Here is a 112,413-nt window from a genome sequence, read left to right on the forward strand (position 1 = left end):
ACGAGTACCTTGCCCACGCATGAACTCAAAGTCCTTGATGGTCACTTTGTGACGCTTGCGCTGGGCCCCGGCCAGGATTCTATTGTTGTCTGGAAGCATTGTCGAGACGGGCTCAGGGACAAAGGCGGGACTGGCGGCGGGGTTTGCGGAAGCAACAACAATTGCAGCCGCCGCTTGTTCATTGAGAGAGGGGGACCCCAGAGAGGCGGTGTGGCCATGGCCGTCGTCGAAGGTGGTGGTGAGCCGGTTGAAGGCCTCAGCGTCCGCGGTGCTCAGTCCGAGCTCCTCCAACAAATTGTGTGTGTGAATGCTGGATGCCTCCTGGATGGTAATGCTGAGAGGCAATGGTGGGGTGCGTTTGAGAAATAGCGTCGGGGAGGAACTGGTTGTAGGAATGCATTCTGCCACCATTGGCTCAGGAGGGGGGCTGGAGGCGGCCGCTGTCTCCGGGGCGGCACCAAAGACTGCGACGGAGTGGACAATCTGGTTGGACAGGACGGGCTTCATGGACGCCGGGTGGCTCTTGATCAGCTCTGGTGGGTGCTTGGCTGGGCTGCTTGTTTAGGACAACGAGGCAGTAGCAGCCGCAGTGGCGATAGCGACAGATGGATGGCCCTTGAGGCTTGCGGCCAGCAAGTGGGAGCTTGCCTTTGTGGTCAAAGGTGTTCTTGCCTATCTTGAAGAACGCATGCCATTCCTTGGCGTCTCTCATGATCTTTGAGATCCGTTTCTCATTGGTGCCGCCGGCTCAAACATGCTGAGGAGGGCGAGTTTTAGCCGTCTTCTTCAGATGCAAACATGCTGAGGAGGGACAATTTTATCCGGCTTCTTCAGATGATGTTAATCTTTGCGGCCGACTCGTGCGGGTTGGGGTTGCTCACGAAGCTCTTAATCAGCTAGGCTGGCATTGATTTTTGCTTGGCCATTATATGGTCCTTGTTCTGCTCGACTGACGGCCCGACGCCTTGCTGCAAGAATGGAGAGCTCTTCTGATGAATGGTTCCGTACAAACTTTTGCGCTTGCATAGATAACAGAAATCGGAGACAGACCTGCAGGTCCAATATTTCCCGTTGCCCTCCTGGCGTAAATTGACGCTAATGATGAACCTGAGTCTGACCCATATCAGAATGAACCTGCACTGGAGGGTCTCAGTTGAGTCTGGTAAGGGTTGGTAGTGGTCAAGAACAAAAAAAACCCCGAGTCCAATGCAACAATAATTTTTAGATCCCCACCAGGTTCGTCCTCCCATGCTTGGTATGTGGCTGGTTGAGCAGCGGATAGAGTAAGGAAGCATCTTCAGTGAAATATCTGCATGAACCCACCAAGTTGGTGGGGACGGAGACGGGACTGCAATACAACGTTTGTGTTTCTGGACTGTGACGTGCGAGGGCCCGGCGTGGCGTATGGTTGAAATGACAATCTGGAAAGCCCGACAAGGCAAAACCAGCTGTAGTGGAAACCTTGCGATAGTTTGGGTCAATACGGGCGAGGCGTTACCGATGAAATTGTGGCCGGTGGCGTGGGGTGCGCGAGGGTATCAATCAACATGAGGTCCCCTTATGTGTTGAATTGAATGGTGCTGCGGGGCTGGGGTCGAGCTTATATAAGGAGGGGGAGTGGTGGGCATTATTTCCCCCAGGGGCATCGGTTTTGTCCTGCCCCCTCCCTGGAGCCCGCCAATCAATTGATTGGGGCCTCCTTGATTTAACATTTGACCGGCCCTCTTTTGCCTGTTGCTGTGGCACGCGCTGGAGGGTCAATCCGAGGTGCCTTCTGGGGTGTTTGGGGGTTAATTTCAATTGTGTGAGAGCTTTTGCTAAAGCGCATAGGCAGAAACTTTGATCTTGCATTCCATGTTTCTGTGATTTTAATAAACTTGGATCATCATATTCTAGATTGGCTCCCTTTGATTGTTTCAGGAATGATGTGGGGAGTAGTGTTTTGAAATATTTGCTATTAATTGAATGTGCATCATTTTCCATGCCAGTTGTCCCATCTGCAGATGCTATATTGGTTCTGCTTGACATGTTGTGTCAATGGCCCGCAAGCAATCAGCTCTGCTAGAATTTCAAGAGCCTCAGCTGGTGTTTTCTTTGGCCAAAATCCAAACCTTGAGAAATTCAACATGTGAAGGAGCCTACCCAAAACAAGAGCAAACATTACAAGGTTTCTCAGGAGCTTGGTAGCAAGAACAATTGTATAAGATACAAGCGGAAATATTACCATCAGGTTTCAACTAGGAGACATTCTTTATTCCTCAAAGGAATTCAAGAAGAATAAAAGATCAGCTTGGTTACCAGGGTATCCCCATGAATTTTTTTTGGTTGCAAGTTGGTTATCTGATTCTTCAAGGTTAGCTGTTACATGAAAAAATTGTAGCAAAAAATCACAAGGCTTAGATACAATTAGGCACCACTTATCAAGGATGAAAATACGGTTACTGAAAATGTGACACAAAAATGCATGGAAACAAACAACCTGTGATTCATAGTCAAAAGCAACATCCCAGAAGTGATCTAGTTCACCATTTATGAGATTTCCAACGGTTGAACCAACATATAGCAAGATGTGTCTCTGGAAAACTATAAGAAGAAGAATCATATTTACGCCTCAAGTCATTATGTTCACTTAGATTTAAGGAAAGAATTTGTACAAGACTCAAAAATCTGGTTGTGATTGATTTATATGTTGGGTAGAAGAGGGAGTTGAAATGAAAGTTGATTACAAATTCCAATTTTTACTTCAATTTTGTTGGGCGGAATGGGTTCTTTGAATGGTGCTGATGTTTGAAGAGAGTGTTTTTTTTTATCTGGCTGGTAGTGGCTGAGCCTGTGTTTAAATTGAAGCAGACCATTTGAAAATTTCATAGTTAAGTTCCATTTGAGAATGATGAATGCATGTATTGGCAATCCCCAATTCAGTCCATTTAAAATGATCAGGGATGTGAGATCTCTCTTCTAATTTATTGGCAGAAATGAGCTTTGGGTATGAGGTGGAGTGGCTCTACCATTTGCTGGTTGATTCTTGAAATGGCAACATATAACATTTACACCCTTGGAAGTGGGTGGTGTAGCCACCTTGGAATAAAGTTGCAAACTCTTTTTGTGTGCCGTAACTGGCTCCCTGAAGCAAATTTTCCAAATTTTCTTTTTTTGGTGGGGATTTAAGGGCAAGCCATGCACAAGTGAATTGGGACATGTTGAATCACCCTGAATTCCAACTTCCACTGCACATGGATCTTTCAGAAAAAAAATATGGATTGATTCAATTCAGAATGAGGATTAACAATTCTCAAGATACTCAAGGTGTGAATTCTGAATCCGGGAGTTGTTGTGTAGTGAATTAGATGCCAAGTTTATAAAAAACTGTCTTTCCAGAAGGATCACATTTTTTCACATTTTTTCACATTTTTTCTGGTTTACTGCACCATTTTCTTCTCCCTGATTCAAGAAATATTTTTAAATAAAGAAAAAAATAACATATCTGACTTACAATTGACATTGCCCCAAAGTTTGAGCCTGAACTACTGTTGATTAGTCTGGAATTTATGAATTTCTGTCTTCCCAAGTTGGGTTACTATTGTTTTCCTCTTCAGACTTCTTTCTATTGTAAAAATAGAGTGATTTAATTCCTTGTTGAATTGAATTTTGGCTTGTTTTGGTTTTGAAGCTGTTGACTTGAATTGGTGTGTGTCACACCAACGTACGGCCGTACGTTTGTGTGAAAAGGGGAATCAACAGGGGGCATTACACTTCGCGCCTCCTCGGAGAGGCTTACATAAGCTCCTCAATCAAATATCTCTTCAACCCACCATTTGATGGCCAAACCACTGGGTGGAGTATATAACCACACTCCGCTTGATGAACGGCAATCAAGCGGAGTATGCATCTAACCAGATGGCCGGCCATCAACTGGGGTGTGTACTCCACTAGTGATGACCGGCCATCAGGTCCCGTGCACGCCACTCAATGACCAGCCATTGAGCGTCGGACTGGGTTTTAATGCCGCTCAATGGCCATTGAGTGGAGTACAGAGACCCTTATACTCAATGACCAAGGAGTGCTCCACCCTCGATGACCTGTCTGTACCGTTCATTGAGAGGACATGAGACTCCCCTCAATGACTGGCACAGACCGGTCATCAAGAGGAGATGTTACTCCCCTCAATGGCTGGTACGGACCAGTCATCAACAGGAATTATTCCCCTCGATGACCTGTATTGACTGGTCATTGAGAGGTGTAAGTCCCCTCAATTACCGGCACAGAGTGATGATCATTGAGGGGAGGTTTTACTCCTCTTGATGACCTGTATAGACCGGTCATCGAGAGGTGGAAGTGCCCTCAATGACCGGCACAGACTAATCATTGAGGTGTTACTCCTCTCAATGACCTTGGCCGACATCAAGGGGAGAGAGGAGTAATACGTCCTGTTGATGACCGGTCTGTACCGGTCATCAAGAGGTGTGAGTCCCCTCAATGACCGGCACAATCCGGTCATCAAGAGGTTTGAGTCCCCTCAATGACCGGCATGGACCATTCATTGAGAGGAGGTGTGAATCTCCTTGATGCCGGTCTGTACTGGTCATCGGGGGGAATCACACCTCTTGATGACCTGTACACACCTGTCATCAAGGTGTGACTCCCCTTGATGACCAGCACAGGCCAGTCATCAAGAGGAGGTGTAAATCTCCTTGATGCCAGTCTGTACTGGTCATTGGGGGGAATCGCTCCTCTCGATGACCTGTGCACAACGGTCATCAAGAGGTGTGAGTCCCCTTGATGACCGGCATGGACCAGTCATCAAGAGGAGATTCCACTCCAATCAAGATTGTTTTCTTTTGCCCCCGTGGTGTACCGGTGATCAAGAGATGTCAGTGGGCATCCGGGTGGGCCAGAAAGGGTGTGTACATAGTATACCCTGCTTGACTGGGGTTCAACTTGAACGCCATATGCACTCCAGCTCTGCACTCCCCTTTCAGGAAGGAGAAATATCATGAATGGAGTGCTGGGGATATGCACTCTAATTTTATGGAGTGGGACTCACCGGCACTCGATACATTTGCTGGCCACTGCGGTTCTTTGTGGTGCACTCCAAAGACTCTTGAGTCCCTGGTTCTGCACTCCAGCGAACTTGGAGTATTCTACTCTGTACTCCAACATTCATTGGAGCGCGCACTCCATGCACTCACTTGTGGAGTGCTTTTGGGATTTTTTTGGAGTGTACTTAGGCTGACCCAAAAAAATACAAAAACATGCATCAGAGCAATCTACAGGGTATGGGTATACACAGAGGTAAAAAATCAGGTCAAAACATTCATATATTTGGTCAATATTGTGGATCAAGTCCACCTGATCACAGTTGGGCTTAGTTTCAGCATAGGTATGGTGTATGTTCTACATGTAACTTCCAAAATACATCCCATACAATTCCAGTTAGGATCCGGTTAGATTGCGCCTGAAATCAACCATTCTTTGAACAAAGATCAGACCAACATCAAACCAACTTCGAACCAGTACCTTACAAGGATCGGACCAAACCTCCGCATGGATTGTGCGAAGGCACTCGTAAACAGGTGCTGAGCAAACGTCCGTGGTGTTGAGCACTCTCAAACTTTTGCGCTTTCTTGCGCGCGCTTCACATTCTCTTGATTTTTGCAACTTTCTTAATTAATTATATATTTATTATTTAATTTTAGTTTATTTGAAACCCTTAGGACATAATAATGTCTCTAGGGTTGACATGTGCTGTCATGTATATTATACATAAGAGGTGTGCAGATCAATGGCCCTTGAAGTTGTGAGCCATGGCCTGATATCTCAATTCCATTGCTGAGTGTGATTCATTTGGCTGTATTCAAGTGGTTTTCCTCCATTTATCTCCTTTCCCAACCTCTTGATCTCACCACCTTCCTGCTTAGTTTTTGATCAGCTGCATTTCCAACCATCTGACCAAACCAACTACAACCATGTCTGAAAATCCTAGACACGTACTTTATCCTGAAACTCAGGTGAAAGCCTTGAAGGAAATGGATAGACCTGCATGGACCGGCTCAGTTGGCGCTGATTAATTTCTCTTTTTCCGCAACCTCCAGAAGGAAAATTTCCCCAGCTCCAAGCTGTTCCATGAGCTGCATCATAGTCCACAGATATGGCTCAGGGAACAGCTTGGAGTTGGGGAACGTTTCCTTCTGGAGGTTGCGGACAAAGGGAAAGTAATCAACACCAACCAAGCTGCACCATGCAGGTCTATCCATTTCTTTTGAGGCTTCCTCCCGAATTTCCGGGCAAAGGAAGTGGCTAGGATTTTTGGACTTGGTTTTAATTGGTTGGGTTGGATGGCATTGGTTTGACTGTGACTTGGGTCTCATCATTGAATCGATTGGTAGTTACTGAAAAGTTACTCAACTTTCATCTGGGGATATCACATGCAAGAGAAAGCTTGAAGAAATTCTGAGTAGGACAAAACAGCTGTTGAGAGTTGTATTATGATATACAGAACAATTTTCATGACTTGGGAATGTATAAAATACTTTTAATTCCTAATTTTGTGACAAGAATTTCAGTTACTAGTAACAAGTTATCAGTAACTGTAATTTTGTCACAAAATAGGGGAATCAAATATGTAATCCATTCAAAATTCAGAAAAAAGGTGTTTGAAATCATAAAACAGCCTTCAATAGATAATTGGACTTACTTTGCGCACTGCAAAAAACACTTCGCACACTGCACAGTGCGTGGATTCCCAAACACTCCACGCACTGCGGGTAAAATAACCAACTCTTTGAAGATTGTTTTTGACCAATCAATATACAGGCTTCCAATTGGACTCTCTGAATTTTTTGGGAGTTTTTTGAAGCATTCTTCTATGTTTAAAAAAATCATTAAAAACCAGAAGAAATGTAGGATTTGGGCGCCTAAAAAACAAGGTTCCCATTGCCCAAAAATTTCAAATAATTTATTAAGTAATGAAAAATGTAAGAAAAGCTACTTCAAAAATTTTCAGCCACTTTGTGCAAGCATACAGGTCTGAAAAATAACAAACTTCACCATGGCCCATATTAGCACATTGCATCTAAATTATCCTCATTTTTCAGACCTGTATCCTTGCAAAAAGTGGCTAAAAACTTCTGAAGTAGGTGTTCTTACATGTTCCATTACTAAATAAATGATTTGGAATTTTGGGGCTATGAGAACCTTGTTTTTTAGGCGCCCAAATCCCACATTTCCTCTTGGTTTTAATGATTTTTTTAACATAGAAGAATGCTTTGAAAAACTCCCAAAAAATTCAGAGAGGCCAATGGGCAGCCTGGCTATTGATTGGTCAAAAAAAATCTTCAAAGAGTTGCGTATTTTACCCGCAGTGCGCGAAGTGTTTGGGAATCCGCGCAATGTGCAGTGCGCAAAGTGTTTTTTGCAGTGCGTGAAGTAAGTCCGTAGAAAATTTGGCCTACTCAGAATTTCTTTAAACTTTTTCTCACATAGGATATCTCCAGATGAAAGTTGGGTAACTTTTCAGTAACTACCCACTGTATTGCAATCCATGACATGGAATTTGTTTAAAAATTCAACCATCAGCTATATTGTCTACCGGCTCCCAATAAATGGAAGGTTGGTCAGGACAGTGGAAGGCTTCCCTTTGGTTCAACTTCTGTAGCCCCCTACAGATCCAGATCTGAAGCCGTTAATGCATATTTTTGCGGGGAAATCTAGTCCCAGAGGCTGCAGATTTGACTTTTTAGCTACCTACTGAGTTGAAAGGAAGTAATCTGGTCAGATCCAGTCACTACTTGTCCCACCTTGTTAACAAAGGTGCATGAAATGTAGATCATTTATAGACAGCTGATTTGAAATTGGCTCCAAAGTTTCAACACAAACCCACCCATCATCTGTTTAAGGTCTGTGGTATTATTGACACAGGACACTGGAGGACTTCCCATTGCCTGGGCCCTAAATGGCTTGATTTAAGGGGATCCACCAAACCTTTTTTCGCTGGCAAAAACTTGATCTCAATCAATTTTCAGCAGCCAGCTTCCCTCCAGATCAAGCATTTTAGCCCACAGGAAGTCCTCCGCTGGAAGCCAAGGCCACTCAGGTGAATGCAACTGAATGCTCCCCCTTGGTTGATAATATGCAAAGCAATATGTTTGACCTACCAGAAACAGTAAGAGTCAAGACAATCTAACTAGTAAAACTAAAATCTGCTTCAGTGATCACTTTTACTGTAGGCATCAGACATATGAAGTTGATACAAAAGTTATCTTCTTCCTTCAGTGTGTTGGGCTTTGTTGACTCCTTTGATGATAGCTCACTGGAGGACTTCCCGTCAATCTGGGAACTCAAATTTTTCTAGATTTTGCGGGGAAATCTGGGCTTGATCATCCCAAATCCTAGATCTGCCTAGATTTCCCTGCGAAATCTGGGAAAATCTGGGTTTCCAGATCGGCGGGAAGTCCTCCACTTTGTTGTATGGGCATTATGGAATTGTCCAATGATGCTCAAAGCTCAAAATTGGGATAGGTACAACTGGGCAAAAAAGGAAAGCCGGAGAGAAGGGAAAGGACAATTCAGTAGTCTGATAAATCGTGATTCCTAAAAGAATTTTGGTCGTTTTCATAGCCTAAGAGGTTTAAAACTAGAACAGGTAGTTCTGAACCAGAAAAGGCAGCCTCAGGCGTAGTAAATGAGAAGTTGGTGGCCCAGCTTGCCAAACCGAGTCCGTAAGTCCAATAGTGGGTAATTTTTGTTGTAGGAAGGAGCGCGGCCAACTCTTACAGAAACACATCAAGAAGAAAAGACGATAGTGGTGTTTGAGGATATCTATTTATGTATATATAAGAGGATTACAGAAATTTCTCTGGAAGTTCATGTGTCGGCTTTCAGGTCGTTAATGTATTGATAAATCGTTTCGACCTTTGTCAAGCTTTTTCGGATCTGAATTTGAAAGATAAATAAAAAAGTAAATACATGAGTTTCTAGCAACATGGTGAGCAGAGAGAGAGGGATGTAATGAAGAGAGACACGAACGGATTCATCCCATACGAAAAGTGAAGGAGCGATGGCGACCAACTGATCCTTTTCGCTGGGGTTGTGGTTTTGATCCTCGGTACTGTTGGCAGCTGCGGCGACATTACTGACAACCACATCATCCTCAGAGTCGGACAAGTTTTTGAAGGTGATTAATTTCTCGACTTGGTCGATCGACGCTTTCAGTCGGTTTTCTTGGATCATCGTCCGGGCCATGATCTCGACTGCCGTCGACGTAAGTCCAACTAGATTACCTAATCCTTTGAAACTGATCCGATTATAAATCCTCGAGACTGATAGTAAATTGTGTTGCATCACCGCTCGATCGAAGACGTTCTCTGGGCCTTTCTTCAACCTCCTTCTTTCGCCTGCCTCGTTCATCAGTCGTGCATCATCATCCTGATCCTCATCGTCCGACACTTCCAACATCTTTGGCAATTTCGCTAACTGATGAGCTTTTAATCGTTTCTCGAATTCGACCATTTCATGATCTCGAATAATCTGTCCTAAGACCATCTTCGATAGGATCTTATAATCCAGCAGGTTCACACTCCTTTCGTCCCGGAATAAGCCTGTCAAAAGTCTTGTCCTATTCGGTCCGGCTGGGGCTAAGACTCCACAAACGACGGCTGCCGACAGACAACTTTCTCTTTCTTCTTCGTCCAGGTTCGCTGTAAAGCTGATCTCGTGATACTTCTTACTCGCTTCTTCAAACTTCCTCTTCGAATCGAAGATTCTTGCCTGTGATAACTTGAATGCTAGAATGGTTGCCTAAGTGGAAGCGTTTGTTTTTATTCGAGAGTAAAAACGGCTTATTAGTCCTTCCTCCTTATGTAACCAATAGTCTTGGATAGCATTGTAATTACTTTGGATGGTAGGTCGACTGGTTGTATGACTAACTTCATCTTTACACTCAGGAACCAATAAACTAGCCCGATTCAAGTAACTTTCAGCATTGGTCGCATTGTCATCCTCTAACAGTAGTCTGACGATCCTAATGTATGTGTTCAACCTATATTGATCGGAAACGGTCCTGATTATAGGAAAAAGAAAGAAAGAAAAAACTCATTATCAGCTCGGGTAGATGCCTTTTATGTGAGATTGGTTCTACTCACCGGTGGGTCCCATCAAGAGGTATTCCTTGGAGAGCTTTAGCCGCCTCACTCCAATCTTCCTGTTCCTCCAATAGGGAAGCCAACGATTCCCTCAAGCTCGAGATTTGCTCCTCGAACCTCACCGTTCTGCCGCACAGATCAGGTTGGGCTAGGACGGATTCGAGCAAGTTACGCTTGAAGTCGATCTGATCTTTCGCTTTGAGTTCGCTCTCGACTAGCCCGACGAGTTCCGAGAGGACCGTCTTGGAGATCATAAGTCCGATGACATCCTGGACGATGTTCGCGACGAATTGGACAATCGAATTGACGCTCTCCTGTGTCCGCGGTTGTCCAAATAAACTCTTGAGTAGCTCTGAGTATGCCTTCGACTTGGCTTGTTGAGGTTGCTGGTTTATTTCGTTGAAGTGGCTGTTCATCTGAGTCGTCGCATCCATCTTTGCTTGTCAAGCGAGTCCTTCGATTTCGAATTCCGCTGTTTTCCAGTGAGAGAGACTTGGACGCGTACATGCGATGCATTTCCCCCGGGGACCGCCTCAGCCTCCCCGGTCGGCTGAGAGAGGGGGGAGGGGGGGCCATGGGCGATGAGCCCCCCTGTGCTCTGCCTCCGCGCGCGAAAGTCCCCCGGGGGCTCGACCAGCCAACAGCCAGCCGCAAGATCAGAAACTCAAACACCCCAGCCAACGCACACATAACAGCAAACCTTGTCAGCGTGACGATTCCTCACACAACTTACCATGCATCCCAGCCAACCAGTCTCCGCCAACGAAAACAATGCTCCGGCCCAGAAAGATCAAGAGTTGAGCAGCCTGCAGGATTAACGGAAAAGGAGAAGAAGAAGAAAAAAGCTAACCGCAACTTGTTGTCCTCGATTGTAACCAGCTACGTATACTTCAGCCGGAATCCCTCTCAATTCTCCAAGCCCATCCTCGAGAAAACCACGGCTTGTAAATTGAAAATCGAACATGTCTATCGAAAAGCCGTCGAGGAGGCGATCGAGCGGAATCAGCGGTTAGTCATCCATCCCCAGAGTAGAAAAAACCCTGCCCTCTAAACTATGCATTTCATTGAATTCCACCTAACTGGATTCGATCAAAAAAAAACCATTTATGCAGCCGGCAAGAACTAGAAAAGAAGATAGCAGCAGATCCGACGATAACAGAAGAGCGGAAACAGAGACAATTGGCTAACCTGGGTCGAACCGAATCGAGCTTCTTAAGGTTAAGGAGAACCAGATTGGGATTGACTGATTTCAGAACGGTCAAGGTGATTGGCAAGGGGGCCTTTGGTGAAGTCCGATTGGTCCAAAAAGTCGATACCGGGAAGATCTATGCAATGAAAACTCTCCGGAAGGCTGAAATGTTCAAGAAAGATCAGGTTGGTGGTCTTGATCTATTCATCTCTAACCTATTTTCCTATTTTCTCTCTTTTGTCTTCTCGTCCACTTTGTGCACTGCGTTCAACTGCAAAAAAAAGGCTTACACATATCACAACAACAACAAGATGATGATAACTGAAAGGAAATATGCGCCTTTCTTCATTCCAGTTGGCTCATGTGCGCGCAGAACGAGATGTATTGGCTGAATCAGACTCTCCCTGGGTCGTCCAACTCTATTACTCATTTCAAGATTCGCAGTATCTGTATCTGCTCATGGAGTTCTTGCCTGGTGGTGATCTGATGACCATGTTGATCAAATACGACACGTTCAGCGAAGACGTCACCAGGTTTTATATGGCTGAATGTGTCTTGGCCTTGGAAGCTGTTCATAAGCTCGGGTTCATTCACAGGTACGAATTTAGCGTCCTTCCAAGCACACCAAGACAACTCTTTTTTTCGTCGATCTCATCTATAGTTTTGTTTGCCCATTTGTAGAGATATCAAACCTGACAACATCCTGATCGACAAGGATGGACACGTGAAGCTTTCAGACTTCGGACTGTCGACCGGCTTCCATAAACAGCATGACTCTGCGTACTACCAAAGCTTATTGGAGGGGGACAGTGCGACGAGCGGGGCAGCGGCAGCGCCAAACAGGAATTCGGTTGCCATCTCCTCGATCAACCTGACTGTCTCATCGAAGGATCAAATCGCGACCTGGAAGGCCAATCGAAGAAAATTGGCCTTCTCGACCGTCGGCACCCCGGATTACATCGCCCCTGAGATCTTCCTCCAGCAGGGCTACAACAAGGAGTGCGATTGGTGGAGTCTCGGGGCTATCATGTTCGAATGCTTGGTCGGATATCCCCCGTTCTGCTCTCCCTCTGCCCATGAAACCTATAGAAAGATCATCGATTGGAGGCACGAACTTTATTTCCCTGATGATGTACATCTCTCCAGGGAGAGTGAAGACCTCATTCGAAGGTTGGCCGGTTCTGTCTCCCTCTTCAATCCAAAATCTGGAAACTTACTTTTGCACCCGATCCTTCACACAATAAAGATTGATTACCTCGGCCGATCATCGATTAGGCAAGAAGGGAGCTGAAGAAATCAAGGCACATGTGTTCTTTTCTGGGGTCGACTGGACGACGATCCGCAACATAGAAGCGCCTTTCGTACCCCATTTGAAGTTAGTTTTTGATTGGTGTTTTCAAAGAGCTAAGAGGAGGAAACTGGGAAAACAGTATTTTACTTATTGTTTTGATTTTCGATTGATAGATCGGTGACCGACACAAGTTACTTCCCAACCGAGGATTTGAATGACGTACCAACTGAGCCTCTTGGAGCTGACACAGATACTAGCAGCAAAGATTTGGCCTTCTTAGGTTACACCGTATGTCCTCTGAGTCTTGCCGCTCTTTACCAATTCCTTTTCGTCTTTGCTAATGAGTTTTGATCACGCTTTCTCCACATGTCCTGTTTTAATTGCAGTTCCGACGTTATGAGAACTCTGGTGCAGGTGAATTCTAGAGCTGTGCCCGACGCTCTCTTCAATCTTCCTTAATGGAGATAAATCGATGTTTGTTTGTTTTTTTTGGTTTCTCCCTACCATCTACTGGTGTTTATTCGTTGTTGTATATGCCTGTCACTGTTTCAAGTATCATATTTCCCCCCCCCTCTTACACTCTCCAGCAAACATCAAGAGAGGAAGAAAGAAAAGAAAAAGTACTTCCAATTAGTTTTCTTCCTATAATCAGACTGAATCTTTAGTACGCATTGTCATATACAAGCATATGTGGTGAAGGGGAGGAGAATGTTGATCTCGCACATCAGGTGGTAAAGTAGTCTATTGTATAGAGACTTGATTTCTTTCTTGTTCTCTTTGGTCTAAAGAACTCTTTCCTTTGCTCCTTTTTCCTTTTTCTCTTGGAGCTGTGTTTCAAGATAGTGTGAATATAGATTTCGTGTTATGCGAAGAAATGAAGAAGATTTAAATGCACGATACACCATCTACCCAACGGGTGCATTTTGGGCTTGGGAGGGTCCCTGCGGGACGGTGTGCCCCCTCCACAAAGAGAGGGACTTGTGAAGTTAGACTTTGGACCTGGTGTAGCTTGGTGTCCAAGACAGCTCACATGACAACACAACGACCCGGAGCCAAAACAGAATGTAGATGATGTAGATGTAGGGCATGTCCCAGGTACCAAGCTCCCGTTATGCCTTGTCGCATCTGGCCGATCCAGCTAATGCTCTCAATTCTCAACTTGAAGACGGCAATCTCAAGCCCGCATGCCTGGCTCTCAGTCTGCCCCATGTGTGGTTTCCACTCCAGGTTGGCTAGTTTCTTCTGTTCTACATGGTGGGTGAAACAAGAAATGGCTCCTCATGCAGAGCCACGAAATATCAAAACATCCACGCGGAAATGGCAAAGAAACCCATACGCCTCTCCTGCGGGAGGACCCTTCGAGAAGCAGTGCCTGAGGTTCCTCCGTTTGAAAAAGGGGGATTCAAAGTTGGCCATGCACAACTTGCATGCACTTTTGCAAGTTGGTGTTCAAGGCTTTTATTGAACACCAAATTTCAAAAAAACATTCAAGCAGGCTTAGGGGGTGTAGTACAGTGTGGCTTGCATGCACTTTTGCAACTACATTCTTGAACACCGACTTGCAAAAGTGCATGCAAGTTGCATCTGGCCAACTTTGAAACCCCCCAGTTCATTTGGCCAGGTGCTGCGCCAGCCTGCACTCGGGAGCTTGTGTCTTTTGGTGGCAGGAATGAGCTCTGCTGTTTGATGACGTTCCAATCTGTCTCATGTGGTTGGAGGTACGTGGAGGTCAGTGGATGGATGTGGAGTAAAGGAAGAAGAGACTTCTCTCAGCCGGCCGTGATGAGTGGCCGGCCAGCCAATCGGCTCAATCTGCGGGAAGCCGGATGCGGCGCGGAGGGACTTTTTCTTTCCGCGCATCTCAGCATCATCGAAGTTCAACTCGATTTGTCAGTCGACCACCACTTTTCTGGCTCGTCCGGTACCCCAAGAGGGTGTGTTCTTACCCAATGTGAGTCTGCAATCTGCACCCAATCGCTCTCAGGATGCCGGGACAATGCTGTTGATCATCGATGGAAAACTCGCAGGGCCATTCGGACTGCATTTTGTAAAGCAGACCAAGATCAACTCGCCTTGTTCCTGGCTAACAATCCTGGTGACCTGGGCGGAAACATCATCTATCAGGAATTTGCTCGAACTGTGAGTGACAAAAGTGCATTTCCATTTTTCTTTCCCGCTTGATGGCGACCGACCTGACCGCCATCCTTGTAACTACAGCATCCCAATCACACCTGGCAGTCATGGCGAGCCCACTATATCTCCAACTCTCTGGTCATCCATCAAATCATCCGGAGAATACAAAGAGAATCGGAGGCCCAGAAAAATCGACCTCCCCCGATCAACCTTGCTTCCTCGGTCGGAAATCCCGAGGTGCCAAGCAAATCGCCCATCGAAGAGCTACAACTGATCAGACGGCGAAGTCCCATGACGCACAAAGGAAAAAAGAAGGCGTCTTTCCATCTGTTGGAGATCGACAGCGACTCGGACGATTCACCTGGACCCGAACCAAACCAATCTCCGAATGATACCCCTCAAGAATTCGCCCTGCATCGAATCACTCAGGCCCACCAACATCGTTCCAGAACTCGCGACTGGGTCACCGACCTGGCATCACCGAGCCAACTAGGTAAAATCCAATCGAATCCGTCCGTCCATTCCATTAGTGTAAATCAAAACTCTTTGAACCATTCATCGACCTTCAACTTGAAGCTCAAAGATTCTCGGCTAATTCAGCTGTCTAATCCGCAAACCGTTCAATAGATGTCGCGTGAAGAGGAACAGAAGTTTTTGCAGTTCATCTCTGCCTTCCCTCAAGGTGACCTCCGACTGTCTTTAATGCTTTATGAAAAGTATCATTCACAGGTTAGCTACCCCCACTGATCCTCCTTCGTAGGCACGGATGGCTCCATCTTTGTCCTGTATAACCTCCGTTGTTCTCGTTGACGTCAATGAACTCTAGCTTACGGTGTATCACGACTCCTGTTGACACGTAGATGCCTAAATTTTCGGCCGATGAATATCGCGCTTATTACCTTGCCCACCACCATCAGAATAAACCTGGTCGCAAACGGGTGGCCTCTCGGGAGCCCGAAGGAATCACGCGGGCGAAAGTCAGCAGACTTAACCCTTTGCCCGATGATCGGGCCCGAGCCAACTCGAATGAATCAGGCAGTCGAAGGACGTTGGTGGACGATGGCCAAGGAGATGAAGCGCCCGGAAAACTAACCGACGAGGAAGATCATGACGGCTTTGACTCGCTCTCAATCTCTACGGGGTCTTCGGATGACTTGGAATTAGACTACATTCTGAACTGTCGGGATTACCCTCAAGTGGCTCGTGCTATGAACATTTCGGAAGAATTGCTGCATCCTCTTTTGAAGTTTCAAGAGAATCTTTTTCAGCCCTGGGAGTTCGATCGTTTCGAGGCAGAGCCAAAATCTCGCCCAGCTACAGAAGAATCCGCACAAGGATCCCCTCTGGTCGATCAACAACCCCATGAATCTCGTTCCGTCGCACAAGAAGAACCAAGACAGGAATCTCCGCGCGTGCAGGATCCCACAGCTCGGCCGGCTGTCAAGAAGCAAGCATCTCGGCCGGCTGTCCAAGACGAAGCAGCTCGGCCGGCTGCCCAGGACGAAACAGCTCGCCCGGGCGTCCAAAAACCAAAATCTCGTGCAGTTGCCCTTGAACGAGCCCCTCGTCCGGTTTCGCAAGAATCTCGCCCAGTTGTGCAAGAAACAGAAGAGGCTACCATTTTGAGACGGGCTGATTCATCCGCGTCAACTGAATCCCGTTCAGGCACACAAGAAGAAGCAAGACAGGGATCTCCGCGCGTGCAGGATCCAACAGCTCGGCCGGCTGTCAAGGAGCAAGCATCTCGGCCGGCTGTCAAGGAGCAAGCATCTCGGCCGGCTGTCCGAGACGAAGCAGCTCGGCCGGCTGCCCAAGACGAACCAGCTCGCCCGGGCGTCCAAGAACGAAAATCTCGTGCAGTTGTCCTTGAACGAGCCCCTCGTCCGGTTTTGCAAGAATCTCGCCCAGTTGCGCAAGAAACAGAAGAGGCTACCATTTTGAGACGGGCTGATTCATCTGTGTCAACTGAATCCCGTTCAGGCACACAAGAAGAAGCAAGACAGGGATCGCCGCGCGTGCATGATCCAACAGCTCGGCCGGCTGTCAAGGAGCAAGCATCTCGGCCGGCTGTCCAAGACGAAGCAGCTCGGCCGGCTGTCCAAGACGAACCAGCTCGCCCGGGCGTCCAAGAACGAAAATCTCGTGCAGTTGTCCTTGAACGAGCCCCTCGTCCGGTTTTGCAAGAATCTCGCCCAGTTGCGCAAGAAACAGAAGAGGCTACCATTTTGAGACGGGCTGATTCATCTGCGTCAACTTCGGACCAGACTTCACGACGGAGCTCGTTCAAGCCAGCCAGAGCTCCCGCATCAGTCCAGGAAGCAATCGAGCTTATGTGTATCTTTATAGAGGATTTTGGGGACCTCTATTCGCACGCTGACGCAGTCCGACTTCTGAACCAATGTGGCGACTGGTCGATGATGTTCGAAGTAGCCACATTAAGAAGACTCGAGCAGGAATTGCAGCATGACCCGAGTGGCACGAATGGGCACGATGAAGACGCGCTCGACCCAGATTACGCGCACCGGGTTCAAAACCTCGTTTGGACTGCTGAGGAGGATGAACTGATCTCACAGGATCCTCCTCAGACAGATGCTGACACCCAATTGAGGCGCAAAAAACTTTTGGAAAAGCGAAGCGCACAAGCTATTAAAAACCGTAAAGAATTTCTACAATTAAAGAAAAACTCCATCCAATAACCCGTTTTTAGATGCATTCCCAGCAGCCCCTACTCCTTTCGTTTATGTTAGAGAGCCTCAAACACATTCAAAGATCAACAAAGCAGTCATATTGCTCTTGCTATTTTTCCTTCCTAATTTATTTTATCCGATAATATAAATTCCAAGGACGTGCCCGAACCACTAAATATACCATCCATTACATTAATAAAATTATCACACTCTGCTACTTGCACCTCGGATTGAACCTGCTGTGATCGGCGTATTTCTGTCTCACCGCACAATGAGCACGTGCATGTGTAATTCCCCAACTGCCCTCACTCCGCGATGCCGAAAGCTACCGGGAATTCTCATAACGCATACCGCATGTACTAAGGAGATTGTTACTGACGGCAGTGCCGCGCACGTTCCACTCGGAGTGCTTCTGAAACCTCGGGTAACTGTGACGATGATGAGACACCAGTTAGCCGGGTATCGTACATCTACATATGTATTTACCCTATAACTTGGGGATGTCACATTCTTGTCGTAGAAGCTGTTTGTTCTTGTCGATTTGGTTGTACAGATGCAGTATGTACGATAAGCCTATTGATGTGTGATTGATTCCAAACACTACTCTTGGGCCCCGTCTCATCTTCGGAATCCGGTTCACGACCACCTCGATGTATACTTCAACCGGAGCCCCAGCAGCTGCAGGAACGTGGCCGCTGTTCTACTGAGCTTGGCAGCAATTCCGCCGCGCGGAGCCGGAACGCGAGTCCACTGCATGCTGGCTCGAACAACATCATTCGCGGATGAACTGCTTGGCAAGTTGGACAAGGGTTCTCGGGTTCAGGGCACGCCAGCATGGCTCCAACACAACCGCCGCTTTAGTGCAAACCTACTTGACCAGCCATTTTTGAAGAAAAAAAAAGACAATGCGCGAAGCCGTGGATTATTAAAGCGTAAAAAAACCAGCGTGGCACACGGCCACACACTTATCTTGGATTCAGATCCTACTTAGATCTAGGAAAGACTTTCTGCCTCGACTGAAAACCGCAAGATCAATACATACTACGCGCTTAGAAAGATCTTCCTGATATGCTTCACTCTGTTTCAAGGCCTAAACATGTATACACTTCCCTTAGCTTCTTCCGTCCGCTGACCGTACCTTGTCATGGTCCATCCCCCAATCCTAAGGTGAGAGAATCGACTGTAACGAGTCTCCAGTTTTTCTTGATCCCGGTGTATCTTAATTTATCTGAAACAGTCCAGGAAAACATAAAACCGCAAAGGATCCAGCAACCAGAAAATTGGTCTCTTTGAATCAGCTACATAACAGCACCGCAGCTTTGCAAAAAGATCAAATTATCTATCCGAGCAAGCACTCTCGAACGCCCTATCCACTGATCCTTAATCTTCAGACTCACTCGCTTCGCGGTCAAATCCAGAAAACAATCTACAAATCCGGCTCGGAAATTATACATGGAGCAGAAGACTAAGCAGGGTAGTGAAAATACCTCCACGTCTTTGGAGATCGTCAGACCGGCTCAGCCGATCCACATCGAATCAGTTCCTACTTCTGAAAGGCGATGGATTCCAAGTTAGCTCATTTCATCAATTTATTGGTCTTTATTCTTTCCACAATGTTTTGGTTCTGATAAATTGATGAGGATAATTTTAGAACTTTCTGAAGCCAAACTGTTGATCATCGCCTCAACTGGATTTTTCATCGGTGCGCATTTTTTCTTCTATAAAAACAAGAAAAAGATCTCAATGGAAGCTTTCGAAAGCTGATGTTCTTTTCTTGAACTATCAACAGACGCATACGATCTTTTCACAATAAATTTGGTAGTCCCACTGCTCAACATTCAATACAATGGAAAGCTGGGATCCAAGTTGGCAAACGCGGCGCTTGCCGGAGGAGTACTGAAAGCAGCGACGAACATTGGATGTATTTTTGGTCAGATACTCTTTGGAACCCTGGGCGATGTGTATGGTCGAAAGATAGTCTACCCGGCCGCTCTGGGCGTTGCGATACTGGGCACAGTCCTAACGATTGCTGCGCCTAATTCGCTCGGCCCTCAAGGCGTATTTATTTGGATGACCATTATGAGAATCCTAATGGGCGTAAGTTCCTTTTTCCATTAGCACTTTAGAAACCGCACAGATTATAGGCGTGTTGATGGCATTGCCTGCATAATATAACATGGAAAATAGATCGGGATTGGGGGAGATTATCCGATGTCTGCTAGTGTCGTTTCCGATAGAGCCAATATCAATAGACGAGGTCTCCTTCTCACTTTTACCTTTGCCGTAAGCTTATTTCAAACTCCGAATACCATGAGCGTGATTGTACAAACTAATTTTACACTCGACCTCTGGCTTTCGGATTTCCATCCTTCCAGATGCAAGGGTGGGGGAATCTAGCAGGGGCCATTGTTTGTATCGTGGTTCTATCAGCATTCAAGGAGTCGATTCAATCCCAAGGAGAGATTGGACATTTCAATGCAGTTTGGCGACTGATTCTAGGGGTAATTCTAGTCCCAGCTCTAGCAACACTCTACCAACGTCTGAGGCTCCCCGAATCAGATCGAATGACTGAAGTTCTCAAGGAACGCAAGCTCAAGAAGGCGTTGAATGATGTCACTGGAACTCAGAACATGTCTGATATAGCCGAGCACCTGGGTAGTAAAGAAGCATTGGGTGGGATTCAAAATTTCCAAGAATCTAAATTGAACGCACTGAACGAGTTTGTAAGTCACCTAGAAACAGTGTCTTTTGAATTCATTCCTTGTTTGATTAGAGCTAACGCATCTTTGCCTTGTTAGAAAGTTTACTTTAGCAAATGGAAGCATCTGAAGCATTTACTTGCGACCACTTCCTGTTGGTTTTTACTAGATCTGAGTTTTTACGGAATTGCACTGTAAGCGTCTAATACCAAGTTCAGGCCGTGATCAATTCCAATGCTAAACACGCAGATGATCATTTTTTGATTTCGCAGAAATCAATCAATGGTTATTGCAGACATTGGATATGATCGTGCTGTCGAACCATGGCAAAACGCGTATGATAACACCAAAGCAAATCTCATCATCACGATAGCTGGATTCCTGCCCGGATACTAGTTGAGTGTTCTATTATTCTATTGGTACTATATCTTCCAAAGTCCTAACAATCCTTGAAATTTTGATTTGTTTCAGCTTTACAATGTTTTTCATTGAGTACATCGGACGAAAGTCAGTTTTTGTTTCGTTGCTGAAATATTCTGAATCGCAGCGCTGAGGCAGATAAATATGAATCAGACCAATCCAAGTGGGAGGGTTTCTCATAGAAGGCTTACTTCTAGCTATTGTCGCTGGCGATTTCAAGAAACTTTCAAATCAGCCTGCCGGGTTCCTTGTTTGCTTTATACTGTTACAATTCTTTTTCAACTTTGGGTGAGTATTCTAGTTTCCGGTCGAGTTGTTCTATGGCACTCATTGTCTGCTCTTCTCCGGGTTTTTTTTCTCTCTCTCTCTCTCTTCATTTTTGTTTTATCTGATTACAGCGCAAATACAACAACCTTCGTATATCCAGCAGAAATTTTCCCAACACGTTAGTTCAAGATAAAAAATCTTCCTCACTGGCCGCTTGCTCAACGTCCGTATTTCTTCAACAGGTGTTCGTGGTTTTGCGAGTGGGATCTCAGCGGCCGGTGGCAAAGTAAGGCTTTTCGACTGATCTATTGACTCAAGTCGGCGTATTCATTCAAATCCGCTAATCTCCATGTGCCTTGATTTCTTTTGACTATCTGAATGGATCCTCCTTGCTCATAGATAGGCGCCGTGATTGCAGCTCTTTCATTTGGTGAGCTCTCACAAGAAATAGGGACCAGCAGTGTTTTGTGGATTCTAGCCGTGAGTTTTGAAATTTGGGATTGACCTTCACAAAGTAAAAAGGGAAGTGACTCATGCCCGATTTATGGCACAATAGGGAACTAGCTTCCTTGGCGCAGCGATCTCCCTGCTACTTCCCGAAACTAAGGTAGACTTTTCAAATCACCTTTTTTTTTGAAACATGGCTGACAGTAAATTGTGAATGATTATGTTTTATTAGGGATGGGATGCAGATGAAGCTGATTCTTTCGAGCAAGCGCAACAACACAACAACTAACTCTTTACATTATCATCTGTTTTGCTCGATCAAACCCTTTTTAATGTTTTCTTTTTCTTATCAAATAGAATGATGGTACCTCCCAAAGCTTGCCAAAAGTCCTCCAAACATGAAGCTGTGTTTCTCGTTTTGTCATTAACTGCTTGTACAACTTTTCCTTTCCTGCTCCGTTAGTATGACTGGAGAAATATTATTGGATGTTACACATGTTTCAATAATCCCTTTACTTTGCGCACCGGAGAAAACTTCTGTGTGTGGCAATTGTGGTCATCCCAACGTCAACTCACAACCCTGCTGTGCGCGGCTCTCAAGACATCTGGAAATCTCTCTTTGTTGAAGCTGAGGCCGGAGGTTGAGGAGAAGAGGAAGGACCCAAAGAAAAACAACCCAGAGAGGCTCTGAGGGAAAGAACAAAGGGGGCCAAGGAAGCCTATGAAGAGGGCAAAAAGCTGCTAGCTCGCGTGGCGGAAAATTGCTCACGCTACAAGAGATTTTGTGCCGTAGAGACCTCAGGGAAATGCACACAGGAAGAAGATGGTTTTTGTTGCTGTCTAAGCCAGGGTTATATAAGCTATTACAATGGAGGGGCCAGATTGTGGGACAGAAGGTGAAGTTTGGATATGCAATCTGGAGGGAGAGAAAAGGAGTGACAGTGAAGCAAAAGGGGAGAAAATAGAGACTGGAGAAGATGGAATTTCAACACTCTTTATACAGAGATTTCCAGAGAGGAAGATTGGTTGTGTCTTTGACCCTTGTTTTGTTTTCTTTAATCACATGGCCGACATGGCTATGCCAGATGTCCCCTCTGTGATAAATCCACTCAAAGAGATTCAGAACCCAAGCACCATACTGCGATGTAAAGCCAGACTTCTTCCAGCCCCACTGGAGCCGTCAGTTTTGCGCACCAAGACAGTCAGATCCAGCGCAATCACTACCAATAACTTGGCCTATACCTTCTCCTTGACTCGGACCCACTGCAAGACAATGACAATATTCCCAATCTACCTTCTGGAGGAAACCAATCCACCTCTACTGGAAACTACTGGCTCAATTGTTCAAAGTCAGAAGCTTCAATATCATTCAATGATCCAAATGAAATACCCTCCCACCTTTACAACCCTTTGTGTCTGCCAATAATACAATCACTCAAGAGCTGGGGGCAATGCCGTTGAAACAAATGATTCCAAGTAATCATTCCAAGACCTGCAATGTTTCACCCCCAGGGCCACAGCTCTACAATATTGCACCCCTATCCAGAGTAATTGAGTCTTTGTACCCAGGCACCCCAAAATATCACGCAGGGAACATTTAAAGTGATTTTTAGGAAGGCAAAACAATGCAGACCAGTTGGTCACATACCCTTGGAACCCAACTTCCAAGGATGTTTGATTTGGACATCTTTCTTGTCTGTTTTTTTCAAACACCAATTTGCAGCTGCAGAGCATTTAACAATCTGGTAACTTTCATTGGATCCATATTGATCCCCAACTTTTTATCGTTGGTCGTCACTGCAAAGCTGGTATCTGTCTCTGTATTTTTTCTGTTCTGTTTTGTTTCTGTATTCCTCTTCTTTTCATCTATTCCTCTTCTTTTCATCTATTCCTCTTCTTTTCATCTATTCCTCTTCTATTCATCTATTCCTCTGTTTCTGTCTTCCTTCTGCTTATCTGCATCCTGTAGCAAGTCTTGATGAGAAGAGCATCAGTCGATGAGCTGATCTTGAAGTGGAGTAAATTTCAGAGTGGAGCCGGTTGCGTCGTGAGCAGGAGCAATAAGACAATACAGCTGCCAGTGAGTGGATGATTAATGTGGTTTGTCGAGGGGAAAAAGTCGGGAGAGAGGATGATGTGGTGAAACTTTTGACCAATTAGGTTAGGGCTTCTGAAACCGGTTGTTGCAAAGGAATGTGTGCCGCAGGTTGATTGTGAGCGGGTGCGCGAGTTTCAACAATTTGAATTTGTGATTATTTTGCTATTAGGGGTGTTCAAAGTTGACTGCATAAAATCATAACACCATAAATTCATAAAGTTTTAATCTGAAAAAAATGTGTAACACCCAATCACTCAAAAAAGAGCAACAATTCTAAAATGGTACATAAAAAATGATCACTCAAAATTGTTATGATTTTATGATTTTATGATTTGAAAAAAATATTATTTCAACTTTGAACACCCTTATTATCTCTTTTCTTTCATCTCTCTTCTCCAAGCTAGATTAAACAAAATATGATAACATTATAGGCAATTTTTAAATGTATTGATTTCAACTTCTAGGCCTGTAGTTTCTTTTTTGATGTAATTGAACTTGTGGGTATACACTGTAGTTATAGACTGTAGTGCGCAATGCTAAAGCCAAATTTCAATAAACAAACATATTTACTTTGTGCACGGAGGGAAACTCGTTGCACAAGGGACTTTACGTTGACTCAATGTCACTTGACGTTGGGCCCCCCTCCATGCGCGCCAACAACTCCCCACAAGAAAATATCCGCACACGGGGGTGCCGTGCGATAGTTTCTTGGGGGGAGCTGGTGGCACACATGGAGGGGGGGGCCAATGTCAAGTGACATTGAGTCAATGGAAATTCCTGTGCGCAACAAGTTTCCCTCTGTGTAAACAAATGTGTATTGAGTATTGGGTTGAGTTAATCTTTGAGAAGTTTGGATTAACATTGCAATCTTGCTCAGAGCTTCCATCAACTGCTCACATTTGCCCCAGTTTTTGTTTTGTTTTGAAGTGAGCTGCCATAAGAGATGCATTTCACTTAGTCTAAAACAGCAATGATCTAGCTTGCTCTTACTAACTGAAACAACATATAATTCATTCTTTTTTTGCTCAGTACCTCTTCATAAGACATACCCCTGTGAATCTGTTTCATCAGCTGGATTTCCTCCAGCTCTTGAGGTATTTTGACAAGACAAGCAAGACAAATAAACTCCATTTATACTATATCTGAAGTAATTTTTTTGAACAGGTATTTCAAATTGACATCATCATAGTAATACTGAATGTTACATTGAGATAAATGTTTACAATGATGTACATTGTAAAAATCTGCATTTCTTGCCAGATCCCCTGCAATCTCTAAAATTTTGGCCTATAAAAAGCCTCCAGTTTTTGATGGAGTAATCATATTTTCCATAACTATACCAAGAATATACAAGCTCACAATAAATCTTGACTTCTTGGGATCACATACATATCATCCAGCTGCCCTAAGTCTGTCTCAGACTACTTAACAATGAATCATGTTTACAACCAAATGGCATTTGTGATGATCTTCTTCTTGCGAGCTGGAATTCAATCCATGGAAAATATAATTGGTGATTGGATACATTTCACCTATTTGAAATTTAAGATGAACTGACCTTGATTTCCATTGATGAAATCATATACATCAAACAGAAAATTGTGGTAACACAAGCAAAGGTGTTGGAACATTTGATTTGATTGCCAAAATTGCAGACAAATCAAATGATCCAGAGTTTTTGTTTCCTAAAACAACAGAAGATGGACTAAAGGACTACATAGATTCAGTGGATTGGTTTTATAAAAAACTAGAGGACAAGGCGGCTACGCCGCTTAGAGATGGCACTTGGCACCCGCCGGCGGGTACCTGTCACACTTCAGCACATAATTCTATGCGCTTGGAGGCGCCCATGGCGGGTGCCAGAGGTTCCATTCTAGTAAAAATACATCCAGGGAGCTGCACACGCACAATGGGTACCTGCAAGCGCAAATAATTATGTGCTGAAGTGTGGCAGGTACCCGCCGGCGGGTGCCAAGTGCCATCTCTAACGCCGCTGCATCTCAGTACCCACTAACTTCTAGCCCCAGTCATCAGACCACCAATATCTTACCTGCCAGAGGCCATTCTGGTCATTGCATGTATTTCCTTGGGCCTTCTCTTTCAGTTGTAACCCAGGGTTGGAAGGTTAGTCCAGTGACAGCTTAGCCCTTATTTTTATCATTGTTTTATAATTTCTATTTCTGTTTTTCTTTCTTTCTTTCCTTTTTTTTTTTTTTTTTTTTTTTTTTGTGGGGGGGAGGGGGGTTGGACCCAACCACTTTGATCTTTCTCAAGTCAAAATCTTTACAAAGCCTCTTTCTGTTGGGTTTGAATGTAGTGAACCACACAAGATTTTCATCTTACCCAACCTGCAAGAAATGTGAACACTTGGATTAGGAAAATACTGGGCTCATACAATAACACTAAAGATGTTCTAATGTTTTTTTCTTGTTACCGCTGCCGTTACTGGTAAAGGTTGTGCATTACCAATAGGTTTTTCTCCCTTTTTTCTTTTGTGCCAACATGATTTTTTCCTGCAGGTGGGTGGTGATTTGGACTTTATTATAATAATTGGGGGGTAAGAGACCCAATACTCTTTGGTGCTAATAGAAAATGTGAATATCTACTGCTCATGAACTTGGATGGGGCCAATGAAAGGTCAGATTCCTGCCACCAGGGCACCACAGCTTGAGATAAACAAAAACCGGAATCAGACTGGGCCAATTGGCATCATCTGTCAGTCCGCAGAAACAAGCAAAGTGGTGCCAGCACCACCTTGGTTGGGGTATGAATCCAGGTACAGATCAAACATTCATCACCACTCTTGCCTCTTACCACACTTGTTCTTCCCCTTTACATTAAACAAACCTTTTTTCACACTGACCCACTGTTTAAACCTAAATAACCTCATGACACAGCCCATTTTTGAACTGAAGATCAAGAAAATCCAAAAACTAATGTATTATGATTGACTCAGGTGACAGGAGTACTTTTATCATTACCTTTGAATTGATGAAACAGGTATGACTGAAAACACATGTATCAAAACATAGTGGTTTTACAGTGGGATTTGTTATTTCTTCTCACTTTGTTATTTCTGCTCAACAGTCATGACTGTATTGAACTCAATGTAAATTACTCCCTTCAAGGAATCAAGTCCAAATCACCACCCACATGCAGGAAAAAACCATATTGGCACAAAAGAAAAAAGGGAGAAAAAACTATTGGTAATGGACAACCCTTACCAGTAACGACAGCAGTAACAAGACAAAAACATTAGAACATCTTCAATAACCGCCATCGCTTCCAAGAGTGAGGGGGAAAGAGGATCAACAATTGGAGCGTGAGATGGCTAGGGAGAAGAAGAAGGGAGGAAGGGGACGGACTTCTTGAGTAATGCTGACGCTCCACAGGATGATGAGGGCAAGGGAGATAAGCATTGCGCCCAGCGGGTCGATCCACCATTGGATATTGGCCCCGGCGGCGTTCGTGAAGATCCCGAAGGCTTTCCATGTAGTTAGGATGAGGTTAAGGCTGCGAGATGAGAAGACAGTACAATGGTCGGGGGTAGAAGACTGACCATTGATGAAGAGATCTACGGAAAGCAAGAGGTTAGTGAGCGTGGAGAAAATTAGTTTAAGTGGGAGGTGGATCTGAACGGACCGTTGCAATGGTCCTTCCAGAGCACCCGGACCTGTCCGTCCTGGTTCCTGACGGCTCAGCAATAGAAGAAGAGAACGGCTTTAGCAACGAAGAGGCAGAGACTGCGGCGATGGCGGGGATGTGGAGGCGCTGGTCGGCGGAGGCGGGGCCCTTGGCCAGACTCTTGATCGACTCGACCACCAGGACCACGGACGCACAGCCCATCACGCTCAAATAGACAATGTTGCTGATTGTTTCAAAGTGCGATCCGCCGCTCGGATACTTGCACAGATTGACCTTGCTCGCATATCAGTGTCTGCTCATATAATTACACACAAACACACACACATGCAGTTAGTGGGTTGTTCTGGGGAGAGAGAGAGGGAGATAGACAGGCGCATAGTTGAGGGTGAAGTTTGCACAGGGATTGAAGACCGCATCCAGCGCGGTGGCCAAGAAGGACAGCGGGAGCGAGGAGATGGCCGCGTAGAGCTGGAGGGCGGCCAGCAGACAGTTGACAATGAAGGAGGCCTGGATGGCGATGCGGATTGGGTAGCGGAGGACATGGGGGCGTTGATAGCTTTGTGCGTCCAGGCATTTGGCCGGCATCAGTTAGCTTTTTTTTTTCAAGAGCTCTCTGGTTGCTTCAAAGTGACACCCCGGGGGGAGATGGGGAAAGGGATGGAAAGTGACCTTTGGTAGAGGTTCCGGGCTCGTATTTTGACCCTCAATTGTTTGGGCAAGACGTCTTCCTCTGAACAGACACCCTGCTTGATCAAATCATCCATGACCCAAGTGGTGTCCAAGAAGACCAAAGAGCCTCTCAATATTCCTCCTTGCTTCCAGCATCCACACAAAAAAAAGACGGGAAAATTTGACAAACTGTGCAGATCTTGAGGATCCGTTCCCTGATCTCGTCATCAAAGAAGAACTTGCGTTCGTTGTTGTACATACACGATTTGGGCGATTGTTAGCTGGATGGTGGTTTTCAGAAGGAATAATCAATGAATGTGAGCAGACTACAAACAGGGCGGGAAGACATACGTTATGTTTGCGAGTGAGTTCCAAGAGACTATCGCAGTTATGGAAGGGGAACGGAGGTCCCTCCTTTGGAGGGGGATCAATGGATGGGAGTACACTGGTGAGCTGGCTGCTGAGCGGGAGCGAGTCGACGAGCGGCTGGAGCTGTTTGAAAGGGTCGAGCCGGCTGGACGAGGCCTTCCGCTTGTCAATCTGCTTGTAGTACAGGTTCTCCCCCGAGAACTGTGTCTCTGTGTTCACTACGAATCCCCCGCTGATCGAGAAATAGGTGTTGTTGGCGATCAGATTGCCTTTGACGTCGTACACTGAGAACAACATCCTATTATGTAGCATATTTCAAAATTAGGAATCATGAAATTCAAGAGAAAAGAGAGGGAGGTGTATCCGTTAGGATGTAATTGGGGGAGGACGCAGTCCCATAGCCATACAAGATCTTTCTCAATATTGAACTGGACGGGATGGCCGATGGCGTCAGGGTCAAGGGCGAGCCCGAGGTTGATCGACTTGTTCTTGCACACCGAGCGGTAGCGGGTCGGGATTGAGGCCTTGTCAACGGTCTCGCAGCTGTGGCCCTCGAAGCCGGCAATCAACGCTTCCAGCGACAAGTGCCCTTTGCCTGTTCAAATTTTTCTTGATTTTTTTTAGCTTTTCATCATTTTTTTTATTTTAAGGAGGGTTGTAACGTACCAGTGGCTGCCAAACTGCCGTCTGATGAGGAACGGGAAAAAACAGGTCCTAATGTCAGCGCCAGCGCATAACTGAGTGAGGAAGTGAATGAGGAGAGAGGGAGGGGACGAACAGAGTGCGACTTTGAGAGTTTTGACGCGATCCAGGACGCCGGCCTCCTTGAGGTCGTTAGTGAAGATTTTAGCGGCCCTCATTGGCCCGACGGTGTGTGAGGAGGAGGGCCCGATGCCGATGGAGAAGAGGTCAAAGGTGCTGACAACGGCATGTTTTTTGTCTGCTGGCTTGCTGGTCAAGGCGGGGAGGCCTTCCGAGTGGAGGTACTCCGGCAGTATGTCGTCCTCCTCCTTCGCCAGCTCGGTTGAACAGGGCTGGGAATGGAACAGAGAGAGGGCCGAGGAGGGCGGGTGGCTCGGGCTGTCCTTTGCGGGTGGTTGGCTAGCTTGTTGGTCGTCCTTGGGAGGCAGGTGGAGAATGGGCTTGGTCGGGGCCGCTCGTTTGGCTTGATCCAATGGGGTGGTGGATGGATCAGCAGTTGACGGCAGCCTGCTTTAGCGTCCTTGTCCAGCAACTTGAGCAGGTTATTCTAGCAAACAGAGGGTGGGTTAGTTTTTTGTACAGATGTAGCTAATTGGAAGACAAGTGGAGACAAAGACTCACAAATGGTCTGCGAACGCGGGGGTGAAACACTGCCAGCGTGGTATGATGCGTGTGTCCACTGAGATGCGGAGTGGCTGCCGGGGTCTGGTTTAGTGGCTGATTGTTTTTCGGTGTTTCAAGCTGGGGTAGGTAGGTGAGTTTGGAGGTTTGTGGCGCCACCAAGGCAGAGGCAGCAACAATGCGACAGCTCAACAGACGGCAACGAGCGTTGGACAATGTATTGAGGAGGCTACGGTGGGCGTTGGCATGGATTCAGTGGGCATGGCGCTGGCGAGGATGCGGTTGGCGTGGCGCTGGACCGAGGCAAGGCTGGTGCACGTGATGCGAGATGTTTGAATATTTAAAGGGGGTGAGGTTTGTGTCCGCTGTCCCCCAGGGGTTCTGGTTTCGTCCCACCCCCTCCCTGGAGGCGCCCTAATTGCTTGATTAGGCCCCTCCTTGATGGCTCCTCACAGAGTCCTTCACAACCGGCCCTTTTTTGCTTGTTGCTTTGGCACGGCTGGAGGGTCAATTCAAGGTGCCTGTTTCAGGTGTTTGGGAATTCTTTCAACTTGTCTATTTTGTGTGTGATATTTTTGTGGTGTTTCACAATAAAACACGCCAAAACTTAGATCTATGTTTCCACGTTTGTGTGGATTTAATAAACTTGGATACAGTATTTTCCCAGAAATTGGTAAGCCAAAATCATATGTTTATTTTCTAGTGAGGAAATTATTTATCTTAGATTTTTTGGCTTGGACATTTGTAACATGTCTTCTTCATGTTGAACCTTGAAATGGAAAATTAAAATCTATTGCATGTTTCAGATAGTTCAGCTGGGAATGATTTCACTTCCATTAAGAAAAGCTTATCCAAAACAAGATCTTACTTCCTTGAAAATATTGACACAGAAGATTGGAAAGATGTTAATTTGAATAGTGAATCATTGGCATTGGAAATCATTGAAAAATTGGAATCACTCAGCACACTCATTGGTGAAAAAGTGTTTTATAGGATACACAAAATGAAAAATGAGAACAAGATTACCCTTCAAATACAAAATTTTGAAGATATTAAAATCACTGGAAATTTAGAAAGACCATTTCAAGACAGTGAAATGGTTCCAGATGTAGTTGAAACAATACATTCCAATGTTTTGAAATTCCAGATTGAAACATTGATTGATCTGTTCCACCAGATTCAGTCTTTCAAAGAAGATGATAAATTTTCTTACTTGAAACGCTGCATTGCTTTAAAGCTACAAAACAATGTATTTGAAATTCTCAACTATATGTACAGTCAAGGTATTATATCAAAGCAGAGTTTGAAGGATTTTTATGAAAATGAAGATACCATAAATATTGCTGTTGCCTGTATGTATTCAAGATATAAGTCCAGAAAAATTAACCTTCAGAAGTTCCCAATTAGTCATCAAGATTTCACAGGATTATATCATTTATCACATTTCAGGCCCTTCTTTGAAGGTGAGATAGCATTCAATACCTTGGTTATATTTTTTGATCTGGTAAACCTTTCTAATTGTGAATCTTCCCCAAAACACTTTTTTCTCAAAAACTGAACCTCAACCATCAAAAAGTTGTTGAGGGAAGGAATCTCAGATACTTGAAATTTCAATACATGAAGAGAATTTTAAAGTTAAAATTACACAATTATGCTAGGAGGATTTATTTATCATGGTATGGATTGGTGGAAAGTGATTTTCTATTTGAAGCATTGGAAGAATTGAAATCAATAGATTTATCAGAGCCATTTGATTTTTTTGAACACCACACCTTCACTCTAATAACAGAACACATCCAATACCTAATAAATTCATTCCATTACAATGGGAACTCAGAATGGGATCCAAAAGTCAGGGCTGCTGCTTGTTATTTTCTTGAATTTATTGAAGATAACTATTGCACTGATGCTCTTAAACTTAAAAAAGGAGCATTATTCAAGGATAAATTATTCTTACTATCATCCAGTGTTCAGCTGGTTGATGGATTGGAAAATATTATCAAGTACTTGAATAATAGATTCTATGAAGCCACTCATGGTTACAGATCTCTTACAACTGAAAATAAAACAGAGAAGATCAAAGAATATTGTGGTGAAGTTTTGATGGTTTCAAATTATTTTCAAAAACTGACTTCCAAAAACATGCAACTTTTCTCCCAGCCTATTTTGGAGATGGAAAACTATTCTCAAATTACTAAAGTTGAAGAACTGATCAAAGCGCTTGAAAAAAAAATCAAAATTTACAATGATGATATTCAAAAGAAGATAGAAGAAGACAAGCTCTCAGAACCTTTCCTGCAGCTATTCTTTTCTGCCATCTACAAAAACTCAAATTCTGAAACAAGTTCCAAAAATTTGTAACTCTCTCAATGTGGATTGTTTTCATGATTCTATTGAGATGGTTTAAAATTTTTTTATGCTAAACTAGTCTATAATCATCCTTATTTTCACTGAAAGTCCTACCACTCAAAAATTGTATCAAAAATGCCAGATTTCAAAATATCTTCAACCTTATATCCTATTCCTCATATATAAACACCTTTCTTTAGCAGCTTCACATTACAAAATTGTTTGTCTCTCAATCCCCCATACCAGCCTACTATGAAGATACAAAACAAATTGTTTTGTATTAAGTTCAAAGTTAGCCAGGTGCAACTTGCATCAACACTGGGCCAGTACAATACCAGTAACAGTATTGTACCGGTAACATTTTTTGATGTGTTACCGTTACCGTTACCAGTAACGGCAGCGCTCTACTTTTAGTAAACTATTCTCCTTTTTTTGGGTTCTGTTACAATATACAATCATTATTTAGATTACGTTGCGGTCTCACTACTTGTTACCAGTAACAAAAAATTTGTGCACACAGATGTTTTGCCCCCACACCAGGAGAAATCAATTGTCACCAGACATCAGGTGACATCAAGCAGCAATGGCTGTCACTTTTTTCCAACTCTGGGGCTACCACAGCTAGGCTACAATGGCCCCTTTGTATCCTACAGGGGGCTGTCCATGCACCCAACTGTGCAACTGGTGGGTAGCTCAGTGGAATTAGGCTGATTTCACTGTAGTCTAGTGACAGTTTATTTTTCCTTGTGCTTTTTTGTTGCTAATTAAGATATGTAGCAACAAAAATAGGGGTAAAAATCAGGGGGTGTTGGGATAATATATGTTACAGGATGTTACCGCATGTTATAAGATGTTGTGATACTCAAATCCAAAGAAAAATAATAATGAAAAACCCTTGTTACAATAGAGAGCAGCCACAGAAAGGCCCGTTACTGCTAATGGTAAAGGCAATTGATTCAATATGAAATTGGGCCCAATATTGTATTGAATTTTATTGAACCAGTGTTGCTTGTATGCACTTTTGCAAGTTGGTGTTCAAGTTAATTTTTGAACACTGAGTGGCAAAAGTGCATGCAAGTCATTCATGGCAAACTTTGAATATTAATGAGCCAGGATAGTTGGGAGTGGAATGCACTCTGAATAAAATAATGTGAAGGCAAGTTGTATGGCAGGAATGGTGTGGGCAGATCAAGGGCTGGATGCAAATGTACAGACACATTTTCTTCTGTGTTGAAATTTTGAAAACAAGCTGAGCCTTGAGGTTCAAGGGGTCATACAGGGTGGGGGCCCAAGGGATTCAGGGTAAAAATTGGGATATTAGGATTGGGCCAAAGTGGAAGATGTGCTGGAATATGGCTGGGGAGGTTTTTGGGATTGTAGTCAAGCTGAAGATGTCTGGGTGTGTTGGTGCAATTACAGTTGAGCTCTCAAAAAAGACACTGCCAAGTACAAATAAGGTGTTTAGGAAAGAAATGGACTGGTAGATGTAATAATTAGTTCTGCTATTATGCAGCCTGTCACCCAAGGACAACTTAGTTTGAGTCTGACCCTGTTAAAATGACAAGCAATGCAAACACATTTAAGACTGGTGTGGTATATGGAAATGTGAAAAATCAAAATTTCTTTCTATACATATAATTACCCATACTAGGTGTTAAGATCCCACCAAGTGGACCCCAGCAACGGTGGGTAGTTACGTTATCAATAACAGTAACGTAACGGTAACATAACGGTTTTTAAGCCGTTATTGTTACAGTTACTCGTAACAGTGGTGCGCTACGTTATTGCGCCATTGCTTGGACCATTTTTTTTCTGTTTGTTAAGTTATCCAGGCCCGCGGCGCGCCAGATAATGAGCTGATTGCAGCGCCAAAACAGCCCTTGAGGGCTTGTTATTGTGTTATCCAAGCAATATCGTAGTGTAACGGCGTCGGAAAAAGACCCGTCACGCTATCCATATGCCACTCAGACGGCCCGTTACTCGTAAAGTAACGGGGCGCAGTGGATAACGCAGGTAGTTTTGTTACGCAAATAGCGCAGATAACACAAAGTAACATAAATACCCACCGCTGACCCCAGGAATGAATTCTACAGCCAATTTCACCCTTATTTGCCACTGGAGGCGTCACTGGAGCCCCACTGGATTGGAAGTTACACCTCTTTGGACCCTACTAGACACTTATCACACGTTTGACACAACCAGTCACCAGCCTGTCACTAGCCTCAGTCAAGGATCACGGAATCATGCTTATACATATTACAGGATACAAACATACATCTCCCTGTCAGACTACATTCATTACATAGTATCAAGTATTCCCTCATTTCCATACTATGACATCATTTTACACTGCGTCTGCAGCCTCATACTTCATTTAAGCACACACTGCATCTGCACAACACTTCATGCAGCCTGCTGTCACTAATGTCACTTTCATGTGGCACCACTGTAGCCTAATGACATCATTTATGTACCCCTGACATATAATGACATCATTTGTACATATTATGACATCATTTTGAGGTTGATTGATTGATTGATTGATTGATTTATTGGCCTTGATTACTTGGTTTGGTTGATTTCTTGGAGTTCCATCATCTGCTGAGCAGGAGGTTTTTTTAACAAGGATTGTGGATGGGGCACAAGGTTGATGGTGCTTATGGTTTCTCATTGGACATGCCCTGGAGAGCTGATACCAACCAGCATAGTATGGGGGGGGGGGGGAGTTGGCTCTGCAGTTGGGCAGCTGAGCCTTGCAGGACTTATTTCTTGCCTAAATATTCAAAACAACAAGGGTAGATGCTCTAAGTTGGTTGCAGAGAGTGCAGGGTATTGCGGATCAGGGGCAGGAGGAGGAGCTCATGGCTAGGAGTAGGTTTTTTTTTTCTTGGGCTGACTTGCAGAGTCCTGGTTGATTTCTGGGGGGGCATCTGCTGCAAAGCTATTCTGTCCACTGTTTGGAGCATCTTCTTTGATTTTTTCTGATCCATCTTGGATAAGAGAGTATATGGAGTTTACATTATGATTGACTCCTCCTATGAAGTGTACATTGGCACACTCCTCCCATGGAGTGTGCATTGTAAGTGAATTGTATTTTTACGTCCTTTGGGGAAAGGGATGACCTTGTTATGTGTTTGCAGCTTACTTGGCAAAAGGATTAATTTATGGTCACATTGATATTGATCAGTCCTCCTACACACAACAATGTATCTATTATGCTAAATGTAATTCGCGCTGTTAAAAAGTAGTGTAGAGCTTGCCAATTATAATCAGGGGCCATAATTTTTGGTGTAATACCAACCTGCTAACACTAAATTACAGCTGATTAGTGGCTTGCTACGCTAAATTAGCTGCAATTTGTAGCGAAAATTGCACTTTTTTCCCCAATCTGAGTTAACTGTAATTGTAATATTCCATTGGCTACAATTCAGTTTAGTGTAGTGGTGCTAAAAAACTGCTGAATTAGGGTATTGCACGCTAACTGTAGTGTAATAGATGCATTGTTGCTACACATAAAATTATGATGTACTAAGGGTAAAACTCACATAGGAGTCACTCATGAGTTCATACCGGAATACAAATTAATTCAGCAAACTGCTCCTACACGTCTCATGATGAATTGAGCATGAGATAGACCTGAGTTGCAGTTGAAAACATCTTCATATCTAGGTCTCTTTGTGACCACTACAAAGCTTGAATGCCTTTGATCAAGGTATTGAGCTCTTTGATCTTTATAAGTGACACTGTAAGAGTCCGTCAAGCAATCTGATTGAATGGATTGGGTTATTGATGTCTCACCCAGTCCATTCAAGCAGATGCATTGAACAGACTTGGTTAATACCGGGGATGTTTATTTTTACAATGTAGGTACATTGTAAAGTCAAAGATTTGTAAAAATACATATTGTGTGTCAAACAAATAATTTTACAATTTCAGGCCGCAAAATAGGCACTGTAAAATAAGAACTTGCAAAAGGTACATTGCAAATTTGCACCTGTGAGAGACCCATAAACATAATTGCAACTGAAATCTTACCAACACAACCCATTGTAAAAAATTGCCCTGTAAAATTCCACGAAAGAAGCAAAAAAAATAATTTTACCAACTCATTCTGCTCACAAAGCGGGCACATTGTAAAAACCAAGTTGTAAAAATACAATTCAATTCCATCAAGTATATGTTTGCGATGCCTTGGAAAAAAAGGCCAGCCTCAAAAAAAACTAACACAAAGCAAGCACATCATGAGGAGAGAACAAGCGCGAGAGGAGAACACAGCCAAAAGAGGGAAATACCAGGGAAAAACGTGAAAACAAGCCAGGAGCAAACAAGACAGAAACGGCCGGAAGGGGAAACGGACCGGACACAACAAGCGTTGAAAAGAGCAAATCAGAGCTTTCCGGTACGCGAAGATCTTCGCGTACCCACCTTACCCTTGCTAGTGGGACCTACCTTCTTTGTGTTAGTGGGACCTGGCATTGCGTTTGCAGCCGCAGCGGATTTCCAAGCAGCAAAGGCTCTCCGAGTGGTGGCGGCTTTCTGAGCAGTGGCGGCCTCCCCAGTGAGGGGGGATTTCTGAGTCGGGGTGGCGTGATGAGAGGTTGAAGTGGGCGCACTCTCCTTCAAGAGCGATAGGAGCAAATCGTTGTATTTACCGTCATGCTCCAATTCATACCTGGAATTTTCCGCAAGGCAATGAGACCTCCAGCTGGCAGCCAAGCGGGTGGTAATACGCTCCCATTCCGAGTTGTTTAAAGGAGCCGGCTGAAAGTTGGGGGGGGGGGGCATTTCTTGACTCCTTTCTTGGGCGACCTCGTTTCACCAATGTGACCGTTTGGGTGGGGAGAAGCGGAGCGGTTGCATCATCGCGCGGGACCTTGATTGGTTCTTTGAGATGACTAAGGCTTGTATTGGCATCTACTGCAGGGACCTTCGAGGAGCGGCCCCGCCGGGCGGGAAGCATGGCGTTGGTATTGAGCTTCTTTGGTGCAGAAGGGTGGGATTTCACTGCTTGACCTGTCGGTAACGGCGGAGATGTCTGAGTCTTCTGAGTATTGTTCAGCCAAAGCCGGATTTTGATTGGTCGGCTTGGTGGAGATGTTGGTGTATCTGCGTGTTGCCACTCGTTGGAGCTGGGGGCATCCCCATTATCCTCAGATTCGTCGCTGGCACCATGCTCAGAAGTGTCTTCATGATTGGGAACGCTTGATTTAGAGCTGGAAACACTCGATTCCTTACTGTTGGATTCGTCAGAGATCTTACTGCCAATGTAATTGATAGAGGTGGCTCTGATGAGTTTCTTCTTGGGACTCAATGGAGGATTCAAACTGTCCACGGTTACTTCTGTTCAAGAAGGTCTTCATGTGGGTAAACGGGAAGGTGGCGGTGATTTTGGGATTGACCTGTCGTATTCTTTGAATGCTTTCATCAACGAATGCGGCTTCCTCGTCTGTCCAGGCCCGGGAATATATTAGCCAGCTTGTGTGTGGATGCGCACCGCTGATACTCCCTGGGACCGGGTCAACCATCTGAGCATAGCCGCCATTCACCCAATCATTATGCAGCCAAACCCCGGTGACGCCACAAACCTTCCGCAATACCTTGCCCTAGTAGTGATGACCGCCCCAGTATCCTCGCGACATCAAAGTGTAGACCTCACCAGCAACCATAAGCTTGAAAGGCCAGTTCATTTGGCCCATGAACTCAAGACGTTTATCTTCATCACTGATTGTGGTCACATCAATATGGAAGTATAGGTGAGGGGGTGATTTGGAATTGGCAAAAGAGATAGTCAAGACTTCTTCCAGGTAGTTACTGGGAGGCAGGATGCCGCTTTTCTTTTTAGGACGAGATTTATTACCTGCGGGGGCATTGCAACCCTTACATTGCAGACCCGAGGTTCCAGAAAGTCCAGAAGTGGCCCACCGCGTGACCAGGAGACCGGTGTCGGCGAAGCTGATTGCGTTCTCTTCAAACATAGACCTGGAGATCTTCAGGCAACCTAATCGGCGCTCTCCGCGGGGGTGGTCAGCTTGTTTTTGGTGGATTTTCCGCGGACAGGTGAACGTGCGACTTTCTTGTACGGTAAAGAGGGTGTCAAGGACCTTCGAACTGTTTGATTGAGGGCTCAAGGCAATCTCCATGAAGAAATCACAGGAACTGAACTCGCCAGGGATGAAAGATTCAGGATGAAGGTTCCGTGCTGCTTCAAACAGTTTGTTTGAACCTCGGGTGAGTATTGATTTGAGGTTTTTGTTCTGAATCATTTTGTTGGTTGTCCGGGAGGTGAAGTGCGAGACAAGACAGTGGAAGATGTCAGTTTTTTTTCCCCCAGGCGATTGGAGCCAGAGCGGACTGTAGACCGCATATAAAGAGTCCAGGGCAGCCAACAACCAGCATTGATTCTTCCGGTTTGGCTGCGACAATGCAGAATAGGACTTGAAGGTTGTATGCGGGGAACAGTTGATGTTTTGCAAGTTTGGAGGTTTTCCAAGTTTGGTTCGCTTCTTTGGATGGTCCAGGAGAGCTTGGGTTGTGTCAGGAGCGCGTCCGTTGTTTAATGCGGCCCATTGATGCTTAGTAGGTTTGATCCACCCAATCGAGTGAGATACATCCTCCTGGTTCCTTGCCTTGGTGCCATAATGGATCGGGCAGCCCCATTGGATCATTGCATGATCCATCTCAAGAGCCTTGACAAAGGCGTACAGCTCCGCAAATCCGCCCTTCAGAGTCTTCTTGCCAGAACTAACATCATAATACTGTTAGAATCTGAGACAGAAGTTTAATGGAAAGATGTGGAAACAATCCAACGTACCTAAACATGTAGTAGACCCTGTGCATGCTCTCCTGAGCATTAGTTGAACTCAGAAGCCCATTGTCACCATTAGGACAATCCTCCAACATCTTGCGGCGGCTAGGGAATAGCATGGCCTCGACGTCGGCCATTGTCCACCAGTCAAGCCACGCCTTGATCTTGGGGAATCGGTGCCGCATCTTGTCTACTTTCTTGTCGTGAGTTGGGCCATCATCCTCACACGGCTGGAGTAGCCCAAGGCACTTTGATTCAAACAGGGCCTGCGGATAACATGCGCTACATTTTAGTAACAGTACAGATATCACAAGATGAAAAAGTAACCAATACAATTGCTTACGTGTTTGTCAGCCATGATGACGGCACGGTTCCGCTTGACCCGGGTAATTGATTGCCCAAAGTGTTCGCGGCAGCCTTTGAGTTTCCGCAACGCCTCGTTGGGATCGCTTTCACCAAATACCTCCATGTAAGCGGCCACAAAACCCCACTGCTGGGCTTTGGAGAAATCGACGATGCTGCAGGCCATGTTCTCCCGCTCGTGTTGCAAGAGTGAGGGGATCAGGAACTGTCGAAAAAGGACGGAGAAGTGGACTTTATAGTATGATTTGCTCAGCCCTCGGATCCAGCTCAGCTGGACAGGTGTCCATCGGCCAATGTCGTCACAATACATTGAGGTGGTGAGCAGATACCCCGAGTTGAAGAATCGGTAGGTAACATTGGATATTAAACCGCCAGAATACAATATGTTACCTGCTTCGCCACAATCGAGAAGGCGCTGAGACATCCAGTCGGTCTGGAACGTAAAGTGCTTGTGATCCCTCTTGCACGATATTGATATGATCTCGAAGCCATTGCTGTGGACAGAAAGATCGAACATTGATGTTAGCAAAAGTAGAACATCAATGATCTGGTCAGTAATGTGCAGCAACTCAACAGTTGCCATTCAAACAAGACATCCATGAACCGGTCGCCTCCATCGCCATCCTTGGATGATCCGGGCTCCATCTGCTGAAGTATCTGATGCCAAAGGTGCCGCAGTCAATCCGAGTTAGCTAGAGATTCGTGAATAGTCACTACACTGTTGCTTGGGTGGCCGGGCCCGGTTGCATTGCCAATCTTATAGGACAATGTGATCATAATGTGTCAGTTTGATCACCTTCCATTCCATAAGCCAAAATAAACGCAAATATAAAGAAAAAGGGGGACATACCTTCAGCTGGAGTGCACTCGCCTTTGGATTTTTCATGACGGTTTCAGTGAGGTCTTTCTTTGCTAGTGGGTCCGGTTTTTTTGATGATGGCCATCAATGGTTGTGAACACCTCGGTGACGGAGGAGACCCCAGCCGGTTTTTTTGTGGTAATCAAATCTGCACTGGGTATCCAAACAACTGTCCCAGATAACCTTCCCTGGGCAACGGCCTGCGAGCCCTGGGCATTTCGGATTACTAAGGAGGATATTCAGTTGATCAGTTTATTTTTGGAGAAGAAAAGCGGACAGAAGGCTTGATGTACTTACTTGGTGAGATGCTCTTCAATTTTTCCCACACCGGTGGGAGGCGGGCCACTGTAGTCACAACCTTCTTGATCACACCGAAACACACCCAAGCAGTAAATTCAAATGGTCTTCCACTTGTCGGAGTTGGTGCCGTTGCTAGACTTCTTGGAGAACCCAACTGCTCCAAAATTGTGATACTCGTTGCCAGGGCAGCGGACAAAAGTCGTGGATCCGTTTGGGTAAAGTGGATACCCTTGGCGGTCCAATACGCAGCCGTGATCGATGTAGGTTGTAAATTCTTGGTCCATGGCGGCAGGAATCTGCCAGTTTGGAAGGTCGTCAGGCGCCCCGTTTGAGTCTTTGAGATCAGGTCGGCGAGGATGATGGCTATTTTTTGTATCTCCAGAGTTGGAATCCGTGGGGGGAGCGCTTACTGTGGCGGGGAGAGGTATACTGAGGGGAGGTGATAGCGTGGGAGGATAGCCGGGAGGGTTCGAAAGAGGGATGCCGGGTGGCACGCCGGTGGATGCTGTGATTTTCTTTCGGCGGGGCATTAATGTGTGGATATGCGCGTATGGCCTATGTGATAATTAAGCTTATTTCTTATCTTGGGTAATAGTAGAACTTTGGATGGCAGGGTATGTAATTAGGAAGGCTAATAAGCTTTCAAGCTTGATGGATGGGTGAAGGTTTGCAAAAATTGATATTCCAGGCGAAAAAAATGAATGGGGAGGTCGTGGGAAACCTATATGTCTGTGGCATGGTGGTTGGGTCAAAACCTAGTTAGGTCTGGGGAGATATAAGCTTCCCAAAGTAAGTTTAACTGGTGACTCGGAGGCATTGTGAGGGAAGGGGATGTAAACTTAATTGTTTGGTAAGTTATGTACATATTTACATGCATTGTAACATGCATTGTGACATGGCATACTGTAAAATTACAGGCCACCGCATCCTAGCTGCAAAATTACAAAATTTACATTACAACATGTCACTTTACAATGAGTGGTTGGTACGACATAAATTGTAAAACTAATTAAATAAGAGGTTTTGTACATATTTACGATGCCCCCACTTTACAATGGGGGGGCATTGTAAAACACAGTTTGTAAAAATAATTTACCCCGTTAATACCAAATCAGAGGCAATGATACCAGTAATACATAGCAGAAAGTTCAGATGAATAAGCTGTCACTTTCTTCTCTTTGATAATTCTAGCGTGAGCTGAACAGAGAAAGCAGGTGAACAGGGATGTTCAGAAGGTTGGGATAGGTGGGCCAGGTGGGCTAAAGGGTGTAGGAGTCAGGAAGGGGGGGAGAGGGTGAGTGGGGAAGGACCTTGGAGGTGGTGGGTACTGAGATATATCTTAGAGCGTACTCATCAACCAGTTGATGGTGATAGATTGGACTGGAAACCTAAATGAAACTATAATGTACATTGGTCTACATAGTAACCATTTTTTCTATTTTTTTCATTCAGTTTTCTTTCTGTCTCAAACTCAAACCCTCAACCTCGCCCGTCGTGTTCTCGTTCTCCCGGTCTCGTGTGATCATTAAAACGCTCGTGGTTTTTCTTCTATATTGCTACTATCTGCCTTATTTCATTGTATCATGATCATTGATCAACAAGAAATTTACATTCAGTTTTCTTTCTGTCTCAAACCCAAACCCTCAACCTCGCCCGTCGTGTTCTCGTTCTCCCAGTCTGGTGTGATCACTAACATACTCGTGGGGGTACCCTCTGCGCCTTATATTTCTATAGTGGGGATGGGCAAGCAGACTGTTGCTATATGGGAGCGGGTGGAGGTGGCTTTGAAGGGGAAGTCGGAGAATGAGGCTAGTGAGGGGACGGCTTTCGATCTGCCGCGGGAAGTTTGCGTTCGTGCTTGGGTGCCGTCGTAGGTTCGGGTCTGTTGAATTTACTTGAAGCGATGGCAGCCCGCACGCCGTTCGAATTCGAAGAGAGGCCCATCTTTTCCTTGCGCGTAGGACGCTTGTAGAATTTCGCTGTGCAAATCGGTATTCATGGTGAGCCAATTGGGTTGGCTGGGTGTTGATTTAGAGCCTACATACCTGACTTGCCCATGGTCGTCCTTGGCGAGTGGCCTGAGTTGACGGTTCGATTAGACGGTGTAGTGGGTTGCGCTCTTGGTGTCTGTCTTGCAGTTGGATATGCATCATTCAGCCCCCGGTGACCCCCGGTGAGACCCCGGGCCTCGGGCTCAGTGGGCGCAGTTAAGATTGCTTAGCACTTTCTTCTGGATGCAGAAGGGATGATGTCATTATGTGTTTAAGTGTGGGAGTATGGGTGTTTTCAGTTTTGTCCGGTTAAATCCCCAGTTGCTCTCCCCCGCCGGCTGCTTGTCCCCAGCCAAACCACTCAGCCTAAGCCAAGTGAAGCCAGCGAGCACAGCACCGCACAGGATGGAGCAGAACACCAAGAAGAGGAAAGTACCAGCACAACAACAACAACAACAACAGCAACAGTCAACAGCAACAACAACATCAACATCAACATCAACAACAACATCAACAACAAAACCATCGGAAACATCATCAACAACAACATTCTCATTCGAACACTCCGATCAGCAGCATGCAGACCCACAACAAGCACTCGCCAAAAGTAAATATCCACATCCAAACACCCTCCCACAAACCACTCAAACTGACACAGCCTGCCCAGCCCTATCCTCACACCATGTCAGGATGAGGAAGCGGCCAATCAGCTCGCCAAGACACTACGGAAGGCATCTCCACAAGCTCAGCCAGAACCGACCAGCAACCGATCAGCCGCAGCCATCCGACGACGACCACAACAACAGCAAAAACAAAAACAAAAACAATGGCCAGCCTTCCCCACAGAGCACCCAGCCCAAGAAGAAGATCAACAAGCGCTCATCCAGCCATCCCACTCCCAGATCTCCACCCGCCCAGCCCCACAAGGCCCCACCCCCACTCATACTGCCCATCCTGCCCAACCTCTACGACCCCAGTCTGCCGATCGACTGCACCTACTCGCCGCCGGCCTCGCCCGACTACATCCCCAAAATCCAGCCCAAGTACGTCGACTCTCACTTTGGTTTGTTCCAGCCGGCCCACTAACCGTCCTCTAGCAGCACCCACCACGACCCCATCCGCTTCCCGCCGCCGGACTACAATGGCCAATTCACCTTCAGGCTCGAGATGCACCAGGTCTGCCAGCGTCTCGCCGGCCTCCATCTGGCCATCACCACCGACAAGAAGAACCGGGCCGTGCAGGTCCAAGAGGCGATGCGCATAGCCATGGAGCGGCTCGACGAGCCCCCGCAGGCCTTCCCGCCCGACGACCACCAGCACTTCGCCCACCCGCAGCTCCTCCGGGCCCCGCCGGCCAACATCCAGTCCGCCCGACACCCTCCGCCCACCACTCGCCCATCCTCCTCCACACATCCGCCCGACCACCAACGGGCCCCTCCGCCGCCGCCCCCGCCGCCGCCTCCAGACCGTCGTCGCCGCTCCCGTCGCTCCTCGTCCCCTGCAACCGACCACGGCCCGTCGGGGCCCCCGCCCACCGAGCCGCCCCCGCCGCTCCCCTCCTCCGCCCCCGCCAAGGCCCGCGGCCCCCCGGCCGGCGGCGGGACCAGCCCACAGATCCCTCCCGTGGTTCCCGACGGCCGCCAAGGGCTGCAGGGCGGCGCACGGAAGAACAAGAAGAAGGGCAAGAAGAAGCGCTCCGCCCATGCTAATGCGAACAACATCCACCATCGGGATAACTACGTGCCCTCAAGGCTGCCCACCAGCTACCCCGTCCGGCCCGGCATGCGTCGGGGACATGGACACTCGTCCTCCTCCGATGAGGACGAGGGCGGGATGCCGCGGGAATGGGCGCGGGTGCGGGTGGAGTACGAGGCGCGCGTGGGCCGGGGGTTCATCGACCCGACGCTGGCGGGGATCGACGAGCTGGGAGGGCCGGAGCGGGCGGGCTCGGGACGCAAGAAGAAGGGCGGCGGGCATTGCCAGCTGGGCCGCTCGCCGATCGCCCGCTTCTTCGTCGAGCCCGACGAATGGATCTGCGCCTTCTGCGAGCACGAGCTCTGGTTCGGCGAGCCCCTCGGGCTGCTCCGGGTCATCAAGAACCGCAAGGACGTGCTCCGCAGACGCAGACGGGCCAAGGAACGCGCCGCCAGAGCCGCCAGTGGCGTCCCTCCCACCACCCCCTCCTCCAACAACCCTCCTCCCCCTCCGACGTCGACGACAAATGATGTCCTGCCCAACCCCCGGGCAATCAACTCTCCCCCGAGCTCTTCCAACGAGAACACCAAGACCGTCAAGAAGGCCAAGAACAACTTCCCAGCACAGCCCTTGCCTCCTCCACGCCCCCCCGTCCCTCCCCACCAGCAACAACAACAACACGCCCCGAAAGCCTCCTCGACTAGTCCGCCGACCCCCCGGCCCCGCTCGGCCGGGAGGACCCTCGACGGCGGCGACGACGATCGCCGCCGCCCCGTTTCTGATCACCGCCCCTCCACACTGCCCCATCCCCCGCCCGCGCCCAAATCTCCCCCCGACAAACTCGCTCACATCCCCCCTCCTTCTCTTCCACTCACCTCTCAAGATCATTGAAGCGTCTGCATCCTCCGTCCTGTGCACATCCGACTCCTTCCTCCGCCCGACAGCTCCGTCTCAGGCCCCTCACTGGCCTCCTCTCCTCTTCCTCCGGCTCTGCCCTTCCGTGCCCGCTCACTGCCGATCCCCGGCCCTCCTGCTTTCCTGTTCTGTCTCCGCTTCCTTCGTCCATCTGTCCCGGCCCTCGCCGCCATCCAGCCCACCATCCTTCTCGCCCCATCTGCTGAACCCATCGTCCACTCTGTCCTTCCATCCATAGACCACTTCCATCACCTACATCATAAACCCACATTTACATATATAGAAAGAAACACAAAAAAAAAACCCACCGAATCCTCGTCTCCGCCCGTTTTCTCATCCCGACAAACATATTGACACTTCATGTTTTTTTGCCCGGCTGCTCATGTTTTTTTTTTGTTAGCGACCCAAGTAGTCAGTATTGCGCCCACCTCTCTTCTTTCCCCCACCCTCATTGCGCCCGCCGTCATTGTAGATGCTGTTTTTTTGTGAGTGCTCGTTGCTGGTGCCTCAGTTTGCGTGATGAACAATGAGATAGCACTGTCCGAAAGTCTGTGTGTGTTTGGGCCGTTTGTGGGCGACCAGGACGTCCGAGCTAGCTCGGAGACTGTTTCTAGACCCGCGTTATAGAGCGGAGCACCAGCGCTGTCATCTTGCCTGTATATTCAGGTTTCATCCAGCATGTATGTACCATGAGGCGGGGCAATGGGGCGGGCTCGGCCTGTCGGGCCAGGTCGGGCCGCTGAACAAACGGGCGCCTTGGGCCGGGTCACGTTGTCTCGAATCGCCGCCCGCCCCGAACCCGTTCAACTCGCGGGCAGCCAGCGGGCCTCTGAACCCGTGTGGCTCGCAGGCAGCCCGCGGGCCTCAGCTGAAATACAGGTTTGCATTTCTGCAACTCCGTGTGGGGGGTGTTGAAGGGGATGACGGCCCGGCAGGCTGCCTGAACCCGCCGTGTTTCGGTCGCGGGTCTGTTGGGCCGACATGACCAATTTCCCCAAGAGGCCGGCCCGAGCCCGGCCGGGTTCAGCCGACCTGCCCGATCAACATGGTTAGGTACCATCCACATGTACAAACATACTAGCTTGTCAAGATGTCAACAGAAATGAACTCTCAACAACAGGAGCTACACCATTCACAGGGCTGTGATTGATGCTGGTGGATCCTGTGGATCTGTGTACATGGCGGCTTTTTGTGGTGTCCTGAGATCAACAATGTGCTCCCCTGTTTTCACAAAACACACTCCCAACCATTTTTGGTGTGAACAAATTGTTTCTGAGGTGTTCTTACTTGGACAATAATCAACAGAGCAGGCAGTCCAACAACATCTGATTCTTGCCTCCATATAGACATTGGAGACAGTGTACATGGAAGAGATATTGTTCCTAATTGGAAGAAAATCCATTTCATCAAATCCAGATACAAACCTCAATCTTTCAAGATCAATGCAGGGTTCAGATTTTTTTTGCTTTCTTAGCATGCGTTCCTGTGAACTTTTGCCTCCTCATCAGAGGGCAATTCTTTGATTTAGTGGCTGCAGGCACTTCAAGAAAAATGGTGGGTACACACGGGCAGGTACCCGCTGGTACCTGTTCCAGCGGCTCCAGTAATTGAGGATGTAGGTGTAGCTGTCAGATGTGGACCAAAATAAGGCAGCAGGTACCTGGGTGCACAGGGGCCATCTCTATTTGATACTGAAGGGCACCAGATACTGGGAGGGTTTTGGCTACATAATCACCTGAAAAACCCCAACAGGTGGGTTTATCTTGCTGGAATACCCAGGAAACCCCCTACCCTAAAAAAAACTCCAGCAGTAGCTATTTAAGGTGTTCAAATTTTAAATCAAAAAATTATAAAGTTGTAAAACTTTTGAGTGATGATTTTTATGTACTATTTTAGAAGTATTGCTCCAATTCAATTGCATTGGTGGTACCTATTTTTTCAGCTTGCAGTTCCATGTTTTATGCAAGTCAACTTTTAAAGCTGTAATTTCAAGGCTAGATTTCTGTGGCTTCTGGATGCAGGGTAGCAAAACCGGCTCCCAGACGCCAGGTTCAAACCCTAAGTAACACTCTCAATAGAGATGGCCATTTTGGACCTATTTGTGGGTCCTGAAGTGACACCCTTCAGAACTGGGTTCCCTTTCAGTTACCCATCCCAGGTAAGAGCATCCGCATTGGTGCGGGTGTAACTTGAGGAGTAACAGATCTGCTTACTCCCGGATTAGCGCTAATCCCGCCCAGCAACCGCATTGGTGTGGGATAAAAAGATGTGTAAGTATGTTGTATGCACCTACAGCTTATGTAAGCTGTGTTTGGTGCATACTTTTGGGTGGGGAGGAGTGTCTGCATGCAGCGCTTACTCCCAGGATTAGCAAGGAGTAACTTTACTCCCGCTTACTCCAAATCGTACTCCCGGGAGGAGTTTAGTCCGATTAAATCGGACCCAATGCGGTTACCAAGGAGGATTAGTTACGCTAATCCTCCCTTAATCCGCAACCGATGCGGATGCTCTTAAAGGGGTGTTCCATTATATTACACATTCAAGGAAGCAGCCCTGCACCAGCAATAGCAACGTTGAAACGCTGCGCTGCGCTAAACAAAACTGTCATTTAGCGCAGCGCAGCGGTCACACCGCTACTTCCCGGAGGCATGTAGCGGAAGCTGCTGAAAAAACTGCTGCGCTACTCGCTACGCGCAGCGGTTGACCGCTACCCACCCAGGGGAATTAGCGATAGCGCAGCGGAAGCGCAAATCTGCTGCGCTATCCACTAAATTAGCGGATAGCGGAATTTAATTGCATGTTAAACCTCTTTTAACATGATTTAAGCCATTTTCTTTCTTCTTTTTCAAACCGCTGCGCTACCTCTGAAGCGCAGCGGTTCAGCGCTACGTGACCGCTTTTTTTAGCGCGCTAAAACTATCTTTTTTTTCCCAGGAAAACAAAAAGCGGTTAGCGCAGCGGCACCAAAAACCGCTGCGCTAAAAGCAGCGCAGCTGTTACAACATTGGCAATAGGTACCTACAAGGGCACACAGGCACCTGATTAAGGGTGGTGTATACCCCCCAACAGGTGCAAAATTACCATCTCCAAATTCTGTCCACAGGGGGGGGCCAGACTCTCCATTTAAGAGGTTTATTCCTACTAAATCCATAGCAAAACAGAAATGTCTTAGGTTGGGTTCAAGCTTCTTGGAAAACACAAGATGTAGAAACTCAGAGCAACTCCACCGCAGATAGATCTAATTGCGGAGGGTAAAATGAAACTTGTGCAATGCATCCCCAACTTCAATCTTCAAAGTTAAGACCAGATGTGCCTTGCACCAGATTTAGGGTGGGGGGAGCCAAATCTACCATTTTTCACATCCTGTAGGATTTTGAGGTCAAATACTTCATTGCGTTAGATATCAAAAGATAATATATATATTAGTAGTATGATAACTGAAAACAATCAGTAGAAAAATAAGTTAGAATGGAAAAGAGATTGATTGAAATAATATTCATACAAAAGAGTGAGATTAATGGAGGACTTCTGGTCAATCTGGAAAGTCAGATTTGACCAGCCAGATTTCAGATTTTGCAGGGAAATCTAGGTCCCCAAAGATCCCCAAAGTGATCCAGAGTTCCAGATTTCAGATTTCTCTGCAAAATCTGAAATTCCAGATCTGTTCAAAAGTGACGGGAAGTCCTCCAATAATTATCTACTATTGTTCTTGAACTAACTACGACTCAATAAAAGAAGCCAGAAACTTGAAGGAGATAAAGAAATTAACAGCAAGCCTGATAGCAATAAAAAAGAAATCAATATCACACATAAAGAAGAATGAAATAAAGAAAGGTCCAAATAGAAATGATCATTCTATGTCCACTTGTGTTAAGATTGAGCTCTTCCAGAATCTTGGTTCTTGACAAGTGGTGAATTGGATCAAGAATTGAGCAGATTCATTAAACCGTTACCCAGCCAGTATCTAAGCTTTGCATCTTTTTTAATCTGGCAATTTACAATTCCTCAGAGGGCGATCTCTCTATGCATGTCAGCTTGAGATATTTCAGTATTAGCTTACCAAAAGAAAAAGAAAACTCATGTTTTCAATTTTTATATATATTTCTGATGATGATGAAGTGGCGGATACAACGACGTCTTGATTTTACATAAACTGAGACATAGTCCGACACAACGCCGGAGAGTAAGTAGTGTTACCGGACCAACCCAACTACTAGTTTTGAAGAACTGTGGATGATTTTGGGTTGCCAGTCGGGGATGAGAAATTGATGAAGATAGAGGAGTACATAAATCTGATGATAAGCTCTCCAATCGACGGAGGCAATGTGGCTCCGCGTGTGCTCATGAGCAGCTATCAGATGGCCAAAGGCGCGATGGCTTTGTTGAGCTCTTCGGCTTTTTGCTCCGACTCCGGAGCGTGGTTGAAGGCGTCCTCATCTAACAAGAGATGAAGCTGGTCAGCAAACCCACGACCATACCACTTCTGCATCGACGTTATCCTGCCACTTACCGCTGACGAACTTGTACAAAACTGGGTTGTCGGACGGCGTCCAAAAGGTGTGCGTTCTGGCTTGAACACCGTACGAAGTCGGGGTCACCTCAATCAGTTGGCCCCGTCTGATGCTGACTAGGGGAATATCGTGTGCTGGCAAGACAGAAATCTCGATGTGAGCCGAAGACGAGTTCCCTGTTGTTTGAACAAGGTCTGAAGAGGATCAAACTCACGCGGAAGACCTTTCAAATAGGCGAATAGACATCTGATCACACTAGCGTGACCGATGATGAACAAATCTGAGCGATCCCTCTCGACTTCCTGGAGGATGGGTCAAATCAATTATATTGAAATTCAGACGAAGGCTACCCAGTGGGATGAATGCAGATTGAGGACTCACGAAAATGATTGGCTCTAAGCGAACCGAGAGATCATGATAAGACTCCGCTCTGGGATATCGATGAGCATACGGTTCGGTCAACGATTTCTTGTATTCTTCAGGATACTTTTCTTTGATTTCGGCCACGGACATGCCATCAATAACTCCAGGATTGATCTGCTGACAGAAACAGCGTGGATCAGCTACCATGAACTCAAGCGAGCTAGCTTTTCTGAGTCAGGGCAGGCTGACCTCGTTCATCTGGGATCGCACTAGTACTTTGTAGCCCGCTTTGGCCATCGGACCACTTGTTTGGATGCATCGCCGTCTGGAACTGGTCCAAACGGTCAGCCGATTTTCTTTCTCGCCCTCTCGTTTGACCACTCGACGTCGCTGTCTTAAGAACTTGCACAGTCTTTCAGCATACTCTTCACCGAGCGGGGAAAGCTCGGAGTCCGCCTTGTAAAGGTGCTCGATTCTCGATGGTCCCGATCGTGCAAACCAAATGGTGCGGTAGGTGTTACTGTCAAATCGTCAAGATGTATTCAATGAGTTGTTGGAACACCGGGAACATTCAAACAAGTTACTCAACTGGATTTGCATCAAATAGAACACAATTCGAGATTGCAAGTAACCAGATATGTTGTTCACCTGAAGCCCAAACACCGTTAAAATCTACCAGAGCAAATGAGACCATAGAAAAGTTGAAGGTGGACTCAACCACAATTTTTTCCCCAACATTGACTACCTTGACAAAGGGGAAGCTGGGCTGTTCGATAGGTTCGTATGATTTCTCGTGGTCTCTGACCCGTTTCCAATAATCGGCAGTCGCAGCCTCTGGATCCCAATTTTTATACTAAGGATATCTCCAAGATCTGTCAGGTGGCAGATCAGAGGTAGCAGAAAAAAAAAGAAATGGAACCAGCTTACGTCCGGAGAAGAAATTTTCACCGCTTTTATGTTCTTCTCAATGATCTCGTCTCGGTCGCAAACATTCTCTGGTGGAAACAAGGGTGGCAGCGATCAGAAAATGAGACCAATGAAAAACAGTTGCAAGTTAGTGACAAACCGATAAACATCACATGCACGCCTTTCGCTTCGAACTCTTGGCGTAGATGCTGACGGCCCGCTCGAGTTCCATTCTGAGAAAGGGTAAAATTTGCCATGACGAAGAAGCGTAACGTTAGTATAACCACAGCATTGTACACTGTCACGACCTGGTCCGAAAGGGGCGAACATTTGCGTCGTAGATGGCCACCTGTCCCCCTTGGTGGAAGAAATCATCAACCAAACGGAGGAGACTTCGCTTAATGTTATCACGCATGACTTTAGTGGCTTCACTCTGACTGCCGTCAGTAGCGAAATAGTCAGCCGGGAGCTCTTGCGGGTCTCCCATCATCTTTCGACGATGATCACCCAACGAGAACACTTCGGACTTGACCCCGAGCCAGCGTAAGTAGCGCTCGATCGATCGGGAAACATGCGTCTTGCCACGCGCCGGTAGTCCGACCACGCAGATGAGAACCAGACCTGTGGTGACGATAGCGAAAAAACACCATTTTGAGCCATTTTTCGTTTGAGAGGAGAGAAAGACAGGTAAGAACAAAACTGACCGGCATGCCATAGTCTCCCCGAGGCGGTTGTGTATAAAGGTGCTGCCGACATTACCAAGACCCGCGGTGAGTGTAGATGTAATGAAGAGACAGGATGGTCAGCAACGAGTATGTTTCAGGTATATATGGCAATATGCGATGTGAAATGGATCAAAGTGGGCCGAGGGGAAGGCTAAATAGGAAACCAATTGGCCTGTTGGATTCGATTGGGAATCAGATAGAATACATATGAGGGATTTACTGATGAGAAAGTATGAAATGAATTAGGTTGGCCACGACGGACGAACGGGCCAACAACTGCCTGTATGGCAGTGGCAAGAGAGCTTATGTAGGTACACCAAGTCAGACTAGACGGCTGAGCTGCGGTCTACGCCTGAGGAGATAGACTCCAGCCGATCAGGATTCGTCATCTTGGTGGACATGAAAGCAGACGGGAGTCTACCGGCTACGTAAGCGGGACTCTTCTGCACTATTGTCAAAATAGGTCGTCTGGGCGAGAGAACAGATGCTAGATCAAGGTCCCGCGACCAACGTCTGATAGAGAGTTCTGCTCGGAACGGGGCCGAGAGGAAGAGCGGCAAGATGCTTGGGATCAAGCTTGGAGGAGCAGTTGAGGATCGGCTTGATTGTGGACACGCCCATCCATCATTCCTCAGTCAGGGGCACACATTTTAGCAAAAATGAGAAAGCGAACAAGAAACCCAAGTATGGATGGCCCACAGCAGAGAAAAGGAGCATTATAGTTTGTTTGAAAAAAATAAAAATAAAAAATACAACAATCTAGTGCCTATCGTCTCTCAAATATATGAAGACGGTCACCGGGTTTGGGCACTAAAAGAACGGATGTTCTGGTAGGCCATTTTGGCGGCACGGTAGGATGAATGCAAGCCAATCGATAGATATGAACTATTCAGGCTAGCCAAGATGGCTCATGGTCACTGCAGTGTGCTCTTGTCAAGTGAGGAGCTGTTTCTGTAGTCCTGCAGACCTTGAGGGGGCATTGGGTGAGATCGTCGAAGGGAATATCTGAACGAGCACTTACCAGCCATGTTAGGGTGAGAGAAGCTCAGCAGATGGGTGCCAGGAATCGACCGCGAGGGGGCCGAGGGAGGTGTTGTCTCGAGGAAGAGAGTCAGATGCGAGGAAGAGTTGAACGGGAGCTCGGCCACAGGTTTTGTATCGCCTCATCAGCCCTCACGGGGCTTGACGGGGACTCTACCTCGTAAATCCACAATGACAACACCAATCAACCACATTTATAATCCGATCTACAAAATCGCCGATCCTGCGGATATGTAGAGTCCACAGATATCACCTGCCGTAAATCGACCTCACACTCTTAACAACGCTGCCGCTGGGGGACTGGCGGGCGGGCCAAAAGAGCGGCCCGTGGTTACGCGATGGATGTAAAATGTGCGTCTTCAGATAAAAATACGTTTTTTCACAAGGCCTACCCTGGTCAGCCCAAAAGCGACATTTGTGCTGTCGGAGATGAAGCTGAGCCCGAAAACCCACTGGCGCGGATGATGAGCTGAGCGGTAATGAGCCTGAAAAAATCTATTCAGAATCCAGATGAAAGGTAAACATGAGGGGCAGCAGAGCCACCATCAGATACAAGTGAAGGGAAAAAGCTTACAACAACAGTTCTTCGTCAAGTCTTGAAGTCTTGCAGTTGTTCCCTAGGAACATCATCAAAAATATCTTTGTCAATTGGGTTTAATTGCTGCTTGTGACCCTTTTTCTATTCTGACCTTCAGTTCCAGCATTTAGAGGACTACATACTGCTCTCCTTCCTCTTGATTCTCGAATAGTGGATATTTCGATCAGAGAGTTGGAAAGTCATCTATGTTTGCATTTTGTGAGTTGACCGACAGACTATGTAGTTTGCCCCTCTTAATGACGAGTCCCATCCCACTGGCCATCCTTGATGCCAATCGCCGAAACTTCAATTGCCTTCTGCGTTTGGGTTGAACCTCTTTACGGCTCCCCATATAAACAGTCGGCTCAACTTCCTGTCGGCCTGCAGACTCTGAACTTTATTATTCTTTTCATTGACGAAGCGTCTTCTTTCTCGCCAGTACTCCGACTCCTCAAACTCGGAACTGCTCGGACCATGACGTTAGTGTAGTTTTAGTCACCAAAACAGATGTCTTCTATCTTAATTGACTCTCTTCTGACCTCTGGTTCGATTTGCTTGGTTTTCCAACAACATTCGCCGATATATAACTGTCATTCGCTGAGTCCCTCCAGGTGTCTTCTCGAAGGGAAGCTTCCACAACTCAGACTGATTTTGTAGTTCTCACAGCTCTCGACGATTCAGCTCCTCTTGAAAGCGCACAGCCAGTCAGAGCTGGTTCCCCTTTTGGAAAACTGCTGCCTTTGCCGCAGATCATACACATCCCGACCGGGACCGACCATAGACCATTATCATACAGAAAAATAGAAAGCTGTACGACTACAGCTGGACATCCGGTTTCAAAGATAGAGACCTTCGACCTTGTTTGAACAACTTTCACACCCTGTTATCACCCGACGGAATGAGATCGACCCGCTGAGGCTGAGGAACCACCACACAAACAAAGGAGCTAAAAGCTGGATTGGATGGATCATATCGCCCAATCTGTTTCTTCTCCCGCATCGCTCATCCCCCCCGGTACCTCCCGCTCCACCTCCAGTCTCATTACCATCATCAGGGATCGACAGTTTCAGTGTTGTACCCAGGCTCAGCACCGCCATGAGGAACATGTCCTTCCAGCACACCAAATCCCTCGTTGTCAGCTCATTTAACCGCGTCAGGAAGTCAAGAAATACCATCCCCGTGCTTAAAGGTCTGTCGAGCTAATCTGTTCAGTCGATTCATTACATCTCAACACTACGTGCGTCAGACATGTTGCTTAAGGGCAAATAATGTTGCCCTCTGAATTCAAAAGAATTGCTGCAGATTGCTCAAGCAAGGGTTGCATTGGCAGAGCAAATGCTGCAGCAGCCAACTCTCCGCCTTGATTAATTGAGCCACTCACCCGCACCAAGGCGCATGTTAAATCACTTACTCTGCTGGGAATTACGTCTAAAGCTGACCTAAATAATAATTGAACATTCTTCTAGGAACATTATCATATTTGCTTTTCTTTATCCTGTTCTTCCTGAAACCCTTTCAGCGCTTATTTCCAAACCCGATAACGGGAAGCAGTGCCGTATTGATAACCATTGTTGGTAAGTTTTATTCATCTCATCTCTTTTTTGGTTCTTGCGGAGTTGCGAATCCCTCTGCCCTCATTATGAGAAACTGGCTAATAGTATAACTCTATCGGATCATAATTATCTTCTGTAGGCTTTCCCGGATGGTCAGTTGACGCATGCTTAGACACGCTCTTCCTTGGTATGCTCGGGGCCGGAATAGGAGGGGTCAATTACCTTATCCTAGGCCAACTGGCTCCCTATCCCGTTGCCCAAGCGGTCGTGTTTTTTCCAATTCTTTACAGTAAGTGAACCTTAAGTTGTTCTCTCAGTAATCAGTTCCAAGCCACTCTTACTTCTGTCACTGAATGTTGAATGGCTTTATAATGTCACGACCAGTTTTCGCTATCATCAAGACGAAGAATCCCAAATATCTCGTCTTGTCATTGATTTGCATTTCCATGAGTTGGAATGGTGTCTACAACTCCACCTCAAGCCCCAATCGACAATATTCACCCGAATTGTTAGAAAGCTACCTCCAAACTTATGCCTGGGCTGCTGCGATAGTCGTTTTCGTTAACGTTTTCGTACTCCCTCATTCAAGTGAAGCAGTTAGGTCCTTTTTCTTATCCTCCAACAAGTGATTTCCTCAATTCAAGATATTGCGCCTTCGAGTTTGATTCGACGTTTCTGGAAACCATCCAATCCACAGGAACTTCGGACAACCCTTGTTCACTCCATCGACCATATCCGAACGCTGGCCTTCCTAATTAAAAAGACGTATTGGTGCACAATCACCGATGAAGAATCCAAGGTTCGGGATAACTTGGTTCAATCAATCCGGGCGGATTTTCACATCTTGCAAGCCAAACTAAATCGGACGTTCCTACGGATCACATATTCGAAATGGTCAGGGGACGATTACAAGAAAATGGTACAGCTCACCAAATCGATGCAACAATCTTTGATCTCGACTCATTCCAACTTGAACAATATGAAGCAATCTGAAGCCAAGATTTTTATCGATCAAGTCATGGCAACAGGATACGTAAATTCGGACCTGCTACGGAAGTATGTCTATGTGGGCCTCACAGAAGTCCAGAGAGAGCTAGCTTTAGGATCCGAATCAGCCCCATTTGCGCTTAAGGAGATGGAGTTGCTGAAAGATATTAGCATTGAACGCCTTTCAAAAAGTGAACCACAACCGTCCGCCTATTCCAGGCCTCGAGTTTACACAATAGGTCACGCCATCGGAAGAAATCCAGCAGCTCAAGCAGCTTCCGCCGAACTGACGGATATGCAAAACCAAATTGCGCTCGAGATATCGGAACCTCAAGCAACTGCTGCGTCCCATCAATCTCCCGGAGATCGGGAAAGTCCTTCTACGAACTGCTATTCACCGAACAATTATGATTTTACTGCGCTTGCCTATCAAACCACACCGGCGAGTCTGCCGAACAGGGCACAGTCTGCCCAGGTGAATTTCTCGATTCGTCAGCACTGGAACAACTCGCAAATGCTTCAACACGAGGTCATCGGCCAAATCTATCAATCGGGAAAAATTTATCATCCTCGAGAACCATTGCTTATCGACTCGATTACCACTGCATTCAGAAGGGATTTCTTGGCAAGTGAACATTGCGATGATAACGGAAGACATCATTCCGAGATCATCAGCACTGCATACAAACATTCGTCCCTCCTTCAACCAATCTTATCTCCAGTCGATGGTCTATCCCGAGATCCATCTCACGAAGAGTTCTCCGGAACATTCGAAAAAACACAGCTGAATGAGTATAACAATGACGAGTTACAGCGCTCCTTACTCAGGACATTCTCGCATTCGTACATCATGGGCATGTTTCTCGAGGACCTCATTGAGCTGAGGGAATTCGTCATGGGCACACAAGGTGACGGAAATCCTCGGCGGAAGAAGTTTCATACCACTTTCTGGTTACCCCTGAAAGCGCGTCTCGGCTGTCGGATCCAACGCCACTCAGCAAATGATCCCAGATTGTCGACTGATCAAAGCCCCGAGGAAGAAATGTCGATGCGAGAAGCGCTTGAAACACTGAAGGGCAAGCAATATGTACCAATCAAGATGCCTCTATTCGAACGCGTCCTTCTGATTGAAAAGCTGCTAAGGAGCCCCGACAGTATCTGTGCATTCAAAGTGGCATGTGCGGTCACCACGCTTGCGGTACTGTATTGGTGCGACTCAACGCGCGAATTCGCGCAGAAATACAACCTCAACACGGCCGTAATCACCCTAGTCGTCTCCATCACTCCTACCTTAGGGCAGAGTTGGTTGAGCTTCACGCTGCAGATCAGTGGACAAGGAATGGGTTTGCTATATGGAATGATGTGAGTCGAATTGCCCCAGATCTACCATGTCGTTGACTTAGGCCTCGCACTCTGTCCCCTTGTTACTCCGCTGAAACCTGCTGGCCCGCTTTTTCGATGATCATCAATTTTAGCGCGTTAGAAGTCTTCAAAAACGTCGGAGGTTACAAGTACAATCCGTATGGGATAATCGCCGCGATGGCTCTGTTTGCAGTACCGATGAATTTTGTACTCTACACGAATCCGAAGCTTTTTGTCATGTCCCTTTTGGCAATGAATTCTGCCGGAACCCTAGTTTATCCGATCTATCTAAACCAGAGTATCCCGTATGATTCGCCTCCTTACCGGATGGGTAAAAGTCTCACTTCGCTGGCAATTGCCATCGGCATCGTAACCTTCCTCCAGCTCTTTGTCTTGAGGAATCCGGCTCGAAGGACGCTGCGGAAGGCGATGGCTAAGGTGATGAAGGCCAACACAGCATATACAGTCATCTTACAGGCTTATGTTTCGTCAAGTTGAGTCGATTGGAATGACCTCAGATCAGACCGTGGATTTCTTGAAACTTATGCGCTTCAATCTTTGCCCTGGCCCTACAACGCATGTTAGCCATACCAATTGATCCTAGTCATCGACCATCGGCGAAAGCGATCCAGAGAGTTGCCAAAGATTTGACGAAGCGAGAAGCTCGTATTCAAGCCGACATCACCGCGCTGATGCCTTTGATGAAGTGAGGGAGGGGTTCAATCAGCTTTACTGTACAAATCTGCGATCAGGATTTGTTCATGTGTTCCTTTGTTATCTTCACTTGTATTTCACAGATTTGCAAGTGTCGAGCCGGCCTTTGGCAAGCCTTTTCATGCAGCCGAGTATCTGAAAATCGCCAGGTAAGTAGCAAACACACCCCAAGGCTTGCAGTTAAGAGCTATATGTATGAACTGACATTGATGCCTTCTCTGTTCACTCAGAGCCAACCAATTGATTTTGGGTGAGTATCAAGAAAATAACTCATGAACACAGAAGACGTCCTGACTCGGGTCCTTGACTAAACATTGCTCTTCAGATCGAAATCGTGATGCTCGCATTGCGATCGGAACAAGACCTTTGCCCACGAGAATCATGACCGAGTTTGTCGAAAAGCTGGCACCCTACCGACGTCCAACACTGTCCCGGATCAAGACTTCGTTGTATCTCTGTACATCCACTCTCCAATCGAAGGTACATCAAAATCCCTTTCTGGCACTTCAAAGTTCTTCCATGGAATCCACAACCCGTCGGATAGATTCCCGGACAGGCTAACTAACAAAAACATTACTGTAAACAATCTAGTTTCCTTTACCCGAGATTTACAATGTCGCTGGTAACCAGGAATTCGGCCAGGAAATCATACACGATGCATTGGTTTTGGCTTGTCGATTGGCAAGCTCACCGGAAGGCTTACAGCTAGTCAAAAGCAAAGAACTGACACGGTATTGTAAGATTCATACATCCTCCTGTTTGCTTCTTCAAGGAGTTTCTCCTTTCTAGGGCCTAGCTACTTGTGTCTGACTGAAGGTTCATTTTGGATGGGACACAGGGCTTTATCTATCTAGTATTAATAGTGGGTTTGCGCAACTCGAGTGCATTCAAGAATCCGCGTAAGTGGGGGTTGAACTTAGCAAACCGTCTTTCTTTATCTGCCAAGAATCTTCATCGAAATGCAACACAAACTCGCTAAACCTTTGCCCTCGGCCTTGCTTTTGCCGATTTGATTACCTATGCCAAAACAGAAAGAAGATCTTCGGGAGGCTCGAGGATGAGACATTCAATTACTATCAAGAAGTTTCTTAGAGTTTCATCCACATTCATCATTCAAATCAATCCTTTGATTCGTTTTTCAGGGTCTCCGTATCTGAGGCTTCAACATTTTGGTTTATTCCGTAGAAAGAGTGCCTGCAATTGTTTCCGGTTCATTGGTATCATTATGTCCCCTTTTTCCGGATCAACTCCTTACAGCCTCTGATTACAAACCAGGATAGCCAATCAACAGTTTTCTCTGTCCGGTAGTCTTGTTTTTATTTCTGCATCTTATTTATTTAACTACTTGGTAACTGTCCTTAAATGTTGTATATATTGTAGGTTGTATTTGTAGACGGTTTCACTAATTTCAAAATTGTATCAGGAATCTTCATAATACTGTGTCTTGGCATCAATTGTTCATTGGTGATATTTCAAATTGCAAATTAAACTTCTAGACTCTAGAAATGTTTGGATTGTGTTACAATTTTTATGATTTTTGCCTTTACATACTTGCTTTGATAATGGAGGACTTGCCGCCGATCTGGACTGCCAGATTAATTCAGATTTTGCAGGGGAATCTAGGTCCCCGAAGATCCCCGAAGTGATCCCCCTGCAAACTCTGAAATTCCAGATCTATTCAAAATTGACTTCCCGCCGATCTGGAAACCCACATTTTCCCAGATTTTGCAGGGAAATCTAGGCAGATCTAGGATTTGGGACAATAAATCCCAGATTTCCCCGCAAAATCTAGAAAAATCTGAGTTCCCAGATTGACAGGAAGTCCTCCAATGAGTACATATTTTGGCTTCTCAGTTTATTAGTTTGGTTTGCCCTCTGCACAGACAACTTATACAAAACAGGCTTCTCTTACAATATCAGAGGTTTTCAACATTGAAAATCATCTCCCCAGCAAGACCGTAACCACCACTGTGAAAAAAACTCAAGAAACTACTGCCAGTTGACATGCAATATTACAAATGCGCCTTTGTAATATTGCATGTCAACTGGCAGCAGTTTCTTGAGTTTTTTTCACAGTGTTGGAAGTAGTCATTTGTCAACACCTGAGAACCAAGGATGTTCTTGAGTGTTGGATTCTTTGGGTTGTTTGATCAATTGTCTGTAGGCCAGGAATTGGGCCCAGACAATTGGTGGTCCTTGGGACAAATCTACCGGTCAGAAGTTTGTTATCGGACATCTTTTGAGGTATGACGAGAGGCTTTTGAGGAAGGGTGATAAGGGGAAAGGAAGAAATACGGGGGGAAAAGCAAAAAAAAAAAAACAGGATTGAAGAAAAGAAGCGGGCGGGACGGATTGCTAAGGTTGAGGATCAAGAACTTGAGGGATAAAAAAGTCCCTACCAACTTTTCAGCTTGTATTGCTAAGCTTTGAGATGAGACCAACCTTGGTTGTGTGGTTTTGGTTGATCAGACCAGTGTAAACACCTGCAAAGTGTTTGCTGCACGATACAAGGTTCCAATGTCTAGCTCTAGCTCTACTCAAAACTCCTAAGTGGCTATTACGGTTCTTGCTTATTGGTGATGTGAGATTTGTCGGTTGGATGTTTGGAGAATAGAGCAAGAGAGGAAAAAAAAAACGGCTTGCCAGCGGACTACTGTGGCTTGTCAAATGTGAGTGACTACGGGGCTCTTCCTGATGGTGGACTACTGGTTGGATTTCTTGTCCTTTGCCGGTTACAGATGGTAAAAAAAAACAAGCTACTCTAGTGAGATAGGCTCATAACCTGTTAAGAGTGAAGCTTGCAATAATGGATGATTTTCTCATGAAGGTAGGAAATCACACTTTATAGTCTATGTACAAACATCTGTGACATGTGTTGTAGTCAAGATATAGGACTATTTCCCAAACATGATGGCGCTGATTGGGGGATTTAACACACAGATGCTTGAACCAGAGACAAATGATTCTTGGCCTCTAGAGCCTGGGGTTTAATATTGACAGCAATTCCATTTGAGTGATGATTCTTGTATGGAAAACCTCCATACATCACTTTTGCATACTGTGAAAACCCATTCATTAACCTTTCCACATAGGACCTTAAATGAGAGGCAATGGTCATTAATTGGTGTCTATACTTTGCCCCTTCCCACACCAAATTTAAGTCTGACTGATCCACCAATGGATGTGTTAATGGTTTATCTGCTTGCTATCTAGATTGAATTTCTTCAGATCAAAATCCACAATGCATGTTTCACTTGTTACAAATCACAAGACAAAACTTCCCAAGTCATAATCAAACTGCGCAACAATGAATCACCAATGCTTGGCTCACGTTAACTGAAGATTACCCTTCCTATCACCTCCATCTGGCCCCTAACTCAATTTTTACTCAAAAGGAATAATAGAATGTGATGGTTCTTGGTCTTCAGGGTTTTAAAACCTGCAGCGGCGCAGCGGCCTTGACCTCTAGTAGAATGATCTAAAGTAACAATAAAAACTCTCTTCCATAGAGAATTACTGACAGCCAACTTACATAATAGTGGAGAAGGGATTCAATCAAGCAGACTTGATGGAGTGGACTTTGTTGTTGTTCATGAGCTCACAACCTGTTGAATTAAAGAGCAATGCTGTAGCCAACATTATCCAAGGTATTTATTGGGTGGTGCTGCATATCAAATTGTTCTTCCAATACCCAACAAAAGCAGTATCACAGATTGTATTGGAAAGCCAATAAAATACAGTGGTATTGTGTTGGTAAAAATATGTCTTTTCTGGGTGATGTGGATAAAATCCAATCACTCATCCCAGCAATACATCTTGTATTGGATTGTATTGGTGCTCTGATACAAGCTATTCCAATATGATACCATTACCTTGTATTGTGCTAAAAAACAATCCAATGCCAAAACATGTATTGGACTGTTACAATATTGCACTACAAAATAATGCAGGAGCTCCACTAACAAATAGACCATAGTGGTAATGTATGCAAGGGTTTTTCACAGTATGATAGCACAGCTAGTGCAGTGTTAGCACAAATCTGCTTCAAACTTTGGCTTGCCAGAAACAGCAGGGTTTTGGGTCTTTTAGTTCTATGTCAATTCCTGACAACTAGACTTTCTGATAACTGATGTGGTGTTTTATCAGACAAGTACTGCATTGGTCCAAATTGAGATTTTTTGGTTCAAACACAGGAATTCAACCTTGCAGCGGCAAAGCCGCCTTGGCCTCCAGTATTTCCTAAAGTTTTGTAAATTTCAATTTTGAACCAGCCCCCTATTGTGAACAGGATCAAGTCCCACAATAAATATTCAGACTTACTTCGCGCACTGCAAAAAGCTCTTCGCGCACTGCGCGTGAAGGGCGCAACTTTTTCAAATTATTTTTTGACCAATCAATAGACAAGCTTATTATTGTCCTCTGTGAATTTATTTGGAGTTTTTTGAAGCTTCCTTGTATGCTTAAAAATCCCACCAATAAAAAAAACAAGTACAGCCATTTGGGGACCTGGAATTCATATTCCCACAGGCCAAAAAATCCAATTAATTTATTGAATCATATTTAACATGTATTTAAAAGTTTCAGAACTTTTTGGCCACTTTGTACAAGGACAAGGCTTTCAAAAACCAGTAACTGTTTCTCAAGATATGCCAAAATGCGCCAGTAAGTGGTGAACTTTCCTAATTTTTGAAAGCCTTATTCTTGCACAAAGTGGCCAAAAAATTCTAAAAAGTTTGAATTCATATGTATCATTATTCACTAAATTATTTGGATTTTTTGACTGGTGGGAATATGAATTCCAGGTCCCCAAATGGCTGTACTTGTTTTTTTTATTGGTGGGATTTTTAAGCATACAAGGAAGCTTCAAAAAACTCCAAATAAATTCACAGAGGACAATAATAAGCTTTTCTATTGATTGGTCAAAAAATAATTTGAAAAAGTTGCGCCCTTCACGCGCAGTGCACAAAGTGTTTGCAAACTTCGCGCACTGCACAGTGCGCGAAGAGCTTTTCGCAGTGCGCGAAGTAAGTCCGTAAATATTAAAAACAATATGAGCACATGAATACTATTAACAGGCTCCTACTCCCCCGGGGATTTTCAACCTGCCAATGAGTTTTACTTTTTATTTTTATAAGTGTAATTGAATCTTATGTGGCTGACTACATACATGAAGTAAAGGATGCAAGATGTTAACAGACAAAGGAGTTAAGATCAGAGAGATACGCGGCAACAACTGCCAAAAAGTAATTGGTTGGTGCCTGTTGGTACTAGAGATGGCAAACGGGTACTCGCTGCCGGGTACCCGGTACCCGTTGGCAGGTACCCGTTTGGCCCTACAGGTACCCGCCGGCGGGTGCCGGGTGCGGGTGCGGGTGTCCAGAATTCTGGTGGGAAGGACGGCGGGTACCTGGACGGGTACCCGCCGGTCAGCCGGTCATCGAAGAGGATACCTCTCGATGACCGACTGAACCGGTCATCGAAGAGGATAAAAGCTCACGATGACCGTTCAGCCGGTCATCGAAGAGCCTACAACCTCTCGATGACCGTTCAGCCGGTCATCGAAGAGCCTACAATCTCTCGATGACCGGCTGACCGGTCATCGAAAGGGATACAACCTCTCGATGGCCGGCTGACCGGTCATTGAACAGGATAAAAGCTCTCGATGAACGTTCAGCCGATCATCGAAGAGCCTCCAACCTCTCGATGACCGGTCGGCCGGTCATCGAGGAGGCTACACTCTTGATGACCGGTCGGCCGGTCATCGAGGAGGCTACACTCTCGATGACCGGCTGACCGGTCATCGAAGAGGCTACACTCTCAATGACCGGCTGACCGGTCATCGAAAGGGATACAACCTCTTGATGACCGGCTGACCGGTCATCGAAAAGGATAAAGGCTCTCGATGACCGATCAGCCAGCCATCGAGGAGGATAAAATCTCTCAATGACCGGTCAGCCGGTCATTGAAGGCGCTACAACACCTCTCAGCCGGCCACCGAAGGTGATACCCGGGTACCTGTGCCTGGCACCCGGGTACCTCCCCCTCTGCACCCGGGTACCTCCCATGGCGGGTGCCGGGTGCGGGTGCGGGTGTGAGGAATTTGTGAAAAAACAGGGGGGTACCCGCACCCGCCACAGGTACCCGGGTGCCATATGCCATCTCTAGTTGGTACTCAGCCTCTAAGACAAAGTTCAACTCTGAAGGGCAGATCAAGCTCCGGCTATACTCCTACACCGTGCCGATGCCGGCTCAGGCCGGTCATTGAGCGGGGTATTTAGACTGCCCTGATGACCGGCCAGCACATACATGGAGCGCATGTTCCCGGCCATTGAGGCGATTACTCTTGATGGCCGCTCCATTCCGGTCATTGAGAGGAGCACATTCCCTCTATGGCCAGTTTGTTCTGGTCATTGAGAGGAGTACACTGGCCTGTACCATACAAAATCTGTTTTTCCCGCGCAAGGAAAACAGCTTTCTTTTTTCATTCTGTTTATCAAGCAATAAAAACAGCTCTGCATAAACCTGTACTATAACCACAAGTTCCTTGCTGCAAGAATCTTCTCTGCTTAGACTATGTATGTACATACATACATAACACATATATTAGGGGGTTTCAAAGTAGACCCGTGCGTGCATGCAGGTCACTTTGCATAACCCAGTTTTGCGGGGAGACTGCAAGTCAACATTCAATATTTGAGTTGAACACTGGCTTGCCTTGCCTTGCAAGTGGCATGAGCAGGTCTACTTTGAATCCTGCTAATCAGTCTGAGTTCCTCAACATCAGGCCGATAAACACGTATCGGTCCACAACGGAAGGCAGGAGGGCCAAACCCTAACTTAACTAAGTCCCTCCCAAGGGAGGCCAAAGGACTCCCTCTTGGAGGGACTTATGCCTTACAGGTGATTTTGGCCTAAGAGTCATGCCCCAAATCCTTGCCTTTTTGTGCTCAGGTCCCTGTAAGGTGGTGTGTTTTTGTGATCACCCCGTACATTTTCACTAAGACTCATCAGAAGCGTGGCTATCTCCAGCCACCTTCTGGTGTATTTTCCTCCTTGCCAAACTTGAGATACAGGGGATGTAAACACAAAAAAACTTGTCCTGGCTAGAAGAGATGATTGATCACTGTTTTTCCAACTGGCTCCCTCGGGATTTGGAGTGAATAGCTGAAAATGCATGTTCCCACACGCATCCTGCAGCTTTGTGACATTCTCAGATCTGTCAGAGCAGTGAGTCCTGGATACCTGCCAATTTTTCTTTCCTCAAGGCAAGTGTATGGATTTGCACTAAAAATGCTGTTTTAACCACCACATGGCACATGCATCTGGCTACCCCGACACTGTGAGAATATAGCCCCAGACCCGCAGCAACCTCCTCGGAAGCTAGCGCGGTTAGACCAGACCCACCCGCAGCAATCTCTCAGAGAGCTCGCGCGGATAGACCCAAACCAAGCCCCAGCTGCACAAAGAGGTAAGCCCCTCTAGCAGTCCAGCCAAACCCTAAACCCAAGCTATTGCTGACGAGAGTCGCACGGTCCCTTGTAGACATGGCACTTGCAACGGCAACCGCAAAGGAAAAAGGAAGACCAGACCAAGCCTCCGGGTACGTAGCTGAGCAGAGATAAAGTTGATACGCAGTTCATGCTGACCAACTCTATACTCGACAGAACCCTTGCCCAGCGTATTCGGAACCAGGCGCAAGACTCACTCTTAGCCAGGATTACGGCCAGCACCGACAAAGGTGAGCAGATCTTTCTCACAAGATCGAGAAAGCAGAACAACAGCACTAAAGCAAAGCAAACTATGTTTGCCCATACAGACCCACCCACTGCTCATCCGTATAGACAGGACAAGACCAAGTTATTCATATAACTGGTCCCTGCACAGACTTGTCAGACTTATCACACGTTAGCAAAGCGCAAGCGCAAGCAATCAGGAGCTTTAACCTAGAACTCAGTACAACCTCGTGCTGCTTTCAGGTAAACATTTCTCCTTATTATTTGCTTTCATCATTAAACTTTGTAAATACAAGAAGATTAAAAGAAAGCAATCAATGTTTCAGTTGCTCCAATTCTTTTAGATTTACAGTCTCAAACACGCTCAATTCGATAACCCCAGCAACTGAAAGCAGGACGAGATGGCGAATACTAGAACGCAAGGTACTACCAGCTCGGACAAGACTCCGGCCGCAGCAAAAAGCAATGCCTATAGCCCAGACAAGGACCATGTCAACGTCCCCAAATTCGACGGATCCAACTTTCCGCTATGGGAGCGCAAAATCAAAATGCATCTGCGACCCCGACACCTGGAAAATTACCTGGATGAACCTTTGTCGAAAGAGCCTGACGACGATGAACAACAAGAGGCGCTTAGAACCTGTAGCATCTTGAGCGAAGCCATGTCTAACGCGATATTCACAAGTGTAATCAATGACAACAACGAACAAGATCCTCACAAGATCTGGACAGACATCAAGAATATCTACGCCTCCGACTCATTATTATTGGTATTCCAAGTCTGGAATAAGTGGTTAGATATTCAGTTCAATAAAGACATGAACTCTTACATCACAGAAATGGAAGAAAGTCTAGCAGAATTTAGCTCACTAGGCCTCAAGGTTCCCAACGTGCTGGTTGGATGCGGTATTGTCGGTAAAATCACCAAAAGACGGCCAATGTTGATGCAAGCGCTCTTTGCCGATCTCAAGGCGCTTACCAAACCAAAAGAAATAATTGCCAAACTTCGCGATATCGGACGGCACAAAACCTCCACGAAAAGAAAGTTTGTTGAAGACTCAGAACAATCGTCTACTGCACTAGCCACCGGCCCTACTCATCGCCGCAAGAAACCTAGCAATCAAATTATTTGATGCAGTGGTGGTAAGCACAACCCTCGAGCCACTACACACACCGAAGACACCTGTTGGACCATACACCCAACCACTCGCCCACCAGACAAGCCACTCATGGAGCACAAAAGACCCGACAAGAGGCAGCGCACCTCATACCACACCACAGCCAATGATGCTGAAGAGGAGCAGGCGCATCACGCCATAGTCCGACCCTCTTTCACCTACAACGCGACGACTCCCTCCGCACCTGTGCTCTCGACAATCCTCGATTCAGGAGCAAGTAATCATATGCTAAACTCACTAGCTTATTTCGCGGACACGACACCGGTTCACATTAGCATAGCCACTGGAACTGGGAAATTGGACTTGACAGCCGTGGCCCGGGGCACAGCCACTCTCAGCCTCCCCTCGGGACAGCTGCTAACCTTACGGGATGCTCTCTTCGTACCGAAGCTCACGCGCAACCTTGTGTCTATGATGCAGTTACTCGACCGTAAGGCTGTGATCTCTGAGTCCAACGGCAGCTTTGAAGTTCGGATAGACAACAATAAGCCATTCAAAGTGCACATCGGTAATGATCTACTAGAGATTGCGGGCGTGGCACCCCCTCGAGACCTGGTGGTCAATATGAACACAACGGTCTCGCCCCCCCTCACGGATTTTCAGAAGTGGCATAATTGCCTCGGTCACGCAAGCTCCGGTAGAATTCAGCAAGCCATTCCGGACAAGATCAGCCTTGTCAAAACCCACTCATGCACAGCTTGCATGCAAGGGAAGCTGACTAGGCTTCCATGCAGTGGCCACTTCAAGGCAGCCGATGATCCGCTTAGTGTAATTCACGCCGACATCGTTGGTCCCATCTCGCCTCCAACGAATGGAGGTGCCAGGTATTTCCTGACGCTCGTAGATCAGTGCACCGGCTATATCCACACGGTGATCCTTAAAGAGAAAAGCCAGGCGACGCAGTCCATCCTTGACTTTTGGGTGTTTTTTGAACAGCAGACCGGTCACAAATTGAAGAAATTGATCTCGGACAGGGGTGGAGAGTTCGTCAATGGCACGCTCGGTGATTATCTTAAGGCTGAAGGTATCCAGCATAATGTAGCCCCGCCCTACACTCCCCAGAACAACGGGGTGGCCGAGCGAGCAAATCGGACAATCATCAACATGACAAGGTGTCTGATGATGCAGGCCAATATGGCCCCCGAATGGTGGGCGGAAGCAGTGCAAACGGCCACAGCAACGACCAACTGCCTACCGCTGCTTGCCAGAAGCAAATCCTCGCCGATAGAACTAATGTTCAAGATCAGACCAAACATAACGTTCTTCAGGCCGTTTGGTTGCAGGGTCTGGATAGTCAAACCGAAGCAGAAGAGAGATTTGAAGTTCGCCTCAATATCTTGGGAGGGCATACTCTTGGGATACAACAATGATTATTCCTCCTATAGGGTCTATCGGGTGGAAGATCGAGCTATTGTCACGGTCAAGCACTTGTACTTTGACGAAACCACGTTCCCGGAATGTTCAGCCCTCAAAAAAAGCCACACACCTCTTGGACCCGCGAAGCTGCCATCTTTCAAGCACGACGACCCTATGCCTTTTAGCGAGGAGGACACTCAGGAAGAACCACAAGAGGGTGCGATGGATATTGTCGAGGAAGAGCGTCAATTGGACGAAATCGTACATCAGCTTTGATCAATCACCCCTCCTGCTGAACATGCGTCAACAAGCACGCCGGGCAGACTGCCGCCAGTTGCTAGCCGCTATGAGTGGACCACAGCACCGCCAGCAAAGGAGATTGCCAGCGCAATCAACCCGAGCAACATCGTGAACGGAAAAAGGAACCGTCAAGCTTTCTTAATTGAGATTGAAATAGACCCTAAAACTCATAAGCAAGCCATGAACTGCAAAGATCGCAAAAACTGGATCAAAGCTGAACTGAAGGAAATTTCTAATAAGCTCAAGCATGAAGTCTGGAACGTGAGACAACGGCGGGGCAATGATGAACCCATTCCGGCCACGTGGGCTTACCGCCGTAAACTGGGAGCTGATAACGAAGTCATTGAATTTAAAGCCCGTATATGCGCTCAGGGCTTCCGCCAAATCCATGGTAGAAACTTTAATGTAATATACGCACCGACCGGAAAAGCGGCATCTCTGCGGCTCTTGATCTCCTTCGCCGTGAACAACGGCTTGCTTATTCACCAACTGAACGTCCGTAGTGCATTTCTAACCTGCCCACTTGAAGAAAAAGTCACCCTCCTGCCGCCGCAGGGCTATGAATGCTCCCCCAACTCAGTCCTAGAACTGAAGAAGGCTATCTACGGCCTCCGGCAAGCGCCGCTAGCGTGGTACAAGAGACTCACGACGTATCTCAAGACACTGGACTTCAACATTTCACTCTCCGACCCGTGTGTGTTTTGAAGACGCGAGAAGCAAGGCCGGCCGGCAACCTGGCTTTTTGCGCATGTCGATGACATTGTGATCATTAGCCGTGACCCACTAGTTTTCAAGATGGAGATGGAGCGCGAGTTTGAGATCAAGTACCCGGGCGAAGCCGAGTTCCTTCTTGGCATGAACATCAAGCGCTTTCCGTATGGTCTCCAAATAAACCAGACGCAATATGTGGAGAGGAAGCTAGTCGAATTTGGTCTCGACAAGGAGCACCCGGCTTCCTGTCCACTCAACCCCAAAGAACGCCAAGAAGATTAAAAGAAAGCAATCAATGTTTCAGTTGCTCCAATTCTTTTAGACACGTCCATACTGCGAATACATGGATGACCCGAGAGTCATAATTTGACCTCGCTCAGCCTCCCGCAACCATGTTACACAACTTGGGAGTTTACATGTCCTTGTACCTCAAGTTCGCGCGGGCCCGCTGACTTACTCCTCTCAGCCCAGACGGATATCCGTCCCTGGATCAAGGGCTTTGGATCCTCCTGGCTTGCTCGAAAACCACCAAGTTACATGTTGCCCTTGCCGTGGTTTCCTCAAAAAATATCAATACTATGGCACCAAGTCGTCGGAATCGTCAACTTGGCGGAAGCTCCATGCTGCTCAATGGACCCAGACGGCCAGGACGATTCCAAGCCTCAAGGCCCCGCACAAATCCCCAAGACGAGGCCACTCGCATTGCCGCATCAACCCAACTCGCCGAGGATTTTGGGATGCTTCCACCACGTGATATAAGGCCAACTCACATCCCTACTCCAGCAGACAATGATGAACAAAATAACTTGGATTTTGATCAGCATCATACTGGAGATCAAGAGGCCTACCAACCTGCCATTGCGCATGCTAGATATCACCGCCTTCAACAATATGCCGCAATACGACAACAGCGAAGCGAAGAATGGCAGCAGCTTGTCAACCAAGCAACAGCAACATACCTATTCTGCCAGCAGTCGAGTCACAACTGGACATCTGTCAAGTTCCCAGAATGTGTTCCCTACAACTGCACCTGCCCACCAGGGGCTATACATCATCGATCAGTTGACTTGATTGGCCTACCGGGTAAGTCAATCATAGTTCTTGTCACTCTTCCAATAGGAATATTAATTTTTCATTCTTGAATCTGAAAAGAGCAATATGTAGCGTTTCAAATTCCCTTCTGCAAATGTACATCTGACGTGATCCGACTCCTACACTATGGATTCCTTGCAAGCTTGGCTAAGAAACCACAAACAGCCTTTTCTGTTGGTCTTATCCAGTTCCACGACGCTCTCTGGCAAGCATCAGCTATATCAACAGCATCATTCATTAAAGGCCTTTCAACCTTTCTGGATTCCCAACACCAACAGCCAATGTTGGCTTGAGGAAGCAAGAAGTGAAGACAGCTCCGAGTACCGTTCTCGCATAGCAAAGACTTGTATAGTAAGATTAAATTAGCAAAGGATCATCTATTTGAGCAAGGATTTAACTACTCCACCAGTCAAATGTGGGCTGCTCAATGTCCCTGATGCTTTGGCCCTAATGAAAATGAGCAAAAAGCCGACCCCCAAGAGCCGGACTTCATTCTTGCAATGGACAGCAACTATCAGCAAAGGCACTATGCGCACGCTGTGGTGAACAAAAGAGATCACTGCGCAGAATTGTCAGGACCTCCGCTGCTCCAAGATGATTCCCGGGTAAAGTCGGGTGATCTGGGAAACTCCTCTCCGCTCCGCAAGTACGTGTAGGGGCATCATGATCCAAGAGAATGAGTTAAGTAACATATAAATAACCTCAAAGATACGTAGAAAAGCCGCAATCCACCGTAAAATCCGCCATAAAGTACACACAGAACAACTCCGCCATAAGTAAAAAATCATATTCCTCCGTAAAGAATCCGTAACCAAGTAATAATAAGAACAATCCCAGATCAATGGATGGATTGATGGGGGGAAAAACTCCCTCCCCCATCTCCGTGCAAAAAGAGAAAACCATGTGAGAAAGAAAACCATCCTCCTCTGCCCGCCTCTCACGCACGCCATCCGCCAAGCCCCGCTCCCACAACCACGCACGTCATCCACCCTAGAGATGGCACTTGGGTACCCGGCACCCGCCAGCAGGTACCCGGAACACCCGCTCAGCACCCGCCGGCGGGTGCCGGTGTTCAGTTTTTGGGCAGGAAAAAAACGGGTACCCATCCGGGTACCCGTCCATCTTGGTGGGCCAGATGGATCGGAGGGATCTCTCCACTTGAAGAGGTGGGAGGTGTACATACCACCTCAAGCGGAGCAATCCCTCCGCCCAGAGGTGTGTACACCTCCTCAACCGGAGGGACTCCTCGACCGGAGGAGTCCCTCCGGTCGAAAAGCTTGTGCACCTCTTTGACTGGAGGGATCCCTCCGGTCAAGGAGGTACTATACCCCTGGGAATCCGGGAGGAATCCCCGGGTCAGCGAGTATATTGATGACCGGGAGTATTCCCTCCCGGTCATCGATATCATCAATGGCTGGGAGGACTTCCTCCCGGTCATCGATATCATCAATGGCTGGGAGGACTTCCTCCCGGTCATCAATAAATAATCAATGGCTGGGAGGACTCCCTCCGGGTCATTGATATAATTGATGGCTGGGAGGACTTCCTCCCGGTCATCAATATACTCGCTGCGATGACCGGGAGGAAGTCCTCCCTCCCGGCCATCGCGATGAGCTTGCTGACTGTGGTAAGCCCTCTCGGTCAGCAAGTGTATGTATTGCTGACCGGGAGGGATTTCTCACCGGCAGTGAGTATATCAGAGCAGGTACCCGCCCCTGCACCCGCCAGCAGGTACCCGGTATACCCGCCGAGCACACGCCGGCGGGTGCCGGGTGCGGGTGCGGGTGTTGAGATTTTGCAAAATTTCAGGCGGGTACCCGCACCCGCGGTGGGTACCCGGGTGCGAGAGGCCATCTCTAATCCGCCCATTCCGCTCTCACACGGATCTTCTGTCTACATCACCGCACGTCATCGCCCATCGTCGGACTCCTCTTGCCTTAGCTTCCTCGCCCCTGTCTAGCCTTCAATGCCGGGATCCCACACGCCGCCTCCGCCCCAGCTACGCCCGCTGACGTAGCCCGCTTTGGCTGCCACGGCTTCCCCCGGTCACAGCCTATACTATCCAGTCCGCGCCGGCCTGCTTAAGTTGAGTCCAGCTCCGCCGTTGAGCTCCGCCGCCACTGCACTGCTGACATAACCCCGCGCTCTGCCTCATGAACATTTTCCGCACTGTGCCGCTCCGCGCCAGCCTTGCGGAATCCGCAGCCCGCAACCTCCGCAAACCTGTGCGGACTAATCCGGGTCCCCGACCCGATTTTAGCATCACAACGCTAGCAAAGACTCCCCGCTTGACAATCAGTACCCACCAATCTTTCTCCGGCCGTCGGAGATCAGTTCAAGTACCACACTATGCGAGGAAACAGAGGTCCATGTAGCCAGTATTGATGTAAGCATTCAAGGTACTCATCTGATATATCTATGGTCTACTCCTCATTTACTAACAACTTGTGCTTATCATTTAACCAACCCCAGGACCCATGTGCAAAGTCGCAAAAAGTTGCTGAAGACACCCGGGATGTAACCACTTGGGAAAAGTGTGATGACAGCGGGATTTTTGGGAGTGCATGCCGGCACAATGTCCCATTGCTGTATGCCAATATATTCAAGACCGGTGAAAAGTAGGTCTACTCTTCATGAACCAAATTCGCATTACACTAAGACTACTGTTTGTTTGCACATTAATTCAGGCTTTATTACCCAGTCTCTGTGCTCAGAAGACTGTTTGCCAATTTTCCTGAATCAAAAATAGGAATCCTGTATGATATTGGCTGCCAGTTAGAGACTCATATCAAAAAGGTAAATTCTTCTATCCTCTATGGCACATTTCAATTACCTGATATTGTTAAAATGATCAACAGCGCAGGTTTTTTGTTGACAAGCAATCAAGTTTGTTATTTGGAACTTCAGTGTTCCACTCCTATGTCCATGAATGGTCGTGTCAGGTGAAATATAATCCAAGGCTTAATAAGTGGTGGGGACTATTGGATGGAGAAGGACTGGAATGATTATGGTCTTTCTTGTCTCCCCTCATACCCTTGCTTTGTGTTTCTACTTGGCTTCACAGGTTGAATGCAATTCATGCACTATCTCAATACTATGCCAAAGAGTTGAATGAATCAGCAGGTTTGTACAATACATTTAATTTCAATCATTATGTTATATAAACCTACATTTTTGCATTCAATCTAAATCCTTGCTTTATCTGACAGTAGAATGGCTTCAAAGGAAGCTATTGATGGCGTGTAGCACCATTGAAATATCTCTTGAAGCCCTGGAAGTGCTTCGTCAGCTACCAATTCTCAACGACCCAAACCGCGGAAATTACACAAATGAGTTCTTTCAATGCCAATGGGATAATGAGCAAGCGTATCATTGGGAAACAAATGGTTCGTTCCGGGAAAAGCAAGAGAAGGAACTTGGTCGACTGCTGCGGATGGAAGATCAGTTAGAAGCGGAATGGTCTGAAAACACAAAAAATGTAGCAGAAGCAATTCAACGGGCACAAATGGCTTCAACACTCTCACAGGAAATTGTGGCACAGCGAATGAAAGTTGGGAATGCCGTGTTTCTTCTCAACTTAACTAGTTTGTCACTCTGTTTTGTTGTTAAATTGAACTGTCCTATGATTTGTGCACTCTTTCTGATTTTTACCCAATTCAGAGACTCAACGAGACGATCTGCTCAAAATATGGCACACTAAAACTGAGATGCGACAACGTTTCCTGGATTTAGTCTTGGAAAAGGGGCCTTTGACCCAAGTTTCTCGTCCAGGGGAGCAATCATCACTTGGTATGTGATGCTATCTAATCAACAAGCTAAGGAAATGGGCAGTGAAAGTAACAAATAGTCCACAATTTAGGAACTAGGATGCAACAGAAAATATTGGAAGCAATACAAAAGCGGGCCAAACAACTAAATAAGGTTTTGAACAAATACAACAAACGAGTGCGAGGTTTTGCGCAAAGCTTCCCTGACCAACCTCACCCACAAGAAATCAATTACACACAGCTAATGCAACTTGAATCCAAAGATTCCTTCTGGAACAATGGGCTTTTTACCAATCAGAATGAGCCATGGGCTGTAAACCCAAATACTCAAAAGGGAATTAGAATTCTGGCATCCCTCAATTGTGGTCTGGAGGAGAAGCGTCGCATTGGCTGGGAGGTACAAAGAGCAATGAAATGGGTGATCCAGGAGCATAATGACTTGAAGAGTTTAATTGCCGAGTTCTCTGGTCCTATACAGCCCAATAAAAAATTTTCAGTACTAACCAAGCATCCCATCCTGCAATTGTTAACACTGGAAAGACGAATACTAGCGTGTAAGGCACTGGTGCATTCAAAATTTATCCGGATCTGCCACCTCCAAATTATTTGGAATGAACATTTCCTTCAAGTTCTTGCCGATACCACCCACCAACTTGACAACAAGACAATTCGCAGCCAATGGTCGTTCCAAATGTCTACCCTTGCCCTAGATGTCTCACAGATACCTGGCGACAATGACAACCTCCTGGCTGCTCTAGAAGATCGTCTACCTGAACCAGTTCCTCAAGAAAGACATCCAGTTGATCCTGTTCCTCAGGATGATGGTGAAAATGATGATGATGATGATACAATGGATGAGAACACTTACCTAAATGATGTTGAGGAGATGGTACATGAGAATATGATAGAAGAACTTGCAAATGACGTCACTACCATGGATGATGTGTAAATAGCTCTTTATCAGTTTTCTATATAAATTATCTTGTGAAATTCACATGTTTTGGTTGTGTTGAGCTTGCTTCAGAAAGAACATCATGGATGCACCATATATATCTAAAAAAAAAAAACTTGAGAATCATACCAATCAATGAATAGAGTTGCTATGCAGGGACATTAAAGTGCACTGGGAAATGTTGCAACTAGATTTGATCTTAAGCTGTCAAATAAAACTGTTCAATTTCAACCTCCAGTTTAATAAACTGATATTGTTTCAAAAATGGAATTTATGCTCCATTTGTTAGCATTATATATTTATTGCAGTATTAAAAACAACACCATTACAACTTGTACAATTTTGTTTTGATAAGTTTGTTTTATGTTGTATTTTTATATCAAACTTGCATATCACACTAACATTCATGGCCTTTGTCTTTTTTTTTGTCAGCTTTGTAAAGATTGGTGCAGTTATTGGTTGAAAATTTCATAAAGCTATACCTGTTACTTTCAAGCAGTTAGATATATTTCTTGTGAAATTTGGTGAGCAAGAAGAAAGCAGATGTCTATCATTAGTTCATTTTCAACCTTTAATTTATCCAAGACATTGAACTATCAACAAGTGTTTGAATATTGCTTTAACTTGCAAGTATTCAAACAGTCTTGACAACCCAATATTTCTCAATTGTTGTTATTTGTTGGAATTCACAGGATATATACAATGATACATCCTGTGCCACACATTAATCTAAGTTGACCGTTAAATGAACAGACACCTGACAAAAACATTTCTCCATCATTGCATTGCAGGCCATTACACCACAATCAAACCTATTTTAACAGCTAATTTTTATAAATTTAGTAAAATTCATAGTAAGATTTTGTACAGCCAAGTTTCCTAAGTAAAGATCAAATCTCCAGCAAGCAAAATATAACCAAGTCCAAGATTCAGTGAATTTGGACCTTGTCCAAAAGATTGAGTAAAACTTATGACAATGCTCATCCAAAATAAGTAGGCCTGCATTAAGATTCAATGTTCAGCCCAGACTTTACAATGGGAGAAAAGGGATAAGATGATGTTGCATGATGTTGTTGAACATTTGCATCAGCTAAACAATTATCCTATTGATCTGCATGAAATATTTAGTTCTTTGACAACATCTATCCAAGTTACAGTGACTGACTGAAATCCAAATCCAATTGTAAACATATTGATCTTTAAGTCTGAGATGCAGGCTTGCTGAACTGGTGATATTGGTACAGAAGCAACCAATTGAACCTGCTCTCTTCTGAAGGCAAGTTCTTGTTGAAGTGGCAGGTTGGCCAGAACTCCCTACCGCAGGTCATCACTCATAACTTGGCCAATGATAGTGCAGAATCCAGACCCAACCTCAATCAAATCTTTCGTGTCATGCTTGTGTCATGATCTTCAATAAAAGCCACAATCACATTGAATTCATCTTCTGTCCCGAGTTCTTCTTGAAATCCAAAAATCACATCCTTGGCTCAGAAGTTGGATTACAAGGAATTTGCTTGGAGATTCCACACAGGTGTATTCACATTATACTATGAGCCTTGTGTGCACGAGCTAGAAAGCTTAGAATTCTTTTTCTAGTTGGAATACTATGAGGACAAACATGAAGCTTGTCTAATAAAATTGTGTCTATTACACAAGCATGCAACAAGCAGGGGTAGCTTTGCAGGATAGAGAATGAGCGGGATTGTAATTGAATGACCAGGGAGTGGTAATCAAGGATAAGCAGGCAAACATGACAAATTGAACAAAAGCGAACAGAAGAATTAGGCTGTGGTAGGATTGTGATCTTTGCCAGTCCTTGCACTGGGGTCAGATGGAGAACACCGGTTTGATGAATATATCCCACCTAATGAATCGAGTGAGTCTCCAGGTGGAGAACTACCATTTTGAGATGAGTTTACTCGATACTCATGACCACATGTCAAACATTTTTTGGTAGGGCCTGGACCCCAGCAAGGTTCTTCCTCGCCGGCTGCACTAGCAACCAGTCAAATCCGTTTCTCTTGAATTTCTCACAAGAAAATGCGGACCTCCACAATCTTCTGTCCCTGTGTAGGGGTCTTAAGCCACTCTTCCCGGAAAGCAGGTGCAGCTGAGATTTGAAGCCAATACCCCGCTACCTACAAGTTGTGTTCTGTTTCAGTCCAGGGCCAATCAGTCAAGACACCCCCTGTCTCATGCTCTACACCAAATTTCATTATTGTAAGCACATTGAGGGTGTTTGGCTAACAGCAAACTGACTTACCAGCAAATTTTGACATGGTGCTAGTGAGCTGCAAGAGCAGGGACTTCAGAGAGTCTGTGGTGAGAAAGGCAGTCAGTTCAACTGAACTCCAGACGTTTCAAGAACAGCGGGCTGGGGTTTGACAAGACCTTCCAAGCTGCGGCAACTTGACTAATATTAACGCCAGTTATGTAGGCTTGAAGCCTGGCTGGATAATGGTTTATACCATTGTTATCAGTGATGAATTTGGTGTTCAGCGGCGGCGCCAGGGGTAGTTTGAAAAAGCTGGAAGCTGTGAGAACCCAAATGTTTAGACACAGCAAAAAAAACTAGCTCGCAGGAGCAGCTCTTTGCTACATTCAGGGCCTGAAGGAAGTCTAACTTAGCTAATTCCCTCCTCCTTTGGCCTCCTTCAGAGGGTCCCTGCGGGACGGCATCCCCCCTCCACAAAGAGAGGGGCTTAGTTAAGTTAGGAAGGAAGTGTCAGATCAAAACAGCGCTGAGCAATGTTGATTCAGATTGAATGGTCTGACCTCCTTAGCCATTTGTCCATTTCCCTGCCCGCTTGCTCCCACCAAATCCTGGGACAAACTGTCCCTCGGGTGATGGCCGAATCAACAGGAAGCCTTACAGAGGGGACAGAAGTCAATCCAGGTTGGATAGGATTGTAATCACCGTCGCTCGAATTATCCATTGCCAACTCTTTGGCAGTGAGGCCGGCTTCGCCTCAGCGGACAGTTCGACGACGAGTGGACTTCAGAGGGCCAGTATCTACCAATGATTGAACAGAAGGCTCTCCGGATTCCTCGATCGGTCCGAGGCGGACCGATCAAGTTATATCAGGTGGAAAGAGAGGAGGATTCCTCTCGGACCTATATGATACACTGCAAGAAAAACTCTAGAAACTACTTGCAGTTGAGATGCAAGATCTCAAGGCAAGCTGTGCCTCATGCAAGAATCAAGCACTGGTTGATTCCATGCACATTATCTAATTTATGCAAGAGTGAGTCTAAGGTACAAGAAACTAAGTACAGGAGTTGATACCTGTGCAAATCCCCCTTTCAAGTTCAAATTCCCCTTTCATGTGAACATACCCCTTTCATGTGCACATACCCCTTTCATGTGCACATACCCCTTTCATGTGCACATACCCCTTTCATGTGCACATACCCCTTTCATGTGCACATACCCCTTTCATGTGCATATATCCCTTTTGTATGCATTCACCCCTTTCATAATGTGTAATGTGTACATAGCCCTTTATGTAAACATACCCCTTTCATGTGTGTATATCCCTTTGACGTGCATGTATCCCTTTCAAAATGTGTACATACCCCTTTCATCATGTGTTCATGACCCTTTCATGTTTACGTGTCCCCTTTGAGTTTTTTAGATCCCTTTCAATTCCCTTTTATCATTCAGTTGTACATACCCCTTTCATGTGTGCAAAAAACCCTTACTGCACATACCCCTTTCATGCATAAATACCCCTTTCATGCATACATACCCCTTTCATCATGTGTACATATCCCTTTTATGTGTTAATACACCTCCTCACATTCCCCTTTCATGTGTACATATTTCTTTCATCTGTACATATCCCTTTCATGTGTACATACCCTGTTTATGTTATTCTGGCTGGATTCAATGGTGCATGGATTGTTTAATAAAATTAAATAAAAGGGTGCTCAGGGGTGTTCATTTGCCTCTGCCTACTGCATGAGCACTACAACATGTTCAACCTTGAGATGCTGAACAAGGTACACACTCAAGGTGCACCAGCACGGAATTTGTGTGCTTGACTCCAGCTTGAGCTGAAGCTTGGTTGAACCTTGCTGCATCTCAACTGCAAGCAGTTTCTGGAGTTTTTCTTGCAGTGATAGATGGTCCGGGAGGGTAGAGGACAGAGCTCCTCTCAAACCAATACTTTGTATCGGTGGCAAGACTATCCGGGATGAGAGTGTTGTATCGTCCGAGAGGTGGGACGGGCGGGCGCAGCGAGTGTGGAAATTGCTTGAGAAAACAGGGTCAGACCTGTTTCTGGAAATTGGCAATTTGTGAAGGAAATTGATTACTGGATTCCTCCAAAAACGGGTGCTGTGGTACACGTTTTTGAGGGGAAACTGTTTTCTGTAAGAAAAACAGTTTCCGCCCGAAAAACTGCTTTTCGAGTCGCTATGGTACAGGCCCTTTTAAACACTCCCCTCGACAGCTTGTTATCGATGGAGTTGGGATACTTGCTTCGGGTGTGGATGCGGAAGATTGGAAATGTACGGGAAATGTCATACCTGATGTAAAATAAATATATGACGAAGTTGTGCCTAGTTGTGCGTTGTGGATTGGATGGATCCTATGGCCCAATCTGTTTTCCCTCCCCCATCACTCACCCCCACCAACTCCTACCGCACCACCTCCAGTTTAAACATCCTCAGCAGGGATCGACAGTCTCCGTGTTGTACCCATTCTCAACACCGCCATGGGCAACATGTCCTTCCAGCACCCGAAATCGCTCGTGGTCAGCTCATTTGAGCGGATTAAGCGTTCAAGAAATACCATCCCTGTACTGAAAGGTATGTTGACTCAATCTATTCAGTTGATTCATCTCATCTCGATTATAACTATGTTCGTCAAAAAGGGTGCTAAAGGGCATATATATTGCCCTCTGAATTCATACAGCAAGGGTTACAATCGTGTAGCAAAAGCTGCAGCGGCCAACTTTCGACCTTTATACGCGTTAATTGAGCACACACACCTTCATCAAGGGGCATGTTAAATCACCTACTGTGGGGATTACGTCTAACGGCTAAAGCTGACTTAATAAAATCATTGAAAATTTTTCTAGGGACACTTTCATATTTACTTTTCTTCATCCTATTCTTCCTGAAACCTTTTCAGCGTTTATTTTCACACCCTATGACGGGCAACAGTGCCCTATTGATGATAATTGTTGGTAAGCATCTCTTATCTTTTCCTCTTACTTGACGGATCTTGGTGGTTCTGAGATGCCCTCAGCCCTTCGAACTTGGCTCAGTCCCTCGATCGGAACACAATAACAAACTTTGATAGGATCATGATTATCTTTTGCAGGCTTTGCCGGATGGTCGGTTGATGCGTGCTTGGACGCGCTCTTCCTTGGCATGCTTGGGGCCAGCATAGGAGGTGTCAATTTCCTTATCCTGAGCCAACTGGCACCCTATCCAGTTGCCCAAGCGGTCGTGTTTTTTCCAATTCTGTACAGTAAGTTAATCCCAAGTTATTTTCTCAGCAATCCGTTTCAAGCCAATCTTAACTTTCGTTCTTCATACTGCATCCGGTCATTGAATCTTCAATCGCTCTCTATTGGCGCGTCCAGTCTTCGCTCTCATCAAGACGAAAAATCCCAAGTATCTTGTCTTGTCATTGTTTTGCATTTCTATGAGTTGGAATGGTGTCTACAACTCCACCTCAAGTCCCAATCGAGAAATTTCCACCGAATTATTAGAAAGCTACCTCCAAGCTTATGCCTGGGCTGCTGCGATAGTCGTTTTCGTTAACGTTTTCGTACTCCCTCATTCAAGTGAAGCAGTTAGGCCCTTTTTCTTATCCTCCAACAAGTGATTTCCTCAATTCAAGATATTGCGCCTTCGAGTTTGATTCGATGTTTCTGCAAATCATCCATTCCACAGGAACTTCGGACAACCCTTGTTCATTCCATCGACCATATCCGAACGCTGGCCTTTCTAATTAAAAAGACCTATTGGTGCACAATCAGCGACGAAGAATCCAAGGTTCGGGATAACTTGGTTCAATCAATCCGGGCGGATTTTCACATCTTGCAGGCCAAACTAAATCGGACGTTCCTACGGATCACATATTCGAAATGGTCAGGGGACGATTACAAGAAAATGGTACAGCTCACCAAATCGATGCAACAATCTTTGATCTCGACTCATTCCAACTTGAGCAATATGAAGCAATCTGAAGCCAAGATTTTTATCGATCAAGTCATGGCAACAGGATACGTGAATTCAGACCTGCTACGGAAGTATGTCTATGTGGGCCTCACAGAAGTCCAGAGAGAGCTAGCTTTAGGATCCGAATCAGCCCCATTTGCGCTCAAGGAGATGGAGTTGCTGAAAGATATTAGCATTGAACGCCTTTCAAAAAGTGAACCACAACCGTCCGCCTATTCCAGGCCTCGAGTTTACACAATAGGTCACGCCATCGGAAGAAATCCAGCAGCTCAAGCAGCTTCCGCCGAACTGACGGATATGCAAAACCAAATTGCGCTCGAGATATCGGAACCTCAAGCAACTGCTGCGTCCCATCAATCTCCTGGAGATCAGGAAAGTCCTTCTACGAACTGCTATTCACCGAACAATTATGATTTTACTGCGCTTGCCTATCAAACCACACCGGCGAGTCTGCCGAACAGGGCACAGTCTGCCCAGGTGAATTTCTCGATTCGTCAGCACTGGAACAACTCGCAAATGCTTCAACACGAGGTCATCGGCCAAATCTATCAATCGGGAAAAATTTATCATCCTCAAGAACCATTGCTTATCGACTCGATTACCACTGCATTCAGAAGGGATTTCTTGGCAAGTGAACATTGCGATGATAACGGAAGACATCATTCCGAGATCATCAGTACTGCATACAAACATTCGTCCCTCCTTCAGCCAATCTTATCTCCAGTTGATGGCCTATCACGAGGTCCATCTGGCGAAGAGCTCTCTGAAATAACCGTAACGTCCGATAAAACAAAACCGAATGAGTATAGTAATGACCAGCTACAGCGCTCCTTACTCAGGACATTTTCGCACTCGTATATCATGGGCATGTTTCTTGAAGACCTTATTGAGCTGAGGGAGTTTGTCATGGGCACACAGGGTGAAGAAAACATTCGGCGGAAGAAGTTTCACACCACTTTCTGGTTACCCCTGAAAGCACGTCTCGGCTTTCGGAACCGTAATGATCCCAGATTGTCGACTGATCAAAGCCCCGAGGAAGAAATGACGATGCGAGAAGCGCTTGAAACACTCAAGGGCAAGCAATATGTCCCCACCAAGATGTCTCTATTCGAACGCGTTCGGGTGATCGAAAAGCTGCTGAGAAGTCCCGACAGTACCTGTGCATTCAAACTAGCATGTGCCGTCACTACGCTTGCGGTACTGTACTGGTGCGACTCGACGCGCGAATTCGCGCAGAAATACAACCTCAACACGTCCGTCATCACACTCGTTGTTTCAATCACACCCACCTTGGGGCAGAGCTGGTTAAGCTTCGTGCTGCAGATCAGTGGACAAGGAATGGGTTTGCTATATGGAATGATGTGAGCCAAATTAACCCCGATTGACTATGCCTATGTTTGTTCCTCTTTGAGGCTATGTTTCCTTGTGAATCCGCTGGAACCTGCCGGCTTCCTTTTCTGATGATCGTTAAATTTAGCGCGTTAGAAGTCTTCAAAAACGTCGGAGGTTGTAAGTACAATCCGTATGGGATAATCGCCGCGATGGCTCTGTTTGCAGTACCGATGAATTTCGTACTCTACACGAATCCGAAGCTATTTATCATGTCCCTTCTGGCGATGAATTCTGCCGGAACCCTAGTTTATCCGATCTATCTAAACCAGAGTATCCCGTATGATTCGCCTCCTTACCGGATGGGTAAAAGTCTCACTTCGCTGGCAATTGCCATCGGCATCGTGACTTTCCTCCAGCTCTTTGTCTTGAGGAATCCGGCTCGAAGGACGCTGAGGAAGGCGATGGCCAAGGTAATGAAGGCCAACACAGCGTATACAGTCATCTTACAGGCTTATGTATTATCAGGTTGAGTCATCGGAATGACCTCAGATCAGACCGTGGATTTTTTGAAACTTATGCACTTCAATCCTCGGCTCGGCTTCACAAAACCTGTTAGCCAGCACACTCGATCCTAGTCATCGGCCATCGCCGGGAGCAATACAGAGAGTAGCCAAAGATTTGATAAAGCGAGAGACTCGAATTCAAGCCGACATCACCGCGCTGATGCCGTTGATGAAGTGAGGAAAGAGTTATATCAGGTCTACTATCCAAATCTACGATCGGAATTTGTTGATTTGTTTCGTTATTACCCGCACTTCTATCGCGCAGCTTTGCAAGTGTGGAGCCGACCTTTGGTAAGCCTTTTCATGCGACCGAGTATCTGAAAATCGCCAAGTAAGTCACAAACACAAAACTTCCAGTCAAGGGTTATACATATGAACTGACATTGACGCCTTCTCTCTGTTCGCTCAGAGCCAACCAATTGATTTTGGGTGAGTATCAAGAAAATATCCCTTGAAAAAAGGCGTCCTGAGTCCCCTTGACTAAACATTTGTTCTTCTTATGACGCTCTTCAGATCGAAATCGTGATGCTCGCATCGCGATCGGAACAAGACCTTTGCCAACGAGGATCATGACCGAGTTTGTCGAGAAACTGGCCCCTTACCGACGTCCAACACTATCACGGATCAAGACTTCGTTGTATCTCTGTACATCCGCTCTTCAATCCAGGGTACATCAAAATCCCTTTTTGCCAATTTGACGTTCTTCCACGGAATCCAAAACCCGTCGGTTAAATTCCCCGGACATGCTAACTATTAATATTACTGCAACCAATCTAGTTTCCTTTACCTGAGGTTTATAATGTTGCCAGTAACCAGGAATTCGGCCAGGAAATCTTACACGATGCATTGGTTTTGGCATGTCGATTGGCAAGCTCACCGGAAGGCTTACAGCTAGTCAAAAGCAAAGAACTGACACGGTATTGTAAGATTCATCCCTCTCCCTGTTTGCTTCTTCAAGGAGTTTCTCCTTTCTAGAGCCTAGCTACTTGTGTCTGACTGAAGGTTCATTTTGGATGGGGCACAGGGCTTTATCTATCTAGTATTAATAGTGGGTTCGCGCAACTCGAGTGCATTCAAGAATCCGCGTAAGTGGGGGTTGGACTTAGCAAACCGTCTTTCTTTCTCTGCCGAGACTCTACATCGATTCACTGAACCGTTCCCCTCGGCCTTGCTTTTGCCGACTTGACTACCCATGTCAAAACAGGAAAAAAATCTTTGGGCGGCTTGAAGATGAGATGTTCAATTACTATCACGAAGTTTCTTAGAGTTCCATCCACATTGATCATTCAAATCAGTCCTTTGAGTCTAATTTCAGGGTCTCCATATGTGCGGCTTTCAGCAATCTGGTTTGTGCCATATAAATAGGACTAGGGTTTAAGGGCGGCTACGCCGCCTGTGACTGATCTTATAATTTTGATACTACTAATACAAAAAGGAAAGTACTAAATTGATTGACGGTCCTCAAAAGGACAAAGTCAATATGTGGCGCTGGTAATGAGAGTGGAAAAGGAAAAAAGCAAGGGGAAGTTTTATTATACCCGTGATGAGTGAGGCAAGATTTCTCAGGAGGGGCTCGGAGGAAGATCCAATACCGGAAACACCCTCAATTTACCAGTTTTCAGAGGCGGCCTCAGTTTCCCATTTTCGGGGGGAGGGGATTGATCTTTGCAAGGAAATTAAGGCAGTAAGATGTGATTATCTCCCGGGTGAGGAGATTTTCTGAGGAAGTATTGGCAAGATGTAGGCTAGGCAATGTGCTTGGCAGTCTTCGACAGCTTCCACAGCTCAAAAGTGGAAGTCAACGGGGACATAAATTAACATGACTTAAAGAAAGCCAAAAGGAAATGATGAAAATTTTGTCAGCTGTTTTAGCCGCTTTGTGTTGCATGAATTTCATGTGGAATGCAGACAATGGGGGGAAAAGGAGAAAGTAGATGTATACACCGGTAAGGATGGAAAAGGGAAAAAAAAAAATGTATTTGTTGTCATGATGAATTGAGGTTTGGGGCCACAGTATAAAAGCACACAGGCTGTAGACAATTTCAGGTCATCACTTGGCTCTTTCTCAGCGCCAATTGCTTAAAGAGCCAAGCAATCCAGGACAGTGTGTGCCTGTAGTTTGTAAATTGTTGGAATGTCAAAGAGGGAGGAATGCTGCCAAAATTTTCTTTGGCGGGCACCTGTCGGTCCCATTAATTTTAAGCCACTAACTTGCAATTGTTTTATGTTCATTGGTATCATTCTGTCTTCTATTTCTGGATCAACTCTCTGCAAGATCTGACATCAAGCAAGGATATCCAATCAACAGTCTTATCTGCCTAGTAGTCTTTTTCTTTATTGTTGCATTTCATATATTGACATGTCTGGTAACTTACCTTAGGTCCCATTTGAATGCATCAAGAATGTAGGTGTTATATTGCACAAATTAACAAACTATTCACAATGTTGCACTTAAATGTTTTTTGGGGCAAGTTGAATAACTGATTTCCTTAATATTTACATCAGAGCCAAATAAAATTGGCTATCTTCAGTGCCATAATAGCAATATTACACCCTTGAATCTTCAGTGCCGTAATAGCTGTATTACACTCTTGACCAATATAAAGTGTACTGTTGCTTGGGCCTTAGTTAATTGACTTCCAATAATCTGACTTGTGACTCCCAAAAGTACTAGATGTCTGGCTGACTGGATTTTGATTCCTGGCTCAGGCCCCTGGGACCAATATTTTGTCAAGGGGAAATTTGGGGTTGGAAGTCAAATTTATATATTTTGTTTGTTAGTTAGATTTACGGATGTGTTAAGAATCAAACTGAAGTATTTGCAAAAGTTAGAAAAAGAAAAACAAAAAAAAATTTGAGAAAAAAGGAAAAATACCTGAAGGCAAACACAATACAGAAGAGCACGACAAAACAAAGAGATGACACAGAGGAGAAAGAAAGAGCAGACTAAATTAGAACAATGTTAATAGGGTCAGATGATGAGAGAAAGAGAAAAAACACGACATACGACCAGGAGCAGACTTGGGCGGAGGAAGTGAGTGAGCTTGAGGCTTTGGTGAGTTTGAAGACCAATTTGGAAGATGTCTTCGGGAGGAACAGAGCAGTCAGAGAGTTGAGAAAGATTCAAGACTGCCAATGCAATATGTCAAGTGATGATTTGAGCGAGTTCCCCAAGGGAGGAGGAAAGAGGCAAGATTCTGCAAGCAACAAAGGGTAGTTACGCTACGCGTAACGCGTAGATAATGGTAACGTAACGAAATTTCGTTGTTATCTACGCGTTACGCGTAACGGCAGTGCGGTTACGTTATCGCAACACGTTTAGCCGGTTTTTTTTATACTCGTTGCGTTATCCGGGCGCGCAGAGCCCTTGAGAACAGGCAAAAAATGAGGCTAAAAAGCCTTAAATGGTCCGTTATCGCGTCATCCGGGGGATAACGCGATAACGGGCCTCAAAAATCAGGCCCGTTACATTACGCGCGGGGCCTGAAATGAACCCGTTACTTTACTAGTAACGGGGGGCCCCGGATAACGGGGGTAGTTACGTTACCAAAATTGCGCGGATAACGCAACGTAACATAACTACCCTTTGTTGCTGCAAGTTTAAATATGTTTGAGCAGTTGAGGATTGCTGATGAGAAGTTGTGGTTGAGAACAGTTCAGATTACTGGAAAGGGAGACAATCGGAGCGAATTGAGTTGTCCAAAAGCGTGATGAGTGAAAATTGAGTTGTCCAAGAGCAAGATGAGCAAAGCAAATCGAGTTGTCCAAAAGTGTGAGATGAGCGACTGGAGGAAAAAATAGAGAAAGCCGGAGAGGAATATGTTGTGTGACAGGTAACTTGACAGGTTTATTACAGGCGACAAGACCTCAAGTTGAGGCAAGGGCTTAACTCTCAACACCCCCTCTTTCCTCTAGTCGCAAAAGACCTATGGCGGACAGGGATTTTACAAGAGCTGGGTGCGGGACTGATTTTCTTAGGAAGTTGGCTAGCATGTCGGAGGTGGGAGTGTACTGAAGAACAATCTTGGAAGATTTGATTACATCGCGAATGAAGTGGAGTTGAATTTCTATGTGCTTCATTTTCTTTGAATTGGTGTTTGCTTCAAAGTTTGCGACCACGATGCACCCTTGATTGTCCTTGTGAACAACGGTGGGCTCCTCAAGTTTTGAAAGTTGAAGTTTGATGCAGAGTTGACAAAGCCAGAGCAGCTTGCAGGAGAAGTCGGTCAAGGCGCGGTATTCAGCTTCGCAAGAGGATAAGGAGACAACGGGTTGCTTCTTGGTTTGCCAACATACAAGGTGATTGTTGAACAATGCAAGGAAGCCGGTGACGGATCTTTGAGTGACCGGAAAGTTGCCCCAATCTGCGTCAGTGAATCCTTGAAGAGGAGACAAAAGCCTGCGAGAGTACACCAAGCCGTAGTCTGGGGTACCGCTGAGATATTGTAGGACGTGTTTGAAGGCGTCCCAGTGTTGCATGCCAGGATTTTCCAAAAACTGCGAAAGGTTGCTTAGGGCGTAAGCAATGTTGGGACGTGTTGCGGTGCTCAAGTAGCTTAAAGCCCCGATGGCGCTCCGGTAATTTTTGCCAAGGGAGAGGAATTCATTGATGTCTTCTTGTGTTGCCTTTCCTTGAGGAGAGTTTGGGACGAGTGGAGTTACAGCGGTTCTGCACGAACTCATTCCGTACAGCTCCAATACCGAGTTGACATAGTGTTGTTGAGTGAGGATGATGGCACCGGGTTGATGAAGGATTTTTATTCCGAGTAAGACGTCCGCTTTACCAAGGTCTTTCATGCTGAATTCCTTTTTGATGGCGATTTTGAAAGGCTCTACTTGCGGTCCGAAGACAGCAATGTCGTCGACATGAATGAATAGATAAATCGGATCAGGTGTAAGGCAATAGAAGACACATGGGTCGGAAACAGAAGATGAGAAATCAACGCTAATTAGCCAAGCCGAGAGGCGATTGTACCACGCGAGGGGAGCCTGTTTGAGTCCATAAATTGCTTTGTGTAGTTTCAAACAGAAAACCTTTTTGTCGGCAGAGACTCCTTGAGGAATTGACAGATAGACCGACTCTTCCAGATCGGCGTTAAGGAAGGCGGTTTTCACATCTAATTGTTGAATATCCCAGTTCATGGCGGTAGCGAATGAAATGAGTACCCGGAGTGAGTTAAGTCGTCCAGTGGGCGCGAATGTTTTAGAGAAGTCAACACCGTAGGTCTGCAAGAACCCCTGCGCGCATAGACGAGCTTTGAATTCAATGGAGCAAGAGCCGTTTTTCTTCTTCCGAAACACCCAGGTTGTCCCAACTAGTTTCACGCCGGGAATGATTTTGACGATTGACCATACTTTGAGAGTTTCCATGGCGTCCAATTCCTTTTTGATAGCAGTGGTCCATTGTTGAGATTCACGACACTTGATTGCTTGGTTGAAGTGTTTTGGAATATTATCGGTGGCCTGCATAGCAAAGGCCCAAGGCCTTTGAGGATGGTGAATGATGTTGTTGGTAGTGATGTCTCCTTGAATGATGTTGAAGGTGCTGACTGGAGGTATTTCTTGAGGGGAAGTATTGACGATCTGAGAGGCAATCTTCAGAAATGGATTACGATTTGGAACTATCTGAGATGTCAGAATCCGAGGAAGAGTCGGAGTGTTCAGGACAGTCATGGAATTCATTGTCATCAGTGGAGTTGTCCGTTATGAGAAGAGAATTATTGACAACAAGGGGTTCATCACTGAAATCGGAATTGGCGTTAGATCCAGATAGAGAAGGAAAAACTGATTCATTGAATGTTGCGTGCCTGGTACAAATGAGCTTCCCATTGCTAATTCTGATGACTCTGTAGACTGCTCCATTGTTTTCAAATCCAACAAGGATACCCAATTCTCCCATGTTGGCCAGTTTCCAAGAGCGGCGATGTTTTGGAACCAATATGGCAACTTGACAACCAAAATTCTTGATGCGTCGAAGAGGAGCAGGCGAGTTGGTCCACAATTTGAATGGGGATTTGTTTGCACGAGAGGGTGTAGGAAGCAGGTTGGAGAGGAAGGTAGCAGTATTGACCGCCTCAACCCAATAGGTTTTCGGGAGCTTGCTGGTGGAAAGTAGGCATTGAGCTTTGTCAAGAATCGTTCTGTTGGCCCGTTCGGCAAATCCGTTGAGTTCCGGGGTGTAGGGAGGAGAAAACAGGTGATTGATCCCTTTTTCCGCTACAAAACTTTTGAAATCTTGATTTACAAATTTGCCACCATTGTTGGAAACTATCTCTTTCACTCGTTGTTCCTGAATGTTTTCTACCAGGGCAATAAGTAGCTTGAAGGACTCCAACGCTTCCGATTTTGCCTTTAGAAATTGAACGAATTTAAAAGATGAGTATTGGTCAACAACAGTCATGAAGAATTTGAATCTGGAGAGAGTGGGAGGAGTGATTGGTCCAACTAAATCAATCTGGAGGCGATGAAGTGGAAAAGAAGCAGGAGAAGGGAAGACGAGTCATTTTGGAGCAAAGAAACACTTCACAAGAGTTGTTTGGAGTAGAGGAGGACAATCACATGAGTTCAAGCGTTTTTTTGCTTGGATGGCCGAGTCGGAGGTGCCAAATGTTTGGAGCCGTTGCGGATTTTGAGAGAAGGGCGACAGGAGTAGAATAAGATGAGTGAAGAAGTCCGTTAACAATGTGACCGGTAAACATGACACTTTTTCCGTTGGAAACGGAGAAAGAGTCGGCCTGTTTTTGAATAACAAGTTTCCCAGGAAAGAGTAGACCGAGGGAAATCAATTGTTGTGATATGATAGGCAGTCCAAGAGCTCGATGAGTTTTCCATTTGAGAATATTTTTGCTGTGCCGTGACCTTCAGCAAATAGAGAGTCGTTAGGATTCCCAGTGGTGATTGCAACTTCTTCATTCACTAGCTTGGTGAATAGAGAACGATTGCTGAGCATGTGATGTGTTGCCGCGGTGTCCATAACAAGTGTTTGAGTGGAAAGTCTTCCGGATGAAGCAATGAAGGCCAAGGCTTGAGCAAGAGAGGCACTTGCATTTTTGGGCTTCTGAGTTCGAAGATTGGGATACTTATGATAGCATCGGCTTTCAGGGTGAGAGGTGGACAGCGGATTATGTTTGGTTCCTGCGCATAGATGAACAATCTTTTGAGGAAATTTGGAGGGGACAGCGGCGACAAGAGCAGAAGCGGATTGTTTTCCATTATCTTGATGCATGGCTTTTGACAGCGTGTGGATTCTGAAGAGTTGGAGAGCATCAAGACAGCTACATGGTGTGGCGACTGTTTCTTCAGATAAGGCAATCTTGTGCACGATCATGTTGACTTCCTTGTTCCCCATAAGTTTTCCGAGGATTTCGTAGGAGAGAACATCGCCAGGCATCTTCTTTTCAACGAGTTCAATTTCCCGAAGTTGTTTTTGGATAGTTTCAATGAAGAGTTGAAGATCGCCTGTGTACTTGATGGCTGACCATTTCATGAAGACGTGCCCTTGATTGATGATAGATTGAGAAGCGTAACAGTTGGCAATTTTTGACCAAAGAAGGACAGCGCTGTCACAGGTTTCTAAGTTAACAACTTCATTAAAGCATTTCTCTTTGAGTCTGGCGTTAATGAGAGAGATTGCAAGATAGTTTTGTTCATGAAAGGTAGTTTTGACGTTGGCATCTGCATCCTTATCAACTGTGTTTTGACATACATCGAAAAGCTTTCTTCCTCGTAGGTAGATCATCATACGGTTGCTCCAATGCGCGTAGTTATTGCCATTGAGCAGTGGAATGTTTTGTCGGCTTAAGTTGTCGGCTCCATCGGAGTTGGACATGTTGGGTGTTTGCCTTGGAGTTTTGATTCAAGGAATAGCGGTTCCGAGAACAAGACTGTAAATCTGTTAAGAATCAAACTGAAGTATTTGCAAAAGTTAGAAAAAGAAAAACAAAAAAAAATTTGAGAAAAAAGGAAAAATACCTGAAGGCAAACACAACACAGAAGAGCACAACAAAACAAAGAGATGACACAGAGGAGAAAGAAAGAGAAGACTAAAGTAGAACAATGTTAATAGGGTCAGATGATGAGAGAAAGAGAAAAAACACGACATACGACCAGGAACAGACTTGGGCGGAGGAAGTGAGTGAGCTTGAGGCTTTGGTGAGTTTGAAGACCAATTTGGAAGATGTCTTCGGGAGGAACAGAGCATTCAGAGAGTTGAGAAAGATTCGAGACTGCCAATGCAATATGTCGAGTGATGATTCAAGCGAGTTCCCCAAGGGAGGAGGAAAGAGGCGAGATTCTGCGAGTTTGAATATGTTTGAGCGGTCAAGGATTGCTGATGAGAAGTTGTGGTTGAGAACAGTTCAGATTACTGGAAAGGGAGATGAGCGGACCGAATCAAGTTGTCCGAAAGCGTGATGAGTGAAAATTGAGTTGTCCAAGAGCGAGATGAGCAAAGCAAATCGAGTTGTCCAAAAGTGTGAGATGAGCAACTGGAGGAAAAAATAGAGAAAGCCGGAGAGGAATATGTTGTGTGACAGGTTCATTACAGGCGACAAGACCTCAAGTTGAGGCAAGGGCTTGACTCTCAACAGGATGTACTTTGCGCACTGCAAAAAACTCGTCGCGCACTGCAGGGGGCGTCCACTTGACGTCCCGGCCAGTGCGCGGTAGCTCAAAACACTTCGCGCACTGCAACGGTGGGTAGTTACTGAAAAGTTACTCAACTTTCATCTGGTGATATCTCTTGCAAGAAAGAGTTTAAAGAAATTCTGACTAGGCCAAAATAGCCGCTGAGAGCTGTTTTATGATTTACAGAACCATTTTCATGACTTGGGAATGTATAGAATACTTGTAATTCCTAATTTTGTGACAAAATTTCAGTTACTAGTGACTAGTTATCTGTAACTGCAATTTTGTCACAAAATAGGGAATTCGAAATATGTAATCCATTCAAAATTCAGAAAAAAGGTGTTTGAAATAATAAAAAAACCTTCAATAGATAATTTGGCCTACTCAGAATTTCTTTAAACTTTTTCTCTCATGAGATATCACCAGATGAAAGTTGAGTAACTTTTCAGTAACTACCCACCGTTGCTGCAAACCCAAAACTATGAAATTCTCACTTTTTTTTCTGCCAGCCGGCAGAGGGGATTTTTCTTGCTCCTCCATCAAATTCTTGGAGGATTTGGAGCCCTCAGCTGGACACAAAAAAAGGATGAAAAATAAACACAAAAAATAACCTGAGCGCAGGCTCCTGCTCCTCCGGGGCTTTCAACCAGCCAAATACTCACAGATTGGGTACACAGCCCCTCGAAAACAAAGTTCAAGGGGCAGAAGCTCCGGCTGCCGTACCAATGGCCGGCACAGCCCAGTCATTGAGCAGCATCTACACACTGGATCCCCCGATGACCGGCCAGGTGCAGTGCAGATTACCGGGCATCAAGGGGAATATGTACTTCTCTCAATGACCGGGTTGCTCCGGTCATTGGAAGGAGCACATACTATACTCAATGACCGAGTCCACCCCGGTCATGGAGAGGAGTAAACACTTGCCTCGATGACCGGGTCCGTTCCGGTCATTGAGATTAGTGTTTTGACCGGAACGGACCCGGTCTTTGAGAGGAGTGCAAACTCTCCTTGATGACCGGGTTGTGAAACTCCATAAAATATCATGTGTCCTATGGGAGTTGAACCCATGTCTCTTATATCCATGTCAAGTGTACTAACCACTGTACTAAGGACGCTTGGTTATGAATGGCTGAAGGTGGGTGAATGAACATCCACTGGTGTCACATGAAGATCCCTAATTGAGGGTAAGACCTGTAAATGACAGGTCATGAATGAGTGACACCAGCAGGTATGATAAAGCTAAGAGTAGCAGAACCACAACCTGACACGGGTCCGTTCTGGTTATTGAGAGTATAACATACTCCCCTTGCCGGTCATCAAGGAGTAACCACTGCCCTCAATGACCGGGTCCGGCTCCTCTCATTGACCAGAGCCAACCCGTTCATTGAGGGGCTATTCTGGACATCATCAAGAGGGAGTGCATCCTCCCCTTAATGACCAGTTTGTTCTGGTAATCAAGAGGAGTGTTTCTCTCCTCTCAATGACCGGAACGGACCCGGTCATTGAGAGGAGTGTTTCTCTCCTTTCAATGAGCAGAACGGACCCGGTCATCGAGAGGCGTGTTTCTCTCCTCTCAATGACCAGAACGGACCTGGTCATCGAGGCAAGTGTTTACTCCTCTCCATGACCGGGGTGGACTCGGTCATTGAGTATAGTATGTGCTCCTTCCAATGAACGGAGTGACCCAGTCATTGAGAGAAGTACATATTCCCCTTGATGCCTGGTAATCTGCACTGCACCTGGCCGGTCATTGGGGGATCCAGTGTGTAGACGCCGCTCAATGACCGGGCTGTGCCGGCCATTGGTAGGGCAGCCGGAGCTTCTGCCTGTCAAACTTTGTTTTTGAGGGACTGTGTACCCGATCCGTGAGTATTTGGCAGGTTGAAAGCCCCGGAGGAGCAGGAGCCTGCGCTCAGGACCAGGTTATTTTTTGTGTTTCTTCTTCATCCTTTTTTTGTGTCCAGCTCCGGGCTCCAACTCCTTCAAGAATTTGATGGAGGGGAAAGAAAAATCCCCTCTGCCGGCTGGCAGAAAAAAAAAGTGAGAATTTCATAATTTTGGGTTTGCAGTGCGCGAAGCGTTTTGAGCTGCCGCGACATCGATTTGCCCACCCCCACAGTGCGCAACAAATTTTTTGCAGTGCGCAAAGTACATCCGTAATGTAAAGTTAGCAATTTCAACATACTGAGAGTTGATTTTTGGTGGAAGCTGTAGGCAATAGTGAGGAATATGTGGGATATTTAAAGAATGGCAAGTTCCAGCAGGTTGAGGCCCCAGGGGATCTTGATTTGTTCTACCTCCTCCCTGGGAGCTCCCCAATCATTTGATTAGGCACTTTCTGTGAACAAGCCCTTTTTACTTTTTTCTGAAGCACATGTATGGAGGGTCATCCATAGCACTCAACCAGCTTTTGGGAATTTCTTCAGAGACATCAATAATCACTCAGCCCGGATATACATATTATTGGAGAAGGCAGATAGTGGTCATTTCTACCCATTAACCATCCTTTATTCTCACACCAGTGCATACAGTGGAATGAACTTTTCAGTGCAGAGCTAGCGGATCAACCCCCAAGACATTTCACAATTGGGATCTCACAATCCGCCTCTGCCTCCACCGGGAAATTCAAGTTTTAGACTCTGCCTCTTCCTCTGTTGACTTGGATTCAGTTTCACCAAAATCTTTTAGCTATTTTTTATTATTTCTCACTCTTTTTTTATGTTTTTCTTTTGTATCTTGTGTCACTCCTTTTGTATCTTTATTGTGACTTCAGATTGGCTCTGCATTGGGATTTTCTCTTTTGGTTGTCCAGTTGCGACATGCCACATGGTTTTTGTTTTGGTTTTGTCCGTGAATCTTGTTGTCTAGTAGCAGATGTACGTCAGACTTATGCTGCTCATCACCAGAATGTAGTTCAATTTCCTCCGGAGCTTGGTAAAGGTCATCCATGCAGTTATATCCTCATCCAAGGGGGCATAACTGTTGGCACTCGGGAAACTGTGTGTTTTTGGGCCAAAGTTGGTACCTTGAATTGCACCCAGTACCACCTGGGACCAGTGGTACTTTTGGCAGGTGACACAGGTACCACTGGTGTTTACTGGGATACATGCCATCTGTAGAGACTGTAAAATGAAGGTGAGATCAAAACTCACGACCTCAGCTATGCTGAGACACATTCTAGAGTGCTGCCTTCACCAACTAGGCTACAGGCGTGTGTGTCTGCCAGCTGGTTGATTGGTTGGTAGTGTTCATGGGTTGATCCAAGAGCCCTCCATACTGTAGTGATACATCATGGCACCAGGGGAGATATGTTCCCACTTCCCAGGGAGTGCCTTACCATAACTTTTTTCCATAACTGTGCTGGAGGCCTTTGGTAATAAAAATTGGATAGGTGTGAAAAAGACTGGAAGTCAGCTGTGGAAATCAGCTGGAAATCATCCTGAAATAAACCATAACTTGCCAAGAAATCATCCAGAACTCATCTAGAATTCATCCAGAACTCATTCAGAATATAGGCCTTTCTTGGCTCTGTGACCAGTGGGTCCTTTTTGTGGAGATGTGAGAGGCCCAGCCTCTGATATTGTCCCCCTCATGTACTCGCGTACATCAGGGGGACAATTGGTGTCTCAACGCAAAGCTTTTACTTTTCATGTGGCCGTGAAAGGCCCATCCTGTGATATTTCCACATCAATTTACGCGCGTACATCAGGGTGCCTATTGGCAAAGTGCAAAAAAGTTCACTTGCATGTGCACATGTGAATTTTGAAAAGCAAAAAAGAGCAAAATTCACCAGATCATTTTTGTGAGGAGGCAAGGATATCTGGCCAAACTGGAGTGGCACTGCAGTCCAACCTTGACTTAACTCAGAGTTTCACCCGGTCCCTATTGAAAAAGTTTTTCACCTTTTTTTTTTAGCCAAATTCTAATTAATTCCCGCATTTCCAAGAAAATGGGTTTAACTACTTTTACTGCAACATTATAACCACATTCCAAAATTCTAAACCCAATAATGCCAAGTTGAATTTTACTTTAATTTTGTACATGAGGGCATATGATGTGAATTACAAGAAACCCATTTTTTCAGAGGAATTAAATTTTAGAATGTCAATTTTGCTTTTATATCCTTCAACATCAGCAAACAGGAGCAATTGATGAGTTGGATTTGGGTGAAATATCATTCCATCATATTTTTTCCTCCAGTTGTACCTATAAAACAAGAGAATTCCACACAACATTGTGTTGAGTCCCAAATCAATTCTGACTGACTTCTGAATCAGTTCTCCATCCACTTTACAATTCATTCAGTGATGAGTTACTAATCCACATCAGTCCTACATCCAACCAAAACTCACATAAAATTCAGCTCTGGCACTCCCTGGGGAGTGGGAACACATCTCCCCTGGTGTGGTAGCAGACTAACAGACAAATCAACAACATCTGGCCATCAAGACTGTGCAGTCCCAATGGATGATACTAAAAGATTTTTTTTCTTCTTATTAGAACTCTGGGCTAAATACATCATGCGCTAGTAATAAAATTCTAGTAAGAATTATTACCTGAAAGCAGGCAAGAAGACCACTGCTTGCTTAATGATGTAGCTTTAAGAGAAGGATATATTGAGAGAACAGTTATTCTCTTTCTCTACGGCTGAAGAGCTTGAGCTGCGGCAATTTATAGCTTTGTCAGCTTCTCTTCTTGCTTTTTCTCAGGGGACATTTGTCCTTACTAGAGTTGCCCTATAGGGTTCTTTTGCCAATTTTCTCGGCTTGCGCGAAACAATTTATGAGCGCTCCCACTTTGTCTGTGTTTATGTGACAGGGAGTTTTGCTCTTTAGTCTTTTGTTTCTACCTTTTGCTTTGCTTTCTGACGAGACTACTCACCAACTTGCTCTCCTGCTCTTTGAGCGGAATTGGTTTGATCTGTCTTTTCCTGTTCAAAAATGTCTGAGGAAGTTATTGGGATGCGGCGTTAGCAACAATGGGCCTATACTATACTCTACTATAACCAGGCCTTTCTCTTATTGTATAGGTCTGGTTGCACCACCCTATAATAATAACTGTACTAGTATTTGCCCTTGCTGCAAGTGGCTTGTATAGTATTCTGTGATTTTTCTCTGAAACAAAAAATACAGGTAAAGTAAATTTTTTTGCCCCTGGTTACCGCAATAACGCACTTAACCAGGTTGAAACATCAGGCAATGACATGAGGGCTCCCGATGATTGTACAGGCAAACCATGCTACCTACCTGGTCCTTGTGGTAATAGCAAGGGCTTATTTAGGAACACTGGGTAGGTCTTGTTCTGTTGAGAGATTGTTCTCTGTGGCTGCAGACGTGTGTGGCTCCAAAAGTAGTGGTCTGTTCCCTTCAACTACTTCAAAATCCCTCAGCAGCCTTAAGTGGCTTTGTGAGGATTTTCCCCTCTCAGGAGACTTTGCTGAGGCTGGAAAGGCTTTGGGTGCTCTGATCCCCTAGCCCAAGGAATAGATAGATTTTCATCCCTACTGAGTAGTGGTACTGGCCACATCTGGCCAGTATAGTATTGGGATTTTTTTTTTATTTCTTCCTTCATTTGGATATAAAAAAATCTCATGTAATTGGATATAGTATTAAAAATTCATTATGGAAAATGGAAATGACAGTACTGTTATTGGACCAAAAAAATATGATAAATATACTATACCAATATCTGTATGGCAAAGGCCCATTGTTGGTGTTAGCACAACATCTTGATCAGCTCTTCAGAAGTTTATTCAGCCACTTACCTTTGGATATTCTGTCTGCAAGTGATTTGCTCTCAGGATTTTCCACGAGTCCGATTTTTTGGCTTGCTGGAGTTGGACCTGCATACACCGGATTTGGAGTTTCAGTTTTATGACTCTGCGCTGCTGTTTTGGACTGCAGAAGTGGTTTTCTTTGCTTACCGGATTTTGCAGCTATTGTAGCTCCCGGCCGCTCTCTCAATTTATGAGCGCTGCACCGTTTGCCTGAGCTGATATTCTCACAGATACCTATTTTCATTCAAGACTGTACAGTATTGACGGCTGGGATGACTCCTTCCCAGCCATCTCAATGGTCAAACATTCTTTGCCTTGCAGAATACATACTCCAACCAAGATGCCATTGTAAATCCACCTGCTTATATAATGGCTTTTTTGGCACAGTGATGGCACAGTCACTGTGCATTGAAGCTTGAGTTGATTCAAAATTTATGAAATTTTGGATCAAAACCATAAGCTTCCTCAGAGCTTCCACATGTCAACTACTCACAGCTTACCCAGTTTTTTTTTTTTTTTTTGCAGTGAATTAGTTTGCTGTGAGCCATAGCATGGGCTCTGCAGCATAGGCTCTCATGTACATAGCTTCATGGACATTTCACAGACAGCACCTTCAAGGTTTGAGAGGCTGGAGATCCAGACTGTCTCCTCATCCTGTAATTTAGGATCCAAAATCCCTGCTTCTCTCCACAGACTAGACCATAAAATAGTTCCATACCTGTGGTAAAACATACCATGAAAGTTGCACTTGGTCTAAAAATGAACTGATCCAGTTTTCCCTTACTCACTGAATCAAAATATCCTTTCTCTTTGTGCTCAGTGACAGTACCTGGCCACAAGACATAAATCTGTGACTCTGTTTCATCAGCCTGGGTTCCTCCAGTGCTACAGGCATGTTGATAAGACAAGCAAGAAAAATAGACTTCATTTCTACTCTGCATATCTAGAGGACTGTCCTTGAAGAGGTATTGTAAATTGAAATCATCATACTGACTGTTCCATTGAGGTAAGTGTTTGAAATACTGTACATGGTACAAATATGAATTTCATGCTGAATCCCCTGGAATTTTTAAATTTTTGCCCTATAAAGCTCCATCTTTTGATGGAGGAATCATCTTTTCCAGAAATATACCAACAAGATACAAACTTACCATAAAGCTACTTTGGATAACATAAATATTGAATTCATTCCACCTGTTCAAATTCTGCCTCAGAACAATTAAAAATGATCTGTTTAATTGGTTATAGTCAAAGGGCATTTTTGATGATCTTCTTCTTGCAAGCTGGGATTCAATCCATGGAAAATATGATTGGTGATTGGATATATTTTATCTATCAAAAATTTAAGATGAGCTGACCTTGATTTCCATTGATGAAATCACGTAAATCAAACAGCAAATTGTGGTAACACAAACAAAGGTGCTGGAATATTTGATTTGATGGCCAAAATTGCAGAGAAATCACATGATCCAGAGTTTTCATTTCCAAAAACCAAAGAAGATGGACTGAAGGACTACATAGAGTCTGTGGATTGGTTTTATAAAAGAGACAGTATTTTCCCAGAAATACGTAAGCCAAAGGACTATGCTTGTTTTCTAGTGAAGAAATTAACCATCCCTGAATTTTTGATTTGTATATTTGTAACATATCTGATTCATGTTGATCCTTGCAATGGCAACTTGAACTCTATTGCATGTTTTAGATAGTTCAGCTGGTCATTATTTCATCTCCATGAAGAAAAGCTTAGCCAAAACAAGATCTTACTTCTTTGAAAATTTTGACAGAGAAGATTGGGAAAGTATTAGAGTGAATAGTGAATTATTGGAAATCATTGAAAAATTGGAAGGGGCAGGCTAAATACACACCAAAAAATTACTTCATCCACTCCAAAAATGGAGTGAACAGTAGTCCACTCCAACTTTCATTGGAGTGAACCATAGTCTACTCCAAATTTTGTTGGAGTGAACAAAATTACACTCCAAAAAATCCTGTTTTTTGGAGTGTACCCATGATGCACTCCAAAAATTTTGGAGTGAACCCAATTCCACTCCCAAAAATATTTTTTCAAGGGAGTTTTTTTTTTTTTTTTTTTTTTTTTTTTTTTGGAGTGCACAGATGTTTACTCCAAATTTATTGGAGTGGATTAAGGCTTCTCAAATTTGAAAAAAAAATGCAATTTTGAATCTGTATAATCAAAACTTGTAACTTTGAAAAATGTATATGCCAAGTTCTTGGGATGGAGTACCAGGAAAAGTTTATAGCAGTAGTATGCAGGTTACATGAATCAACCTAATTGAATCCCCCCAAATTTATTTCTGGTGAAGGTTTTAGTCATTGTAGAAACTGAAAGAATTGCACATACATCATTTTTGATGTATTTTAAATACACATATGATGCTGACATAAGGTTTTGTTCCTCTTTGAGAACCCTGAATTCTTTCACTAGAATATTGTGTAAAACCACTCCAATAAATTTGGAGTGAACGTCTGTGCACTCCAAAAAAAAAATCATTTTACTTTGGAAAAAATATTTTTGGAGTGGAATTGGGTTTACTCCAAAATTTTTGGAGTGCATTATGGGTACACTCCAAAAAACAGGCTTTTTTGGAGTGTAATTTTGTTCACTCCAACAAAATTTGGAGTAGACTATGGTTCACTCCAATGAAAGTTGGAGTGGACTACTGTTCACTCCATTTTTGGAGCGGATGTAGTAATTTTTTGGTGTGGATTTAGCCTGCCCCAATTGGAATCACTTAGCACTATAATTGGTGAAACAGTGTTTTATAGAATACACAAACTGAAAAACAGGAACAAAATAACCCTTCAAATACAAAATTTTGATGAACTTAAACTCACTGGAGATTCCCAAAGACCATTCAAAGACAGCGAAATGGTTCCAGATGTAGTTGAGACAATACATTCCAATGTTTTGAAATTCCAAATCAAGCCTTTGATTGATCTGTTCCACCAGATTGAATCTTTCAAAGAAGGAGACAAGCCAAATTTGTATGTCAAACAAGGCATTGCTTTAAAGCTACAAGACAATATGTTTGAAATTCTCAACTATATGTACCGTCAAGATATTATATCTAAGCAAAGTTTGAAGGAGTTTTATGACAAGGAATATACAATAAATATTGCTGTTGCCTGTATGTATTCAAGATGTAAGTCCAGAAAAATTAACCTTCAGAAGTTCCCAATTGGTCATAAAGATTTCACAGGATTATATCATTTATCACATTTCAGGAGCTTCTTTGAAGGTGAGATAGGAGTCAATACCTTGGTTATCATTTTTGATCTAATAAAACTTGCTAATTTTTATTCTTCCCTGAAACACTTTTTTCTCAAAAACTGAACCTCAACCATCAAAAAGTTGTTGAGGGTAGGAATCTCAGATACTTGAAATTTCAATATATGAAGAGACTTGTCAAGGGAAAATTACACAATTATTCTGGAAGGAATTTTTTATCATGGTATGGATTGGTGGAAAGTGATTTTCTATTTGAAAAGTTGGAAGAATTGAAATCAATAGAGGTATCAGGACAATTCAATTTGATTGAACACCCAACCTTCATTCTAATATTAGAACACATCCAATACTTAATCAATACATTTCATTACTATGTGGACTTAGCATGGGATCCAAAAATAAGGGTTAGCACATCTTATTTGATGGAATTTATTGAAGAGAACTATTTCACAGATGCTCTTGAACTTAAAAAAGGACCATTATTCAAGGAGAAATCAGGTTTGATATCATCCAGAGTTCAGTTGGTTGATGGATTGGAAAATATGATCAAGTACTTGAATGATAGATTCTATGAAGTTACTCATGGTTACAGAGATTTCACAACTGAAAAGAAAATAGAGAAGATCAAAGAATATTGTGGTGAAGTTTTGATGGTTTCCAATTATTTACAAAAACTTATTTCCAAAAACAAGAAAATTGTCTCCCAGCCTATGGAAAAATATTCTCAGATTGAAGTTGAAAAACTGATTGAATTACTTGCAAAAAAAATAAAAAGGTACAATGATGAGATGAAGAAGAAGATGGGAGAAGAAAATCTCTCAGAACCTTTCCTGCAGCTATTCTTTTCTACTATCTACAAAAACTCAAATTCTGAAAAAAGTTCCAAAAAGTTGTAACTCTTTCAATGTGGATTATTTTTATGGCTCTATTTGGCTGGTTTGTAAGCACCCACCGCTTGTTTAATAAGATTACATAAGCTTTTCTATACTTAGTCTTGACCCACTTCTTCCTTAATCCAGTAGAGAACCTTGATCCCTTCTATCTACTGGCTAGCTCCCTGCAATTCAGTACCTGTTGGAGCTAGAAGCACTCCTAGGCTCTTCAGACTGTCCCTTGTTCCCCTTCAATGAAAATCCAGTGAACGAATCAACAGCATGGTTCACAATAAATTTCTATGCTAACCTAGTCCATCCTCATGTAGGAGCCCATTGGGTCTCTTCACTAGGCCGTTGGACAGTGGCATGGGAGGGAAGGAGCTTAAGGCTCTAGGGCTTCTAGAGCCAATGCAGAGGGCTTTATTGTGTGTCTAGTCAACAGATGAGAGAAAGGTGGTCCAGTATCTCTCTTGTTACTCTATGTACAACCAGAGAAAGAGATTGAGAGGGAAGAGAAAGAATGGTCACTCACCTAGCTGACAGAGGAGAGAAAGGTGTTCTGGCATCTCTGTCAGACTATGTGGATGAGGGAGAGGGGAAGAACTTTAGTCTGGCCCATATAGCCTTGTGAACCTTGCAAGCTGTGCAGCAATGGTGAAAGGCTTTTGCTACGGAAAGCGTAGCGCAGCGCTTTTTGGCATGGCTACGCTGCGCTATTTTGCAGCTTTTTGAGGCTATGCTTGCGGTTTTTTGGCCAAGCGTTGTAAGACTCAAAAGTGTTCCTGAGAACCTTTTGCTGAATGGAGAAGGGGATGATGGAGGTGCAAACTCTGCCCTTCTATACTACCAGAAAACAAGACCCACCAAGGTAAGCTTGGCAAGTTTTAATGAAGTGATAGGGTTGGTTGGTTCAAGATGAGCTTGTTGATGACACTGAATAATTTGTTGATATTGTTATTGTAAGGGTTGTTATGTATGTAGGTTGTTAAATGTATGTAAGGTTGTTTATGTAAATGTTGGGTTGACTGTAATTGGTGAGTAATGAACTAAGGAAAAGACCACTGAGGGGGGGAAGAGAGCTCCTTATATAGACAAATGTGAGGGAATTTAGCTACAAGGAGGCCATGTATGAGGGATTTTAGCTGCAGGGAAACTGAATGAGTGACTATGATTGGTCAGAACATGAGGGATTTAATGTGGTACTTCTATGATGTCACCTGCAGCTGTCAGTTGTGAAGATCCACTAATTTAGAATGCATGTACATACTATGCAGTGTAGATGAGTATGTGTAGCTGTCCAGCAGCTAGGTTGTGTATGTAAACGTGAGGTTGTAATAGGAGGTGAGGTGTATATGTAGCTTGGAATGTAACTTCTAGTCCTGTCAAGTCCCGTCCTTGCGCCATAGTCCATGATTCCTGATGAATACTATGTAAATAAAAGAAAACAGAGAATTTTTTTATTTTTGATGTAGTGGAACCTTTCCATCTACCACATCCTCCCCCAACTTATTCGGTTGTCCTCAGCCGTCGCGAACTTGTGAGAAAAACCCGTCCATCGTGATGAGCGGTCTTGAAGAAAAATGTGACGTTCCCAGACTGAATGTTTTAAGTGAGTGTACCCTCCTGGGGTTTTGAAAAAATATGCATATCCCAAAATTAAGAATGGGGAAGGTAAGTAGTAGAGGAAAAGAAGTGACTAATAAAAAAATGAATGCAAGTCTTCCTCCCCCAACTTAAAAATTTTGCTGGCTAATCTGAATCAGAAGAGTGACCACTGGAGAACTCTTCTCCTTCCTCATCCTCTGACTCCTGCTCTTCTGATGAACCTGATTGATTGGGATCCTCGTCGATTTTGATTTCAGAAAGCTCCCTTCCCCTAGGATAAAACCGTTTGATATGGGAAGCTGCATAGGCCCTCTTGAGTTCCGTCCCGTCTAGTTCTTCCAATATGTAAGCTCCTTTTGGTAGTTGTTTCTTGATCCTAAAAGGTCCATTCCAGCGGTGCGCAAAAAGTTTCCCCCACTGGTCCTCCAGGCTTTTGTTGTAAACCAAAACCATTTCACCAGGATCCAAGGATCTCCTAAGCCTAGCCGCCATCCGCCGATCCCAATATCTGACTGATGATTCCCTGGCTCTTAGCAATTTTTCATAAGCTATTCCCAGAATCTCTTCCCGTCGCTCCAGTTGCTTGGTCTGGGCTTCCAGGAGTTCCTCCGTCGTATGAATTTCGGTCCAATCAATCCCAAGAAAAGTGTCCATCTCAATATCCACGGGTAGCACTGCTTTTTGGCCAAATACTAGCTCGTATGGTGAGTATCCAGTTGTTCGCTTGGTGGAGATTCTGTCTGCAAAAAGAACTAATGGTAGATATTCTCGCCATTTACCACCAGATTCTCCGCACATCTTGATCAGGGTGTCCTTAATGGGTCAATGGCCTCTTTCAATCATGCCGTTAGCCTCAGGGTAGTAGGGTGTAGGTGGTTTGAAAGTAGCTCCAATCTTTTCTACTGCCTTTATAAACTCGTTCTTGAATTCTGGTCCATTGTCTGCCGTGACCGTCTTGATTACGCCGTACCAATAGACCCATTCTTCAAGGAGAAATTTTCCAATGGTTGCGGCTGTCAGTTTCACCAGAGGAGCCGCTTCAACCCATCCGGATAAATCATCCCGCACCACTAGTAAGTACTTATATCGTCCAGCCTTGATATGACAGACATCCAAAGCTACGCGCCCAAATAAGCTGCTCTCTCCTGTTGGGTGCCGTATTTCTCGTGGAACTAGTGGGTCCCTCTTTTGACAAGGTTCGCAGCTCTGTACCCATAACTTGACTTTTTTTCTTCAAACTAGGCCACCAGAATCTACACACTAATCGCTGATATGTCTCTTCAAGACCACGATGCCCAAGGTCTTCATGTACCATTCGTAAAATTTTGCATTGGTAGGATGTCTTGGAGATGACTAGTTGTGACATTGGTGAGTGCCTGCGCATGAGTCGTCCTTCTTGGATAAAATAGTTTGCTGATTTTTGCTTGAGTTTCTGGAATTCGTCTGGGTTCATAGAGTGAGGTTTACGAAGCGTCCTGAGATATTCCTTCAAGTCTGTCCAGAATCCCTGGGCTTCCCATTCAAAGACCTCTGTGGTGGTGGACGTCCCATTAAATTGTGAGCAGACTTTGATTACAGGTTCATCTTCATCAAAATCCTCTGTGTCGTTATAGAATTCTTCTTCTTTGTCACTTATCAGTCATCTAGAAAGTGCATCCGGCATTGTGAAAGTTTTTCCTGGCTTGTGGGCCATCTCAAACGAAAAGAGTTGGATGAATGCTACCCATTGTGTCATGGGTGCATTTGGGAGCGAAGGTGAGTTGATCATCTGAATTAGGGACTGTGCGTCTACCTGGAGTTCAAAGTGTTGGCCCCATAGAAGTGTCTGTAATTTCTTCAAAATTCGCGCCACACCGCAGAGTTCCAATTCCGCCTGCGAATATCTCGACTCAACCGGCGAAAACACTATTGATTTGTATAATACTGGTCGGTTTAGTCCTGTTTCAAGCTCCTGTTGTGAAAGTACTGCTCCAGCCGCAATGAAACTGGAATCTACAGCCAGTACGATCAGCCCTGCGTCCGGAGAGTAGTCGAGATTCTTGAGGTTGATGTCTTCTCCAATTATCTTTTTCAACTGGTTGAAGGAATTGTCACAGCTTTCGTCCCAGAGCCATTCTATGTCTTTTCGAGTTAACTTTCGAAGGGGAGCCGCAATTTCAGACAAAATTTTTACAAAAATCCTGACGTAAGTTACTATTCCCATGAAGCCTCGGAGTTCCGTAATGTTGTTGGGAGTTGGCCATGTTGTTATTTTGTTCTTTTTCTGATCCGATACCCTCCGACCTTCTTTACAGACCACGTGACCCACAATATCCAAAGCAGGTACACAGCATGCAAACTTCTTTCCTGAAATAGTGAGTCCTGCTTCTTCTATTCGAAATAATATTTGCTCCAGTGTTTGAGCGTATTCCCAGATAAAACGGTGTATTCCTGAATTTTCTTCCAGAACTTCGTCATTGTATGTGGTGCCTGGTCCTTTAATACCCCCATCGTCGATAAACACTCCTGCGTGTTTTGGTATTTCGTCCTGAAGGATCCACATCATTTGTGCTTGATATACTGCTACCGAGTTGGTGGCGCCTTGTGGAAGTCTCGTGAGTTGAAATCTGCCCAAAGGAGTATCAAAGGTGGTAAGGGGTCTGGATTCTGGAGCTAATTCTCTTTCGTCGTAACCACCCATAATATCCCCCAATCCATAACAGGCACGACCGGCAAACGATTCGACAAATTCTTCGGTTGCGGGTGGTAACCCTGCATCTTTAATGGTAACCTTATTCATTTCTTGCAGGTCGTGAACTATCCTTAACTTTCCGTCATGCTTGAGTACGCAAAACACCGGACTGGAATAACTTGATGTCGATTGTTCATAGAGTTTATTCCGTACCCGTTCGCGTACTTGCTCCACATATTCGTCTTTAATGGCGGCTGGGATCGGAATGGGTTTCTTCTGCCACGGCACGTGGTCGATTACTGGTATGACATAAGGTAAACCATACGAGTGCTTCAAGAGTCCTCTTTCTTCTGGCGTGAAGGCGACCGCTTTTTCCCGGACCACAATCAGGTGCTTAAAAAGTTTCAACTCTTCTTCCCAAAGCCACCCTTCTGGCCCAAAGTTAACTACCTTTAATCGTTCTTCAGTGATCCTGGAGGTAGGGGTGAAGTCTGGAGGGTTTGGCGTGAGTGGTGTTTTATATGGATCCCGTGAAAGTGGAGGTCGCTGAAGTGGAGGATTTAATGTTTGCGGAATTGGTTGGTTGATTGGTCGAACCTTCTTGGCAACTGGTTTATATTTTGTCATACACCATAGGTTTCCGTCTTTCCAGCTTTGGCACAGTCTGTCTTGAAATTTTGACCCTAATCCATTAGAGAGTAAAGATTCGATAGGCTGTTGCAAGTCGTTGTCTGTTTGCAATATTCTCGTGGTGTTGACGGAAGGAGATAATCCAAGACCCCTAGGTTTATGCAAAGGGCCCAAATCTGGTTTTGTAGGTGAGTCCTTCTTTATGTTACAGATTTTTGATAGCTTAAGGAAAATGATAAGAATGTTCTTTTTAAGCAAAAAAAATTTAAAGAGGTATATTTTTATTTGTTTTGATGTTTTCCCAAAGTGTTTTAAGAGGAATGATTTGAGCCAGTCGATGAAATCCGGCGTCCGAGATATAACCCGCTTGACTAGCTGAAGCGAGTTACTCCCTAGCTGGATGCCGGTAGTTATAAAAAATGCTGACTAGGTGCCTTTTTGAACATTCAATATTCTTCGCTCTGGACATGTTCTGATGCAGGAACCGATTTCACGCTATTGGTGCTGAGGTCCTTCCGATTATCCCATCCTCGACCTTGCCCGGTTCGAGCCAATGGTACTGAAATTCGCCGGCCCTTGGTTCCTGCAAACGTGAGAGTCTCCCCCGTTTCATGGTATTCCAAGGTGCAGTCGTAGTCGAAAAGGAAAGGCCGTCCTAAAATGCAATCTTGAGCTTTTGGTGATATAAAGAGGTGAGTGGGCCCAGAAAATCGGCCAATCTGTATTGGGAAATTTTCAACTACGCCGGTTATGTCGCATCTGGCCCCACCAACACCTTGCATGGGTATGTTTACTATCACAGATTCTAGCTCCAAATCTTCGGCTACTGATCGGGGTATGACATTGACCATAGAACCGGAATCCACCATAAAATCGACTTTTTCCCCGCCGATTTGCGCTGTTATGTATCCTAGGGCGCAACTGTAGTAGCATGGGTCAGACGGACCTTCTCCCTCTGGTAGGGTGGTCATTGGCGCCGCTACTTTAGCTTCTTTAGTTGCAATGTAGGTGGTTGAGGTATTCTTCCCCGAAAGACGTCCCTGCAACTTTGCTATGATCTGTTCTGTGTAAGAAGGTGATATTGCAGTGAGTTGCGCAAAAGTTGTAGGAATCTTAACATTGTCCAAGTCATGTATTAGAGCTTCCTCTGGGGATTCCTTTGTGCTGATAGTTTGTATTTGTTCCCTACTCCAGACTTTCTCAGACGTCCTCCTAGGTAGTTCTTTTGGAGCAGGAGCTTCCTCCCCGTCTTCTTGGTCAATATCCATAGTATCCTTCTCTGGTTCTTGAATCCTAACGCTTCGACATCCCTTCTGTCCTTCAGATCTCGTAATAGCATGGTTCTTCATAAAGTTATCTGCTCCTAACGACGGTGGGTCCCAATCTATGGTTTGCGCCAAAGACTTCATAAGTGGAGTATTCCCGTTCCCATTTCTTCGAGATTCTGCCAAACTTCTGATGGCGTCCTGCATTTGAGGATTTGCTGATGAGGTGGCAACTACCGAGCAAATTGCCTTGAAGGTATCCATGGTATGTGTTCCCCATTGGGTAAGAACCAATCTTTCCCCACTCGTTTCACCAATCCTTGTTCCTCGTCTTTCAGAAATTCTGGGCATCTTGCCGTAGCGTGCCCTTCTCTTTTGCAGTAATAACAGACCATGGTTTCGTATAATGGTGTTGATGGTCGTGGCGCTTCTTGAGAAAATTCTTGTCTATCTGTGGCACCTTGTCGGTTGTATGTTGTTGGTAAGATACTCTGCATTTTCTGTTTCATTGCTGCATGTCTTGAATCCGTTGTTCCACTATCTTATTGTTTGGTGTTTCCTTTAACATCTGATCTCGTCGCTTCCCATCTCCTTTCTTTATGTCCAAGTCTTTCTGCATCGTACGGTTTGCTTCCGGGAAATTTGAGAGATTCGTGTATCCCTCGTCAACTCGCACTTCCGTTTCTGCCACTATCAGTAAATCGTCCCATTTAGGAGCCTTGTTACTTCCATCCTTGGCTTTTGGTAGTTGATCCTTGGTGACTAGTGTACGTTTGATGCTTCATTGACTCTCAATTGAAAAGGCGCTTAAGAATAATATTCCGGTGTCGTCGTTCTTGTTGATATGTTCGTTTTTTACCAGATAGGAGAGTACTAGCGTGAACTTTGATACATATAGCTTATAGTCCCGATAATTTGTGATACCCTCCTTTGCTTGTTGTTTTGCTACTTTCACAAGGTCGTCGATTGTATACATGATCGTATTATCCAGGTCGCCCCATGCTTTCACCATTTCTGCTTGGAGTTTTGTCCAATCGTAAGCGTCGTATCCGTCCATTTCCTCAAGTTGACATTTTAACTCCTCCTTTCGTATAAATCTCAGGATCTGAGCCGCCTTATCGTGATCGGTGGCCCCGTATGCATTCGCTGTTCTTTCAAATCTGTTAAGGAACTTCATGAACTGAGTTCCTTCATAGTAAAGTCCCGAGTCCTTGATAATGACCGGCCTTGGTGGGTAGGCAGCCTCGTAATATGCTGACCCAGTTTGTTGATCTGGTTTTCGTGGTTCTGGTTGTAAAGGTTGTTGTTGTCCAGCCTGAGCCTGATTTCTTTTTGGTTGAAACTGAGGCTGGAACATTGGTTCTTGTCTGTTTTCCGTGTTGTGTATTCCATACCCAGATGGTTGTTGTTGTCGAGGTGTGGATTGTCTCGGTGGTATATTTTGATGTTGTGGGGTTTCATCTGAATCTGATATGTCTTCTTCCATTTGGGTCCGGAACTGATTTTCTGTTCCTTTCCCTTTGTCCTTTCGAGGTGGTGGCGGTGGATTCTGGGTATCCTGGTTCCAAAGCGTTCCTGAAGTTCCGGCTAGTGGTCTGTTCCTGAACGGGGTCAAGGGTGCGAATCCATCTTCCAAATCTGGTATATTGAATGGTAAACTCATGTTGTTTTGTGTTGATTCCTAGTTTTTATAATATGTCGATCCTTGGCTAACTGTTACTGTGCTCTGAAAAAGAAACAATAATATCTCTGGTCTCTGGTCTCTTTACCAGGGCAATTTGGGGGTTCTCTTCTCAATACTTCAAAAAAAATAAATAACTTTTACCGTAATGGGAGTATTCTTCAAACAGTATCCTAATTATCCGAATCCTTAGGTACTACACACCGTCGTTCAGTATATAATTGGCTGTTTCCTTTGAGTTGGCTCCAGAGTTTTCTTCTAACAGTATCTGATTATCCGGATCCTTTGGTACGACACACCGTCTTCCAGTATATAATCAGCCGCTTCCTTCGAAAAACTCCTTTCAGATCCGGTGGTTACACTTTCTCTTCAGAGGTTTGTAATCGGTCCCGTAGATGGTTCCTAAAATTGAACTAGTCGTCCAACAGAATAACTGAATATGCCGTTGAGTATTCTAGATTTGTTGATAAATTCGATTCCTTTTTCCGTCCAAAGTTGAAATCCTTCAACGAATGCTTCTGGTTTCGATTGAAATTGGTTATACGTTTGTCAATCCACAAGATTATCCTATCACGTTGGGGACTCCCTTGTAGGACTCAAAAGTGTTCCTGAGAACCTTTTGCTGAATGGAGAAGGGGATGATGGAGGTGCAAACTCTGCCCTTCTATACTACCAGAAAACAAGACCCACCAAGGTAAGCTTGGCAAGTTTTAATGAAGTGATAGGGTTGGTTGGTTCAAGATGAGCTTGTTGATGACACTGAATAATTTGTTGATATTGTTATTGTAAGGGTTGTTATGTATGTAGGTTGTTAAATGTATGTAAGGTTGTTTATGTAAATGTTGGGTTGACTGTAATTGGTGAGTAATGAACTAAGGAAAAGACCACTGAGGGGGGGAAGAGAGCTCCTTATATAGACAAATGTGAGGGAATTTAGCTACAAGGAGGCCATGTATGAGGGATTTTAGCTGCAGGGAAACTGAATGAGTGACTATGATTGGTCAGAACATGAGGGATTTAATGTGGTACTTCTATGATGTCACCTGCAGCTGTCAGTTGTGAAGATCCACTAATTTAGAATGCATGTACATACTATGCAGTGTAGATGAGTATGTGTAGCTGTCCAGCAGCTAGGTTGTGTATGTAAACGTGAGGTTGTAATAGGAGGTGAGGTGTATATGTAGCTTGGAATGTAACTTCTAGTCCTGTCAAGTCCCGTCCTTGCGCCATAGTCCATGATTCCTGATGAATACTATGTAAATAAAAGAAAACAGAGAATTTTTTTATTTTTGATGTAGTGGAACCTTTCCATCTACCACAGCGTGTAGCTTTTGTGTTTTATAGCCACTATTTATAGCCATAAAATAGCGCAAAAGAGCTGCGCTAACGCTAAATAAAGCGCGCTGCACTCTTTTATAGTGTTTTCAAAGCACTTTTTTTAGAAAAAAAACCCACCTACATTTGGTGATATTTTTTTCACCTGAAATTTGGTTTGATATGAGACCCATCAATCAAAGTCTGACATTCAGAAAACTCACTGGGTATGGTCATGAATATCCAAGCAAGTATGCATATGTACGTATGAGGCAAGCTGCCTCCAGCGCTTGGCAGCACCCTGTAGCACATTGAGGCTCCTGCGCAGAGACGCTTTTGTAGCACAAAAGCGCATGTAGCGCACAAATAGTTGGAATAAAGCGTTTTTGCGCTGCGCTGTGCTATTTTGTAGCAAAAGCGCGGCTTTTTGCGCTGCGCTTGCGCTTTTTCACCGGGGAAAAAAACGCCTGTGAGCTACATTTAGCCGTTGTGCAGCTTTTTATGGCTGCGCTACAGCTTTTTGGGAGGGGCACGTAGCGGGTACCCGCTGCGCTGCGCTAAAACACATGCTTTTGATAGCGCAGTGTAGCCTTTCACCATTGTGTGCAGGGCTTCACAACTCATCCTTCTTTTCACTGAAAGTCCTATCTCTCAAAGATTTTATCAAAAATGCTAGAATTTAAAATATTCTTAATCTTATATCATTTTCCTCATGCATAAATTTAATTCTATAGCAGCTTCATATGACAGAATAATTTGTCTCTAGATCCATACCAGCCTGAATGGAGGTAGCTGTTATGTTGGAAACACAATATAAGATGTGGAAAGAAATAAACTTGCTTGGGATCACCTGAAGGTCTCATCTTCGAGTTTCCCAAAGAGTTTTTGTCTGTATTGATTTTTCCATTTATAGTGATGAATTGGAATCAGAAATATGAAGAATGGGACGTGAATGGTTTTGTTCGTATACCTTAGACTCAGAGAAGAGGTTAAAGAGTAATGTGAACAGTCGGAAGCGAGAACGTACGCTGACTCTTGAATCGATTCAAGTTGATAAGGGGTACTGTGGATGCTTGAAAGATATAGCCCTAGTCCAAAATAAATAAATACAAAAAAAAAGCTTAGCGGGAAACAATTGTCTACTAGAGGCCAAGGCGGCTCCGCCGCTGCGGGGATCAAAGTCTTCCCCCCTCATGCAATAAGTTCATGTCATTCAGTGTTCCAGTATTACACGCAATAATTTTATATTCTACATCAAATGTGTAGTCATTCCATGTAGAAATTTTGGATACCAAAATCCACAAACCATTGCTCACAGTATTTGCAAACTTCAAAGTCTTACTTACCCCACTTTTCCAACCAAGTTGATTTTTCTTTATGACCAAATCAAGATAAATTGAAATTTTCAGGTGCAAATGCAGGCCAATAATCTTCCAACAAGCCAACTCAAATTGTTGAGTGCTGCCATGGTTGGACAGGTCACAGCCAGCAACCAAGCTTGCAGCCCAATTTCGTTGCACTCAGATTGACATGCACCTTCTTGTCATCCAGTCCTCATGGTTTGAATTCCAGTGAACACAAATCTCACATCCAGGGGCTCTATCCATTTCAGAAAATGTCCACTTCAATATGGTGAGAGCTCAACAGGTTATGTTTTCTTCTACCAAACCATATGTATATATTACTTGAGGGAATCATATTTCCTTGCTTTGGGTTAGTTTTCTGTGTGTCATTCAAAAACTTCAAAACACAGTCAGAGGAAAAGTAAAAAGGAAGTAGGGCAGATAATGGTCAACAAAAAATTGAGATGGAACCATTGAGGGTTAATGATTGTGGGAGGGTGGGAGGGTGGTAGAGTCTGAACTCAATAATAATCAGATACATCCTGTCATGTTTATTGGTCAACGGTGCAGAGGCCAAGCGGGACGGCGAGGCGCAGGACGTTGCCAAAGATGTGCCAGTCGCCCGGGCTTGACTCGCTTGCAAAGGGGAAGCCCGGCTAAACAACACAGGACCCCAGGCTGAGCGTCGGGCAGGGCGAGATGAGGAGAGGACGTACGCTGTAGCCGCGTTCGCTCCATTCGACCGCGTCCTGGAGCCGATCCAGATAGGGCTTGAGCAGCTGGAGCACCTCTATCCCTTCCTCACAA

The 112,413-nt window shown here is 45.2% G+C and overlaps 13 protein-coding genes across 13 annotated transcripts in view; 7 read left to right on the forward strand and 6 right to left on the reverse strand.

Moving 5' to 3' along the window:
- PtA15_9A236 (uncharacterized protein) overlaps positions 1-507 on the reverse strand; it is a gene marked incomplete at both ends in the record, with an annotated part of 540 nt that extends 33 nt beyond the window's left edge. The window contains one exon of the mRNA XM_053172424.1: positions 1-507. This exon is cut by the window's left edge and continues 33 nt beyond it. Within this exon, the coding sequence (XP_053023666.1) occupies positions 1-507 (507 nt within the window).
- Positions 508-8,862: 8,355 nt separating this feature from the next.
- Positions 8,863-10,573, reverse strand: PtA15_9A237 (uncharacterized protein; the record flags this gene model as incomplete). Its single annotated transcript, XM_053172425.1, has 4 exons — positions 8,863-8,931; positions 9,025-9,795; positions 9,925-10,057; positions 10,140-10,573. 4 exons carry the CDS (start codon positions 10,571-10,573, stop codon positions 8,863-8,865), a joined length of 1,407 nt encoding a protein of 468 aa, XP_053023667.1.
- A 300-nt stretch (positions 10,574-10,873) lies between these two features.
- Positions 10,874-13,044, forward strand: PtA15_9A238 (uncharacterized protein; the record flags this gene model as incomplete). Its single annotated transcript, XM_053172426.1, has 8 exons — positions 10,874-10,935; positions 11,019-11,147; positions 11,252-11,513; positions 11,683-11,924; positions 12,010-12,498; positions 12,575-12,703; positions 12,793-12,907; positions 13,006-13,044. The coding sequence occupies 8 exons, from the start codon at positions 10,874-10,876 to the stop codon at positions 13,042-13,044; spliced, it is 1,467 nt and encodes a 488-aa protein (XP_053023668.1).
- A 1,357-nt stretch (positions 13,045-14,401) lies between these two features.
- PtA15_9A239 (uncharacterized protein) lies at positions 14,402-17,448 on the forward strand (the record flags this gene model as incomplete). The annotated part of the gene is made up of 5 exons (XM_053172427.1): positions 14,402-14,553; positions 14,647-14,758; positions 14,837-15,283; positions 15,380-15,481; positions 15,613-17,448. The coding sequence occupies 5 exons, from the start codon at positions 14,402-14,404 to the stop codon at positions 17,446-17,448; spliced, it is 2,649 nt and encodes an 882-aa protein (XP_053023669.1).
- A 1,443-nt stretch (positions 17,449-18,891) lies between these two features.
- PtA15_9A240 (uncharacterized protein) lies at positions 18,892-21,561 on the forward strand (the record flags this gene model as incomplete). Its single annotated transcript, XM_053172429.1, has 14 exons — positions 18,892-19,009; positions 19,091-19,141; positions 19,229-19,536; positions 19,627-19,722; positions 19,815-20,162; positions 20,238-20,332; positions 20,411-20,533; positions 20,610-20,645; positions 20,712-20,846; positions 20,957-21,003; positions 21,068-21,111; positions 21,225-21,305; positions 21,382-21,432; positions 21,505-21,561. 14 exons carry the CDS (start codon positions 18,892-18,894, stop codon positions 21,559-21,561), a joined length of 1,590 nt encoding a protein of 529 aa, XP_053023670.1.
- Positions 21,562-26,625: 5,064 nt separating this feature from the next.
- PtA15_9A241 (uncharacterized protein) lies at positions 26,626-27,216 on the reverse strand (the record flags this gene model as incomplete). The annotated part of the gene is made up of 4 exons (XM_053172430.1): positions 26,626-26,652; positions 26,736-26,944; positions 27,013-27,052; positions 27,115-27,216. 4 exons carry the CDS (start codon positions 27,214-27,216, stop codon positions 26,626-26,628), a joined length of 378 nt encoding a protein of 125 aa, XP_053023671.1.
- A 695-nt stretch (positions 27,217-27,911) lies between these two features.
- On the reverse strand, positions 27,912-32,567 carry PtA15_9A242 (uncharacterized protein; the record flags this gene model as incomplete). The annotated part of the gene is made up of 8 exons (XM_053172431.1): positions 27,912-27,965; positions 28,036-28,351; positions 28,483-28,648; positions 28,720-28,740; positions 28,832-29,262; positions 29,289-29,302; positions 29,377-29,605; positions 32,563-32,567. 8 exons carry the CDS (start codon positions 32,565-32,567, stop codon positions 27,912-27,914), a joined length of 1,236 nt encoding a protein of 411 aa, XP_053023672.1.
- A 9,294-nt stretch (positions 32,568-41,861) lies between these two features.
- On the reverse strand, positions 41,862-42,110 carry PtA15_9A243 (uncharacterized protein; the record flags this gene model as incomplete). The annotated part of the gene is made up of 2 exons (XM_053172432.1): positions 41,862-42,031; positions 42,098-42,110. The coding sequence occupies 2 exons, from the start codon at positions 42,108-42,110 to the stop codon at positions 41,862-41,864; spliced, it is 183 nt and encodes a 60-aa protein (XP_053023673.1).
- Positions 42,111-42,620: 510 nt separating this feature from the next.
- On the forward strand, positions 42,621-44,629 carry PtA15_9A244 (uncharacterized protein; the record flags this gene model as incomplete). The annotated part of the gene is made up of 4 exons (XM_053172433.1): positions 42,621-42,650; positions 42,743-43,086; positions 43,144-43,407; positions 43,795-44,629. 4 exons carry the CDS (start codon positions 42,621-42,623, stop codon positions 44,627-44,629), a joined length of 1,473 nt encoding a protein of 490 aa, XP_053023674.1.
- Positions 44,630-49,007: 4,378 nt separating this feature from the next.
- On the reverse strand, positions 49,008-51,189 carry PtA15_9A245 (uncharacterized protein; the record flags this gene model as incomplete). Its single annotated transcript, XM_053172434.1, has 11 exons — positions 49,008-49,090; positions 49,164-49,298; positions 49,379-49,466; positions 49,546-49,701; positions 49,777-50,047; positions 50,117-50,175; positions 50,246-50,380; positions 50,455-50,522; positions 50,594-50,666; positions 50,762-51,054; positions 51,138-51,189. The coding sequence occupies 11 exons, from the start codon at positions 51,187-51,189 to the stop codon at positions 49,008-49,010; spliced, it is 1,413 nt and encodes a 470-aa protein (XP_053023675.1).
- Positions 51,190-53,871: 2,682 nt separating this feature from the next.
- On the forward strand, positions 53,872-58,484 carry PtA15_9A246 (uncharacterized protein; the record flags this gene model as incomplete). The annotated part of the gene is made up of 13 exons (XM_053172435.1): positions 53,872-53,965; positions 54,243-54,350; positions 54,469-54,618; positions 54,714-54,925; positions 55,027-56,678; positions 56,792-57,171; positions 57,264-57,384; positions 57,476-57,541; positions 57,623-57,642; positions 57,718-57,872; positions 57,984-58,128; positions 58,231-58,291; positions 58,424-58,484. 13 exons carry the CDS (start codon positions 53,872-53,874, stop codon positions 58,482-58,484), a joined length of 3,225 nt encoding a protein of 1,074 aa, XP_053023676.1.
- A 10,578-nt stretch (positions 58,485-69,062) lies between these two features.
- On the forward strand, positions 69,063-69,741 carry PtA15_9A247 (uncharacterized protein; the record flags this gene model as incomplete). Its single annotated transcript, XM_053172436.1, has 3 exons — positions 69,063-69,080; positions 69,142-69,420; positions 69,505-69,741. 3 exons carry the CDS (start codon positions 69,063-69,065, stop codon positions 69,739-69,741), a joined length of 534 nt encoding a protein of 177 aa, XP_053023677.1.
- A 9,458-nt stretch (positions 69,742-79,199) lies between these two features.
- On the forward strand, positions 79,200-83,836 carry PtA15_9A248 (uncharacterized protein; the record flags this gene model as incomplete). The annotated part of the gene is made up of 13 exons (XM_053172437.1): positions 79,200-79,293; positions 79,566-79,673; positions 79,811-79,960; positions 80,076-80,287; positions 80,389-82,037; positions 82,154-82,533; positions 82,625-82,745; positions 82,837-82,902; positions 82,981-83,000; positions 83,085-83,239; positions 83,349-83,493; positions 83,596-83,656; positions 83,776-83,836. 13 exons carry the CDS (start codon positions 79,200-79,202, stop codon positions 83,834-83,836), a joined length of 3,222 nt encoding a protein of 1,073 aa, XP_053023678.1.
- Between the last annotated feature and the right edge of the window lie 28,577 nt (positions 83,837-112,413).

Source organism: Puccinia triticina, chromosome 9A, assembly GCF_026914185.1.
Source record: "Puccinia triticina chromosome 9A, complete sequence".
NCBI classification, from domain to species: Eukaryota; Fungi; Basidiomycota; class Pucciniomycetes; order Pucciniales; family Pucciniaceae; genus Puccinia; species Puccinia triticina.